The sequence below is a fragment of the Rhinolophus sinicus genome, chromosome 13 (assembly GCF_057876585.1).
Source record: "Rhinolophus sinicus isolate RSI-liver-muscle chromosome 13, RSI-T2T, whole genome shotgun sequence".
Taxonomy (NCBI): Eukaryota; Metazoa; Chordata; class Mammalia; order Chiroptera; family Rhinolophidae; genus Rhinolophus; species Rhinolophus sinicus.
This window is the reverse complement of record NC_142513.1, coordinates 22,593,396-22,701,462: the sequence shown is the minus strand read 5'-3', so window position 1 is coordinate 22,701,462 and position 108,067 is coordinate 22,593,396. Positions and strand designations below refer to the sequence as shown.

General features: G+C 48.5%; 3 protein-coding genes, 2 long non-coding RNA genes and 1 pseudogene across 9 annotated transcripts; 4 read left to right on the top strand and 2 right to left on the bottom strand.

Moving 5' to 3' along the window:
• The first annotated feature begins 13,565 nt into the window (after positions 1 to 13,565).
• LOC148756032 (uncharacterized) lies at positions 13,566 to 21,238 on the top strand. The gene is made up of 3 exons (XR_016018198.1): positions 13,566 to 13,651; positions 15,316 to 15,490; positions 16,140 to 21,238. It is a non-coding gene; the product is annotated as an uncharacterized LOC148756032 (long non-coding RNA).
• Positions 21,239 to 23,179: 1,941 nt separating this feature from the next.
• On the top strand, positions 23,180 to 25,974 carry ID1 (inhibitor of DNA binding 1). Its single transcript, XM_019748536.3, has 2 exons — positions 23,180 to 23,717; positions 23,952 to 25,974. The coding sequence occupies exons 1-2, from the start codon at positions 23,295 to 23,297 to the stop codon at positions 23,991 to 23,993; spliced, it is 465 nt and encodes a 154-aa protein (XP_019604095.1). The 5' UTR covers positions 23,180 to 23,294; the 3' UTR covers positions 23,994 to 25,974.
• A 13,227-nt stretch (positions 25,975 to 39,201) lies between these two features.
• Positions 39,202 to 45,468, top strand: COX4I2 (cytochrome c oxidase subunit 4I2). Of its 2 annotated transcripts, XM_074317640.2 has the most exons (6): positions 39,202 to 39,540; positions 40,584 to 40,665; positions 41,749 to 41,866; positions 41,966 to 42,130; positions 42,950 to 43,081; positions 45,218 to 45,468. In XM_074317640.2, exons 4-6 carry the CDS (start codon positions 41,983 to 41,985, stop codon positions 45,352 to 45,354), a joined length of 417 nt encoding a protein of 138 aa, XP_074173741.1. In that variant the 5' UTR covers positions 39,202 to 39,540; positions 40,584 to 40,665; positions 41,749 to 41,866; positions 41,966 to 41,982; the 3' UTR covers positions 45,355 to 45,468. The 2 variants fall into 2 exon arrangements, with proteins under 2 accessions (XP_074173741.1, XP_074173740.1); XM_074317639.2 differs by lacking the exon at positions 41,749 to 41,866.
• Positions 45,469 to 45,606: 138 nt separating this feature from the next.
• Positions 45,607 to 54,085, bottom strand: LOC148756031 (ATP synthase peripheral stalk subunit F6, mitochondrial pseudogene; annotated as a pseudogene).
• A 6,333-nt stretch (positions 54,086 to 60,418) lies between these two features.
• On the bottom strand, positions 60,419 to 104,362 carry BCL2L1 (BCL2 like 1). 4 transcript variants are annotated; one of them, XM_019748478.3, is made up of 3 exons: positions 104,242 to 104,362; positions 102,055 to 102,730; positions 60,419 to 62,088 (listed from the first exon to the last, which is right to left on the bottom strand). In XM_019748478.3, exons 2-3 carry the CDS (start codon positions 102,616 to 102,618, stop codon positions 61,951 to 61,953), a joined length of 702 nt encoding a protein of 233 aa, XP_019604037.1. In that variant the 5' UTR covers positions 102,619 to 102,730; positions 104,242 to 104,362; the 3' UTR covers positions 60,419 to 61,950. The 4 variants fall into 4 exon arrangements, with proteins under 4 accessions (XP_019604037.1, XP_019604036.1, XP_019604035.1 ...); XM_019748477.3 differs by having other exon boundaries at positions 104,129 to 104,336; XM_019748476.3 differs by lacking the exon at positions 104,242 to 104,362 and adding an exon at positions 103,027 to 103,952.
• Positions 74,715 to 79,120, top strand: LOC148756030 (uncharacterized). Its single transcript, XR_016018197.1, has 3 exons — positions 74,715 to 74,852; positions 75,644 to 75,814; positions 78,772 to 79,120. It is a non-coding gene; the product is annotated as an uncharacterized LOC148756030 (long non-coding RNA).
• Positions 104,363 to 108,067: the final 3,705 nt, after the last annotated feature.

Genomic DNA, 108,067 nt, shown 5'->3' with positions numbered 1-108,067 from the left:
GGCTGACCTCACTCAACAAGAGACCAGTATCTGTAAAGCCAGAGAAATGGGCAGGGCCTGTGGGCCCCACCCAGGAAAGAGTTTAGGTTTTATTCCCAGGCTGGCAGGAGCCAGCTTCCCTGGTCCCAGTGCCCACGTGTCTTCAGCTGGAGAGCACCTGGACTTTAGGGCACCCTGGAGATCAAGGTCCCATCACTCCCATTCCCAGGGTTCTTCCCAAAGTGACTACTGCAAGGCCAGAAGGATCCTGATTCTAGGAGCCACTTCCTTCCCCACAGCGAGGCTAGTCACAGCACAAGGGCCAGGGCCAATGGAGAGGGTAGGGTGGGGTGGGATTGGGCCCAGTGCTTCTGAGAGGCCATCCAGGCCTGAGAGCTGGAGATCCCAGCTCCAGGGTTTCTCCAAGATTTGCAGAAGACAGCAGCCTGGGACTGCAGGAGAACCCGCGGTGGACCAGGTGAGGAGTGGTCCTCGTCTGTCTACCTGCCTCGCTTGGGGTCACTGGGTGGAGAAACAGATGAGAGGGGCTGGCCACTGGCCTAAGACTCAGTTTGCTACGGCACTCCCTTGCCTAAGCTTCAGGTTCAAGGACTGAAAATAACGGTGGCTTCCAGGCAGTTTGGAGGTGCCCAAAGGACGAGTATGAGCAGCGAATCAGAAGTATTGTAATAACCTCACTAGGTATTGAGCGGCTACATGTACCAAGCACCTCAATACAGGATTTCACTTAATTCTTACAGTCTGGGCTCGGGTGATAGTATTAGCTCCATTGTGCAAATGAGAGAATTAAGGCAGCTTGCCCACAGACAAGGACTTCGCCTCAAGCAATCCAAATCGAATTCCGAAGTTCCTAAGCACTGTGCGACGCCTCTCGACTCCTGGGCCTGAGTCACTGTGGCTGGTGTGCTGGGTACCTTTGAGTGAGCCATCCAACTTCTCTGGGCCTGGGATTCTACAAAAAGGAAAGCGAGAGTAGGAAATCTCAAAGGCTTCTCCTGGCCAGGGAGGTCCCTTTCAGGGGCTTCTCGGATCTCTTCTGACTCCAGCCGCCTCTGGAGGGGAGGCCGTGTGGTCCTGGAACAAGGCCCCTCTGAGGGCGGCAGATGGGGCAGGCAGCCCAGGCACACAGTGCGGTAGGCTCTGCGGCCCAGGGCCCACAAAGGCCTCATTGAGTCACCGCCGGCCCCCGGCAGAGGCTGAGGTGGCAGTGGCGCCGGGCGCCTGCCACCTAATGACCGTCCTGGCCCGGCCAGATGTTCCACAGACCTCAGCAGCGGCCATCCAGGGCCCGCCCGGCCAGCCGGCACCGCAGAGGCCACTCTAATTCCAATTAACCAGCTTCAGCTGAGCAAACAGCGGGCAGCGGTGGCCCAGCCCGGGCGGTAGGCCCGGCCCGCAGAGCCTCCGAGTCTAGACTCCAGATGTGAACCGCCACCGCCAGAGTCCCATGGAAAAATGGCACCAGGCCGGGCTCGCATTGGGCCTGCACGCCTGAGAGGCGGGGGTGGGTGGCTGGGTGGGCCTAGTGCCAGCCTCACCCTGGGGTGGGGGTGGATTCTTGGGAAACTGCTCCAAAACCCCCAAGTTCTGCCCCTGATTTGGTAGGTGTCCCTCTCTGTGGCCTCAGTCTCCCTCGATTACAGTAGTTGGGAGAGGACCGCCGGGGGAAGACCAGCCCTGCTGACAGCCCAAGTACACATACTACTTCATTTGTATTTACTGTGTCTAGCATTATGCTGTGTATTTCAAAAATACTTGTTATACTAACCCTGTAAGAAAGGTACCATTTTTACAGATAAAGGAAAGTGAAGCTGAGAGACATTAAGTACCCAGAGGGGATATGAACCCAAGGTGCCTGGCTTCCAAGACCATGATGCTCACCAGAAGTGCTGTTTGACATAAGCCAGGATACTGGATTCTGGGTTCCTTTTCTTGGGGGCCGCATTGAAGAACATCTGACTGCGCAGGGCTGGCTGCGCAATGGGACTGGGACGAGCCTGCCCACTGTCCTGTTTCCTCAGCTGTGAAATGGATAAGAACCTCCCTTCCAGGGATGGCTCCAACTTTGGGGACAAAGCCTTGGAGATGCGCTTTCGGACCTCAGCACCTGAGTTGGGCACAGCAGGGAACACAGGTCAGGAGCCCACGCTGAAGCTGAGGTGTGATGGGAAGAGACTTGAAATGGCTGAACAAATGGATAACGTCAAGTTAATGATAACAGTTAATATTAACGTTAAGACCTAATGCAGGAGAGATACCTCAGTCTCCCACAGTTCTGGCTGGGGACCCTGAGGGACAAGGCCGGAGCCTGTGAGATCCAGAAGGTCAGAGTTCAGCTGTCCTCACACAAGCGGGTAAACAACCCCCCCAAAAGGGCAAAACTTGCCCGGGGTTTCACCAGCAGTGGGTACCAGAAGCGGGCGGGGCCTGAGGCTCCCTGCCCGCCCCGCTCTCCCAGCACTCGATTCCCTCCACGATTCCAGGCCGGGCCACGGGAGGCGGAGGCGGAGGCTGAGGAGGGCCAGGAGGCGGCTGCATCCTGCCCGGGTGCGTCAGGAAGGGCCGAGCGGGAAGGAAGGCACACCCCCTCCCCCGCCGCGGCCACACCTGGGCTCTGCAGGCGGGCAGGGGGGCAGGGCCCGCGCCTGGCTCCAGCGAGTCTGGGCCGCCTCCCCGCACCGCCCCGTGGGGGCCGCCAGATGGGCCGGCCGCCCGCCCAACGACGAAGGCAGGAAGCGGCCGCCGGGGCTGCCTGGAACGCAGCCGCGGGCGGGGGGCGGGGCCCGGACTGAGTCCGCCCACCGGAGGGGAGGGGCGACGCGGCAGCGTGCAGGGACCAGCAAAGCCATGTGAGGCTTCCAGTCTGGGCTCTGCCACCTACCAGCTGGGTTTCCTTGGGGAAGTCATTTCCCCTCTCTGTGCCCTACTTTTCCCACCAGTGAAACGGGGCTGCTTATCACTATGTGACCTCAGGATGGTTTCTTTCCCTTCTGTTCCTTGGGTTTCTTATCTGGAAAATGGGGCATCAGCGATGAGCCGTCTCCAACACCCTGCCGAGTGCGCAAAAGATGAGGGCACTCAGTATCTGTTCAATGATTTGTTGAATGTCCAGGTCTGGGACAGTCCTGGGGACCTGGCACATAGTAGACACTTCATAAATGGACAGGCTCCCATTATCTTGGGTCTACTGCTTATCAATGTGTGGCTTTGGGCAAGTGGCTTCTCCGCTGAGCCGCAACTTCCTCATCTACCCGATGGGTGGCTGTGAAAACTGAGTGAAATATCCATGGAAAGGCATATAGTAGGTCCTCAACAGATGACACTTATGGAAGAGTCTACAAGATGTGTAAAAAGAATAACTGAGGCTAAGGAAGATACAAAGGAACTGGGTGTCTTGGGAGAAAATTTTTGTTGTATTAAATTTTTGAGCCAGATGAACATATTTTTAAAAAAACAAATACAGTTGAAAATAAAAGTAAATGTAACCCCAGCAAAAGGAAATATTAACTTACCTCCATCTGGCAAAGGGGGCATCTAAAACTCTGCCCAGGGTCACAAAGAGCTAGGAAATGCAAAGATAAGATCTGAATGCAATTGCTGGACTCTAAATTAAATATAAAGAGTGAGGGGAGGAAGCTCACCTCTTTCATTTCCTCTTCTTCGTTGCTTCCAGGAGGGAATCCCTCTCTGAGGAGAGAGAAAAGGCCAGCAGAGTGAAGAGTGAGAGATGAGGAAAGGTGAGCAGATCCCACAAGGCCAGGCAAGGATCTTAAGCTTTATCCTGGAGGCAGTGGGGATCCAAGGAAGGATTCTGAGCAGGAAACTGACATAGTCCTTTTTAAGCGTTAGCAATGGAGAAGGTCCGGAAGCCAGTGATGGGCTCCAGGCCATTGATGGTGATGCTCTGAGTGATAAAAGGGCAAGGAGTATGGCGGTCAGTAGATGGACAAGAGAGATTGAGGACTCAAAGCTGGCCAGAGATGGGGCAGCCAGAGCCATCCAGATGTCCCTCGGTAACATGGCAGGACCACAAACCCAGGTGCCCTGGCTTTGCTTACCAATTTCCTCTTCCTTGTTTGATCCGTACCATTGCCAGCCTTAAACATGTCTTGAGACTCCTCAGGGTCCCTGGGTCTGGTTGGGTGCCAGGAAGAAACCTACATTTAGCAGCTTCGAGCTGAACGGAACCAGGCCGATGAGAGTGCTGGGGGTAGAGAACTAAGAACAGCATTCCTATCACCCCAGGGTGTTCTCAGAACCAAGGGCCTGTGATCCTGTTTTCACACACTTGTGCCTCATGCCCCCACGTGAGTGCAGTGTGCCTCGTGCAACATTTATACTTTGGGTGTGCACAAGGCACACGTATGTGCACACACAAACCTATATACATGTGAACCTGCACGTGGGCCAGCCTAGGGGACTTGCGCACACCCATCCCTGCAGGCACACAGGAGGTGTTCAATCTGTACTAGATAGTGTAAACAGAAACCTTCATAGTAGAGTAATAAACAGCAGCTACTATTGAGCATTTGCTATGTGCCAAGCACAGCCCAAGTGTTTACATGCACTAAATCCTTAACACTCACATCACTCCCCATGTGGATCTCCATTATCCAGATGAAGGGATAAAGACACAGAGAAGGGACATGTCCACAGAGCAATCAAGAGCCTTCCCAAGCGCTGGACTCACATGAGGTCACCACCCTGTCGTCATTTTTCATGTCATTAAATATTCTCTTACAAAAACTTTTTATTATCCAGGAGCTGCACATAGTGCCTTGTAGAAAATTAGAATATGTGTAAAAAAAAAAAAAGGGGGAAATAAAACAGCATGTTACTGCCACCCAGTAACAACCCTTAACAATATAGATTTCAGATTTTTTTTTCTCTGTCTATTATGTAAATCACATCTACGGTGCATACTATTTTGACGTCGTCGATTTTACTTCCACAGTCAATAACTTTCCACTTCCCATTTTGATCAGTTGTCGTCTAATCTAATACCCAGACAGCATCCGAACTCTTTGTCATTTTAAGTAGACCAGGTGAGGCAAACAGGCCATCTGCATGTGAAGGCAGACCCCTGCGTGGTGGCGGGTGAGGCCCGCCTGCGTCAGCGATGGGCCTTTCCTTCCTCCCCTCTTCTCCCAGCCTCCTCAAAGTTGTGAATGGCCCTGTTCTGTGCCTGCCAGGGAGCAGCTTCTGGGGGAAGAAGGGAGGGGCCCAGATAAGGCTGAGCCCCCTGGTATTATATTCAAGGACTCCACTTGCCTGACCCCAGCAGGCAGGAGCATCCCCCCACACCTCGCTTCTGCAAGCTGAGTGCCCACCTGCTCTTGGGCTACTCTAGGGTCCATCTGGGGCCCTGAAGTGGGGAGGGGCACAGAAGGCACGCAGACAACACATGTTGCAGATGGTGGAAGGGAGTAGAGAAAACCCAAGGGGCCAAGGTTGGAAAGCCAGCTGCCAAGGTGCGGAGCTGGGTGAAGCCCCTTTCTTCTTGACCTGGGCCCTTTCTGCTTGAGAAGGTCTTTGCAATTATGAGTTTGTGTGTGTGAGTGTGTCCTTGTAAGTCTCTGGGTTAGGTTTGTGCAAGTGTGTGGGTAAGTGTGAGGTGCTGAACCCTTGACGTGGGACAGTGTTGTAGATGTGTTTCCCCCGATTATGTTTGTGAACACGTGCCTGCGCTTCTAGGTCTATCTTGATATGTTACGAGTGTGTGTTTGTGAGAACATTTGTGTAAGCAAGTGCCTGCGCTGGTGTGCAAGAGCTCTTGTGTGGCTATGGAAGTGCTTGGGTTTGTAAAGGGGTTTTTGAAAAGGCTTTGCTTGTGTGAGTTGGTGAATGTATGCTGTTTGACCTTTCTGTCCGTGTGTGTGAGAGTCTGTGTACCCAAGTCTTGTTCTGTGGTCCATGCTCCCCTCTGCCTGGGTCACGCCCCTGTCTCAGTGTCTCCACAGGCCTCCCTGTGGCTTCCGTTCATCTGGCCTCATGGAGAACCCCCGGAAACAACAGACTCTGGAATTAGAGAAACAGGGTTTGAAGTTCTGACTCTGCCAATCTCTTGCTGTGTGGCCTTAGCCAACTAACTCGAAGCCTCAGTTTTCTGTTCTGTAAAATGGGGATACCTAGTTGCTGATTATTGCTGTTATTTGAATTACTCTCATTCTCTCTCTGCCGCCTGCCTCCTTTGCAAACACTGGCCAGTCCTTTCTGCTCCAGCCAAATTGACACCTTTGTGTTTTAAGCTTCAAACCTGCTTCTCCCAACTTGCTCAGCAACTATTTGCTAATCACCCTGGATTTACCTGGGACATATTTTACATGAATGAAAAAGCCATTCAGTAAATAGTGCTGGGAAATGCCCCACAGAGATGCTGATTTGTTTGCATCCTGGGGAAAGCTCCGACTTTAATTGTTCAGGCCCAAATGTTCAGAGCAATTGGTGGGAAAGTTGCAACTGAGAGGCGAAAAAAGGTTTTTTCTTTCTTTACAAAATCTTTGTTTTCAATCTATGTCTCTTTTAAACCCCACAGGATGGAGATGGACGAAAATAAGAAATTAAACAAGAGGGAAATCCCATTATCTGTTTTTTTAATGGGTCCCTCAGGATTCCGGGGAGGGGGGGCCCCCTTCCCAGCCGCTGTGTGGTCCAGGCCTGAGAACGCCAATCTCCCCCCCTCCAACCCCTGCAACCCACGCCCACCCACCACCCAGCCCCGGCGGCAGTTTCCCAGGATTCACATGGTAATGAAGGCATCCATCTTCTCCCAGACACACACTGGGCCCTCCGACCCTCCCAGGCCAATGCACAATGGCCCCCAGTGCCTCGGCCCCACCACCTGTTGGATTTTCCCAGGGAAGGGAGGGAGGGTGGAGAAGAGCCCCTTCCTCCCAGCCTCCAGCCTCTTTGCCCCTGGGTCCTGGGAGTCAAACAGTGAGAAATGAAACACATACATGTCCTCACCTCCTCAACCATCCTCAGCAGTCTGCACCCTCAGTTTCCTCATCTGCAAAATGGGGGTGATGGTAGCTGAGTCACAGGGTGCCTGAGAGAATTCCAATGGGAATGGTGGAAAGTGACAGGCTGGAGGAAACGTGAACTGCAGACACGTGGAGGGTGGGATTGATGATAAACTGCCCGTAATCACCGTTTTACGCAGGACCAGGCAGGGTGGGGCACGTTGCTTCAAAGTCATAGCGCATCCCCACCACACCCTGGGGGTGGCACTGCTCGGGTTTCGTTAGCAGAAGATGCTGAGGCCCAGGGGACGATGGACTGACTGTGTACCCAAAGGACTGCAGTCTCCAAGCCTCGGAGCCGTGATTTGAATCCAGCGTCACCTTACCCCAGAGCCTGAGATCTTAACCACTATATTAGATCACTGTTGTCAGTATTATCATCACAATCATCAATTTAGACAATGATCCTGGAAAAGACTCCTCCCCCCACCCCAAAGTCCCTGTGGAAGATAGGAAGGGAAGGAAACCTAAATGTCACTCAACTCTGTTTCCCCAGGACTTGGCCAGAGCCTGGCACACAGCAGGTGCTTAATAACTGAGGACTAAATGAGTGAGATAACTAAGAAATGAAACACACACCTTCATTTTCTGGTCATGGAGTCTGTTTCCTCATTGCTTACATTCTGTGGAGCACCTACTGTAGGCCAGGCCCTGTGCCCTGGCTGATTTCCAACTTTTCCCACATGCTTGCTCTTTGAATGATGCTGGAATCGTTATTCCTATCTGGTATATCCTCGAGGACCCAAAATGTTCATGAATAAATGATTCTCCAAATAAATACATAATTCCACCTTGTGATAAGTCACACACAGACTGGGGAGGGGGCAAGGGCTTGGCATTCACAACAGGCCTCTGGGAGGAGGGATATTTACCAAATTACAGCAAGTAACAGAAAATCAAATCACTGCCTCTTTAAATGGAATCGTGGGAATCACTGGATCCCCTGGGCAGAGGCTGCCTTTCCTGCACTGTGCCCAAATCCAGCCACTCCTTAAATATTCAAACAGGTTTTTCTCTGTGCATTAATGGATGTAGGGATAAGATGAAGGATTATTTTAATTTTGTTTTGAACTAACCTGTATTTCCAAAGGCTCTATGATGAATATGTGCTGTCATTTTATACAATTTTAACGTAAGGAATATGTTATTATGAAAAAGCAAATCATACAGAAGTACAACAAAAAGGGAAGGGTCCACCCCCAATCTGAGTGCCCTATCTGATCCCACACCCCAACCCCAGAGGTAACCTCTACTATTGCTTGTTGGGGTCTCTGGGCATTTAACAAGTATATTCTAGAGGAAACTTAAAAACATGCTACATGAAAGAAACCAGTCACAAAAGAGCACATATTGTATGATTCCATTTATACGGAATGTCCAGAATAGGGAAATTCACAGAGACAGAATGTAGGTAGATTAATGGCTGCCAGGGTGAGAGCTAAGGGGAAATGGGGAGTAACGGCTAATAGGTAGGGGATTTCTTTTTTGGGTGATGAAATGTTCTAAAATTAATTGTGGTGATGATTGCACAACTCAATGAATATACTAAAGACCATTGACTGGGTGAACGGTATGATATTTAAATGGGTAGAGTGTATGATATGTGAATTATATCTCAATATAATAAGACATAGATATCTCCGTATAACAATAATCTCAAAAATGTTAAAGAAAACAGTAAATTCTAGAAATGTTCTTATCTCTGGGCCCTCAGCCCACTGACAGGGCGCCCACTACCTCCAAGCCCCCATCCCATTTCCAGGTGAGCAATTCTCAGGCTCAGTCATGGCTCCAGAAGAGTTTCTCCCACTCCTTAAACCATGCGATCTCAGAGTGGCAGGAACCCCCAGGGGCATAGCCCTCTCCCTTAATCTTTCCTGGATCCAGACCTCTCCCCTTTTCATTTCAATTTAATTTCATTCTTGAGTAGGTAAAATACGCTCAAGGAACAAAATTTAAAATGTACAAACATCTCCCTTTCCCCCCTCAGAGGCAGCCACAGCAATCAGAGTCCTAGTGAGATACAAGGAAGTGCGTATATGATAGTTTTCCTTTGCTTTTCCTTCTGTTTTAAACACAAGTGATGATATAGTCTGTGCACCCCACTCTGCAACTTGTTTTGTTTTGTTTTCACTTAACAATGTACCTTGGAGACCTTAGCAGGTCAGGATAATAGGGAGCGTCTGCGTTCTCTCTTACAGCTGCAAAGGGAGCCTGGAGCTCTTCCTGCCTCGTCCCCAAGGCCAATTGGCCAACCTGCCTGCTGCCCAGTCTCACCTCGTCCTCCAACACTGGACACCGAGGTTCCCCTGCTCACCCCTCCATCTCTGGCCCCCAGACCTTTAACTGTACTGGCCCTTCTGCCTGGAAATGCCCTTTCCTCTCCTTGCTAGCCTAATGTTATATGGAGAAAACAGCCTTCATTCAACCAATGCCCAAGTGATGGACATATGGGCTTTTTCCAACTGGCTGTTCTTCCTGGATAGACATCATTTCACACATTTGAGTGTATCCTTAGTATAAATTCCTAGAAGTGCGAGTTCTTCTCATGGTTTCCCCGGCCACATGGTTTATTTAGTTTATTTAATCATGCTCCTTTTGATGGACATTTAAATTGTTTCTAATTGGTTGCTCTTATGAACAAGGCTGCTATGAACACTTTCTATATTCTTCCCAGATCCCCTTTGCCATGTATTAAAAGCTGTGGATCCTTTTCCTCCCCAAAAATGCATCAAATTCACCCACCTCTGAAACCCACCCAGGAGTCTCCAAGTTAAACTCTAAAGGAACTGCTGTCATTGTACAAATGGAGAAACACAAGGTGTGAGATGGGCAGGGCCATGTCTCACGTACATTGGAGATAATAACCTTGCAGGTTATTGAGATTCAGTGCAATAAGTTAGGTCACTTCTCCTCTGCTTAAAACCTTCCATGGCTCCTGTCTCACTCACGCCGATTAAAAGCCGAAGTCTCCACTGTGCCCTGTGTGATCCAGCTATGCCCTCCCTCCCACCCCATATCTCCCTCACCTCACTTCCTAGCACCCTGTTCCTTGCTTACTCAGCTAAAGTCGCACTCGCCTCTGGAACACAGTAGACACGCTTCTGCTTCAGGACCATTGCACTGGTTGTGACTTCTGCCTGGACTATTCCCCCCAATAGCTGAAGGTAATGAGAGAACAAGTACTTTACTGAAATATCACCTTCTCAGAGAGACCTTTGCTGACCTGCCTCCAACGCCATTTAAGATTGCAACCTACCCCCACCCCAGCCCGCCTTATCCTCTCCTTTCCTGACTAATTTTTCTCCCTAATATTTATCACCAGATGAAATAATGTGTTGTGTTTACCGTGTTCATTATGTGCCCCCTATCCCAAATATCAACACCACAGCACAGACTTCTATCTGTTCTGTCCACTATGATGTCCCAGGGATGGCCCATAGTAGGTGCTCCACAAATACCTGTTGCCTGAATAGAGTGAGGGTTGTAAAGCTCTTAGCAAACAGGAATCCCACAAGCTTTGAGAATCCTGGACTCCAACGCTAGCCCTGCCACATACTTGCTGTGACCTTCACCAAGTCACTTATCATTTGAGACCTCCATGTTCAATGTCCCTCAGTTGGAGGTGATGCTCAGAGCACCTTCTGCACAGGGTGGCTGTGAAAGTGAAGTAAGATTTAAAGCCCTGCTAAGTGCCTAATAAGTATCAGCCAGCATCGCCGCTGCTGTGGTGGTGATGGCGGCGGTGGTGGTGCAGACGGGTTTGTGCGCTAACACCTCCACGTGCAGGACAGGGCACTAATATAGGAGGACGGGGAGGAGGTCACATGGGGGAGGGGCGTTCAGACCAGATTCCTGAGATGTCTTTCTGGTACTTCACAGCAAGAGGGTAGCACGGTTGGGTTGGGGTAGCGGGGCACAGGAGGTAAAATTCTTCCGCCAGGGACGCCCTTAGAAGTCCCCGGCTCCCGCTTCCCCGTTGCCCCTGGCGGTGGGCACACCCGCCGCACCTTTTTCGTGGCCCGCCCCTAACAGCCGCTGGGATAGGGCGGTGGAGAAGCAAGCTGATTTTTCCCAGGCTCCCCCAATCCTGCGAACATCTGGCCGCGAACATCTGCCTGTAGCCTTTGTCGCTCGGCCACAGGCCGGCCTCGCACCCATCTGCCGCCGCCCGCGGCCCCCGCCCCATCTGCGCGCCGCTCCCCGAGGGCGGTTCCGGGCGCCCCCTCCCCCGCCCGCCCGGCTAGGTTCCCACGGGTCGAGCGCGGGAAGCTGGGGCCGCCCATCTGCCTGGTGCGGCCGGTCCAGCCGCTAGGCGTCTCCAAGGGGCGGGGCACCTTGCCCAGGAATGCCTTTCAGATGGGTGCGCGCCCAGAACAAAGCCCGGGGTGCGGGACTTCTCCCCACCGGGCTCGGTGCAAAGTCACGGCCCGGGCTGCCCTCTTCCCGAAGGATGATTGGCCAACCAGCCTGCTGCCCAGTCTCACCTCGTCTTCCAACACCGGACACCGGGGTTCCCCTGTTCACCCCTCCATCTCTGGCCGCCAGACCTTTAACTGTGCTGGCCCTCCTGCCTGGAAATGCCCCTTTCTCTCCTTGCTAGCCTAACTTTTTATCCTGTGATATGTAAAAATTATCGCGAAATATAGTGTTTTGTGTTCCTAATACCCTATTCCCACCACCCAGAGCTAACAACCTTGGGTGGTTTGCTGTAATTGCTCCCCTCCCATCTTCTCTACAGTATAAAACTTTACAGATAATGCTAGCCTTCTGGTCACCAGTGCCCCCTGCCCTTTGCTCCACGTCTACTTGCCACCTCCTGCACCCCCCAACTAGCATCATGACTTGGGCATGTTTTCTTCTAGGCCATGTTTTTTTTACACATTTACTATACACATAAATGTATTAACATCTTTTGTGTGTTTTTAAATGTACGCTTAAAAAGAAAAAAAGCAGTTCTGCATTTTTCCTAAGCAACCTCATATTTTTGCATGCATCCAGCAGAATACAGACAGGTCTAGTTCATGCCTATTACCTGCTGTATACTATTCCACTGTCATTTTATTTCCCTGTTCTGTTGTTGGACAAGTAGATGGTTTTCCGTTTGTTGCTGCTACAGACACAGCTGCTGTTTCTCACCAGTGTCTTCCACATCTTGTGTGCAGGACTTTCAGGGAATATCCATGAGAGTGAATTGCTGGGTCATAGGGTGTTTCGACGGTCACTTTTACTCAGTATTGCCACATTGCACTCCCAAGTGATCATACCAGTTTGCACACTCACCAGCAGTGGATGAGGGTTGTTTTCCCACATCCCAAACACATTTTATATTATCGGACTGAAGTTTATACAGTTTGATGTGGCAATTGTGTCCTGTATACATTCCAGATGTCAATGCTGGCTCAGAAGCATCGGCCCTGCCCTTCCTCACCATTTTTCATCTCAGCTGGGATATTGCCTCCTCCTACAAGAAGGCCTCCCTGACCTGCCTTAGCTGACTGGGGTCTCTCCCAGACCACTCCCCCCACAGCCCCGTGTGCTTCCCCATCACAGCACTGGGAATTTGGGTGGTAACTGCCTTCTCTACCAGACTGAGCTCCCCAAGGCAAGGACCATGATTGCAGGGCCACTGAGCAGGCTGTAGAGAGCATGAAGGTGCTACAGAGCATGCTCCTAGAAGGCACATTTCATCCACTCAAAATAAGGGGCTCCTCTTTCTAATTCCTACAAAGTGCCCTCTTATGATGGCAGCAGTCCACATAACATGGCATCTGGGTCCCCAGGAACCAACCACCTGGCCAATGGTGTTTATTTCCATTTGGTTACTCCCAACTGACCACGGCTCCCTGGAAGCCCGAACCTACCTCTTGTTCTGTCACTGCTGTGCCTTGTACAAAGTAGGTGTGCACTAATTATTCATGGAATGGTTGGCATTTAATGATTCTGAAGCTCTGTAATTCAGTGGTGCAGCATATACCAGATTGTTTAACAGGGGTTACCTCCCAGAGAGGTGGAATAACCCCAGTAAGAATAATAATGATTAGTGTCTACTGAATACTGACTTTGCTCATCACTCTTCTTTGCGCTTTATGTGACTTAACTCGTTTAATCCTCATAGAGAAAGGAACTCATACCATTCCCACTTTCACATGGGGAAACTGAGACACGAGGAAATGAAATGACTGACACTCACACAGCTCATAAGCAGTGGACTGGATGTGAACCCAGGGCTCCTTGGTTCTCTGAGAGACCTCACTCTCCTGTCTTCTAGGAAAGAGGTCCCTTTCTTCGTTTTTTTCTCAGATGTCAACTTCCTTTTAACCAGAACAGCTCTGTTTTTGCTTCAGCAAAAAATAAGACTTTTTAAAATACTTAAAAGATTGTTAATGAGTCATAGCAGGTAGTAGTTGGTGTAACAGCCACGCCTGTGACCTGAGGCAAGGGTGCAGCTGGAGGTGCCACCCCCTGGTGACAGAGTACTTGGGGTTGGTATGAGCAGAGAGGGTGGGGACTGCTCCAGGCTCTTCAGGGTGGGCAGGGAGCTGGGCAGACCTTGAGTGATGCACCCTCAGCTGGTTCTGGGTTCCGGGCCCCAGGGCAGGACAGGGAGCCAGGTGCAGGGGAGGCAGGTGAGTCAAGAGAGGGCCAGGCGGAGCACTGGTATGGGGGGTGGGAGGGCTCAGAGGCCTCCTATCCATCCCCCAATAGGCATATGGAGAAACCACTGAAACCCCCACCAGAGACCTCTTACCTAGTCTCCCGTGTTCCACATCAGTGGTCCTGCATGGGCCTTGCAGCATGGGTGGTGGTCTCTGCTGTACTCTGCAGAGGGCCCTGACTTGAGGTGTACCCGGCTGGTCATGTCAGTCTGTGGGGCTGCCAGAGTCAGACCAGCTCCTATCCCTCTGCCCTGGGCAGGGCCCAGGACTGCATTCCTCGGCTTGAGTTCCTGGGGTGTGGGTGAATATAGTTGAGTGGTTTGTGTCCTTGGGGTTTACGCAGGGTTCTAAATTGTGTGTGTGAGTTGATGGGGGAGGTGTGGTGTGGTGTCTACATTTAAAAAGACTTTGGTGGTGGTAGGAGGCGGTATGGGGTCCTTGAGCTGGTGAAGATGAGTGTCGGTTGCGATGTGCATGGTGGGGAGGAGTTGCATAGAGGAAGTTGTTTTGTCAATTTTGCGTTTGGTTGTTTTCTTTAAGGATGTGAGCCTGCGTGTCCACATTTTGGTGTGAGCAGTATTGATATGGCCTTCAGTGTATGTAGTGTTTGGCACATGCGTGTTGCACTGTAGGGTGTGTGTATCTGTGTTGTGTTTATTGAAGGTATTATTGTGGAGTGGTGCTTGAGCGTGGTTCTGTTAGATGAGACAATTAGGTGTTTTGACGTGTTGCCTCCTTAGTCTCCGTATTTTTGTTGTGCAGACTTGGGTTGTGGTAGCGTGCCTTGAGGTTCGTGTGTTGGTTGTATGTAATGGTGTATTGCTGTGTTGGGCGTTTGGGCGCACTGCTCTGTTAATTGTGCATATTAAGATGTTGCTATCAGTTGTGTCAGTTTACATACATGTGCTGTGTTGGTTGTGTAGGTGTATGCATGTGTGTCACTCTGTGGGTGAGTGTAGCCCTTGCAGGTTTGGCCGGTGTTGAGCGACCTAAGAAGGGAGCTCCCTGAGCCCTGACTCTGCCCTTCCCTTTGACCCCTGAGACCCCAGGGCAGCAGTTGTCCTTTGTCAGGCCACAGGAAGGCCCCACCCCCACCATCTGCAGGGAACCCAGGGAGGGGCCCAGACTGGCGGACTCCAGCCTCCCTGTCCATTGTTCTGGGGCTTCTTTGGAAAACAGGATGGGAAGCAAAAGGTGGACCCAAGCCTGGCCCCTTACACTCCCTGAAATGACCCAGGAGCCCAGGAGAAAACCCTTAAGAAGGGCTGGTGAGAGTCCCCATTTTGCAGATGGGGAAACTGTAGTCCCGAGTAGGAAAGGGACTTGGCAGAGGCTTCATAGCCTGTTAAAGACACAGATCTTGAGACCTCCATATACAGCCTTCTGCTGGGTTTAGGGCATGGAAAATGAGGCCCTTGGAAAGATACAAAACTGTCTATTCTGGCTCCCATTTCTGTATGCTTACTTTATGCTAAGCACTGAAATGTCATAACTCTATGGGTTAAGGTCAAATTTTGCACATGAGGAAACTGAGGACCATAAGTTAACAATTCATTAATTCAATAGATATTACTGTATACATTACAGTGGCACCTTGGTTTTCGAATGTCTCCGTTGACAAACATTTCTTTCAGTTTACGAACGCCGTAAACCCGGAAGTAAGTGCTTCGGTTTTTGAACACACCTCGGAAGTTGAACATGTCATGCAGCTTCCGCTGAGTGCAAGATCCTGAGGCCTACCTGTCGGCTGTTTTCCAGTGTTTCAGAACTTGATCGGTCTTCCAGAACGGATTATGTTTGAAAACCGAGGTACCACTATACTTGATTCTAAGTCCTATGCTGTGTGATCTTGAGCAAGTCACTTATCCTCTCTGGGCCAGGCCCTGTGCTCAGCTCTAGCGACACAGCAATGACCAAAGGAGTCATGATTCCTGCCCTCCTAGAGCTCACAGCCTGGGGAGGACGTGGGAGTGGAGGAGGATGGACAATCCCCAGGAAAACAAAGATCGTTTCAGATGGTAATAAATTCTATGAATAATTAAGACGAGGGGAATGTGAAAGTGAATAGCCAATTGGAGGTTCTAAAAAGGCCTCTGAGGAGATGGCATTTGACCTGAGACTTGAAAAATGCGAAATCTTGTAAAGACCTGAATAAGTGTTCTGGGCTGAGGGAACAGCCAAGGCAAAGGCCCTGAGGTACGACTGTGCTAGTATAGGGAAGGAGACAGCGTGGCTGGTGAGAGAAAGGCAGGGGCAGAAGATGCCACTGGTGGTGGTAGGCAGGAGCTGCAGGCTGAGGAGGGGTTTGGATTTTATTCTCAGTGTGTTGGGCAGAGAGGCAGTGTTGGCTGAGCGCACAGTTCTGGGGTTGAATGTGGAGGGGGGGGGTACTTGTGGTCTCCTGTTACAAGGGGGGGGTGCGGGGGGACAGCCAGAGCCAAAGGTCTCTCCCCCGCAGCTCCGGCAGTCCCAGCCCAGAGGCGCCGGCCTGGCGGCTGGAAGACCGCTCTGTGGGCACATCTGGGGAGCAGCTGCCGGGCCAGGGCCAGAGCAGGTCACGTGGCACAGGGCAGGCCCGCCCTGGAGCCTGCAAGGCCAAGACTCCCAGGAGGGGCAGTGGGAACATGCTGGACATGAACACGCGTCAACAAGGACATACTCCGTAGTGCAGACATGCGTGCACACGGTCCTTCAGCCGCAGGAGCCAGACCACATAGGTTCAATGCCACATCCCAGCTGTGTGATCTGAAGCAACCCACTGAACTTCTCTGCGCCTCAGTGGTCTCAGCTGTGAAGAGAACACAATATTACTACCTGTCTTAGGTTAATAGTTGGAACGATGACTTTCGCAGTGAGCACTTAGAAAATGGGAGCTTTTGCCTTGAGCTCTGGAGGCCAGAGGAGGGATCTTGCAGGTAGAAATGAGATGTGGTGACAAAGACATAATGAAAAGACATTTCCATTCATCACCAGAGGCTCCGGTCACCTCTTGGCATAGCTTATTTCACTCACAATCACTCTACAAAGAGGAATAAGCATTAGCTCTAGTTTACAGATGAGGAAACTGAGGTACAGCTTGTCAACTGTAGAGCCAAGATTTGAAGGTGTCAAGGGCTGGTCCCTTTTCCTCTCTGGGCCCCAGCATTCCTATCTGTGAAATGGTGCATTATAATAGTACAGCTGCCGTCAGCATCAAGGAGCAGCTGTGAAAATTAGATGGTGCCAGGTGCGTGTAAAGAGCCTCTCAAGAAGCATGAACCCTGGAGGTTCATTTAATGAGTCCTCCAAGCTTCCTGGCCACCAAAAGAGGGGCCTATTTCCCTGAGATGACTTGATAGGTAGGGCTAGGAGGATAAAAGGCTCACTCAATTCACACCACCAAAGAGAGGGCCAGCAAAATGCCCAATTGGCAATAAGATAAACAGGCCTTAATAATGTAAGAGATAAAAAACAATGTCTGGGAGTACTGGAAATTTTCTGGAATGAAATGAAGCTAATTTTTTCCCACAGGCCTAGGATGGGCATGTGTACAGGGGGAGAGGCTGTCATTGTTTCACTTGGGAAGTTTGAGGGGAGCACAGTGAAGGGCATGTTTCAGGGAGTCTGAAAGCTAGTCTCACATGGCTCACTAAAACCACCCAGAAGTAAAACTGCAACCAAATGGGTCCTGGCCTGAAACTGAACAGACACTATGCCTATCTACTGTTTACTGATCACTTACTATGTGCCAAGACCATGGCAGATGCTTTGAGACCCTAATCTCAATGAGTCCTCACGGTAACCTAAGGAGGTAGGAATTTCATTTTGTCAGTGAGGAAGAAGAGGCTTAGAGAAGTGAAGCGTCTTGTTCCAGGTCATTCAGTATAACAAAGATTTGAATCTGACCTGTTGGGCCCCAAGCCCCAGCCCTTTTAACTATTCCACAGCCAACTGTTTCTCCTCAAAGTGTCAAAGCTTTATGTTTGTTCATATGCATGCTCCTCACATGTCTTCATTCAGGCCATTTCTCCTTGTGCCTTTCCCACATGGAATGTCCAGAGAAGAACTCACCTCCTCTAGGAAGCCCCTCTGATTTCCTCCAAGGCAGAACTCATCCTTTCTTTGTGTTGCTAAGGCACTAAGCAGGAAATTTTCATAATATAGTCTTAATGTAGTTAGCATAGGTCCTGGCGGGAGGTGGATGTACACAAATGTTAATTGGGGGTCCTAATTGTCCTTTAACTTTCTCTCCTATTTGTCTGCTTGTCTGCAAAGTGTCTTTGACATTCCACCGCATGCCAACAAGCAGGCCAGAAGGAGGTATACTAAACATTTCAAGTTGGCTTTTTATTACACAAAGTAGTACACAAATACACTTCTGTTTACAAATATATTCAAGAAATATCTATGTGAAATGGATCAGAGACCTAAATGTAAAACCTAAAACTATACAACTTCTGGAAAATATAGGAGAAAATCTTTGTGATCTTGGGTTAGGCAGAGATTTCTTAGATATGACAAGAAAAGCATGAGCCATAAAATTAAAAACAGATAATTGGACTTCATCAAAATTTAATACTTCTGGGGGCGGCCGGTTAGCTCAGTTGGTTAGAGTGCAGTGCTCGTAACACGCAGGTCGCTGGTTCGATTCCGACATGGGCCAGTGAGCTGCACCCTCCACAACTAGATTGAAAACAACGACTTAACTTGGAGCTGATGGGTCCTGGCAAAACACACTGTTCCCCAATATTCTACAATAAAAAATAAAAAAAGTGATTGCGGTTTAAAAGAAAATAAGTGATTGCGTTTTTTAAAAAAAAGAGATTTAAAACTTCTGCTCTTTGAAAGACACCAGTAAGAGGATGAAAAGAAACACACTGGAGAAAATATTTGTAAATCATATAGCTGATAAAGGATTGGTTTTCAAAATATAAAAAGAACTCTGAAAACTCAATAACAAGAAAACAAGCAACCAAATTAAAAGAAATGGACAAAAGAGAAAAGGGTAGCAGAAGGGACCCTTGTGATGAAGCTGTTCTGTGCCTCCACTATGACAGTGGTCACAGGCATATATTTTATCACATGTGATAAAATTGCATAGAACTGAATACACACACAGATGGGTGCATGCCAAGCAGGTGAGATCTGAATTTCACATGAAATCTTGTTGTAATATTGTACTGTAGTTGTGCAAGATGCTACCATTAGGGAAACTGGGTAAAGGATATCTCTATCATTATTATTATGTTTTTAAACCTTTTAATTTATTTTAAGTGTGTTTTTCCAGGACCCATCAGCTCCAAGTCAAGTAGTTGTTTCAATCTAGTTGTAGAGGGTACAGCTCACAGTGGCCCATGTAGGGAATCGAACCGGCAACCTTGTTGTAAAGAGCACCGCTCTAACCAACTGAGCTAACCGGCCATCCCCTCTCTATTATTTCTTATGGCTGCATTTGAATGTACAATTATCTAAAATTAATTTTTTTAATGAGCAAAAGAAGTGAATGACACTTCATGAAAGGTGAGTGGCACATAAGCACATGAAAAAATGCTCAACATCTTTAGTCATTCAGAAAGTACAAATTAAAACCACAGCAAGACACCACAACAAATCTATTAGAATGACTGAGAAAGTCTGACCACATCAACTGTTAGAGAGGATGTGGAAGATCTGGACTCTCCACACTGCAGATAGGAATGCGAAAGGGTACAGCTTCTTGGGAAAACGTTGAGCAGTTTCTTACAAAGTTAAATAAATACCTACTATGTGACCCAATCATTTCACTACTAAGTATTTGTCTAAGAGAAATGAAAGCATAGATTCATATAAACACTCGCATACAAGTATTTGTAGCAGTTTCCTTTGTACTAACCAAAAACTATAAGTAACCTAAATGTCTATCAACAGGTGAATGGATAAACAAATTGTGTTATATCCATACGCTACTGCTACTCAGCAATAAAAAAGAATGAACATGGATGAATCTCAAAATAATTATGCTTCGTTAAAGAAACGAGGCTGAAAAAGCTACAATAAAGAGTATATACTTACAGATGATGTAATACACAATTGTACACCTGAAATCTATGTAATTTTACTAACAATTGTCACCCCAATAAAAAAAAAAGAGTATATACTGATCTCTGCACTGTACACCTGAAGCTGAAGCTGAACAATAATGAATGTCAACTACAAGTTTATATATATAAGTATATACATATATACATATGTATATACTTACAAGAAGCGGAGTACAGCATTAGGAATAGAGACAGTGTAAATGTAATGGCTGTGTGCGATGTCAGAGGGATAGTGGATGGGGGGAGGGGGGTTGACACAGTGTGAGGGATATAAATGATAAATGTCTAAGTATTACTTTGTTTTGTGCACCTGAAACTAATAAAAAAAAGTCAAAATAAAAAAGTATATACTATATATACATTACATATGGATATACTCTGCATGTATACACATATATATGCACAGTACTTCATTTCTACAAAAATTCTAGAAAATGCAAACTAATCTATAGAGATTAGTAGTTGCCTGGATGGAAAAGTGGAGAGGGAGAGATTACAAGGGGCAGAAGAAAAATTTTAGGGGTGATGAAGCATATGTTCATTTTCTTGATGTGGTGATGGTTCATGGGTATGTATGTGTATCAAAACTTAACAAGTTGTATACTTTAAATATACGCAGTCTGTGTATGTCAATTATACTTAAATAATACTGTTTAAGACCAAAACAAAAGTTAAATACCTATGAGAAGATAAAAGTGAAATTCCCTTTCCACATTGCTCTCCTTCCCTTCTCACGCCTCTTTACAGTGTTAACATTAGTAATTTCATGTTTATACTTTTTTCTTCTAATATTTTTATTGAGGTGCAATTTAAATACAGTGAAATGCATAAAAGTAGATAATTCAATGTGCCTTGACTAATTCATACACTGTGTAATCCACACCTCATTTTGATATGGATCATTTCTGTCACTCCAGAAAGTTCCTTCACACCCCTTCCCTGGCAACTTCCATTCTCCACTCCCAGAGGCAACCAGCATTCTGATTTCTTTCACCATACATTAGTTGTGCCTGTTCTAGAACTTCATGTAAGAGAAATCACACAGTATTGTGTTTGAAATTTTTTCCGCAGCATAATTTCCTTTCTCATTTTAAATTCATTTCCAGATACATGTATACTTGGGAGGAGTATGTTTGCTTTTTTACATACAAGAGGTCCTAACTTAACCTACAGTCTAACTCTTGCTTTCTCTACCAAAGGTAGAAAAAATCTAGGTATGTCTTAAAAGCTATCCTTTCTCTGCTGTAGGGCCACTCCACAGCACTGATGTTCTATTCATCATTTATATAATGCCACTGTTGATGGATATTGAGGCTATTTCAACTTCCCCTCTTGCAAACAGCACCTCAGTGGACATCCTTGAGCAGACACCTTTGTGCCGCTGTGTGTAGGTGTCTCTGAAGTTGATTCCAGCAAGTAGCATTGCAGGTTCAAGTAATAAACACTAGATAATGGATTAATATTCTAAGTTCATCTGTTTGGTCATTGTGCTTCCAATTCTTTGGCAATTCTTCTGCACAGAAACATGTTCTCTTCAATCATTAGAGGATTGCTAAACAAGCCCAGGGAGTTTGGAGATCTTGCATGATGGGGAGACCAGCTAATTAATTGATGATGTCTCTCTCCTTTGAAACTGGTCTCCCTGGTCAGTTTTCCTGGTTTCCTCATGTGGAGGTCGGCGGCCGTTTATTGTCCTTTCCTCCAAACTTCTGTAGGAAAAGGAAACCTGATGATACCCAGTGAATTAATTGCTAAGGGGAGGAAAGTCCATAATATCACCCTCCCGTCTGGGATTAGAATTTTAGCCCTGCTAACACTGTGTGGCCTTGGGTAGCTATTCTAAGCCTCAGTTTCCCTGCCTCTGGCCAGTCTAGGGTTCTGGAAGCAGACTGCCTGCCCTGGCAGGAAGGGATTGCTTTACACTGAAGTGCCCTTTTATAATAATGCAGCCATTACAACAGCTGTGGCTCCTGGGAGGCTTTTTGAGTCTCAGTTTCCTCCATTGTATAAAGAAACCAAACAGCTCCTCTCTTGAGTTGTGGCAAGGACTACAGAAGATGATAAAGGCAAACTCTTCACACAGTGCCTGCCTGCCACGAAGTAAGAACGCAATAAATTGTCACCTGTGTAATTATTATCGAAATACTTGGCAGATGTTAGGACTCAGGGGCCTGAGACTCAACTAAATTCACCTAGCAGTAAAGTTGGAATCGGAACTCGGGCGTTTTTCCCCAGGCTGGATGGAGGGGGAGTTGAAGGTGGGGAGAAACCTCCCAAGCGGCCCAAGCTGTGGGCCTGGTGGGGAGATTCCAGGTGTGGGGCGGGGAGGTAAGGTTACCCTTGTCCGGCGACCGCGCCCTCTAGGAGCGCATTCCCAGGCCTCTCACACGAGGTCCACAGGTGACTGGCTTGGGGCTGGGGGAGCGCAGAGTCCCGTTTGCCGTCTCCATGGCGACCGCCCGCGCGGCGCCAGCCTGACAGCCCGTCCCGGTTTTATGAATGGGTGACGTCACGGGCCTGGCGTCTAACGGTCTGAGCCGCTTGTTCAGACGCTGACACAGACCAGCCCGGGAAGCGAGGGGGGCGGGGGAAGAGCCTCGAGCTCCGCAGCTGCCGCGCCGTGGGAGGGAGACCCTGCTCCGAGGTCTTTGGGGCGTGGGGGTGTGGGGTGGGCGGGAGGAACAGCCAGAAAAGGGAGAAAATATTTTAAATCACTAGTTGATGCAGCTTTGGGGATTTTTTTGCAGGGGCTGCAAATTCAGGGTAGAATTAGGAGATGCATCCCCACTCTGGGAGCCTTCTATCTGGTTCAGGTCCCAGAAGCTCAGCCCCGAATCCTAGAGGAAGACTTTCCGAGGCTAATTGCTCCCACCCAAGGGGCCTGGGTAAGTCCCCCAGGAACATTAACCAGCAACATTCTCTGGGAATTGGGAAAAAGAGAACAGCCCCGGGGAACGGAGTGTAAAGGAGATCCCGTTTTAAATTTCGGCCCAAATATTCGCGAGATCGTGGTCCCAGAGGTCATCTTCCAATAGGGTCCAAAAGCCGGGGCTCTAGTAGTGAGCTCTCTGGGTGACTCAGAGCTAGCCCCTTCTCCATCAGGGCCTCAGTGTCTCTCATCCGGGCTGGAGAAGTGAGAAAATGACCCCAGGAAAACTGATTCTTGAAGTCTTTTCCTTATCGGCAATATGGTTTTGCCTCCTTCCGGAGGAGTCCAAGCCCTCGCCTCCACTAGCCACCCTGCCCTGTACCCTCCCACTCTTTTGGTTCCTGAGACTCTGGTCCCTTTTCCAGGCCCTCCAGGGTGCGCTATCAGAGCAGGAGGCGGGGCCCAGAAGCTCTCGAGGCCACGCCTCTAGCTCTCCCATTGGCTTCTTTTGAACGCCTGAGCCCGCCCCTCGGGGTGAAGCCGCAGAGTCTTTATAAATAGCGGGTTGTGGGGCTTCGCCTGCGCATTCTACAACCGACTGTACGGCGTTACGATCTCTTCCTGCGGGTCCTTCCCTCGCTTTCTCCGTTCTCTTCGCCTCGTCTCCTACACCAACGCCGTAATCATGAAGGTTGCCAGTGGCAGCGGCGCGGCAGCCGCGGGTCCCAGCTGCGCACTAAAAGCCGGCAAGACGCCCGGCGGCGCTGGCGAGGTGGTGCGCTGTCTGTCCGAGCAGAGCGTGGCCATCTCTCGCTGCGCCGGCGGCCCCGGGGCGCGCCTGCCCGCCCTGCTCGATGAGCAGCAGGTCAACGTGCTGCTCTACGACATGAACGGCTGCTACTCACGCCTCAAAGAGCTGGTACCCACCCTGCCCCAGAATCGCAAGGTGAGCAGGGTGGAGATCCTCCAGCACGTCATCGACTATATCTGGGACCTGGAGTTGGAGCTGAACTCGGAATCTCAAGTCGGGGCCCCAGGGGGCCGGGGGCTCCCCGCCCGAGCTCCTCTCAGCACCCTCAACGGCGAGATCAGCGCCCTGGCGGCCGAGGTGAGGTCCGAAATGGAGCACGATATCATTTTCCTTCTACAGATGGGGAAACTGAGGTCCAGAGAGGAGTGGGTCTTGGCCCTACGTCCACCCCAAACCTTCGGGCACGGGGCTATGTTAGGGTGCCCAAGGAGATCGATAAAAGCGCTCCCTCGTGTCTTCTGGGGAAGGGGGCGCTTGCAGCCTTGTCTCCTTCAAACCTCCCGTCTCACCTATTCTCTTTTCCTTTCACAGGCGGCATGTGTTCCAGCGGACGATCGCATCTTGTGTCGCTGAAGCGCGGTCCTCCGGGATCGGCGGACCCCAGCCCTTCGGGGCGGAGGAATTAGTGCTCTCTGGTCCTCCCAAGCGCTTCGTTGCAGCTGGGGAGAAACAAAACCGAGATCGGCGGCCATTGGGTGCTTGCTAGAGCCAGCCCAGGGCTGGGGGACTGACGAGGGCAGGCCGACCCTCCCTCCACACCTATCAGCCACCAGAGACTTGGGGAGAGTTCCCCCCGTGTGTTTCTATTTTTTGAAAAGCAGACATTTTAAAAAATGGTCACATTTGGTGCTTCTCAGATTTCTGAGGAAATTAATTGCTTTGTATTGTATATTACAATGATCACCGACTGAGAATATTGTTTTACAATAGTTCTGTGGGTTTTTTTTCTGTTGTTATTAAACAAATACTTTAGATGGTGGTAAAGTTGCAGTGTTCTTGGATTGAGGGGAGGGGCCTGGGCTGGGGGATGACCCCTGACCCTTTTTGCAGCTGGTGCTGGGGGGAGGAGGACTGGAAGGCCACATCTGGACTGTCACTTTTACCGGCCTGAAGTGTTTCCGGTGTCTTTAAAGTCTATTCTTATCCCCCATCCATGGCCATTTTCCTGCTCCCTAGTGTCATAAAATTAAATCCTTTGGGGTTTCTGAAAGTGGTCATTGGGCCATCTGGGTCACTTGGGGAGGTTGTTAAAATGCAGATCAACCTGCCAAGATCCTCTCTGGGTTGGAGTATTCAACAAGCCATTTAAGTTGGAGAACCAGGTCACTGGACCACCTGCATCTTTGCCAAGATGGGGGAAGTGAGATCCAGAGGAAAGGGACTTGCCCAGAGCCTCAGCTTGTCTAAGGCAGGACTTCATTGCCTCATTCCCCAGTAGGAGGTGCCTCCCCCAATGGGCAGCCTAACCCTGGGTTCCAGCAGTCTGCCCTGGAGCTCCAGGCTTGTCCAAGTGGGTGAGCAACTTGGCAGGACTAGCCTGGGCGCAGCTGCAGGGCCACCTGCTCTGGGTTCGGACTCAGCCTCCTCACCCTGGCCTGGCTATGCCAGAAGCTCATAGAAACCTCCTCTCTCCCCCAGGGCTCCTGTGTGGGTTCTGAGGAGTGGGCAGGTCAGTCCCCTGCTCCTGAGCAGGAAAAGGGTGTCATTGGTAGGGGCCTATCTGCCTGGACACATTCATGAGTGTACTCATGGTGGAGTGCATGTTGAGTGGGCCTGTGTGTGTGACATGAACTGGTGGTTCCCCCATGGGGTTGGGTCCTCTGGTGTATAGGCATGGGGGTGTAGGCAGAGGGCAAATGTGAGCACCTGTTCTGCAGATAAGTACAACCTCCAGTTGTTTGGGCTTGTGTATTGTGCCTAAATGCATTGTGGGCATCTCTACATGGATCTGGCGTGATGGATGAGTTTGCTTGTCTAGGGGCTGCAGAACCACACTGGGCTCCTAAGTGTGTAATTGTTCTGTCGATTGGCTGGCATTCCTGGGTCTTGGCTGGTCAGGGGTGGAGGTGGGGGCAGCTGTACCCAGGCAAACCCTTCCTTGAAAGTTCAAGTGCCTCCTTTCCTGGGAATTGTTAGCCCTCAGGACACCAACCCTCAAGTATCCCAGCTAGGTCGAATCCCATGTATTACACAGGGAAAAACCAAAGTTCCCGAAAGGGCAAAGCACTTGTTCCAGAGAGGATAACAACTTAATATATTTTGTCAATAAATAAAAGAGAATAAAATAAATAGCACCTACTACCATGAGCCTGATTGTATGCTCAACCCTTTACATAAAGGATTTCCTGGATCCCTGAGGGGGGTGCTAAAGTTAGGATTCTGACCCTAGGTTTACAACAAATAGAGGCTCAGAGGGGATGAACAAAAAAATGTTTTAAATTAAAGATTGTCGTCTATTGAGCATTAACATTAAGGTAGATACCACTCGTCTAATCACCATGTTGTACACCTGAAACTAATAAATATTGTATGTCAACTATAATTGAAAAATAAATTTTAAAAAACCAGGTACCACCCTCTCTCCAAGAACATTATGAACTTTATCAAAGAACATAATATTTGGAGGTAAATTAAGTCCTTTGCTACTCTCAATGGACTCCCCTCCCCACTGCTGTTTTATAGCATTAACCTCGTAGAATTGTAGAGAATAAATGAAGTAGAGCACTTAGCCCGTAGTGTTTGCTAGTTATAAATTATTAATTGTCGCCTGTGTGTCCTTGGAGTGTCCTCAGAGGCACACGTGTGCCACCCATTCCCTCCCGTGTGTGGGCCCCCGCCTGCAAGCCCACCCACGGGAGCGGGGGCGTGTCCCCGCGTACACTCCTACACGGTAGGGCCGTTTTCCAGGGGAGGACGAGGCTGTGGCGGGACCTGGCCCCCAGCCCCAACCGTTCAGGCACACTCTGGCTTCCACGTTTCCCTCTTTTCCCCTTTGGCCCGGGCCCAGCCCATCTGGAGGCCGGCTCCGCGGCGGCCTGGGAGCGTTTCCATCAGCTGGGCCCGAGGAATGCGGAGCTATTTAACCTGAGCATCCCCAGGTGTACGGAGGCGCCTGGCTGTCTGGGGCCCGCCGCCTTTGGCACGGCCGCTCTAGACAAACAGCGCGCCGCCCCCGCCCTGCCCCTCCGCCCGCAGCTGCAGCCGGGCCTGGGAACGGGCGGGCGCCGTCGGCTTGCATAAGAGGCTCCCGGCCTCGCAGGGGAAGGGAGGGAGGGAGGGAGGGGGACAGAGGCCGGGGAGTGAGTGAGTGAGTGAGTGTGTGTGTGTGTGTGTGTGTGTGTAGTGTGTGTGTGTAGTGTGTGCGCGTGTAGCACGCAAAACCCTGCTCCTTTCAGCCCCTGCTTGGGAAATCATTAACTCCTTAACCCCTCCTGGATGGGGCGAGGCAGGAGGCGGGCAGTAGCTTTCAAAGAAACACCAGGACAAAGTTTCTTTGAACATTGGACCCTGCCTCTCCAGAACTGTGGGCCCAAAACCTGAAGTATTTTTTACTTTTTATTTAACAAACACAGAGTGTTTATCATGTGCCAGGTACTAAATACTAAGTTATTTTAAATTTTTATTTAATCCTTCTCACAGCTGTATGGGAGCAATGCTATCATATGTTCATTTTAATAATCACAGTAACAACAGCAGCAACAACAATAGGCTAACATTTGAGTAGGGAGGCTGGTAGACCATAGCCTCTGAATCAGCCCTGATGCTCATCACTGCACCTGTCTGAGCCTCTGTTTCCTCGTCTGGAAAATGGGCTCCAAAACCTTGGCGTCCAGGATCAATTGAACCAATGCACCTCAAAAGCTTAGCACTGGACTGGCTTGTAGTGGACACTTGGTATATGTTGGTGTGAAATGTTTTGAGCCCTTCCTAAGGAGGTTGTCTCATAGCCTTGTGTGGGCCCATTGCGATTCCTACTTTTCAGATGAGAAAAGGGAGGCATCAGAGAGGTGAGGTAACCCACCCAAGGCCATACTGTGACATTGACTTAGAGGACGTAACAGAAATCAGGCTGGTCCAAACCAGGCTTATGAGGGGTTTCGTGTTCCCTCAGGACGTCCAATTTAGCCTTTTTCATCTTATTTGCAATTGAAATCATACCTAATCATAATATATTTTTGTTTCAAAAGCATAAACTTGGAAAATGCAAGACACATGCCTATCACAAGTATTGCAACCCACATTTTGTTTTGGCATTTCTTAATTTAAAAAACCTAACTAGAGCCTTGAAGGATGGAAATGGCCCAGGCTCTTGATCTCTAAAAAGGCCTGGGTCAGGTCCTGTGTGACCTGGTTCTGAGAGGACAGGTCACACAGCTGGGCACAGGTCTTGAACCAGGTAGGGACCAACCAAACTGTGGACATGTCTGCTTCTGTCCTGAAGGCGAGGGATCACCAGGCCTTGATCCAGAGATGTACATTGCTCCTCCCTCCCCATAGGGGACAAGGGTGCTTCACACATACCAACCTTACACCTAATCTTAGTCACCCGAGACCTCTAAGTTGGTTTAATGTGGGTGTACTCCAGGGGTCCCCCACATTTTGCCTCCTGAGACTAAGGCTCAGCAATAGAACCTTTCTGCACGCCAGCTACTCTTATTGAGTTACTCCAGAAACTGCCTGCTAGAGAGGGCTCCCTGCTGCCCAGCCTCACACAGCAAGGCTTTCCAGTGAGGGGCAGGCTTGGGATCCCAGTCTGGCTGCCAGAGGGAAAGGAGGTGAGTCACGGCCCGGCCAGGGTTCGGTGGCTGCTTTCCGGGAAAGGGAAGGGAAGGGAAGAGAGGAAATCAGAAGGCCTGGAGGCGCTTCAGGGGCAGGGGCGCCCTTATCTTCTCAGAACGCCCTAGCTGGAGCTTCCTGCCCCAGCTCTTGCAAAATCTTTTTCCCAGCGCTGCCCCTAAGAGGGGCGCCCCAGCCTGTACAGCGTTGCATCAGGGCCTTGTGCAAGGGGTGGCTGGGAGGGAGGGCGGTAGCTGGGGCCAAGAGAGAGCAAGGGAAGGCAGACTTGGGTTCTAGGCCCTGTGCCACGTCAGATTGGGTACTTGCTGCATCCTCAGCTTTTAAATGAGTGTTATGGTCACTGTTTTGAGGTTTCAGTGACATCATTCCTATCCCATCCACTCCTCAAATTCCAGGCCAGGGCATTGTCATGTCTACTTGGAAAATTGTGCCAGCCCACTGGTTCATTCAGCAAATAATTATACAGCTTCCTCTATGTGCTAGGAACCAATGAGGCTGCAGGAGCTAACAATTCAGATAAAAGTCTTGCCCTCTTGGAACTTACATTCTAACAGAAGATAGACAGTAAATACATATGCGTATGTATGATCAGAGGTGGATTTACTCTGAAATTACTGAAGCTTAAACTTCAAGTCTCCTCATCTGGAAAGAACCCCTAGCAATGTGTTCATGGTTTTTTGGTGTGTGTTCTTGTAAAATTTGCAAAATGCTGTGCCAAGATTGCAAAAACTTAGGCTCCAAAAACTTAAGACTCTCCCCTTTACATAGGAGGGGACAGGGAGGCTCGCAACAGGATCCAACTTGAAGGCAAGGCTGCAGGAGGCGTAGCAGCATCATGTTTACGGTGCTGTTCGTTTCTTCAGGTTGAGAGCCCGGATCCTGAGCGGTAGTGAAAGCTGGGAGCATCAGGGTGCCGCTGAGCTCACTAGCGCACCAGTAAACTGGGGCGCCATGCCCGCTCTGGCCTTCCTCGGTCCACTGGCGCCCCCTCCCGGGGACAACCGGAAGTGCGCCAGCACAGGCGAGAAATGAGGCCTGATTCCTGCGGGCAGCGAAAGCTTGTGCTTTGGCGGCCTCCAGCCGAACATCTGGGAACTGCATCCAGAGCTGTGAGTATTGGAAGAGTATTTCTGTGTCTGGTACGTGAATCTGTGTCTGTGTAAACGTACGTAGTAGCAGGCGACAAATTCAGAAATCTCCACCCTCCGCCTTGCTCTGATCAGCGCCTCAGCTACCCTTCCACCACTCTTTCATCTTCTTTCTTCTTCCTTGCTCTGTGACAGTCCCCTCTGAGAAATCATTACCTCCCCCAGAAAAGGAGCAGATCTTGGTCAAATTCTTGAAACTTTTTATAAATTGTGGAATGTATTATAAATACAAAAGAGTAGATATTACTAATATATACAGTTTAAAGATAATAATAAAGTGAAAACTTAAGCACCAGCCATCCTGCTTAAGAAATAAAATATTAGTTCTTTTAAAGCCCCTGTGTGCCCCTCTAGATAAAATGAAGGCTAAACTGGAATAAGCCTATATAGTCTATCTCTCCCACTGATTACAAATAAAAACTCTGCTTAAATACAAAACGCAACTACTTACGGAGGAGCTTTGTAAATAATAGAGAAGAGATTGGGATGAAAAGTCAAAACTTGAGGAACAGCTACTATGGCAGTGGGGAGTTTCCCGGTTAAATTGTCTTCTTGTATCTTCTTGCTTTGACCTATGGTGCCCAAATCAGGGAACTGTGCAGCTGACATGGCAGCAAAAAGTCCAATAGAAAAATCTAACATGGGGCGGATGGTTTGCTCAGTGGTTAGAGTACAGTGCTCTTAACACCCAGGTCGCCAGTTGGATTCCCACATGGGCCAGTGAGCTGCACCCTCCACAACTAGATTGAAAGAAACAAATAAATAAATAAAAACAATGACTTGACTTGGAGCTGATGGGTCCTGGAAAAATACACTGTTCCCCAGTATTCCCCAATAAAAATTAAAAAAGAAAAGTCTAACATTCTGATCAGAAAACCAGGAAAAAGGACCCCCATGAACTGGAGGGGTGAGGAGAATTCTTGTTATTATTTTTATTTAACTTTTGTTCTCACCTGGTCCTGCCCCAGGTCACCCTGTCTGCGCTGCAGTTCCCAATCCTGTTGAGATAAAAGGTCTGAGAAAAAAATCCACCCTCTAGAGAAAAGACTGTGGAAAAGGGGCCCCTGTAGTGAGGATAGTGTGGGAATCCTCTAAACCTCCTTTTTCTCTCTTTTCTCTTGCTGCTTTGCCCTGACGGCAGACCTCATGGTGAGGAATTGTGAGACAGTGCTGGCAGTTAAAATTCTAAGAGAATACCATACTTCCGACTGGAGAACCAGAAAAGGGGGTCCCTGGCAGCCAGGGAATGTAGAGAAAATCCTGGAGAGGAAAGCGTGCATAAAGGGAACCCTCTAATCCTGTGTATGAAACAACACAAATCCTGGGCTCAACCAGAAGCTGTGCTTGGGTGGAACACATCCCAAGAAGGATGATAAGGCTTTGAAAAGTACTGAACCACCATGTAAACCACTGCCTAGGTCTCAGACTAACCCCAGCCCCTAGCAGACCCAAACAGCATAGCAAAACTTTGAAAATAAAACAGATATTAGAACTACTGCCCATAGAAAGTGACATAGAACATACAGTCTGAACCTAATCAGGTTTGCCTGCTATGGAAAAAATTTAGAGGCTTTTAATAGTACCCGAAGTTTCACAAGATAATATTGAAAATATCCAGGATGCAATGCAAAGTTACTCAACAGGGAACATCCGACCAATTCTCAAAGAAAATCAATAGATGCCAGCTATGAAAAGACACAGATGTTGGAATTATCAGACAAAGACTTCAAAGAAGCTATTATATAAGATAAACGCTTCAGAAATGAATGGAAAAACACATTCTCAGCAGAGAAATAGAAATTATTTTAAAAAAGAACCCCAAAATGGGGAGGTTCTGGTCAAAAGGTACAAAGTAATACCAGACAAATAAGTTCTGGAGATCTACTGTACAACAGAAGGCCTAGAGTTAATATTGTACTGTATACTTAAAAACTTGCTTAGAAAATAGATCTTATGTTAAGTGCTCTTACCACAAAAGGAAAATCAATATTAAAAGAAGGGCAGGGCAGGAGGAAACTTTTGCAGGTTATGGATAAAGTTATGGCCTTGATTGTGGAGAGGGTTTTATGAGCGTACACTTATCTCCAAATTCAGCAAGTTGTATACATTAAATATCTACTGCTTTCTGTATGTCAACTACACATTAATAAAATGACTTTCAAAAGGATCACTGAGTTCTACTAAGGAGAAAACAAAAGAGCTAAGTGACTAAATGAACATTTTAGAAATATAGTATCTCAGATCTTTAAAAAAACCATCACTGGATGGTCTCAATCTCCAAACACTAAATAGATGTCAAAAGTTAAGTATGTATATTGTAATCCCTAGGGAAACCACAGACCCTAGAGAAAATTAATACCCTAGAGAAAATATATAGCCAAAAATACAATAAATAAATTAAAATGGAATACTAAGAATAATCAAATAATCTAAAAGAAGGCAGGAAAGGAGGAAGAGGAAATAATTAAAAAGAATAATAAAATAGTAGATCTAAATTTACTCTTATTAACAATTACATAAATGTACTAATTATTATGTAAATGCACCAATTAAAAGTTAGCAATTGTTGTATTAGAGTAAAAAGAAAATAAAACAAGACCAATGATATTCTGCCTACATGAAGCTCGCTTTAAATATAATTATATAGGTAGATTAAAAGAAGGATGGAAAAAGACAGACTATGGAACCACTAATCAAAGAGAAAAAGTTGGAATGAATATATAAATAACAGACAAAGCAGAATTAAAAATAAGAAAAATCACCAGGGATACAGAAGGACATTATATAATGATTAAAGGGTTAATTCACCAAGCAGACATGAGAATTCTGTGTGTATGCGCTTCTCAGCAAAGCTCCTAAATACATAAAACAAAAACTGATAAATCTGAAAGTCACAATTATACTTGTGGATAGCAACATTCCTTTTACAGTAATTGAAAACACAGAACTTCAGCAAGGATATTGAAGACCTCAACAACATTGTTAACCAACTTGACCTAATAGACATTTATAGAGAACTCTACCTAACAGTAGCACAGAACAAATTCGATTCAAGTGCACATGGAACATTCACCAAAATAGACCATATTCTGGGCCTTTTACATTGAACAAATGTTTAAAAATTTAAATGATATAAAGTACGTTCTCTGATTATAGTGAAATTAAATTAGAAGTCAAGAACTGAATATCTGGAAAAACCCCAAATATTTGGAAAGTAAACAACACATTTCTAAATAACCCATGGGTCAGAGAAGAAGTCTCAAGAGAAATTAGAAAACATTTTGAACTGAATTGAAATGAAAATACAACATCAAAATTTGTGATAAGCAGCTGAAACAGAGCTAAGAGTGAATTTTATAGAATTAAATGCTTATGGAAAAAGAAGAAATGTTTCAAATCAATAATACAAGCTTTCATCTTCAGAATCTAGGAAAAGAAAAAGCAAATTAAGCCCAAACCAAGTAGAAAGCAATAAAGAGTAGAAATTAATGATACGGACACAGAAAAACAATGAAAACAAAAGCTTGTTTTTTGAAAAGATCAATGACTGGTCTCCTTATAAAAAGGGGGAATTTGTATGTGTGCTGCCAAAGCGAGCACTAAAAAAGGGAAATTTGGACACAGAGACCTTCACAGAGGGAAGACAATGGTAAGAGACACAGGGAGAAGACAGCCATCTATAAGCCAAGGAGAGACGCCTGGAACAGATCCTTTCCTCCCAGCCCTCAGAAGGAACCAAACTGTCAAATACCTTGATTTTGGACTTCTAGCTTCCAGAACTGTGAGATAATAAATACATTTCTGTTGTTTAAGCCACCCAGTCTGTGGTACTTTGTTACAGTAGCCCTAGCAAACTAATATAACTAGTAAATTAATTTAGCAGGGTCATAGAATAGCAAGTCGATATATAAAAATCAATTGCGTTTTTATATAGTAGCAATGAACAACTGGAAATTGAAAAAAAAATTAAAATACCATTTACAATAGCACCAGTAACAATTAAATATGAGGGTATAAATCTAACAGCCTGTCTTAGTTAGTTTGGGCTATTGTAACAAAATACCATAGATTGAATGGCTTATAAACAACAGCAATTTATTTCTCACAGTTCTGGAGGCTGCAAATCCAAGATCAAGGTGCTGGTAGATTCTGTATCTGGTGAGAGCTGGCTATCCTGGTTCATAAGACAGCTATCTTTTCATTGTAACCCCACAAGGCAGGAGGGATGAGGGTGTCTCTTTTATAAGGGTCCTAATCCCATTTATGGGGGCTCCACCCTCATGTCCTAAGCACCTCCCAAAGCCCCACCTCCTAATACCATCACACTGGAGATAAGGTTCAACATAAGAATTTTGAGGGGACACAGACATACAGTCCATTGTATAGCCAGATCTCACTTCATCATAGTCTGAAAGTGGAGGGACCTGAGTGAACAGGCTTGGTATGTAGGTTTCCAAGAAGACTGTGGGTTTCCATGTATGTAATTTTGCAAAATGAAAAATGCTGGGAAGAAAATAAATTTAGACTTGACTGGGAAGGGCACTTTCCATAGGGCTCAATGAAAGTCTCTGAGAGGATGATATCTGAGCTGAAATTTGAAGGACAGTGGTGGGGTTTGGGGTGTCAATACTTAACACCCTCTTTCTTGACCAAGTTCTGAAAATAACTGAGTCAAATGAGGAGTCAGGTAAATTGAAATCAAAATATCATTTGATTGCTGTTCCAGTTACTATTGTTGCATAACAAACCAGCTGAAATCATAGTGTGTAAAACAGCTGTCTGATGCTAATGGATTCATGGGTCAAGAAATAAGAAAGGGTACAGCAAGGATGGCTTGTCTTTGCTCCGTGATGTCTGGGGCCCCAGCTGGGAAGATTTGACGACTGAGGGGGACTCAAAGGCTAGTGGCTGGGATCATCTGGAGATGTATGTGTCTAGAAGTTGAGGCTGGCTGTAGGCTGGCACTTCAGCTAGGGTGGCAGCCAGAAAACCACATGTGACCTCTCCATGTGTTCTCTCCACACGGGCTAGTTTGGTTTCCTCACAGCATGGTGGCTGGGTTCTAAGAGAGAGTGTCCCAAGAGAGTACATGGCATTTGTTTGATCTAGCTTTGGAGGTCACATAGCATCACTTTCACCATGTTCTGTGTTTAAGCCTGTCACAAAGGTATACACACCCAACTTCAAGGAATGGGAATATAGATCCCACCCCTTGATGGCAGGAGTGTCAAAGTCACATTGTAAAAAGAGCACGTGGAACTGGAGATATTATTAAGGCCGCAATTACTGATAAACTTCCTGAGCCACATCCAGGAGGCACAGCCCCAGGCTCATGAGCCAGTTGGGAGAGAAGAGAAGGGCCCCAGCTTGGGGGCTTGGCCAAGATCCCTCACACCTTGCTCTGTGCATCCCCAGTTTGGCCTGTGATGCAGAAGGTTCTGGAAGACCTGGAGCAGAAGCTGAAGACCATTCCAGGTTAGTGAGAAGCTCCAGAGGATGATCTGAAGGGACAAGTGCCTACCCCAGGGCTGATTTGACCCCGTGCACCCCCAGGATCCCACTGCCTCAGGCCTTTGTCAAGTTGGACTACTCCCTGGTGGTGATGCTGCGGTCAGAGCAGAACACTGGGCTGGACCTCAAAGTGATACCCACCCCACCCTTGACTTAGCTGATATATCACTGTTGTGGGCACCTCTCAGAGAAACCCTGCTCAGACCGTCACTTCACCTTCACAGCCCTTAAGCAGAGCTTGGGTGTGACAGACAATATAGAGACGAGAAACCCAGACGATGGGGTAAGCACGGTGGGTGGGAGGGTGGGGGTAGGGATTGAAACCAGCAGAGGATGGAGCTGGGACTAGAACCCTAGTGGTGGGCCTCCCAGCGGCCGAGCTTCAGCGTCCCTGATATTAGCTAGGGAGTCTTTTGTATACATTTGCCCAGAAGAGGGGGTGGTGACGAGGCCTCAGGCCCCAGGCCCCGGGATTTCATTGCAGCAAGTTCTGACGAAACCCTCACCCTCACGCCCCTTCGCCTCACTCGTGGCAAGCTGGGATACCCATCCGACGGCTCCGCGTCCTTCCCGCGATCAGAGTGTGCGGGCCGCCCGCACGGTTCTGCCGCTGCCTGGGGGACGCTTTCTCCTCCTCCACCGCGGCGGTCTCCTTCGACGTGGGGATTCCCACCTGCATCCTCACCGACCGCGTGGTAAGGGAGGTACCTGAGCTGGCCCGCGGGGGTGGGGCCCGGGTGGCAGACGGGGCGGGGCCTGCGTGACAGTCCGGGCCTGACTGGAGTCGGCAAGGGCCAGAGAGGAGTGACGCATAAGGCAGGACCTCGGGATGGATCTGTTGCGGCGGGTCTTGAATGACTGCCAGGGGCGCGGCTGGGACGTTAGCTGGCAAACTGGAGCCAGGCTTGGATGACTGTTACGGCAGGGCTAGGAGAGGAGGCGGTCGCCATGCGGGGCGGGGTCAGAGATGACCAAAAGAGCAAGGTTGGGGCCAGGACGAATGTTTAGAGTGGCTTGTGAAGGCAATGCCGGAGTGACTGACAGGGCAAGGGGTGGACCCGGGCTGAGCGATTGAGGAGGAGTCTTTCAGGGTAGGGGCGAGGCCAGTGGTCGGGCGGGGCCAGAGATAACTGACAAGACATAGGACTGGAGATGGCGGAGCGCCGGACTATGAGGTGGAGCCCAGCGCAAGGGGGAACAATGACTGTCCTAGGGGCGGCGGAGGGATGACTGCAGCTCGAAGCTGGGGAAGGAGGGAGGAGACGCGGGACGTAGGTGACGTACTATGAGTGACAAGGTAGGTGGTAGGACCTAGAATGAGGGCCCCCTGAGGGTGAGACGAGAGGATTGACGCCTCGAGGGCGAGGCAAAGGGGCCCAGAGTGACAGCCAAGAGGAGTCGTCCCCAAACATCGCCCCTGCAGCTCTGTGAGGATTTCCCTTTCTCGCTGAACACTCCGAGCTTCCCTCCTTTCATGCTCCAGGTGAGGGCAGGGTCGCCGTCGCTGCCCGGGCTGCCACCAGCCGGACCCCTCCCTCAGCCCTGCCGCCTCCTCCGAGGGCGTCTATCCTGGGGTGGGGACGGTGCACAAAGATCCGACCCGCAGGAAGGAGGTTTCCATCTTCCAGGCCACCAGTCCCGTCCTGTCCCAGCGAAATCCAGCCCAGGGCGTTCACCTACCCCTGATCGCGCTATGGAATCGTTCCCAGGGCTGGGAAACCTGCCATTAGCGTCCGTCTCCGTGGCAGCCCTGGTTCCACGCTGGTTCTGACCCGGCCCGCCTGTTCACAGCTGCATAAGCTCTTTCTGGACTGGCCCATGGAGCTACGGGTCTTCGCACGACTACCTCCGAGTCTGCGCTGCTGCCTGGGCACCTTCATGCTGGTGCTGTCGCTCTGCAGTCCTCAGTATTTCGGAGTCAGAGCCTCCGCGGAGTCCGCGTGTCAGCCAGAATTCCTGCTGGTGAGATCGAGAGGTTTCGCCTTCGATCCTGACCACGCCCCATTTGCTCACTGGCCCCGCCCTCCACCCAACTGGCCCCACCCACTTAGTGCCTCGTTTCCCAGCTGTACCCTGGCCCCGCCGTTACACTGCAGTCTCCACCCCAAGGATAAGCCCCGCCCACTCCTACCTTCCTCTGAACCCCTATCCCTGGCTCTGACTACCTTCCGTCTTTGGTCCCGCTCCTGCACTTACTGGCCCCCGCCCCTCCTGACCCAGACCTCCTCTCCAAGTTCAACCAGCTCCGAGGTCTCCGGAGGGGTTGGGAGCTAAAGGTCCGTGACACTTTGTTCAACACCTGTTCCTATTTTCTCTTTCAGGTCTTGCATGAGGTCTAGGTTTTCCTCGGTATCCCTCCTGGGCTGGCGGCCCCGAGGTGGGTTCTGCGTGAAGCCTGATAGGAGTTGGGAGGAGTCGTAGAGGCAGGATGCTGAGGCCGTGGCTTAGGTCTATGCCTGGGCAGAATCTGGAGGGTTCCTTGGATCTATCTGATCAAGTGAGTGAGAGCTAGGGGGTCGGAGACGCAGAGCCAACGGAAAAGGAACAGATCTCTCTCACCTCCTATTCCTGCTGTTTCTACAATTTCAGCCTGCATTCACATGTAGGGCCCATCACAATGAATGGCCTGTAATACCCTATCCAGAGGCCCCTCCCCTCTATGCCCACCAAGGTGCTTTGTGAAGACCCCTATTCCTTGTCCCAGGATCCCTGAGAGACCTGCCTTATGGGACAGTCTATTCCCAGGTTTAGGACCTCCAGACCCTGCTCCGCACTGCCCTACAGGCAGTCGTGCTGCCTCCACCCAATCGCCCGCATCCCCAGCAGATGCTCGGTATCATACCTTCTCCCCAGTCTGGGGCCTGGTGTTCCCACAGAGGCGGGGGTGGAAGAGGGCAAGGCAGAACAGCGAGTTATGATCCCTAAATGCCTTCCTCTGGGAAGCCCTCTGAGGGATAGGGAAACTGAGGCCCAGAAATGGCACCATTTGGCCACCAGCGAGGCAGCAGTAGAGCCTACACATTAGTTACTCAGTCCAGTGCAGCCAGCGCCTGCCTGCCCCTAGAAAGGTCTGAAAAGATTCAAGGCATGCTCTCTGCAGTTTGCCTGAAGGAGGCTCGTCTCTCGTCCTCCGTCCATTGGGCTACTCTTCAGGATACTCTGGTCAGCATCCAAGAGGTAAAGTGGTCCTCTTGGGAGGTCTCTCAAATCTGGAATTCCCTTGGTCATGTGGAAGGGGGAGGAGCAGCTCCCAGAAGTTACCATGGTGATCTCTTGGAGATCCAGGAGGCTCCTGCACTGCCTTCTCAAGACTTTGTGTCTGTTGCTGCTGAAGTCCAGAATTGAGGTGACATCCACCTGCCAACTCTAGGGTGTCTCTAGCACCTTTCCCTGAGTCTCTCCCCTTCTAGGTTCATCTGCCCCCACGGGACGAAGCCCTTCTCTCCAGACACTGGCTGGAGTGCGTCCCTATGGCTTCACTGAGCTACCGAAACACTGATGGATGGGTGGGCGCTGGGCATACCTCATGGGCCCAGAGCTGGGAGACCAAGAAAGCTTTGGCCACAGGCTACAGCAGGGACCCACAGCCTTTACCCATCAGTCCACCATCAGTATTCTAACAATCCGCAGGCCACGTTTACTGAACTCATGCTCTGTTCCATTTAATCACATCACCTATGAGGCCCTGCTTGGTGATCCGAACTCAGTCCAACTCTCCCCTTTGTCCATTACATGCTGGCCAAATGGCTTCTCTCTGTTCTTTGAACATACCTGTGTTTTTCTGCCCCTGGGCCTTTGCACATGCCTTTCTCTGGGCTTAGAACTTGATTATAAGCCCTATATAAGGGCAGAGATTATGTTTGGCTTTGTTTGGCTCTATATCCCCAAGCATTTAACCTGATAAACAATAGACACTCAGTAAATGCCAGCTGTAATAGGTCTTAATAAATAATTCTTGAATAAATGTGCCTGACGCTTTTCTAGTGACTTATTTAATCTTTACAACAGCCATGTGAGGAAAGAACTATCATTAGCTCCCTTTTATAGAAAAGAAAACAGGGACTGAGAGACGTTAGGCCGTTTTGTTGAAGGCCCCACAGCTATGATTTGAACGCCAGAGGGAAACTTTTTCCACCTGTCATTGGCTATGAGGCTGTGGGAGTGAGGTGGTACACCACACGCCAGCTTCCAGATTCTAGATGCTTGTGAGCTTCCTGGAGCAGGAGCCATTGGGTCTGGGCTGGAAACTTGGCAAGACTGGGTCTACAAAGCCCCGAAGAGAGCATTCCAGATGGAAGGAACAGCAGTGAGCAAAGGTGTGGAGGCAGGAAGATCCAGCTCTTGGAACTACCAAACTCAGACGGCTGGGCTAGCCCAGGACACACAGCCCGTTGTGTCCCAGGGTGCAGTTAGCTGGGGGTCTCCGCGTGGGCGGAGAGTCACTCTGCAGTCCCTTGCCCCAGGCTGTGGGCTTGGCGCCCCCAGGGACGTGAGCTGGGCGCTCCCACGCCCCTCTGAGGCAGGACGTTCCCACGCAGGGGCGGCCCTGGAAAGGCTGTGGGGCGGGCCCTGGGGCAGACGCCAGCTCTCCGGTCTCTCTGCAGCCCATTTTCTGTTACTCGGTTGGCCGACCCGGGTCTCTCTCACTGCAGCAGAGCCGCGAGGTAAGTGGGTGGGAGAGCCTTGCTTCCCTAGCAGGGGCGGGTGGGGGCATGAGGCTTAAATGTCGGCCGGTGTAGTCCCTGCCGTGGCGGGGGTGAGGGGGGCTTCTGGCAGCTCAGAGTTGAGGACTCCTGGGGAATTATTCTGTTCCTAAATGGGGCGCCATCTCTTTCCCCAAATGTAGATTACTCCTTCCCTCTCCCCATGTGCGGGTCTCTCACCCACTTATCACTGATAGGGAGCCCTTCCTTCCCAGATGTGGGAGCCTCCTCCCACTTATCATCTATGGTATATACCCTTCCTAATTATTGGGTTGCTCTCTCCCCAGATGTGGGGGGCCCTTTCTCTTCCCCGAAATGGAATGCCTCTTTACTCTCCCCAGATGTGTGCTCCTCTTCCTCCCTCTGACCCAGTTTGCTCCTCGTCCTCCTCTAAAGCCCTCCCACCCTCATGGGATGCCAGACCCTGAGACCCGTGGGGGTTGGGCTCATCCTGTCCCCCTCCCCCACCAGATCCAGCAGAGCAGGCTCTCTGTGCACTGTGCACGTAGGCAGCCAATTAGGGGGAAAGGAGTGGGGGCCAGACCGTCTGGCAGAAACCATGGCAGATGGCCCTATAGAGAAGAGAGGTGGCCCCAGGACCTGTTCCCTCCTTACCTGGGCTCCCACCCCATTTCCTGGGGCGGGGGGGGGGGGGGGGGGGGCCGGAGCGGGGGCGGAGGAAGGGAAACAACTGAGGGAAATTTCCCAAGCTGGCCAGGCTGAGCTGGGGCGAGAAGCAGAACCCAGGCCCTCAGTCCCAAACTGTTCAGATTAAGAATTAGGCCTCTTCCCACTTCTTAGATGGTGAAGGGAGGTTCTAAGAGGGGGTTCCAAATGTCTAGGACCCCCATCTACCCCCATAGGGAAATTAGAAGGGTCAGGGGCCTGAGGGTGACCTTGAAATTCTGGAATCCCACCACCACCACACCTGTGAAAATGGTTTCTCTGTCTGGGCCCTGAGTGGCAGGGACATAGCACAGGACTCATCCACACACACACCCCAGATGTTTTTCAGAACTGCCTGGAGCTTGGTGCTGAGGAAAGGAGGACTTGGAATACGAGGGATACACAGCCCAGGGGACACCGGTAAGACCTGGACAGCCTCCTCCTTCCCCAAACTCCAAGGCTAGGACCAGGAGTTATAGCTGCAAGCTACTCCTTGTTCCTTCCGTGCTGCCCTGGGCCTACCCCAAAACCTTCCCCACAATCTTTATTCCTTGGTCCTGGGCCACATTCTTCCAGGAAGTAGTGCTCAAAGGGCGAGCGGACAGCAGCCCCCTCCATCCAAGCTTCCTCAGGGCCTGACCCCCAAATCTCAGGCCCGTCAGGCCTTTGTGTTCTGAGGTAGAGAGTGCTGACAGAAACTTGGACCTCTTTTCTGGACCCTGGTGTCAGTGCTGGTCAGATGAAAGAGGCCTAAGCAGGAGAGACTATAGCCAGATAGCAGAAGGGCCTTCCTGACCCTCAGGAGAATAATAACAGATAACATTTATTGAGCCCTTACTATGTACCCCATAAATATTTCACACAGATTACACATTTAGACTTCACAACAACCATGTGAGGTGGATGCTGTGTTGTTATCTCCATTTCTCAGATGAACAAACTGAGGCCCAGAGACCTAGATATTAAAGGAGCCAGGACTCCATGTGCAAAGCAATTCCAATACTATCCTGGCAAGATGATACCAATGTCCTCTTTGTGGGCATCTCTGGTGACAATAAACAGAAGAAGATTTATTGGGACCCTCCTAGTACTTTGCTTTGTTCTAGACACCTACACAGAGGCTTTGAGGGCTTAGCCATCAGGGAAAGTGTCCAGGAATAAAAGCCAATAGTAAACCAAGCTCTCTATCAGTATAATTTACGGAGCTTTTACTGTGTGCCAGGACATTGAAGCACAGTGAGGTAAAGGGGCCAGTGGGAGCTGAGGTAGGGAGGAACTGGGGTTCAAACCCAGCTGACTCAAAAGTCATGCCCTTGACCCCTATAGTTTGCAGAGCAGTTTACATCTGTCCTCTCAGATTCATCTCACTGAGCCTTTGCCCACCCATTACCTCTGCCTGACATGCCCTCCTCACCTCAAATATTCCCAGAGAACATGAGATTTGAAGCCAGAGGGGCTGAATTGCAGCTCTGGCTCTGGTCCTTTTTGCCCTGTGAATTTCAGCAAGTCACTTAGCTGCTCAGTTTCTTCATCTCTGAAGAAACTCTGAGCTCTGGCTCAGAGTGATGTGGAGTAAGTGAGTCGACTCACCTGAAGGCCTTAGAGTGGCTCCTGGCACACAGTAAGTGCCCAATAAATGCAGTCCTCTCCATTAATACTATTGTTAGTGCTGGGATGTCCCAGGGGCAGCCTAAACTCAGCTCCTCCCTTGTGCTCGCAGCCCCCAGCAAGGGGAAAATGCCCCCCTACACCAACTACCATGCCCAGCGCTCCTACCCCATGCCGGACGAACCCTTCTGCACAGAGCTCAATGCCGAGCAGCAGGCCTTGAAGGAAAAGGAGAAGGGCAGCTGGACCCAGCTGAGCCACGCCGAGAAGGTGGCCTGTATGTCTGGGGGGGGGGGGGCTGGCTGGGGGGGGTAGTGGGCTGGGGGTGAATTTGCAAAGAAGGGCTTGTCAGGGAGCAGTGGGCAGGGAGAGCCCCCATTCAAGACATCCAGAAACTTCAAACGAATGCATACCTGAGGGGGGAAGTTCATTCATTCATTCATTCTTTTATTCACTCAACTGTTTGTGCACAGCCTAATGCTAGGTGATGCTGGGACACAGGAGTGAATCACCCAGATGGTTCCTGCCATCCGGGTACTTCCAGTCCAGTGAGGGAACTGGCACAAACCCAGATAATATAGGGTATATGGCTAGGGTATGTATTTTCAAGAGGTTGTGAGGATCCAAAGGAGAGAGATGAAATCCTGGAGGGCCTTCTAGAGGAGGGCACATTCCAGCGGGCCTTGAATGGTGAGGAGGAAGGTGCTGCTAGATAATGGGAACTGCATGGGGAAGGATATGGGAGCAGGAGAGCATGGAGGGTCCTGGCATCACTGAGTGGTGTGAGGGGACAGAGTAGAGAGAGGCAGGTAAGGTGGGCGGGCAAGCAGGGGCCTGACCGTGGGTAGTAGGAGGGATGTGTGAGTCCATGTCTTGCCCACCAGAAGTCCCTGGGCTGACTCTGATATTTGTAGCTTCAGCACCAGCTCTTGGCCATGCTTTGCATACAGTAGAAGCTCAATAAGAATTTGCCAAATGGACAGCATCTGCTGCAGGGAGAGGGAGGCTAGAGATCACTGAGACCGAGAGTTGGCCCATGGTCCTTGAAATGGCTGCACCTGAGGCCCCTGCATCCCCACTTCCTACCTGTCTGCAGTGTACCGGCTCCAGTTCCATGAGACCTTCGCAGAGATGAACCATCGCTCCAATGAGTGGAAGACAGTGATGGGCTGTGTCTTCTTCTTCTGTGGATTCACAGCTCTGCTGATTTGGTGGCAGCGGGTCTACGGTAAGTGGCAACACCTCACCTGGCTGCAGGCTTGGGCTATGTCCTTGTGGCCATAGCCGCCAACCAAAGGAACTATGCTGGTACTCATCTGAAGAGTTTTGAAAGTCCCCCAAAGAGGTGTAGGGTGAAGGGCAGAGCATGTCTACCGAGTGGGAATGTAGGGAATCTACCTCTCTGGGCCTCAATTCCCCCATTTGTAAAATGGGAATAATAGTGCCCACATCTCAGGGGTCTTGTAAGGTTTCAATGAGAGAGAGCTGTAGGCCAGTGCCTGGCACATAATCAAGAATGGCGGTGTTACTGATTGCTGTTATTAACCATTAATTTTTTTCAGTATGTTTTTTCAGCTGCTGTAACAAAGAGGCCCTAACATACAAGAGCTTAAACAAGATAGAGGTTTTGTTCCTCTCTCACAAAAAAAGCCAGGGGGAGTAGGGGGACTCCACAATGTCAGGGTCCTTCTGTCTTGTTGCTCTGCCATCTTTAGCATGCAGCTTCCTTCTTGATATACAAGATGGTTGTTCTAGCTCCAGCCGTAAAGTCTATATTCCAAGCAAGAAGAGGGAAAGGGAGGACACACATCTCTTTAAGATCCAGAAGTTGCACACACCACTGCTGCTCACATTCTATTGGCTAGAAATGATCATATAACTACGAGTATGCTTAGCCACAAGGGAACCTGGGAAATGTAGGCTTTAGCTGGGTGGTCACATACCCAGCTGATGGGTTAATACTACAGAAGAGTGATTCTCAAAGTGTGGTCTCTGGACCAATAGCTTCATTTGACTTCACTTCTTGTGACCTCACCTTGTTTTTCTTCTGTAAAAGTCTGATGGGAATTCCTACCTTGCATGAGGATGAAATGAGAGAGCGTTTAGGAAAAATTCTAGACTATCCCAATGTTTGGTATTAACAGATGTCCAGAAAGATCTTTTCTTTCTTGTCCACCCCCTGGGACAGAAAGTACTAGGGACCGAGGTCAGGCAGGCTGTCAGCCTCAGGGGCGGATGGACCAGGAAGTAAGATGTGAGCAGTGTTGGGGGACTCCAGCCCCCAGGCCTTCCCTGAGCCACACATGAAGGCACCTAAAATGCCTCTGTGAGTGCTTCAGCCTTTGAATTAAGTATTGCCCTCCCCAGATTTTTAAAGTGACTATCCCTATCCGATCTGCTACTCTCAGTCTTCTCAGGAAGCAAAAGAAACTACCTCATCCTGTACTCTTCCCTATAAGTGGGAGCAAACTCAGTAATTATAATTATAGTAGCTACCACGTATTAGGGGCTTAATAGCTGTCCCACATTTTGTCAATTGCATTATGAATACTAACTTCAATCTCAACCCTAGTGGATAGGACCTATTTTTGACAGGTTAGGAAACTGAGGCACAGAGAGATAAAGGGACTTGTTCAAGGTCACACAGCAAGGGAGTGGCGGAGCTGGGATTGGGATCCAGGTTAACTTCAAACCAGTGCTCCTGTTACCATTGGGCCACAGAATAGGTGAGGAAACTGAGACTCAGAAAGGGGAAGGACCTTGGCCCAGTTCCCACAGCAACACGAAGGCAGAGCTGGGATCAGAATGCAGAGGTCTCTGGAATGAAGTTTTAGGAGGGAGTCTGGTGAGGGGGATGGGCAGGTGTTGTGCATGGTGTCATGCGGGTCACTGGTCCCGCTCCCCACATAAGAACGCAGGATATGGTGAGGCCAAAAAGGAACACCCACGGAGCCATAAGTAGGGGAGTCATATCACTATATTCTCTCTGGCGGCATCCGCCTCTCTGCAATCCGCTCTTGCTAGCTCAGCCACCATCTTCTTGCTAGCCCCCATTTTCTGCTAGCGTAGCCACAGCAGTTACATTAGTGGCCAATGGCTCACTGGTTACAGCTGACGGCCAACTAGCCACAGCTGATGGCCATCCAATCACAGTTGATGGCCATTTACTACCTGAGCCAGCACCTTTCTATGTGAGGCCGAGAGCCTGGAAACTGCTCTTTGGGGCTCTGTCCCCACAGCAGGGCAGAGGGAGCCCCTCAGTGCAGGACACATAACCCTGTGACTGCAGACCCTGGCTCAGCGGGAGAGGGCAGGCCTGATAGGGTCCTGAGCTGCCCCTGCCCCACCCGTGCCTTCCCTGCAGTGTTCCCTAAGAAGCCCATCACGCTGACGGATGAGTGGAAGGCCCAGCAGCTCCAGCGCATCCTGGATATGAAGGGCAACCCTGTGCAAGGCCTGGCCTCTCAGTGGGATTATGAGAAGAAAGAGTGGAAGAAGTGACATTGCATCCTGCATCCCAGGCTGCTCTCCCGGCAGCTCCGCCCTGGCCCAGAGCCTATGGAGCACCCCCTTCCCCTGCCCTTAACCCCAATAAAGCTGGCCTGTTCTCGTCTGCCTTTAATCTCCACCTCAATCTTTACCTGCTATAAAGCCTACGTTATACGTAAAATTAGGCAGTATAGTAGGTGAGGGGCAAGAGTAAGCCACTTTCCAGGGGCTCAGAGCCCAGCTTGTTAGGAAGGGCTTCCTGGAGGAGTAGGGGCTAGGGCTGAATCTTAAAGGGCAGGTGAAATTAGGAAAGGCAAGGAGAAGGGAAGGCATTCCAGGTGCAGGAAATGGCTTCAGCAATGGCAAAGACACTCCTTTATTCAGTCAATTAATAAATACTGAGTATCGACTGTGTGCCAGGTATCAATCCAGGCCCTGGGGATATGTCAGTGAACAAGGCGACAGTCTCTGGCCTCATGGAAGACACATTTCTTTATGGGGGGGAAGGAGAGACAAAAAAGTGAATAAGTATAATATATAGTATAAGTGCTATGAAGAAACAAAACAAAGCAGGAAAAAGGACAGTTAAAAGGCAATTGGGGGGCCGGCCCAGTGGCTCAGTGGGTTGGAGCTCCGTGCTTCCAATGCCGAAGGCTGCCGGTTCGATTCCCACATGGGCCAGTGGGCTCTCAACCACAAGGTTGCCGGTTCAATTCCTTGAGTCCCGCAAGGGATGGTGGGCTCAGCCCCCTGCAACTAAGATTGAACACGGCACCTTGAGCTGAGCTGCCACTGAGCTCTCAGATGGCTCAGTTGGTTGGAGCACATCCTCTCAACTATAAGGTTGCTGGTTCGACTCCCTCAAGGGATGGTGGGCTGCGCCTCCTGCAACTAACAATGGCAACGACCTGGAGCTGAGCTGCGCCCTCCAAAACTAAGATTGAAAGGACAACAACTTGGAAAAAAGTCCTGGAATTACACGCTGTTCTCCAATAAAGTCCTGTTCCCCTTCCCCAATAAAATCTTAAAAAAAAAAAAAAAAAAAGGCAATTGGGGATGGTAGGTAAAGGCCTCTTAGAAGGAGGCACTTGAGAAGAGGTCTGAATGGAATGAGGGAACAAGCCTTGTATCAAAGACAGAGCAGCAAGTGCAAAGACCCTGGGTGGGATTCTGGTTTGTAAGTTTGTGGAACTTCAAGGAGGCGAGTAGAATTACTTGGAGAGTAGTAGGGAGGTGTGTGTTGGGGGAGACGGTTGGTTTTGGGGTGGAAAGCAGATTATATAGGGCCTCATGGGATTTTATGCTAAGTGTGATGGGAAGTTGCTTCAGTCTGGCTCCTCTGAGAAACAAATGTCAAGAATGAATTAAAGATGTGAGGAGATATGTTGGGGTTTTGCCTCTGAAAGATAAAGGAGAGAGGGAGCAGGAAAAGGTGAGAACCTTGTGGAAGGAGAGAGGGAAGGAAAGAAGATTGGGTAGGAAGAGCCTCTGACTTCAGTATGCTGTATCTGAGTCCAACCAGGAAACAAATCACATAGTAATTTAACAGGGCCTGTTTGATACAAAGAGTTACTAAGTTTACACAAGACAGTAACTATAAAGATGCAAAGATAACTTTAAAGGGTGTCCTAGGGAGCATGCTTAAGGAAGGATATATTTGGAAGAGGGGAGCCTTCCCCAAGCTGGGGTTCAGACCTTGTTGGAGGAGGTGTCAGTGAAGCCTACTGGATGGCAGAGAATTTTGCTAGGTTGCCTGGGCCACAGCTGGTCCATAGTCATTAGAAGTCCTCAAAGGCCCAAGGGAGCTGAGGCTGGTGAGTGGGGGAACTGGGGCACCTTTGCAGATGTGAGGCCTAGAGTGTGTGGTATTTGTGTTAGGAGGGTGGCAAGAAGATGGTCCAGACCTGGGGGCTGCAAGGCTACTGATAGACTGTGAACGCTGGGCTCATGGCTGCAGCAGATCACCGTCAGATGTCCTCACACGCTGCTGACCCACCCCACAGCAGCAGCAAGAAAACTCTCTCACACCAGAACCTGAAAGACAAGCTTCCTTTCCTCCTGAAATGTCCTCTTAGCACCCTCTGCTGGCAAAGTTTAGCATCTCACTGTAAAGGAGACAATGCTGAGTCTAGTTCATTATTGTAGAGCAGATACTAAGGGGTGAATTTGGAGATGAGAGGCAATAAATTGATAACTGAAATGGCACCTCTGAGAAAGTCTTAGCCAGGCTAATGGGGATCCCCAGAGCAAAATATGCCCATTAGAGGAGTCCTGTATTGGGCAATATTGACCCATCCCTAGAACCCACTGTGCTCAGTCCTTGGTTGGGAGCCGCCCGGGAGGACTGTGGCCTCAGCACGAATGCTGCAGCAGAACCACAGCAGGTTCTTATGGAGAAAAATTTGAGCAGCACACCTCCATTGATTGACACCCTAGATGCCAATGGAGCAGTTGGGACAACAATGTTCATTCAATCAACAAATACTTAGAGTGTACCAACTGTGCACTGGAGACAGAATGAATGAGACCTCATTTCAGTCTTCATGAATCTGAAGATATGGAATAGGGAAACAGACATCAATCAAATGATCATCCTAATAAATTATAGCACAAATGAGTGTTAAGAAGAGGAGGTACATGGTACTTGGATTGACCAATGGGGGGAACTGACCTAATCTAGAGAAGTCAGGGAGGGTCTCCCAGAGGAAATGTCCTCAGACTTGAGATATGAAGGATGACTGGGTATAAACTAGGTGAAAGGCAGAGAAAGCATGTGCAAAGGCCCTGTGGTAGTGAGGACCACATGTCGTGTTAGAGGAAACAAAGGGTGTCAAAGGGCTGTCAGAGGAGAAAGAAGAGATGGACAAGGGGAGATGGGAAAGTAAGATATTCACACATGGTCTTGGAGTCTCTACTGCCTCTGTTGAAGAGACAAGTTTGCACAAACAGAGAAAGACGGAGCTGAGGGAATATACTGGGGCTAGAGTATGCGGAGCCTTGACGTCCATTTAATTTTTATCTGAGACAGGCAACTGCTTTGGTCCCAGACTCTATTTGGCATGAGGGATCCATTTATTAACCACCTCTTTAGCATGAGAGATGCTGGAAAGCATATAGGAGTCCTACCCTCCAGGTCTCCCAGCCTGTTCAGAGGGACTGGTGGCAAGGCTATAGCCTGCCAGAAACTAGTGGAATAAGAACTACAGGAATGTTTAGTAGTATATTTTGACCCAGACCGTGATGCTTTGCTAGCAGCAGGAGCAGTTGCAACATAACTAAAAATGTTGAAATATGCAGGGAGTAGAATTTGTTTAGATTAATAAATTGCTAAGAAATCATGTTGTAACAAAGAAAATTATCAAAATTGGCCCAGGGAAAATTTAGATGTTGTACTAAGTCAGTTTTTCCCTTACAAGAATGCTGTGTAACAAACAACCCCAAAGCTTGGCAGCTTACAACTTTGAACTATTATTTTTATCTTTCATGGGTCTCTGCTGTGGGTTGGCTGAGGCTCTGCTGGGAACTGCAGGTTTAGTTCTGGGCTATGGGTTGGTATTTTGGTTTGCTAGGTCTGCCATAACAAATACCACAGACTTGGTGGCTTAGGAAACAGGAATGTATTTTCTCACAATTTTGGAGGTTAGAGGTCCAAGATCAGGTGTTGGCAGGATTGGTTTCTTCTGAGGTCTCTCTCCTTAGCTTGTAGGTAGCTGCCTTCTTGCTGTGTCCTCACCTGGTCTTTCCTCTGCGTGTACGTATCCTTAGCATCTCACTGTGTGTCCAGATTTCCTCTTCTTATAAGGACACCAGTCAGATTGGGTTAGGACCTTCCCAAATGATCTCATGTTAACTTCATCACCTCTTTAAAGGTTTTATCTTCAAATACTCTCACATTCTGAGGGATTAGGGATCAGGACTTCAACATGTGAATTTACAGGGGACACATTTCTCCTGTAACAGTTGGGTTGAGGAATATTCCATGTGTTTCCTAGTTCTGGGATCAGCAGACACCTAGGACATGTTCTCCTGAGGGGGCAGAGTGACAGTGGGTACACAAGTTCTTAAAGCCCAGGCTCAGAACTAGTGCACACACACAACCAGTTCCACATTCCACGGGCCAAAGCAAGTCCCACGGTGTCCCGGTTACTTTTGGTGCATTACAAACCACCCCAAAACTTAAGAGGCTTAAAACAACCGTTTTATTATGCCTACTGATTCTATAGGTCAGGAATTCAGGCAGGGAACAGTGGGAACTGCTTACCTCTCCTCTAGAATGTCTGGGGCCTCAGCTGGAAATATTCAAAGGCTGTGGCCAGAATCTTCTGGAGGTGTTTTCACTCACACATCTGGTGGTTGTTGCTGGCTGTCACCTGGGACCTCAGTTGGAACTGTCAACAGGAACACACCTCTTTGTGGCACCCCAGGTGGTCTCTCTGTGTGGGCTGGTTTAGGCTCCCTCAGACCATGGTGAGGGGGTTCCAAGAGAGCAAGAGGGAAGTATATTGCATCTTTATAATCTAGCCTCAGAAGACACAAAGCATCACTTCTGCCAAACCCTGTTGGCAAAGGCACTCACCAGGGTCAACCCTGTTTCAAGAAGGAGAGGACATAGACTTGATGGGGGGACAGCAAAATCACAACGTAAGATGTGAGATGAATATGAGATGGGAAGTATTGTTGTGGTCATCTTTGGAAAATACAGGCTGCCATTCACAGTCAAGCCCAACACTGATATGGGTAGAAAAATGTCCTCCAGCAGAGTGCACGTGGCAAGCATGGGGAGGGAAGGCAGAATTGTGAGCAAAGAATACAACCTATCATAGATATGTAGAAATAACGGAGACAAAATCAAGTTAACAGAAACGAAAACTGACCACGTTAAATTGGATATTGACCAAAATTCAAACAGAGAATAAAGTTTTGACATTTACGTCATCAAATTTGACCTGAAAAAATTGGACCGATTAGAGATAATGGACATAGTAAACAACGTATAATGGCAGGAAACTGGTGAACTCAGATAGAGACTGAAAATGACTGAGAGAAGAATTAAATTTTCATGTTGGCATTTACTCCATGAAACCAAGTGATTGTCATTAAAAAGAATAATTTTGTGAAATTAAATTTAAAATAGGAAACATTAGAAATAGTTTAATTTTGGTCATAAAATAACTGATCAAGGAATTAAATTGTTTTCACGCAGCTTGCTCAAGAAAACTGTCTTGATGTATTAGAATTGGTGTACTTCTGATAAAAATAATTGGGTTCAAAACTCAGTCAAAATAGTCTTGGAGTGAGGTCAAAACATTTGGGTTAAAATATCTTGTAATATTAAGTTTCTGTAAAAAAAAAAAGGAAGAAACTCAAAAGACAATTGAGGAACTAAAAAGTATTTGTATGTATGAGAGATCAAGGGCTGATTTCCTTAATATGTTTTTTAAAAAATCCGTCTGACCAATCAGTAAGAAAAAAACAGGAATGCAGTAGAAAGTGAGCAAAAGTCATTACCATGGAGATTAGAGAAAAACAAAACAAAACAAATGGCTTAAAATTTCTTATGGAAAAGTTCAAACATACAGAAAAGAATAGTTTAACAAAACGTTATGTGCCTCCCAGCATCCACAATTATCTTCTTAGGGCCCATTCATTTCCCTACCCCCGCCCCTGAATTATTTTAATAAATTCCAGGTGTCAATTATTTCATCCTTAAATATTTCAGTAGGTCTCTAAACTATGAGAACTGTTTTAATATACATGACCAAAATACTACTAATATACATAAAAAGTCTTACCAATATTTCCTTAATATCAAACATCCAGTCAGTATGCAAATTTCCCTAATTGCCTCATAAAAGCTTTATTTATTTGAATTTTCTTGGAATGAGGATCCACTTTAAATCTAAAGACTGCAGTTGGTCCTCTGAAGCGTTGTCTGGTTTTGGTATCAGGGTAATTCCCTTGCCTCCTCTTCTGTTTTCTGGAAGAGATTGTGTAGAAATAGTGTTAATTCTTCTTTAACCATTTGGTAGAATTCTCCAGTGACATCATCTGGGCCTGGAGATTTTTTGTGTGTATAGGGAGTTTTTAAATTACAAATTCAATTTCATTAACTGTTATAAGGCTATTCACATGATCTGTTTCATATTGGGTGAATTGTGGTAGCTTGTTCTTTTCAAATAATTGGTCCATTTTATCGATGTTGCATTTACTGCTATAAATTTCCCTCTAAACCCTGCTTTTACTTCATCCCATAAGTTTTCGTGTGTTGCATTTTCATTTGTCTCTAACTTTTTTTTTTTTTAAGTTGTGAAATGTGTATTTATTCTGCTACTTCTGATCAGTTGTACAACTTATCTAGGACAAATTACCAGATAAATTTTACATTATTTCCTCAGGACTGGGGTTTATCAATGACTTCAAATTTGGGGTCTTCCAATTTGAAGTCAGGGAACGCATTCATGTTTGCTTTACCATACATTTGCTTAAGCTTATAAAGCTCCCTCTCCAAATCCTGCTGATATTCTGGGCCAGTATCAACAGGTCCTCCAGACGACTGTCACTGAGTTCTGCATTCTCTAATCTTGTCCACAAAGAGTTTCTGTACAGGATCAAGTTCCTTATTAAATGCCACTGCTGTAACACCAATATTCTTCTTCAAATGGACTGAGACTACAGACTGAATGACAGAGGAAAACCTGAAGAGCCTCTGAAGAATCATGGTGATTCTGTGACTTGCACTCAGTCCGGAGCCGCCACCACCGTTCTAAGTATTTTTTAATTTCCCTTGTGATTTCTTCTTTGACTTATTACTTATTTAACAGTGTGTTATTTAATTTCCACATATTTGTGAATTTTCCAGTTTTCCTTCTGTTCTTGATGTCTACATTTATTTCAGTGGTCGGAGGAGATACACTATATGATTTCAATCTTTTAACTTTATTGACACTTGTTTTGTGGTCTACCATACAGACTATCTTGGGGAAAATTTCATGTGCACTAAAGAACGGGTATTCTGCTGTTTGTGGAGAGTTCTGTAGATGTCTGTTAGGTCCAATTGTTTATAGTGTTGCTTAAGTCCTCTATTTCTTATTACTTCCTTGTAGGTATATTTTTAGGATATTTCCTTAATGGTCACCATGGGGATTACAGTTAACATCTTAAATTTATAACAATATAGTTTGAATTGATACCAATTTAGCTTCAATAACATGCAAAAACTGCTCCTATACATCTCCATGCCTCCCCTTTGTATTCTTTGTCACAAATTATATCTTTAGGCATCGTGTGCCCATTAACATAGATTTCTAATTATTTATTTATTTATTAAGATTTTATTAGGGAAGGGGAACAGTGTGTATTTCCAGGATTTTATTGGGGAACAGCGTGTTTTTCCCAGGACCCATCAGCTCCAAGTCAAGTTGTCCTTCAATGTTAGTTGTGGAGGGCGCAGCTCAGCTCCAAGGCCAGTTGCCGTTTTCAATCTAGTTGGGGGGGGGGGGGCGCAGCCCACCATCCCTCGATCGATTGGCAACCTTGCTGTTAAGAGCGCGTGCTCGAACCAACTGAGCCATCCCGGCAGCCCCTCCAGAAGCTTAGCGGCAGCTCAATGTCTTCAATCTAGTTGTGGAGGGTGCAGCTCACTGGCCCATGTGGGAATCGAACCGGCAACCTTGTTTTTCAGAGCTCCCACTCTAACCAACTGAGCCATCCGCCACCCCTATGCACTTATATTTTAAATCATGTAGGGAATAAAGACAGTTACAAACCAAAAATACAATAATTCTTCTTTTATAATTACTTATGTAGTATTTCTATGTATGTCTTCAAGTTTCACTGATTTCTGCTCTTATCTTTATAATTTTCTTTCTTCTGCTTGCCTTGAGCTTACTTTGTTCTTCTTTTTCTAGGTCTTTGAGGTGGGAGCTTAGGTGATTGAATTGAGACTTTTTATTTTTTGTGATGTACGTAGTACTTATTGGATAAATTTTCCTTTTGGCTCTGCTTTAACTGTGTCCCACAATTTTTGATATGTTGTAGTTTCCTTTCATTCAGTTCAATGCATTTTTAAAAATTCCCTGAGACTTCCTCTTTGGCCCATAAATTATTTAGAAATGTGTTATTTAGTTTCCAAGTGTTTGGAGAGTTTTATGTTATCTTTCAGTTACTGATTTTTAGTTTAGTTCCATTGAGGTCAGAGAATACATTTAGTATGATTTCAATTCTTTTAAATTTGTTGAGATTTATTTTATGACCCAGAATATGATCTATCTTGGTATATAATTAGTGGGCACTTGGAAAGAATATGTTGAGTGTTTGATAAATGCCAACCTGCATATATATTTGAAGTTTCTTACAGACAGCATATACTTGTCTTAAAAAAAATCACTCTATCAATATCTGTCTTTTAATTTGTATGTTTAGACAATTATACTTAATGTAATTATTTGTATGTTAAGACATGTCTCCCAATTTTATTTTGTTTTCTGTGAATTCTCTCTGTTATTCATTTCTCTCTTTTTTTCTTTTTTCTGCCTTCCTGTGGGTTATTTGAATATTTTCTTAGAATTCCATTTTAACGTACTATAGTGTTTTTGAGTGTGTCTCTTTGTTTAGCTTTTTTAGTGGCGGTTGTAGGTGTTACATTGCATATACACAACTTATCAGTCTACTGGTGTCATCAGTTTCCCAGTTTGAGTGGAATGTAGACACTTTACCGTCCTTTATGTCCCTTTACCCACTTTCATACTGCTGGGAAGGGGGTGGGGTGGGTGGAATTCTGGGCTCCCAGTGCGGTCTCCATTGACATTGTGGACCTCAAGAGAGGGCTCATAATGGCCAGCAGAGATGAAAGTTCTGGTTCCCTAGCCTTATCTTACACTATCCCACATTTGTTGGGGGTCGGGTCACCTTGACTCATAAGGATGGAAGTCTAGGCTCCCCACTTGGCCTTTGCTGATGTGGATGGGGCCGTAGTTTTTTCAGTGGTGTTTGGCTGGACTAAAGCTGTGATTGTCTAAAATTTTTTTGTCTTGCTAGATTGTTCCTTTCCTAATCCTTTACCTAGAGAGAGCAAGCTTTTGTTGGGGCTGTTTTTTTGTTTGTTTGTTTTGTTTTGTTTTTTCTCCTTTTCTTTGGCTCTTTTGGGTAGCCACTTCCAGCTTCTTCAGCTCCAAGTCTGGGATCTCTGAGGCAGAAAGAAAACCCAGGGAACTCAGCATGTCATTCCTCAGGTCCTGAAGCCCATGGTTGATTGGCTTTCTCTCCACCTTTCTGAATTTTCTTAGCTTGTTTTACATACAATGTCCGGGGTTTTTCATTTGACTTAGCAGGAGAAATAGGGAAAATTACATCTGCTCCATCTTCCCGGAAGTGGAAGTAGAGAAGCAAGGTCATTCGTCCTGAGGATTTTCCCCAAGTCTGCATTCTACTGATTCAGATTTGACTTTTTGACAAGACTTTTTGAAACCATGGGTGTTCTGTGTTCTCTGGCCAGGAGACACTTGATGCCGAGCTATCTTTGGTGCCATTTGCAGCCTTTGTTGGTCATTAACTTATTAGGGGTACAGATGGCTTTCAAATTATTAAAAGATGCCAACCTCAATTAAAGTTTTGAAAAAGAAATGTTAAAGCATGAGATACTATTTTTTAATCAACCAGATTGACAAAGATCAAAGAGTGTTAACAGAGATGTTGGCCAAGGTGCAGGAGACAGGCAGTTTCACAGGATGCCAGCTGTGGCTATCTCCATCAATATGACAAATGCATACACCCTTTGGCCCAGCAATTCTACTGCTCTGAATTTCCTTTGGATACATACCCATGTGTGTAGAATGATGGACATGTGATGTTGTTCATTGCGGTATTGTTTGGATTAGCAACAGTTGAGAACTACCAAATTGTTCCTCCCTCAAGCAGAGTTTCTCAACTGGTATACTACAAAGTTTCACAAGTTCTGGGAGATGTGTTGGTGCCCCAGCTATTGCCCTCAGCCTACCTTCAGAGGTCATGTGCAGCTTTGGTGGACACGTCTCATTCAAGGGAACAGGCACCTGTGTCTCTTTGGTCATAGGTTTATAGTTGGCCCAAGCATGGGGCAGGCAGGAAGTGCCAAATGCTGAGGAAAAATAACCGAGGAACAGCCGTCAGCCAACGAGGGATGGAATTTGGTGGATAAATACCTTGTGTTCTTGCCCCTAGAATGTTCCACAGGTCTTTCAAAGGATGCCCTGGGAAGAAGGTTCATTGCCGGAAGTGGCAACTTAATCGACATTGCACCCTGTATTGGCTTGCTGTCGTTCCCTGCCTCACTGCACTACTGCCCTGGGATCAAAACTGCTCACACCTGAATCCTTATTTTAGGCTTTGCTTTTGGGGGATATGCATACTAAGGTTAGAGTTTGGGACAGTTGGAGCCCCTAGACTAGTCCCCTCAGGGGTCCTTGGAGCACTGGTCATGAGGCGCAGGGGCTCTGGCAGCACAGCCTGATAAAATTTATGTAGTGTTTATGGTGCCAGATACCATTCTTAAGTACTTTACAAGCCTGAAATCTGCATAAATTCTGCATCAGGTAGGTATAATTATCACCCTCATTTTACAGGTGAAGAAACTCAGGCACAGAGAGGTGAAGTCACTTGCCCAAGGGCACCCAGCTGCCCAAGGCCGTCTAGTTGCAGAGTCTTGCTCCTAACCACTGCACTAGCCTGTCTCTCCCCTGGCCCCTGCTGCCCCGCCAGGAGGAGCTGAGCACGGTTAAGGTTGGGCTCTTCCTTCTTGGACATGTATTGCAGTGGTCAGCCGCAGAGCACCTGGGATCCCAACTTGGAAGAGCACGCACCCTCTGCAAAGCCCATGGAGCCATTGGAGGAGTTTGTTTTCCAGGTGCCCAGGGGGCATGGCAGGAAGCCGAGGTGAGATTGATGTGCCTAAAAGGGACGTCCAACCAGCTGCAGAAGGACGTTCTGCCACATAAATGGTGTACAGATACGGGCCTTCCCATTAGTTTTGTTTATTGTTATTCTTTTTACAAAGCAATAAGACAGGGCAGTTTTGTTTTGCTTGGGGAGAGGTTGTTTTTGACGTCAGTGCAATTTGAGCCAAGCCTTCCTGATGTGGGAACTGTTCATTTCCCACTCAGCAACAAATTTACAAACCATCTTGTTGGCTAAGCTCCTACATTGTTTATATTCTTTTTTATTTTCAGAAGATACTTTTTTTAAACTTGTGTCCATTTTCTTGGTTTTAAGAATGACTTCCTCAGATTTTAAGATTGACATGTTAAAACTTTGTAGTAAGATCACTTACATTTCATAAGAATTCACAAGGCTCCTTATCATGGAATTAGTCAGGCTAATTATTCATGTGTGAACCTACTGAGATGGCATGGTTTAAATAATTTCAGAGGTAATTCGTACTTCACATGCCTAGAATTCTAACATCAGTGCATGGATATTTATTAAACGTCAAAGAAGACATAAATTTAGAGAGATCATATGCGTTTATTTCTATTTCAGATATATTAAGAAAAAGTTCTTGTTATTTTTGCCTCATGACAAAGGCTGTGATGGTGAAGAGAGAAAAATGGAGAACTGGACATTATGTAATCAATTTGATCATGATATAAGTCGTTGTTTTTGGCATGACTTGTTAATTTTTAAAAATTGCACAAGCGGGGTGACTGGTTAGCTCAGTTGGTTAGAGCGTAGCGCTGATAACACCAAGGTTGCCGGTTCAATCCCTGCATGGGCCACTGTGAGCTGCGCCCTCCTTAAGGAAAAACAAATTGCACAAACAATGCACACAATCATTATCTTAAACTTTTATAGAATTCAGAAGAGTGTAGAAAAGTCAAAGCTAACTTTCAACCCTTGGCTTGTTAAAAGATTTTTAAAAAATCATGAATAGGTGTTAAATTTCACCAAATACTATTTTGATATTTACTGAAATACCATAAGGATTTTCTTTGTTAATGTTTTAATACAATGAATTACATTGAAAGATTTCTTATACTGAGTCAATCGTGTTTACCTGGAATAAACTCTACTAGGTCATGATGTATTATTATTTTTATATGTTGTTAGATTTGCTTTGTTAATATTATACTTAGAACTTTGGCTTGCATGTTTATAAGTAAATTGGCCTAGATTCCTTTCCTTTCTTCCCTCCCTCTCTTCCTTTGTGTTATATACAGCCTTGCCCAGTTTTAATTAATTATCATTTTCTCAAAACAAACAAACAAACACACACAAAAACCAAACAAACTTCATCATCGACAGCTATGGATAGATCATCCAAACAGAAAAAAAAAAAAAAAAATCAAAAGCTTTACATCAGTTCCTGTGTTCTGGAACTCGACATTATTTTAAAATACCCAAAGTGAAAAAGTTCATTTGGATTTGAAATCCATTGATAACATTATATTTGTCAATTAAAGAAAGGGAGAATTATTTGAGCATTTAAATATACTTTTAATTGTAAGCTTTGGAATGGTTTAAAATCCTTGTTATCACCTACTTAAGATTACAAGGTTTCTTGTCGATGTTGACTATCAAAAATCTGAAGAGATCATTAATAAGCCTTGGTCAGGAATTGTGTAAAGTATTTCGAACATAAAACCTCATATAAAAAAGTTGCATTTACAGGAAAAAGATCAAGTTCCTTAAGAAATAAATTTTAAAATAATGTTTTCAGATGTTTTAATCAAAATTAATACTTCATATCCTCTCTAGGAAATATGTTGTCTTTCATTTCTCTCACAAAATATAATATATAGAAATGAGGTGAATTTTCTCCCAGACCTACACAGACAATCCGAAAGTCGGAAAACCCTTCTAGCTTTCCCTTTCAAATATTTATTTATTTATTTAAGATTTTATTGGGGAAGGGGAACAGGACTTTATTGGGGCACAGTGTGTACTTCCGGGACTTTTCCAAGTCAAGTTGTTGTCTTTTCAATCTTAGTTGTGCAGGGCGCAGCTCAGCTCCAGGTCGTTGCCCGGTTGTTAGTTGCAGGGGGCACAGCCCACCATCCCTTGTGGGAGTCGAACACTGTAACCTTATGGTTGAGAGAACGCACTCCAACCAACTGAGCCACTGGTCCGCACCCCCTTTCCAATATTTTGTGTGTGTGACAGGTTTAAGATTGGGAATCACTCAGAAGTCTGGTTAAAATTTTTGTGGATTACTATGTATAGCTAGAAAAAAGAATGAAGCTGCCATGAGTTAACTGTTGAAGCTACATGATGAGTACATGGGGATTCATATATGAACACGGCAACTTCTATAAGACATATTATTTAGGTGTAAAAAGTAAGGCACAGTGCGTCTGTTACCATTTGTGCAAAAAAAAAATAAAAGGGGGGGGTAAAATATATTGATATCTATGTATTTTCCTGTATGTGAAAAGATGTTTCTGGAAGAATATCAAGAATCTGGGGAAGGGACTTGAGTGGCTAGGTAAGGGCCAGAGGCCAGGGACGCTTCGTGGTCATAGGGGTGTGTGAGAGGCTGGAGGCTTTAGTCTTAAACTAAGGAGTATGGTGATCCTGAGCCCCAGGAGAGGCGTGGCGAGCTCTGAACCTGGTCGCCAAGGGTTGGAAGCGCAGCCAGCCTTCTGGTGAACAAGGATGGAGAGGCTTTCAGGTCGCATCCCCCGGCCACCAGGAGGTAGTCAAGCCCGCTCCTGAAAGCGGGCGGGGCGGAACTCCAGAGGCAGGTCCCGCCTCCAGGCCCGTCCCCCTGCTGGAGCGCCCGCCCCGGGAGTCCCCGCTCCCTTTCCAGACCCCTCCCCGTCCTCTGGCCGTAGCCACTTGGAACTTGGTGAGGAGCGCCTCCTCCCTTCTCCTGGGTAGCCCACGCCACGGCGGGGTCGTCGCTGCATCCCCTGTCCCCCCAACATCCAGTCCTCCCCCAAGCTGTTGGGTTATCTCATTCAATCTTGACTACCATCGCCTGAGATGGGTTCTGCCATCATACCCATGTCATAGAGGGAGAAGCTGGGACATGGAGGTTGCCCAAAGACTAGGAATAGTGACCCAGGATACAGTGGACCTGTCCACCCTCAGAAATTGAGCCTGAACCAAACCATGGCTTCTTTTCCACTCTGCTCCCCCTTCAGAACCTTCTTTACACAGCAGCCAGAGGGCGCTTATATCATTCCCCAACTTACAACCTTCCTCTGGCTCTCGCTGCCCTCAGGACCAAGTTCAGTCCCCTCACCCCATCTCTCCGGCATCATAGTGACCCAGGAGCCCCTTCAACTCGACACACCAACTTTCCTTCGGCCTGAATACATCTCTTGTTCATCGTGAGCATTTGCTTCTGCATCAGGACCACTCTTCTTGCCTCCCAGCTTCTTTAACTCTTAAACATTCTTCAGGCCCTGGGGTCACTTCTTCCAGGGAGTCCTCCCTGACTCCCAAACTCAGGTCCCATATTAAATGCTGTCGGAACACTCACAATGAGCCTCTTGGGAGCACTGGCCTCAGACATTTTTTAACTATAATAGCATCATCATTCCAAAACCTTGAATCAGCCTTGACTCCTCTTACTCTATAATCTTTAATCCATCAGCTGACCTTGTGAGATCTACCTTTAAAATGTTATCTCAACTCTGACCTTTTTTTATCTCCTTCCCCACTAAGTCCTTGAAGTCTTGCCATGCTTCTTCATGGTCATCCTGTTTCCATCTTTGTCCTGCAACAGCTATCCTTATATTTGTCCAGTCTGTCTGTCTCCAAGATTAGAATGGAAGCTCCATACAGACAAGCGCCTCATTCACTGCAGAATCCCGAGCCTAGGACTACGCCCATGACTATTTGAGTGTTTCTCCCACTAGAATGTCAGCCCTGAGGGCAGGGACTGTCTGTCCTGTTCACACACAGCCCTACTGTCCAGCATACAGCAGATGTTCAATAAAAAAACCAGTCAATGTACAGGCGAGGAAACTCAGAGGGAGGAAGGAACTCACCCAAGGGCCTCCCTCTGAGGGCAGAGCCAGCACCAGTACCCGCTTTCCTGCAGCCTGTCAGCCAAGCAGCCCCTTCTTTCCCGACTCGGAGCACACAAGAGCCCAGGCCCTTTGTTCACTGAGTCAACACAGTTTATTACTGAACTGCACTTTCACCTTCACACAGACTATTTCAAAGAGCTGGAAAAGTGTGGGGCGGGGGTTGGGGGAGGGACAGGTGCCCCCAGGAGCCAGGACCCCTGGCTGGCGTCCCCGGACCAGGGCAGGGGAGGGAGCCTCAGGCTGTTCAATCTCTGGGCACCAGCTCTCCACGTGCACACGCACAGCAAGCCAGCAGCTCCTCACACATAAATACAGACACGCTTAACAAAAATAGTATATCATCTTCACAAGGAATAAAAACTAGTCTCGAATATGTACAGCAGAGAGCCTGGGGTGGCCAGGCTAGGCCAGGATCCCCAGGGATGAGACAGGCCATGGGTGGAGCAGAGGAGAGAGGCCTGAAAGGCTCTGGGCCAGGCCACTCTGACCTGGCAGCCCCGCTCCCCAGGCTGAACGGGGGTGTGGCACAGATCTGTTTGGCCAGGCAGGACTGGCCCCTCCAGCCAGCCTCACCTCCCCCCTGCGCACCAGGCTCTCCTCTCTGCCCTTCCTGCCTGAGGTAGGGAAGACCCTAGGGCTCCCATAGCTGCTCCCTGTAGCTCCCCTTCGCCTCTGGGCCAAGGCCCCTGAACCCCTGGACCCCGTGGGCAGCAGCCCAAGGCATGCCACAGGCTGATCTCCTTGCAGGAAGTGAGGCAGCTGAGGCCATAAACAGCTCTGGGACACCTGTCTCGGGCCCAGTTGGTCCCTCAGTCACGGTCATGGGAGCCAGGGGAGGGAAGGGGACGGGAACCGGGGTAGTGCTAAACTGCAAGGGCCACCATAGCTTTGGCGTGGGGTGCTTCCTGCAGCTACAGCCCCTTCCCTCCCAGAGGGGGTGAGGGGTAGCTGGCCTATAGCCAGAGGCCTCCAGAGGACATGGGATTGGGAGTGGGGACTTGGCCAGGCTGGAGGTGAGGAGGGGTCCTGGTCCTGTTTCTTTATCCCAAGCAGCCTGAATCCCTAATTAGTCAGAGTGGCCCCTAAGTGGCTATTGTAGGGTGGGGATGAAAGGGAGGGGAGCCCAGGTCCTCGGGGTGGGGGAGAAGAATAAGAAATGATTAATTCTGAGGCCACAAACATCAAAAGGAAGGCAATCTAGTCTGTCTTTCTGGGAAAAAGGGTCAGCAAAATTTCCAGCTCCCTGGCAGGAAAGCATTCTCGGGGAGGCTAAGGGTTAAGGGGGTTCCACCAAATAGGCAGGGCCCTCCAGCCCCCAGCCGCAAACCCCCACACACCTGCCAGCTTCCATGGGGCAGATTTTGGGGAAAATTTGTGGGTTTTGAGGCCAGGAGAACTGAGGTGTGGGGGAAGGAGGCTCTCACAAAAGCATGATAGATTCTAGAAAACTAACTACGGGGGACCATGTGTAGGCCCAACCCTGTGCTGGATGGGTGGTCATGGGCTGCACGTAGTGGTTCTCCTGGTGGCAACGTGGCTGGAAGGAGGGATGTGGTGGGGGCAGGACGGGGGTGGGAGGGAGTGGGTGGTCAGTGTCTGGTCATTTCCGACTGAAGAGCGAGCCCAGCAGAACCACGCCAGCCAAAGTCACGCCCGTCAGGACCCAGCGGTTGAAGCGCTCCTGGCCCTTCCGGCTCTCGGCTGCTGCATTGTTCCCGTAGAGTTCCACAAAAGTGTCCTGCAGGGAGACAGAAGAGAAGGGAAGGTGTTGTTTGAGTCCTCAAACAGTAATGTGGGTGGGTGGGAGAAAGGGGGCCACCTGCACACGATGGCCTTGGTGATTTGAAAAACTAGCCACATGTGTCCATTCTGGGCCAAAGGGTACAGGGATGCCGTTCCTGACACCACAGCTGGGGATCACCAACCCATTTTATTGCTGAGAAAACAGGTGCAACGTAGGGCAAGAGCTTTGTCCAAGGTCAGACAGCTAGGAAGTGGTACTCTAGAACCTGAGGTGAGAAAGAGATGGGCAGGGTCAGGGAACGACAGGCCCAATGTCTGGAGCAGAGTGAAGAGGGAGGGAGGCATAGGAGAGACGAGGGGGCAGGGGTGAGGGAGAGCTGGACTATGTATGGTCTGGAAGCCACAGAGAAGCTTGAAGTAGAGTCTGAGAAAGCCAGCCTCAGCCTTTCCACTGCCGTGATGGAGGGAGGGAGGGAGAGAAAAGGGACAGAGCAGGTCCGAGCCTCGTGGCCAAGGGCTCCTCCTTCCTCTGGAGGGAGCCTTTGTCCAGAGCAGGCTGATGGTGGGCAGAGCAGGGCAGAGTGGAGGGTAACAACCATGCAGGATGGGGATGGGTCTAAGGTCCTGTCCCTGTCCCCAGCGCTGGGGGCATGACTCTAGGCCCAGGAGGAGTGAGCAGCAGCCCGCAGAAGATAGTCAGGAGGGAAGCACATGATATGGGGAGGGTGGAGCTTCGGGTTCAATTCCCCAGCCCAGGGCGGAGCCAGCCTGTGGGGCAGGGAGAGGGGAGCGTGGAGCACCCTTAATGAGGAGCTGGCCATCCCATTTGTCCTTTAATCCTCCCAGCAATGCTGCAAAGCAGGCTTTCTCTCCCCATTTGGGGACCAGGAAGCTGGGCCTCTGAGGGAGGAGGGACTTGCTAGGTCACCCAGCTTTGTCAGTGACGGAACCAGAATCCAAGCCTGGTGTCTGGCGCCTAGAAATCAGTGTGCTGTGTGTGTCTAGGGAGGGAATGAATCACTGGCTGATTCCACAGCCTATGCTCTTGCCTCTCCACCAAGAGTTCACACCCTTGGCCCACATTTCCATCTGGTCCCAACTGGCTGAGTGGTGGCTGCTTCCTCAGACAGGGCCTCCATCTCCAGTGCGTCCCAGGTCCCACCTGGCTAGTCTGCTCACTCCGATACCTGCCTGGCCCCACTTCTGGTCTCGATGGCCCTTCCCCTTGGTCCATGCTCCACACGGAGAAGATTCGTAACAAGAGACCAGATCCTGGCAAGCCTGTGCTAGGTCCTCCACAGCCTTCCCTGGCACTTAGAAAGCCGGTGTCATTGCTGTTCGTACGTATTCCTGTTACTTACTCTAGAGGAGCGCCATGGGCACGGAGCTGCCAACGCGACTCCGACAACCCTCAACATTCATTAAGCCATTGAGGAGCGGCAGAGGCATCAGCCAGAGTCCTCACCACAAAGCTTCCCACCTTCTGGGGAAAAGGGGGAAAGCGGGTGGATGGGGAACCGCCCTGAACCTTGCCGAGGCTTCCCATCACACCTGGATACCCACCTACCGGCCAGCAAGGCCTGGGGGGACCTGGCCCCGCCCACTGCACATTCCACATGGAGCACCAGCCTCCTCCTTGTGTTCCTCTAGTATCTGCTGAGCTCGGGAGTTTGCTGTTCTCCTTCCTGGAGCACTTGACCTCAGATGTCTCCTGCCTCACTCCCTCATTTCACTCCCGACTCTGCTCAAATGTCATCTCCTCAGAGGCCTTCCCTGGCTACCATGTCTGACATGGTACCCACCCCCGTCTCTCCTGCCTATCTATCCCCTCACCTTGCTTTAGTCTTCGTCTTAGCACTTTTCATAACCAGATTCTACACTCCATTTTTGTTTGATTTACCTCCTGCACTAGATGTGGCTTCAAGAGGCAGAGATCCTGTCTCATTTCTATACACCCTGTGCCCAGCAGTGTCTGGCACGTAGTTGGTGGTCAACAAATGCCTGAGTAGAACAAAGACATTGCATGCCTGCCACGTGCCAGTCACAGTTATCTCATTTCACCTTCATCAGAATCCCCAGACAAGAGATTTGAACCTCATTTCACGATGAGACAACTGAGGTTTACAGTGGGAAGACCCTGCCTGGGGTCACCCAGCTAACAGGTGACAAAGCCAGGATCAGAACCCAGGACCGCCTGGCTCCAAAGGGAGTGCTGCCACCGCAGAGCATTCCCTAAGTGAGGGCTAGGGGTCCTGTCACTAGTGCTGAATGGATTCCCTGGAAAAGGGGGATGGCGATGGGTGGAGGTGGAGCTTTGGGTCTGGGGAGAGAAGGGCAGCAGCAGCGGCCAGCCTCCTAACTCTCAAGTCTTGTCGCTGCCCAGGCATGGCTGGTGCGGATATGCTTCCCTGTCTCTCCCCCTTCATCCTGGCCAGCCTCCATGGGTGTTGGCAGACAAGAAAATTCGTATAGGAGTTTCAATTTTTCTGATCCCAAGCAAAGTAGGTCCAGGTGGAGTCACAAAAAAGCTGTATCTGTGAGGGGGTAGAGTCCCGCCCGGGCTGTGGGAGCATGGGAGAAGTAAGGCCATGGCCAAAAGGCCCTGGTTGTCTATCCCAAGGGGCCAAATGTCCCACAAGAAACCAGGGACACTGGGTTTGTAGCCAAAGTGGGAGAGGCCTGGCTCCCTCGATGGGAACTTTCCTGAAGTAGAGGGCTGGCAGCCACAGGAAATTTTCGGCTCTAGGGCTGGGCTGGAGTAAATAGGCCCTGTCACTGCAAGGGCACAAAGCACTCACTGTCCAGGAACAGTCATTCCAGGGTGGAGGGAACATTCTCATTTCGGTGCCATGGAGAACAAGGCTCCGACCTGACCAGTCCCCACGTGTGCATTCCTAGCCTGGACAACCCTTGTCTCCACTTCAAGGAGCTCCTTCTCCTGGGGAGGGGAGAGGAGGCTTTCCAAGGGCTGTAGATTCTGGGGATTGCTTTTGCAGAGAGAGCACGAGCAAAATGGGGCGTGCTGTTCCAGGGCGGGTGCTGGGAGGCAGTGGTGTGGGTATATTTAGCCCACGGTTCACACGACACACTTGGAAACAAACACAGCCATTTTCTCAGTGGGCGGCTGCTCTGGATAAATAAACAGGACTGCAAAGCAGCCCAGTCTGGAATAGCAGAGATAAGCTCCCCCTGCTCCTCAGCGGCTCCCATTAGTTTTAGCCAGCGCGGCCTGGTGGGCAGGGAGGTAAGATGGAAGGGTGGCTTGTAGGGAGGTCTCTGATGTCACACAGACTCTCAGGAGACCCAGGCCTGAGAGATGTCTGCATCCTCAGCTGTGTGAGAGCAAATGCGGGAAGTGTCTTTGTAACTGTGACCGCTACGATGGGGATTCACGTGGGGGTTTTCAAGGCCACTGGAGACGAGGCAGTGGCTAACGATCCCCATGGGAGAATCATGGACTCCGAGCCTGGCAGACCCCACGAGCCAGCAATGCCAACCCACCTGCCCATTCTACAGCGTCACACAGCCGGTGTGTGGTAGAGCTTGGATTAGGAACTGGGGTCTTCCGACTTGGCACTGGGGCCCTTCAGAATGGTGAGACAAGAACCAGGGGTCATAGAAGAAGCCAAGGCCTCCCACGGCCGGTCACACACGAGGAATGGCCCCACCCCACCGGCCCCACATGTGCCTCTGCTAACCCTGTGTCCACTAACTGGCCACCCTCCCACATCTCCCTTCCTCAGTTAGCCAAACCCTGCTCAGCTTGCAAGACTCCACTCTGGAGTCCTGTCTTCCCAGAGACCTGCCCTACTAGCCCATCCTTCAACTCTGGGATGAATGTTTCCTAAGTACTCCAGGGTTTATGGACTTTCATTTACACCACAAATATTTACTAAGCACCTACCACGCTCCAAGCCCAGCACTGGAGACAGCAGTGAGCAAGGCAGACAGGGTTCTGCTTTCATGGAGCTTGTATTCTAGTCTGTGCATGCTCAGTGGGGATGATGTCACTTCCAATGGGGGCAAAGTGAAAAATTCTTGGCTATTACAGTGGTTTGTGGCTCCCCGTGGGGCCACAGCACATGTAGGGATACACCGTACAGCTGTGGTAGTCAAATGTCACGGGAGGGCAACTAGGACATAAAATGTGTAAAAAGACTCCTTAGATGGTGGTGATAAGGAAAAAAGGTTGAGAAACAGTGTCTTAGTGGGAAGCAGAGAGGATAAGAAGAAAGAGAACAGTATCAGAGGTGATGGGGTTTCGAACTCAGTAAGTCATGAGGAGGGGACAGAGAATACCTGGGGGACTGATGCAGAGGGCGTGCTCAGAGGTGTCTCTGGGGAAGAGAGGTTTTTGGAGCCTGGATCTGAATGACAGGGCGGAGGGGCCGAGGACCCGTAACGGGCGAGAAAGCGCGTGCTCCAGCAGAAGCAGCCAGCGTGCAGGCCCCGACGCGGGAAGCAGAGGCAGGTGTCCTTAGGTTGAGGCCCTCTGTCTGTGTCGGTCTCCCCTATCAGTCTGGGGGGCTCAGTGCAGGCAGCGACCAAGGCTGACCCCTGTCTGAAGCCAGGGACCCAGCCAGACAGGCACAGACTGACTTCAGCAAGATCTCTGTCTGCCCAGAGGCAGCCAACTGAACAGTGCAGGTCGCCGAGCCAGTGGCCACCCTGGAGAAGTCAGGGGAAAGGCTGGCACAACGTCGTCCCTGGGGCAGTGGCCCAGGTACCGGCAGACCCCCCCCCCCCCGGCCCCCGTCGGGGCTGCAGTGCAGCCCCTGCTTGAACTTGATCACTCCTCCAATCCCACCTCCCACGTTGCCACACTTCTTACTTAGCAGTGTGACTGTGAGCAGGTCACTTCACCTCTCCGGCTCCTAGTGTCCGCACTTCTTAAATAACAATAAAATAATACCTGTTATAGCAGCAGACCTGTACTACGCATTGGAATGTTCTACCTGTGCCAGGCACTGAGCTAAAGCGTTTTACCCTGACTGGGCCATATTCCCTGATTACATGCACAATCATCGTAACTTGAGTGACTCTTTTTCTGTCTTGTCTCCCCTAGTGGACTGTGTGTTGTTTTGTGACTTGTATTTCCAGAAGGTGCCATTCTAAATGAATCTGATGACCTGGCTGGGCTGCCTGCACCAACAATCTGGACTCGCATCTTTGCTCCTAACCTCGATACAGCACTCGGCTCACTTTCAAAAGCACAGTACTTCCCCAGGCCCCACTGAGGTCCAGGTGCACGCACTTCCGTTATGGAAGGAGGTCCTCATTCTAAGGCCGGGTAAACTGAGGCTCAGAGATACCGAGACCTGCCCCAATGGGTAAGCGGGAAGCCAACTGCAAGTCCCAGCACGTGCAGCAGCAAACCCCCCATTCTGGACCGGGGCTATAGTCCTGAGTCTCTCCAGGAGGGGAAGGTGGCCTGAGGCCACCAGCTGAATGAAAGCTCTGGCCCCCAGCCAGCTGAGGGGAACTGGGTGCCCCAGGAAAAGGATGTGACGACCAGGAGGGAAAGTGAAACCCTTCCGTCCTGGCTTCAGTGGGGAACAAGGGCCTTTGCCAGACGAGCCCTTCCTTCCTCTAGGGTGACTCTGCAGGGCCCAGGCCCACCGCTTCCTTCCTGCTTGGTTATTTCGGGAAAGAGCTCGGTGGAGAAGAGGAAGGGGCTCTAGCAGCTTAGAGAAAGTGCCAGGGCCATTAGGACTGCACTTGGCTCTGGCTTCCTCCTGGCCCTGCATGCTCAGCCCCGAGTCACTTGCAGAGTCACCTTCTGCTTCTGGCCTCAGTTTCCCTAGGGGAGAGGCTGATAAATGCCTGCTGAGTAGACCAACGAGGCCTTGTCAGGACATCCCTGGGAGATGGCAGGAAGGAGGGGTGGGGTAAACAGGCTTTATCACTGTCTCAGCAGGGGCTTGCAGGGGGAGACTCGGAAGAAGTGAGGTTTGTGGTTGGAATCCACTTCCTTTGGCTTTCCTGGGGGAGCATGGGCCTGGATGTGGGCAACTCAGAGAGGCAGCTCATTGGGGCAGGGCGAAGAGATGGGCGCCAGCCTGCTGGGCTGACACTTCAGTCTAGCCAGCCCAGCTGTGGGCGCCATAAGAAGCCTCTCGACTTCTGTGCCTTAGTTTATCCTGCTTTGACGCACCCATAAGGCAGTGGTGGTGAGATCAGGGGATGAAAGCACTTGGCAAAGCAAGGTGACCTTGGTGTTACTGGCTGAAGAGGGTGTCGGGGGGGCGCCCATGCCATCTGATCTTTAGGGAATATTTGAAGGCAACCTCATAGCAAACTCTGTTTTCATCTTTCTCCCACTCTGCCTGTCAGCTGCCAGCCTCTCCTCCCCCACCACGAGTTCTAAGAAGCTAAGCCTCACAGATGCGCTCATTTCTCAGAAAAGGAAGTGGTGTGCTGGAGAAGATAACACCTCGCTGGGGAATCAAGAAAGCTATCGGACCCAGCAGTGTGAGCGTGGGCTTTTCACCTCCTCAGCTCAGAACCAGGGTGCTAGCCTTGAAGGCAGACAGAGAATTCAGAAGAGCAGCTATTGGGTGCACAGATGCTCATTTAGGGGCTCATAACCTCCTTCCCTAGGAGTGATGGCTGGTATTTACTGAGCACTTACCATGGTGCTAAGAGCTTCATCGTGTATACAAATTCACTTAATCATCACACTCACCCCATGAAGTTAAGTGCCATTATGAGTCTGAGGAATCAGGCGCAGAGTGCCACACAGCTCATAAATGGCAGAGTTGGGATTTGAATCCAGGCATCCTGGCTCCGGAGCCCAAGCACTAACAGCTCCTGGGTAGAGCTCCATGCTCATCTGCATCCATTCCCTGGAATTCCGAGGCCTCCCTCATCTCAGCCCTCCTTCATCCCATCCCTGGTGACTCCCTATTCTGCCACAGCCGTCTATTCTTCCCAGTGTCCAGGAAGAAGGACCAGGTTCACCTTTGAAACAGGCAGACTCAGAGTAACTTGACAAGCTCCTATCCGACCTTCCCCGTCATGCCCAAGCTCACCACCACCATCGCTGCTGCCCAGGTGAACTTCAGAAAGGCGGAGCACCCAGGTCACATAGTGGGTCTGTTTCATTCCAGATGGTCCATAACCGTGGGAGTTCACAACCCTCTCTAGGGTTTTCTCTGCGTACACACTTGTCCTAAGGGGCCCCGTCCCTCCAGGGTGGAGCATTTCATCTTTGGACAGCTCGACGGGAAAACTTTCCCCTTTGGACAGCGCTATGGGAAAGCCTTGCCTCTTTCCCTCTCTCTCCCCCCACTGGCTGGGCTTTGGTTTTGTTCCTCTCCCCTCTGCTGCTCTTCTCCAACTCTGTCCCGAGGGCTGCCCCAGAAGGCAACACGGGCTGGCAGCGGAAGCTCTGCGGGCCTTGCTCTGGGCCCTGGACCAGGTCCTGCTCCTCTGAGTATCAGTTTCCTCATGTGTAAAATGGCGGCGCTATCTGGATAAGGCCAAGGCTGGTGACAAACTGACCTCCATTTCTCCACCAAGCTGGGCTGCCAGACCAAACAAAAAGCAGGCAAGTACCCAGTAAGTCTTGCAACGAGACTAAGATGTTTAGCTGTGGATCTCATATATGAAACGAGGACTAAAAATGTACTTATTTCACAAGAACACTGAGGATCCGATGCCTGTAAAGCCCTTAGAACTCTGCACAGTACCTAGTGCTTTTAGCAACTGGCAGCTATTATTACTCTTCTGCTTCTTAGACCAAAACCCAGTTTGAGCCTCAGAGCCTGCTCCATGGTCTGCAAGACCCTGCGGGTTTCCTCAGCTTTGCCTGGGCCAGGCTCCGCCAGTCCTCCCGCCATGTCCTGTTCGGTCAGGGCCTTTGCCCAGGCTGGGCCCTCTGCGGCGCGCTCGCCACTTATCTCTTAGGTCGTAACAGCTTCAAGGAGGCCTCCTGCTCTGTCTCTTCAGCCCTCTCACCAGTTTGTGGCGCTGCTCATTTCTGACCGGGAGCTCTGTCCCCCAGGCCCAGCCCAGCCAGTGCCCGGCCCAGAGAAGGTGCTGAGGAGTGGAGCTGACTGGTAGACAGGAAGGAGGGAAGGGAAGAAAAACCCGTTTCTCTCTCTTCATGCCCATCCTCCCTGCCTGGCAAAACCGGGAGAAGGACACGAGACACCAGGCGATTGGGCAGGTGCCGAGGACTCCCAAGACACCAAGTTCTCCCAGGCTCAGGAAAGGGGATAGGAAACTACAGGAAGGTGCTGGAAAAGGCATCTTCTGCATTGTGTTGAGGCAAAGGCAGGAGGGATTGTGGTAACAACCTACACAGAATAGGAGCTTGTTTTCTGGGGCCAAATCTTTCCCTAAAACTCGTGCTTCCTTCGGGGTCTATGCCTCCAAATACTCCCTAGTGCACAGCTGTCCCCACTGTCTCGGCTGGTGCTGATAAATGCTGCGTGCTGTGAAGAAAAGGGCCCTAAGCTGCGAGTCAGCAGATGTGGGTTTCATGGCCCAGGTCTGTCACTGATTTGCTTAGGGTGAGTCCAGTTCCTTGTCTGGGATGCTGGGAAAGCTTGGGACTTTCGCCATCTGTAAAATGAAGGGAATCGTCTTAAAGGGCTCCTACTGATGCTGCAGCATGAGGAGGATGAAAGGAACTCACACATAGACGTGTGAGTGACTACCTGGGTTCTCTTTCTCAAAGGTATCCAAAAGATCCAGTAATTAGTGTGGAAAGTGACAGGTGACATTCTGAGCAGAAGGACTTGTTGTCACAGGAGTCGGATTGTCCTCCAGCCCAAAGCCTGCTGAGCCTTGCCCTCAAACCTGCAGGATTCCAGGGGGAAAGGGCAGTGGCACCTGTGACTCAGGGCAAGCTCCTCGGACAGGCCAGACCTTGCTGGTCTCTGCCCCTGTGGCCTCAACCTCCTCACCCCAGCACCGCCTGCAACTAGTCCAGACAAGTCCCTGGTATTTTCAGCCACCTTTATCTGATTGGAAATGTTTGGAATTCCACAGCAGAAGGCAACAGCCCTGGAGGATTTGGGGCGGGAGCGAATCCCTGTACCACCCTTCCCTCCCCCTGTGCATGCACATGTGAGTGCTCTCACACCCCCCCCCCCCCACGCCCAAACCTCCAAGCTGAAGGCTCCCATGGGGCTGCATTTCCTCAGGGCTGGGAAAGGGAGAGGCGTGCTGATGGCTGCTCTGTGCCTTCCCTACCCCTAAGTCAGTCCCTGCAAGGCCTGTCCTTGCAGAGTCCCTCCCACTACCTGGTCATTATCTTGGAAACACTTTTCCAAGATAGACCGTGACCCTTTTGTGGATTGACCTGTGGGGTTGCAGGAAGGACCAGACAAACTGCTCTGCTTAGTCTGGACACTCATTCATTCCATAAATCTTTATTAAGTGTCCACTAAATGCCAAGTACTATGCTAAGTGCTGGGGATAAAGCAGTGACTAAATCAGATGAAAATTCCCACCTGCATGAGTTTACAATTTAATGGGAAGAGACAGGCAATAAATAAATGTGTCAGATGGCAATGAGTGGTAAAAAGAAAAATAAATGAGAGAAAAGAGGTTAGAGAAACACGGAAGAGGGCAGGATTAGAACCCATGGTCAGGGGAAGCTTGGAGAGGTGATATTTGAAGAGCCTCTTCATTCAGGCTTGAAGAGGGTCCTGAATGAAGTAACGAAACAGGTTCTACAAGGATCTGAGGAAAGGCAGAGGGGACAGCAAGTGCAAAGGCCCTGAGGCAGGTGCATACTTGGGATGTTCCCGGATCAGGAAAGACACCAGAGTGGCTGAAGTCAAGTGAATGAAGAATGTGGTAGCAATGGGTCTGGCAGTAGCCAAAGATCAGACTGTGCAGGGCGGTGAAGGCCATTTAAGGCCTTGGGTTTGTTCTCTAAGTGACATACGAACACTGCAGTGCTGTGAGTGAGGAGGGACATGATCTCACTTGGGTTTTAACAAGAGTCCCTCTGGCTGCTGGGTGGAGACCTCCAGGGGCAAGGATGGAAGCAAGAGGTCTGGTGAGGAGCTGCTGTAGTCATCCCGGAGAAATACGATGGTGGCTTAGCCAGGACAGTGCCAGAGAAGTTGGTGAGCAGCAGTCAGATTCAGAATTTATTTTTAAAAGTAGAGCTGAAAGGATGTGTTGATGGGCAGGATGTGGACTGTGGGAGTTGTTTGCCTCTCTGGCCTTGTGTTTCTTAAAAGGCAGGGGAAGAGCCTTTGAGGATTTTTTTCCCAGCTTGATAACTATGGAATGAAGTAACACAAAACCAATTCTGCTCTCATGGAGGCAAAGCCATTTGCTCCCAGGCCCCAAAGTGTGGATGGCAATAGAAAGAGGGCAAAGTGGGGTGGACAGACAAAGGGAGGGCAGGGTCTGCCTGGGCTGTGATTGTCCACTTTCAGCAAACACATCACCCGAACTCCGTGGAGGGAGTTCCAATGCAGGGTCGTGGAGAGGCCAGGCCTGGAGAAACCGTAGAGGTAGAGATAGCTTGCCATATATTAGGACGGAGAGGACGTCAGACCTGTGTTGTCTCCAAGGCCTACTAGGCAGAAGGTGCTTATGAGTCAGTGAGTGAGTGAAGGAGGCAATGCCAGGAGGCCAGGATGTGTGCAAGAACTTCCCAAGTCCTTCCAAATTAACACGAGGCAAGCCTGGCTTAAGGGATTCCCTTCCTGTCATTCCTTGTGCATCAGCTACATTCTAGGCTGAGTCTCAAGTTCCCATTCTTCATCAGTGGGAGACCTGGAGGGCTGAAATCACCACAGCAGAATTTTAGAGCTGGAAGGAAGCACAGACACATGTGGTCCACCCCATCCACAATTTCAGCCATCGCTGTGTTGGTCTTCTCCATGTATCATTAACATTTTTCTATCAATTGACTCACTTTTAAAAATTTAAGTAAATGTACTGAAAATTCTTAACTCTCCCCAAACCTGTTCTTTCTGCATCTTTCCCTATTTTTAGTAAATGGTAGTAGCTTCATCCTTCCGGGTGCTGAAGTCTGGAACTCTTTGCAGTCACCCTTAAATCTTTTCTAGCTTTCATCGGTCAGCAAATTCCTTTGGATCTGTATTCCAAATTGATCCAGAATCCACCACTTCTCACGACCTCTGCCGCCATCATTTGGTCCAAGCCAACACCATTTTCTGCCTGTATAGTTGTAACAACCTCCCTCCTGGTGTCCCAGCCTCTCTTCTCCCGCTATGGTCCCTCACCACACAGAACGCTCCTTCTAAAAGGAGTTGGATCCTGTCTGGTCAGAACATCCCACTGCCTCCCCCCATCTACCCAGAGTAAGAGCCAGGGTGTCTCACCATGGCTCACACAAACCTTGACCTTCTACCACTTTGTCCTCGCTCACTCTGTTCCAGTCACACTCATCTCCCCTGCTCTTCCTGAGACATGCCAAGCACACCCTCCTCACCTGGGGGTCTCTGTACTTGTTCCCTCTGTCTGGAATGTTCTTACCATAGACTGTTTCATGGTCACGCAGATCTCTGCTCACCTGCCTCCTCAGAGAAGCCGTTTCCAATCACTTTATTCAAAACACAAATGCCATCAGCGGCCTAGCCGCCCTCCACCCCCAGCAGCACTCTGTCTTTTCAGAATGTAAACTCCATGAGAACAGCCATCGCCAGTAACTAGAATAGTACTTGGCATAGAGTAGACACTGAGCATTTGCTAAATAAATAAATGAAAAGGCAACTGATATTATATCTACTATAAATAGAAAACCAGTATCATTTGCCACAGATGGAAATCAATGTAAAATAAAAACATTGACTATTAAAATAAAAATACATCCATTTGCATATTACCTATAAGTTATTTTGAAGACCAATGGTACATGTACCAATCTTGGTCCCCACATCTTTACCAAGGGGCTACATGAGGTCCAGGGCAGGAGAAAACTCAGGACAGAATAGCCAGCAAACTGGAGGCCAGTCCAGAGCAGCCACACAGGTGTCCCCTCTGTATCTCGGAACCTTAGCCCTGCCCCCCACTCCCCCCAGGGTGCAGCCTGAATCTTAGAAAGGGTGCAGCGAGGTTGGAGGGGCTAAGAAAGCTCTCCCCAGGGGCAGGCACAGAACTGGCAACTGTGCTGCAGAGAACAAAGGCCAAAGAGGAGGGCACCAGGCTGGAGGAGCCCCGTGGGGCTGCATCATGGGGGAAGGGCACGCAGAAACCTGGAGGTGAGGTCCGTGGAGACGAGACACAGCTGAGAGCAGAAATAAAAACAGGCTAGGTCCCAAAGGGTGGCAGCTTCAATCCCGTAAACACCAGACAGGCGTGGGGGTTCAGGTGCAGGCCTGGGGGCCCAAGGGGAGGGTGGGCCCTTTCCAGTCTTCTTCATCAGTGATGATGACGCTGAGCTGAGCTGAGCGGAGGCACTGTCAACCCTGCTACTAGTCACAGCAGGCATCAGACATTCAGGGGAGCGAAACAGCCACCCTCCTAGGTAGTCCCCCACATTCCAGATGGTCTCTTCCAGCACCCCACTAAGTCCCAGCCAGCTCCGCCCACATGGACTCTTGAGGATTCATCTGTTTGGAGGGGAACAGCCTTTTCCCATCCCCATGGGGCTCAGCAAACATGGCTGCAGGTGCAGGAGGTAAAGCTCGAGCTGCTGTAACTGCCAGGCCAGCAATGCCTGACCTACATCTCCATGGTTGGTTGCATGCAAAGAAAAATACCAGGGATTTCCGTTGGCGTTCACCAGATGCAGCTGCCAAGGGAAGTTTGGGCCTTTGGAAGGTAGGTTGTGAGTGGGGCTGAACAAGTGGCAAGCGAGCTGGGACAGGCAAGGAGACTGTGCTCTACATTATTTCCTGGCTTTGAGGACCCCCCTAGATTTTGGAGACTACCAAATTTTCACTTTTTCTATCAAGGTCTCCCACTGAAGCTCCCTCCACTTCTAGTGTATTATCCTTACTAAGAATTGAAAGAGAAAGAGAGAAAGAAAACAAGATTGCATTTGGACAAAAACTCCCCAAACCAGTTGTTCTAATTGTAAACTGCTGCTGGCATTTGGAATGAGGCTTTCGATTTGCATGGGGAAAAAGGCAATTTAGAAGTTTTGCATGGTAGTTCGTGTACAAAGGACCTGGGACCTTGAGTCAGGACAGGCGGGTTTACTCCTGCTCTGTGGTCACTATCTGGGTACGGACATGTCCATTAAGCGCCCTGGGCCTCACTTTTCTCATCACTCAAGGGTGGAGGATGGATAGATGATCTCTGAGGCCCTCTCTTGCCCCGATGTGCTCTGAGGCGACCCCGAGGCCTCTGTCCCGTGTCCCCTCAGGGAGCAGTGCTGCATAAGGGAAAAGTAGTAAGCTCTCTTAGGAGACCGAGACCCAAGTTCTAATCCCAGCGTTGCCCTTTATAAACTCGCTGTGTGATCTTAAACAAGTCACTTCACCCCCGGGGACACCTCACTTTCTTCATATGTAAACCAAAGTGCATTGAAAAACAGCACTATAGGAAGTTTGGTGTTCTTATGTCTCCCGTATAATGCTCACCCCTTACCATACGCCTGCCTCCCACAGCATGTACCTGTTCTTTACCTGGAATTGCCCTAACTTGCAAAGTTGAAGATTCCAGACACAACATGGAGGAGGTGGGGTTCAAACCCAGGTGTGTCGCCTGTGTTCTCCCACGATAGAAAAGTGGAGGCAGCATGGACCGGTTTCAAGGCAGAGACCTACGTTCCCTCCATGGTAAGAAAGCCTCCTCTACCTCCTCGCACAGTCAGAGGCTCACTGAGATAACGTGCGGACACAAAGACGCCTGGACAAACCTTAGTGATGGATCCTGTGCTATGACTGACGCCCTAGCCAGGCTGTCCCACCTTCGAAAGGAGACAGAGGCGTACACTGTAACATCTTAGGGGCATGAGAGCGCCACTTCTCACTCAGCCTTCCGTCCTACGACATCTCAGCCTCTCCCTTCTGGTCCACATCTGGCCCATCCTTCCAGACTCCCTTTACCTGGATCCTCCAGGCCACCCAACACAGAAGCCACAGTGCTGTCCCCTGAGGAGTTCAGAGTCCTAACTGATACTTACTGTGTTTCCCCGAAAATAAAAACCTAGCCAGACCATCAGCTCTAATGCATCTTCTGGAGCAAAAATTAATATAAGTCCCAATCTTATTATTAGACCTGGTCTTTCATTATAGTAAAATAAGACAGGGTCTTATATTCATTTTTGCTCCAAAAGACACATTAGAGCTGATCGTCCGGCTAGGTCTTATTTTTGGGGAAACATGGTTGTTTGCTGTACAACCCGGCTGATCACATTTATAAGATGGGCCTAAGACCTACCCTACAGCGCTCCATGAATATGCTACTGTTATCATCACGCTACGCTTCCTCTCTCCTCTGAACTCCGCTAACCCTTGTAGTCTTTTCTGGTACTTGCAGTCTCACAATCTAAGTTGTTGAGAGCTAGGCCTGTACTTTATACTTCTCTCCTACTGGAGCAGTGAGCACATGACAGATGTTCAAAGGACACCTGTTACATGTCCAGGAGATGGGTCCTTTCTGAGGCAGTTATCAGAGAGCGTCATCACCAGCGATCACCCACCAATCCTCAGGTGTCACGTGGCGTCCCACTCTTTGGCTGCCCTGTGCTAAGCACTGGGGGTGGGGGTAGGGTACATGGGGCTATCGGCCGTCTCCTCTAAAGCAGTCAGTGTGAGGTGGAGAAGTCAGACTCACCCTATGGAGAGGGCACCAAACAATACAGAAAAGTAGGAGAGGCAGAGGGAGCCAAAGGAAACCCACAGACACCAACAGTGAGCGAGTGAGGGCTTCTGAGTCTAACAGATTGGCTTTGGATTCTGTCCTTCTTAGAATCTGACCTTGGGACTATTATTTAACTATTATTTTACTCTCAGTTTTCTAATCTAGACAATGAGGACAATATGTTTCTCCAGCAGGATTACTGCGAGGGTTACAAATATAACACAGTGTACCTTACAGCGCACTCATAATCGGCAGCAACTATGCTGTCCTCAGTGTATTAAACACACATGGGTTATGTCTGTGGGCCTCTCTGCCGGCCAACAGATACACATCAAGAACAGGGACTTGTGGTTCCGTGTAGTAGCAGCTGGGGCGCTGGATGGAATCCTAATTAGATTTGGAAACTCTTTCCATGGAAGGAAGGGCGGCAGCTCAGTACAGACCACAGGCCTCAGATCAGACATATGTGGGTCCTCCCAGAGGACTCCATAGCTTCCTGGCTGTTTGTTCTTTTGGCCAGTTACTCTCTCTGAGCCTGATTTCTCACCTGTGTTAGACTCTAAGCCCACACGTTATTCTTCCTGAGAGGTAGTGCAGGGCGCTCTTTGAGTGCAGAGGTGGTACCGGCGTTTATTGGGTTTAAATCCCAGATATGCCACTTATTAGCTTGGGTCAGTGACCACATCACACTATTTATTATGCTTTCTGAGCTTTAGTTTTCTTGCTTAAAAACCTTCCTCCTTGGGTGGCTGTATTACCCGGTATTGTGCCTGTACTTGGCACACAGTAACAATTTCACTTGATACATGAAAGTGTTATCTTTGTATCCAGGGTCTGGCACTCAATGAATGTGATGGAAGGTTGTGCAGAGAAAAGACCCCGTAAACAGGCGCTGCTGCTACAGGCTCAGGGCGGCAACACCATTTATAAAATCACAAGTGCACACACCCTTGATCCTGCCAAGTCCACTTCTAGGATCTACCCCACAGATACCCTGTGTTTACACATAGGTCAAATGACAAGTACACAGGGTTGTTCATTGAGTACCACTATTATAATTGCAAAAGACTGCAAAGACTGTCTACCAAGGGGAACTGGATAAAGTAGAGGATAGCACCGTGGATGAAATACTATGCAGCTATTAAAAAGAATGAGGAAGCTCTTGAGCGGATATAGAATGATCTCTAAGAGACGCTGTTAAGAGAGAAAAAATCAAGGTACCAAACAGGGTGTATAGCACACGACCATTGGTGTAAAAATTGGGGAATTATATATGTGTTTGCTTGTGTCTACAATCTATTCTCCCAGGAAGGGAACTGGGAGGCTAGGAAACAGTGGTGGGAGGGAGACAATTGTTCCTTTCACTTTTTGGACTACATGAATATATTACCTATTTCAAGAAAATGAATAAAAAGTTAAAGGGGGCGGGGGAGGGAGGGATAAGTGTGTAGATAGAGAGATACTGACGGACTGACTGATTCTACCATGAGAAGCAGTTGGGACTCCACAGAAGCAGTCTCTTTGGCCAGTTATTATACTGTCAGAGAAAAATGACAACTCTGGTATTGCATCTTGTGACGCCAAAATAACATCACTACTATGTGTGACCAACTGCACCAGGGTTGCCAACATCTCTGACCCTTTGTCTCTGGGCGCTGTTAAACTGGGAGAACCAGGAGCCAGGGTGAGGTTCCTCTATCCTGTGAGTTAAGTCTGTCCACGTAGAATAATATGGAAAGAAGGTTCTGGTTAAATTTCTCCCTGATAGCCTGGAAGAAAAAAAGGGATGGGAAGCAACCTAGTTCTGGAGAGAGTGGGGGCCGTTAGGCTCTAGGGGAAGGCTGGCAACTAGACCTGAGAAATCCCCTCCCCCCTTATTTTTCCCCCACTCCTGTTTTACTTAACAATTAATCTCCTGCTTGCATGCTAGGAACACTCTATCAGAGACTCCTGGAAGTATATGGAGACCCAACTGGCTCTGGAAGAAATACAAATGAATAATAAAATATCAGAAAAGATGCTTTACCTCATAAGGAACCCTGGAAATAGTCCTTGGATATTTTTAACTTTTTATTATGAAAATATTTAAACAGTACAGAAGTAGAAAGAATGATAAAATGAACCATTATATATCCATGACTCTGCTTCAACAATAAGCAACTCAGTACCAATGTTACTTCCTCTGTTTCCCAACCACTCTCCTTCACCTCTATTATTTTGAAGCAAATTCCAGCCATAGTTCAGTATGTATTTCTAAAAAATAAGGAATCTTAGAGAGAGAGGAAAAAAAAAGACCACAATACCATTATCATATCTACAATTTGAAAAATCCAACAAAAATCTTGGAAAGGTTTTAAATGTGATCCAAACTCTTTCCCAATATGAAATATTAATGTTCAATATGAAATATTAATGCAGTGTATATAATAAGCTCTAGGTACAACTCAAGTTATAAATAATTCAGATTCACAGACATTTAAAACCTACTGAAATAAAGGTATTCCACCAACAAAAATACTACTAAGGTGACAGGAGAGTCAATTCCAGATCTGTTAAAGACTTAAATGTGAAAGGCAAAACTTTAAAGACAAATGTTTTTAGGACCACAGGTTAAGGAAGAATTTATTCAACAAAACATAAAAGGTGTGAATCACAGAAGACTCAACTTCATAAAAATTAAGAAATTCTAGTCACAAGACTAGATGTGACAAAGTGAAAAATGAAAAGACAAACTACAAACTGAGAGCCTATATATCGTAACGTACATAGAGAAAAGATCAGTATTCAAAATATATAAAGAATTCCTACAAATCCATAAGAAAAAATCAAATAAAAAGAAAACAGAGCAAAGACTTGAACAAGTATTTTATAAAAGAGGCAACATGAATGGTCAATAGGTGTTAAAAAAAAGATTCTCAATCTCACTTGTAATCAGAGAAATGCAAATTAAAACCACAAGATGGCCATCTCATACCCACCAGCTCTATAAAAAATTTAGTCTGACCATATCAAGTATTAACAAAGACGTAAAGCACTGGAAACTTATATGCTGCTGGCGGCACCCTAAATTCTTACAAATACAGAGAAAAACAATCAGGCATTACCTTTCATCAAGCAATTCCACTCCTGGGTATATTACACCCTACAGCAGTGATTCTCAAAGTGTGGTCCCAGGACCTGCAGCAGAGGTATTACCTGAAAACTTGCTAGAAATGCAAATTCTCAGGGCCCCATCCCAGACATACAGAATCAAACACTGCAGGGGTGGAGCCCAGCAAACTGGTTTAACAAACCCTCTGGGTATTTCTGATGGGCAGCTAAAGTCTTCGGAGAAACTAACTCGTGAACATGTGCAGTTGCAGGAGACACTCACACAGAAGGTTCAAAACCACATTGTTTGAAATCGTGAAAACAAGGGAACAACCCAAATAACCACTGACAGTAGAATGGATACACAATTTGAGACATAATCATACAAACGGATATGAAAATGAATGAACTACAGGTGTACACATAACATCAATGGATCTCACAATACTGAATGAAAAAAGCAAACTGCAGATGAATACATGCAGTATATTTAAATGAAATTTAAAAGCATGCAGAAGAATATACATATGTAGTAAAAAGGCAAGGGAATGATAAACCCAAATCGCATCTCAGAGAATGGGTAGGGGGTGGCTGTGCTTGGAGAGGGGCACACAGGGGCTCTAATGTCTTCATAAATGTTTGATTTCGTAAACTGGGTAATGAGTTTATTTACAGGTGATCATTTTCCTAGTTTTGAAACTTTACATATGCATTAAATAGTCTCTGTTTATGATAAATTTCTTTAAAAAAGCAAAGTGTGCTGGAACAGTGCACTACTCCGAGCCAGAACTACAGCCACTAACTCTGGCTGCATGTGTGGCGTTCAAAGGGTTAAGCCTGTCCTCCGCCTGTGGGTGGGAGGGCAGGCGGCAGCTGGGGCGCAGTGGGAGTCCCTGGCTCCAGCTGGCTCCAGCCAGGATCTGCTGGATCAAGCTCCACGCCCAGTAACTGGCACCTGTGTGTGTGTGTGAGTGGGGGGGGGGGGGGTGGTGGCTCTGGACAGGTGGCACCTGAAGCCCTGGGTGACCTGATCCATGGGAAGGACTGGGCCCCGTCAGATGGAAGGTGGCCTCCTTCTGCAGGAGCCCCTCCATCTGGTAAGGAAGTGTCCTGGTGGCTGCTTGGAGCTGGTGAGAAGGGGAAGAGGGTCTGGAACTCAGGGTGGGGGTGGGAAAGGAACTGGGTGGGCTGGGCTCAGATACCAAGGGAGGCTGCTGGGATTAGCACCTGCTGAGAAGAAGATTAGGTTTCCTGGGAAGGGCTCATCTAGCTAACGCCCCCCAAAAGCTGTCTCCCTGTGGCTTTTCTCTGCTGGACAGATGGTGTCTGAGCTGCCTCTTGGAGGGTGGGCTCCTAGAGGGGGTGGTGGAGGTGGGGGTGGGACCTGCCTGCTTGGTCATGGAATTCCCTGCCTTCCACAATGAGCAGAGCTCACGTTTTTCTTAACTGAGGCCTTACTATATGCCAGGCACTGTCCTAAGCCCTTCACACAAATTCCCCTCATTAAGTGTTCATAGCACCCAACTGCCTGTGGTCTAGACAGATTTACATTTGAGGAAACTGAGGCGTGGTAAAGTTAAACCCTTACCCACAGTCAAAGGGCAAGCAAACCTGGACTTGAATTCAGGCAGGCGGACTCCACAGACCTCACAGGAAACTACATACAAGTGGCCGTGACGTCTTCCCCTTCCCATTGAACAGCAACAAGCTCCTTCCAGTTGCTCCAGCCAAACAACCCGGATGCCTTTCTCTCTCACAGCCCTTCTCCCATCATCAGCTAGTCCAGTTGGCCTGAGCTTCAAATCCTATGGAAGCTCTGACCTGCTCACCACTTCTACCACCTCCACCCTCGTACACACGATCGCCACCTGCCCAGCTGCTTGCTGGTCCCTTCCTCCTGCCCTTGCTCACAGTGAAAACAGGGACTTTGGTTTGGTTCACATTGTATCCCAACCTATAGCTCAGTGCTAACACATGGCAGGCACTCAATAACTATGTGTAAATGAATGAATGAGCAACCTCTCTCAGGAAATGACTCAGATTCCGAGGGGCAGAGGCCTGACTGAATGTTCTTGGCTTTGTCCGTCCTGATGACCTCTGGTAGTCCCGAGGCAGCAGTCAATGTCCTCTGCTATTATGAAATGTTCTGGGTGTATATGTATCCCATCACCACTGTGTCATCCGCTTGTGACTGACTGCATACATGCTGCGGGACACAGCAGCTGGAGCAGCGCTGCTTCTGAGAAGAAATGAGCCCAGGGCACTTATTTCTAGGGGACTGTCCTCCATCTGTCGTGCACCGTATACACTTTGGCTTTTATTCTCATGAATAAAGAGTCACTGGAGAGTTTTGAACTGCAGAATGGCAGCTCTGACTTCTAGCTTAGAAGGCTCAGTGGTTGCTCTGTGGGCCAGGGCAGAAGCAGGAAGACGGCTGGTAGAGCTGTCCAGGCGAGTCAGGGAATGAGCGATAGCTGTGCCCTCTCACGTCCCACTTCCAGCCTTTTTACCAGGCTAGTCCCCCTGCCAAATGAGAAACATCAACAGCACATACTGGGGCCTCTACACAGCGGTTTCCATTATAAATATAGCACCTTGTTAATCTCCTCAACCGTTCAGCGAGGGTTCAACAGTATCCACATTTTACAGAGAAGAAAACTGAGGCTCTGAGAAGTCAAGTCACCTGTCGAGTCTTACACAGCAGACTGTCAGCATCCAAAGCCCGTCCTCTTCCCACTTGAATAGGCTGCTTCCAGCCAGCATCCATCCGCAGCCTACCAGGCTCCGAAGTCCAGTTCTGAGTCCATCTTTTCCAGAAGCTTTCCCAGACCCTTGCCAATGGCCTGTCTCTCTTTTGAGAACCTACCTACAGGGCTACCATTCATTGAGCACTCCCTGGGGGCCGGGTACACTGCTGAATGCTTTCTATGCTGTGTGATACTCCAATGGCCCAAGGAGCCGCATACCCCGGTGACATCCATTTTACACGTGAAAACAGTGACGCTGAAAAAGCTTGTCCTACTCATCTCACGGAGCCATCTTTTTATTACTCTTTTTCTTTTGATTTTTTCTTTCAATGTATTTTATTTATTTTTTTCCTTTTTGGTCACTGGATCAAGGGGGATATCCAATAGATCATAGTGTGGTGGCAGCTCTGCTCTGAAATCTAAGCTGTCTTTTTGTCCTCTTGACCAGACTCTAAATGCCTTACTGTCTATGTCCACAAATAGCATTTTGTTTGCTGGGCCTGAGCTTTGAACTTAGGCAAATGAGATCAGAAGGTCAGGAGTTCTCGTCAGAGTCACAGGGCTAAAGGAAGGTGGAAGAGAGGGATGGGGTGGCCCTCCTGTGAATCCTCCTTTCCCTCAAGGGCACTCTGTTCCCTTAGCTTGAGAAGCCTGGAGGACAGGTTTCTCCAAGAAAATGCACCTTCTAGCTCTTGAAAAGTGGGAGAACAGTTCCAGCCAAGACCCTGTGGACAGGTGGGACACCCGCACCCCAGCCTTCTTCTGACGGGATGGCGCGGAGTGGGAAGGAAAAGGCAATGACTTTCAGTTCCCGTTAGTGTGTCTAGAAGCAGCAGCTGATTCAGCTGGATGATGTCACCTTCCCAAACCTCCTGACCAGCAGCTGAGATGGTAAAAGCAGGAAACTGGAGGATACTCAGCTGGCTAAGTCCGAACATGCCTTTGGCAAAGGCCAACAGTAACCCCAGTCTTCGTCCTTCAGATGAGCAAAGAGTCCTCTCGGTAGGGAAGCCAGGAGATGACCTTCAAGACTCATTCCAAGATGCTTCCCCAACTCTCCTTTGGCTCAGCAGCTTCCTGCATGTCCTGAACTAACAATGCTTCATTTATTCCAAGGGTGGAGCTGTGGAAAGAAACCTGGCTTTGGAGCCAGACCAGTCTGGGTCTGAATCCAGGTTCCACCATGTACAAGCTGCAGGACCCTGGGCATGGAACTTCATCTGTCCGAACCTCAGTTTCCTCAATGGGAAAGAAACTGGGGTTAACAGACCATTTACCACATAGGCCAGGAGTGAGAATTAAATGAGAAAATGCATGGTGAGTGCCTGGCATGGGGTAGGTGTTCGATAGATGGTAGTTACCATTATACTCCCTTCGGATCTCTGTGAGGGGGGTATGAACGATCCTCCTCATCTATAACACAAAGGGAAACAAAGGCCCAGACTGGGCCCACCAGTGTCACAGCTGAGTTATCTGTGTGGGCCCAAAGCTCAGAACAACCAAGTTCAATCCCGCCTCATTATCTGTTTGTAAAATCTTTGCTTCAAATCTTCCCAGGCTGGCTTTCTCCTTAATCTACTCTCAGGTCAAATGTCACCTCCCCAGAGAGGCTTTCCTTGACCTCCCTGTATAAAGTTGCTTCCTTACACATTTCATCACTCAGTTGCATTTTCTTTACATCATTTAACCCTCGATCTGAAATCATCTTATTTGTTTGTTTCCCAGGCTACCTTTCTCCCCCAGTAACATAAGAGTTCTAGGAAAGCAGCATCCTTGACTGTCTTGTTCATCACAGCCCCCAGGCACGTAGCACAGGATCTGGCAGGTAGTATTTTCAACCAGCAGGGAATCCATGTATGCGGAGGGCTGACTTAAGTTATGCAGATTTTCGACTGTTTGGGGGTAATGGGGAGGGTTTGGCGCCCCGAACTGCCTCCCCACCCCCAAGCTGTTCAAGGATCAACTGTAGTTGGTGCTCAATAAACATCTGTGGAATCACCAAATGAATGAATGCACCTGGGATGACCAAAGGCTAAACCGACAATGGCCCCACACTTACTGCTCTGCTTACTAGCAGTTCAAGGTCCTGGCTCCCATTTCAGGTGCTGTCACTGCGACCTGGGAATCATTGGGCTGACAGGCAGCCAGGATGGGCATCCGTGCCTCGCAATGACTCATCTACTGGGCTACCAGGGCTGCTGAGCACAGCCTTGGAACCCTTCCCTGGCACTCGAGGCTCCCACATATCTGGCTCCAGCTGACCTTTCTGGCTTTATAATCTAGTAAGAGAGACCCTGCCACAAATAGTCCACACTGGCCTGCCACTGCTTATGGGGCTCGTGAGGCCCTCCCAACCCGCATATCTCAGCTCACATGGACTCCCTGCTAGGAGCACCAGACAGTTTCCCTGTCTCTGTGGTAAGTCCCAGCACAAAATCTCACTTCTTCTGTGAAGTGCTTCTCTTATTTGGCATTGAGCGTTGCCTTTCACAAAATCTTTTTATGTGCATTATGTCTTTTTTTTCTAATTCAATTGGAAGTATCTTGAGAGCAGAACTGGGTCTTCAATGGTGATACTCAGTTAATAAATCTTCTGGGAAAAAGGTTCTCCTTGAAACGAAGTTGGCTGGGTCCACAGAGGGTCGGGGAGTGGGTCCAGCTCCTCCCTGCCAGACTGGCCCCTATGGCCAACGAGGAGGAAGAGGAGACCATGCTCCAGGAGCCCCGCTGATGAGGCAGTGAGGGAACCAACAAACCCCGCACCATCACGTGCAGTCTAGGACAATCCCAAGGTCACGTGTGTCACTGGATTTTTGAAAAAACATCACTTTCAAGAATCTGGGCATAATTTACTTGTCAATCATAAAGAATGATACAAAAACTGCTCAGTTCAAAGGCAATTGCATGGTGTCCATTTCTGTGAACTAATCTTAGCTCTGGTTCTTATCTTCTTGCCTATACTCTCCTTTCACCTGACTCCCCTCGGTATTTTAATCCTTTCAGTTCTATGAATTTTCCTAAATTGCCTCCAACTCTTTGTAAAACAGAGTGAGGTTCCAATGAAGATAACAGCTGGTCCAGTTTTCTTTAAAATGCTACAATGGTGCACAAAAAATGATTTACCAAATAACAACTAAAGATAAGTGACAAAAATAATGCATGTAAATCATTGAGTACAGTGTGGGGCACTTAGTGAGCATGCAAAAGGTCAGGTGAAAGAACACTCCCAATTCTTACTAGCTTCTCTTCTCTGGGCCTCAGCTTTTTCATGTATGCAATAAAAACTAAAAACAATGCCTTAGGTTTGTTCATTTGGTCAATCATTCATTCTGAAATCATTCACTGAATGTTTACTACCTGTAAGGCACAGTTTTAGGCACTAGAGATAAAATGATGAACAAACCAAAGAACTTAAAATCATGGGGCATATATTCTAGTGGAAGAGACAGCCAAAAAAAAAACACCAAGTACACAAACAAAAAGAAACTTTCAAATAGAGGTCAGTGCTATGACAAAAATACAAGAAGGTAAAAGACTAGAGAGTGATGTATACAAGTAGCTCAGCTACTTTAGACCAAAGGTCAAAAAGAACCTTTCAGAACAGGTGACCTGTGAGCTGAGTCAACTGAAAGAATCAGCAAGGCAAACAGCAGGGGCAGAGCATTCCAGGCAGAGGGAAGAGCAACTACAAAGGCCCTCAGGCAGGGACAAGTGTGCCAGGGACCAGGAACAGAACAGCAGGAGCCCCTGTGGCTTGAGTGCAGAGAGGGAGGGATGGAGGGGAAGAGGATGCAGAGGCTGCCAGTACCAGATCATGTAAGCCTGAGAGGCCTTGGTAAGGATTCTGGGTTTTCTTCAAAGTGGGTGGAGGGTTACAAACAAGAATGTTATAAGTTCTGAGTTCGGTTTTTAAAAGATTACTCTGGCTGCAGTGTTGGGGCAGATGTGATTTTTAAGGGTCCTTTCCCAGCTCCAAGCTTCTGACTTTTTCCATCATTCTAGACTCCCATGAACTGGATGCCTGAGCAAGAAAGATGACACATCCTCCTCACTAGAGAGGGAGCAAAGAGAAGGCTTGGTTTCTGCCCTGGACAGGATTAGGGAATCTATGTCACTTTGTTCTGCAGGAGATGGAGGGAGTGGCCCAATCAGGGAGGGGTGGGAATCCCAGCTTGGAAAACATTCCTCAGCCACCTGTATTGTCTCTGCCTCCAATGTGGAAGTTTCTGCCCATGACACAGCGCTCTGGAATGCTCCCCCCTACCACCACACACACCCAATCTTCCGTTTACAGAGGCATAGTTGTACTTTGCATTCCTCCCAGGATTTAGCTCAAATCTAGTCTACAGGAAATGGTCGATAAAGAGCTACTGATTGATTAATGAAGAGAGGGACTATTCTCTGCCATTAAGCAAATATTAATGAGTACTATGAGTACCATGTTGGTCTCTGGGGGTGCAAGGTGACTAAGATGGGTTTCTTGCCTTCGCTGAGCTCAGAATTCGGCACAGACCAAACACCACAGACAAGTACAATGCTGGATACAAGAGTAACAGCAGCAGCATTTATAAGGCCCTTTCATCTGGAGGTAGGACACGCGGCCTACGGAACCTGCCCAGGTGCAATTCCTGACTTCACCACTCACTACCTGTGCATCTCTGGGCAAATTCCTTAACTTCCTAATGCCTCACTTTTCTCCCTGTAAAATCAGAAGAATACGAGTACCTAGCTCAGTGGTACTGTTTTTAGAATCCACTGAATTAACACATAGGAAACACTTAAGTGTAAGTGTTCAATAAACGTTAGCTAGTATTAAAGTTACTGTAACATCTGTGCTAAGCTTGACATATATGATTTCATTTCATCCTTACAAAAACCCTATGGGCAGGTATTATTTTCTCCATTTTTCAGACAGGGGAACTGAGGCTGAGAAAGGGAGAAGAACGCGCCATAATCAAACAACTAGTACATGACGGAGCTCAGATTCAAACCCAGCTGTCTGACTCCGGAGCCCAGACTTCCAATAATGAAATGATCCCATTCTTTTTAAAAATGTGCAGCATGGTGCCCAGCGGGGTCCCCATAAAGGGAGCTGTGGCTGTTATTCCATTGTTCGCGGAGACCTTCCAGCAGCAGGTGCTGTGGGGCCCAAAGGAAAGGCCTCTGTCACCCTGCTGGAGTCTGAGAAGGTTCAAAGGTACTGACCTGGGTGCCCACTGCAGGCTTTGCTCTGGAGGTGCAGGGGTTCCCCTCTGAGGCTTGGGGTACTCATTTGTAACCACAACCAAGTAAATCAGACCCAGAAACTGCCCCCAGGTGCCCAGACACCTGCATGGACAGGCAGGCCGTTTCCTCGGGGTTGACTTCTTGTCTGGCCCTCTTCACCTCTCAGTTTCATCACTCAGCCACCAGCCGGGGGCCGCAGGCCTGCACCTGCTGCTAGACCCGGTCCCAGGAGACCCCTCCCAGGACCCTGCCCCTAAGGGCCATTCCTGAGTGACTCCCTTGGGACTTCCTTGATACGGTAACCCCTAGGGTTCCACATGAATGTAGGTGCTGCGCGCAAAGGAAAACTTTTCTCGCTGAGTAGTAGACAGGGAGCGGGCAGAACAAGGGGTGGGTGTTCTTGTTCTGAATCAGCGGTAAGCGTGGGGTGAGGCCCACAGTGCCTGTCTTATGTTAAAGCAGCACTGATCCCAGCTGGGTCAGAGCTCCCACTCGGAAGTCCAGCGTGGGCGGGCGAGGACATCCCGGGGTTAGGAGTTAATACTCATTTCTCCTTCAAATCTGAGTCACACTCAGAAGCCTAGCCTTAGCCTTGCCTGGTAATTTGACTGCAGAAGACAACCGATGGCTGAATTAATGAAGGACCAAACTTCAGTTAGAGGAAAAGGAAAGACGCAGCATTTGGTGAGCGATCACGCTACCTACCTTATCTACCGCAGGCCTGTGCAGGACATTTTACACCCACCATTCATCACTATTAATGTTTGTTACGAACAGCCTAACAGTAGCTGATAATAGTGAGTGAGACAGTTTCCACCCTCAATAAGCTCAGAGCACCTTGCTTAGTCTTTCTTCTAACAATCCTGTGAAATGAGTATCATTTACACTTTATAGATGCCCAAGCTTAGAGAAGTGAAGTAACATCCAAATTCATGAAGTCAGATAAGTGAGAGAGCTAGGATACTGCTTGTTGGTTGAATGAATGAATGAATGAATGAATGACACAGCTATGGCTGTGACCTCAGTCAAGGAGCAGCAACAAGATCAAACACTTATAGTTCTTAAAGTGCTTTTTCATCTATCATCTCCTTGGGCCTCGCAGCTAGCCCACAAGGGAGGCAAAGCGGGTGTTATCTTTCTTCAACAGATGAGGCAACAGGCAGAGCTTGGGCAAGAGGCTTATGGCCACGCAGTAAACAAGGAGTGGGGACATCCTGGAAAAACTCGAGTCCCCACAGCACTTTGTTTAATCATTCAAAGACGTGCCGGGGCAGCCGGATGGCTCAGTTGGTTGGAGTGTGAGCTCTGAACAACAGGGTTGCAGGTTCGATTCCCACATGGGCCAGTGAGCTGCGCCCTCCACAACTAGATCGAAGACAACGAGCTGCCGCTGAGCTGCTGGAGGGGCGGCCGGATTGTTAGAGCCCGAGCTCTCAACAACAAGGTTGCCGGTTCAATTCCCGAGTGGGATGGTGGGCTGCACCCCCTGCAACTAAAGATTGAAAATAGCGACTGGACTTGGAGCTGAGCTGCACCCTCCATGATCAGACTGAGGGACAACGACTTGGAGCTGATGGGCCCTGGAGAAACACACTGTTCCCCAATATTCCCCAATAAAAATTTAAAGAAAAAAAAAAAAGATATGCCAGGCACCTATTATGTGCTAGACATGCTCCTACACACTTCAAATATTCAACTCATTAAGTCTTCCACTCAGTCAACAAATAATGGTTAAGGGCCTTCTATGCTCCAGGTTCTGTGGGAGGGGTACAGCAGTGAACAAAGCAGAGGAGGTCCCCGTTTCCCGTTTCTTGGAGGCACTTGCAAAAATTGAAGAAAATATGCCCCATTGCCAAACGCCTAGTCTGCAACATTGGTCAACCACCACTGTGTACAAAGCACGACTTGGGACCCTCATAGAGGAGGTGGGAGACAAGGTGATAAGCCACAGTCCCCAGCTTCAGGAATCTTAAAATCTCCAAGCTCTTGGTTGAGAAGATATCCACATACCCTGTCAGCCTAAAAGTTTGCTCTTGAAGAGGAGCTCCCTAGTGATCATAGCACCGTGGTCACCTGTGAGGGCAATCGGCCAACAGCAGCAACAGTAGCTGTCAGACCGGGTAGTAATTACCATATGCCGGACTCCATGCTAAATGCTTCATAGATCTCACCACTTGTTTTCATGCTTACAAGGGTCTTTGAAGAAAAGCTTATATATTATTATCCCTTTTTTATAGATGAGGAAACTAAGGCTGGGGGAGATTAAGTAATTTGCCCAAGGATAACTAGAGAGCAAGTAGGATTCAGCACTGGTTTGTCAAATTTTGTACCTGACGCTTAACAGGGATGGAATGTCTCCCAGGGAGGCACTGGAGGCAGACATCAGGAATAACAGGAACCGCTGCTGCCGGGAGGACGGGAGCCTCCAGAGCCCCCAACAGATTCTTCCTCACTCCTTTCCAACAAGTCTGAACACCACACTGAGATGGGAAGGTGAGGTGGGAATAGTTACGTGTATGCTCAAGCTATTCTCTGGGCAATAGGCGTTGCTCCCTCTCTGAACCTCCAAGGAAGAAGTCTGTGACCTCCATTTGCCACCTACTAACCCCCCAGAGAGAGACAGAAGAGGGTGGGGACAGGAGAGTCTTTCCTCCCTGGGACGGAGGGACATAACAGGGAAGAGCCTCATTGGTTCTTCACTCTCTTGGGCAAGAAGCCTGGACACGTGATATGATGTGTGTCTTTCACATGGAACCCCCTTGGGGGAATGTCAGGGCACCTTTTGGACCCAAGAAGCCCCAGAGAGGAAAGAGTGGCACAGCCCTGAATTGCAAACTAAGCTAACAATTTCTAAGCATTGTAACTAGGTCATCAGGTTCCTGGAGAAACCAGCTGTGGCTGGGGGATGGGGGGACGGGAGGGAAATTTTACAGCCTACCAAGATCCCTACTTCCCTTCAGGCCCCACCCTCCCCGAAATCTGCACCTGCTCCCAAAGTGACCCCTCCCCCCAGCTGGGCCCAGCTGTCAACGGCTCCCAATGCCCCGCCCCTGACATCCATGGGCCGGAACCATGGGGGCCTCTTGGGCAAGAGGCCCCTTCGTGCCACCTGAACCCTTCAGAAGAGAGCTGTGGGGCAGGGAAGCAGTGGCCTCTCCTGGGGGGGATTTCTTGCTCCAGGAGGGCAGCAAGAACGCTGGGCCCCTTTGGGCCTGCCCAGGGTACCTTCCTGGCATTGTTGCCACAGGTGGCAGGAGACAGGTGATGTTTACCCAGCAGAGACCAGAGTTGCCAAAAAGCTTCAATCAAGCCTTTGAATCTGCACCTGGCCCAGAGCCCCAAAATAACAACCAGGGCAGCCTACCTGATCTGCAGGTCACAGGTGCCTCTGGCTTTTATCTCCCTGCTGCTCTGTCTGCTGAGCCCCAGCTGGCAAGAGACTCTCTTTCCCAGGGGTTACTGAGTCCTAGCTGCATCCCTCTGGTTTGGGGCCTCTCCCTACGGGGCCCACCTCTACTGTCAACCATCCCCATCCAGCTGCCCAGAGGCCTCCACCATCAGTCACGCTCCCTTCTCCATAACCAGCTTTACTGACAACCCAGACCCTCTTCAGCCAGACCACCCCTCACTGTCTCCCAAATGTTTCACATACATTCCATCCTCCACATCTGCCTGGGTGGTTCTTACCTCCCGAGCCCGGCCCTGCCACATTCTCTTCACCTACTGGAAAGCCTATGGCCCACATCTCCCTACGAGGTAATAATGACGCCAGCATTGACCGAGCAGACTGTGTCAGGAACTGTGCGAGGTGGGCTACACTCCTTCCTCCTCACTCAACAAATGTTTGCTGAGTGTCTCCTATGGGTCAGACACTCTGCTAGATGCTGGGGACGAAGGAAGAAACAAGACAAAGCCCCTACTCTGGCGTGGAGGTTTTCCTGGAGGAGATGGACAGTAAACACGCAAACATGAGTGGTGTCTGGTGCAGTGACATTTGAGTTGAGACCTGAATGATAAGAGGACAGCCCTGCTGACCTAGGGGAAGAGTGATCCAGGCAGAAGAAACAGAGCAAGCCAATGGGAAAGAAACTACTGCTCTTAGCTTCACTGAGGGATGACTATTATCTCATTTTACAGATGAGGAAACTGAGGACTCGGTGTGACTGACACAAAACCGTGCTGTTGAGAAAACTATTATTCAAGCTTCTAGTGGCCTTTCTCCTTCCCGACACCTTCTCCTTGGCACAGAAGAGGGTCTGGGCTGTGCTGCAGCTGGCGAGGCAGAGGGTGTGCACTGATACCGGCCAAGGGTGGAGGCCTCTGGGCCGAGTCCTCACTGAGGAGCCGACGGTGGAAGTGGGCCGCTTGGCCGAGGTCCAGGGCACCTGTGGGACGCAGCCAGTGGTTCAGTCCTCTTCCACTTCTGGAGTCTACACCACAGATTTGGCATAGTTTGCCTGGAGCCATTCACCAAGTGTTTTTGGTCTGTTCCTACTGCTTCAAATGAGTTTACTTCCTTACAGATAGAGACGTTTTGAGCTTAAACTGCATCTAATAATAACAACCCTTTCATGTTCATTGAGGAGACCCTGGCTGAGCCCCTGCCCAACTCCAGGCCCTGTGCCAGGTACTCAAGATGAAATAAGCCAGTCCAGGCCTGCAAAGAAGCTATGACGCAGCAGCTTGAGGATGGGCTTTGGCACCAGACATACCTGAGGGCAAGATGTACGAGGTGTGTTCCTGTGGACATGTGATAGAGCCTCCTGAAGCTCTGCTTTCTCCATTTTCACACCAGAGCAGTTTTGAGGACCAAACAAGATGATTATGTCAAGGGCACAAACACAACACCTGGCCCAGAGCCAGCACTCAACACAGAGTATCTGTTATTATTATTACTAAAAAACACTTTTGTGTTTCACTTTCTCATTTAAGCCTTGCTTACTCTGGTAGGTTAGTATTATTCTCTCCAATTTATGAATGAAAATTTGAAGCTGATTTGCCTAGTGTTACACCACCAGTAAAAAAATCAAGCTAAGTTTCAAATCGGAGCCCAGAGTTTTATCTATGGGTGTGTTGAAGGTGATCAATACATACTAACTAGAATGAACCTTGCCTGGCGTGTCTGGGAGCTAAGGAAACGGATGGATGATACACACACAGCCTGTTCAGATGGCAGAGGACACTAGCCAGGCCCAAGGTGTGGTACATAGAAACAGACCATGAGGTCACTGCAGTATTGTTTCCCCAGTACCGTGTTTCCCCGAAAATAAGACCTCGCCGGACAATCAGCTCTAATGCGTCTTTTGGAGGAAAAATTATATTGTAGCAAAATAAGACCGGGTCTTATATTAATTTTTGCACCAAAGGACGATTAGAGCTGACTGTCCAGCTAGGTCTTATTTTTGGGGAAACGGTATTTAGCACATACAGAGCATTCATCAGTACCGGCTGATTTAACAAATGAAACAAAACTCTGATGACAGCTCTGAGCAATCCATCGATGACACTGACAAGCCAGAACATGGATTCTTCCAAGTTTGACTGTCACTATACTGTGGGACAAGCCTCGGGCCTTAGTTTCCTCCCTGAAATGGGGCTGAACATACCCACGTCACTGTGAAATGATGTGTACAAAGGAGTCTGGTAAATTATCAAGTGTTACCACGCACATAACAGCAATTATCATCACGCTACAGACTACGAAGGTGGTGAAGTGTGACGTCACACACCTCGAGTGTGAATCCCAGTCCTCCCGGTACTAGCCTGTGAGGCCCAGAGCATGTCGCTGTTCTCTGAGCCTCAGTTTCCTCAACCATAAAATGAAGACAACACCTACCTTGTAGGGTTTTAAAGAAGGATTAGAGACAACATAAGCTTTGGAGTAAGGCAGACTTGGTTTCGAATCCTAACTCTGCCTCCTATTAAATGAGTCCTCCCAAATCTGTGCTCTAATGAACGATGAGGTTGTTGCGATAGTGACACACACCTGATGTTGGTAAAAGGCCTTTCCCAGTGAGCACGAGACAAATGTCAGGGATCATCTAGACACTGGTACAGTGGGGGAAGAGGACACAGTGTAGTGTTTAAAGTGGGAGGCTGGAAGCTACCCTCCCAGGCTTTGCCACCTACTACCTTGCAAAAGCTGCTTAACCATCCTGTACCTCAGTTTCCTGATTTGTAAATGGGGATAATAATAGTACCAACTTCAGGGTGTTGCTATGCAAATGGAATAAATACACATAAAGCACTTTGAACAATGCTTGGCATAGAGTAAGCACTTGATAAATGTTAGGTCTATTAATAGTAATGTTAACAATAATATTAATCACCATGTGGAATAAGAGGGACTGTTTAATCCTGGGACATGGGCATCCCATGGAATAATTCCCGGGAAGTGCCTGGGCAGCTGTGTGGAGGCAAGTGCCCAGCCTCTGAGAGGAAAACTCTGCTACGGGAAGGACAAGAGGCTGGGGGCTCCTGAGCACAAACCCCAGTCCAGTTGATGAGGACGCCAGCCTCTGCGGAGGCAAGTCAGGCTCCTTGGAAGGGACACTGTGTTCCCAGCCGCCTGACTCAGGGGAACAAAGGCACGTGTGTGTGGGGGGGGGCAGGGAGGAGGGAGGGGAATGTTTCTCTTTCAAGAGCGGAACAAAGGATCTGAGGCATAGTTGAGTGCGTTCCAATCCCCTCCCAAGCTAGCTCCCATTCCTCAGATGATTGTCCAACATTTCCAACCTTCTAGCTTCCTCCTGAAAGGTGACTGGGGGGAGGGAGCAACAGGCTCCGCTTCACTCTACCCTCTGTCAATCTCCAAGAGGCAAGATTTATAGGTGCCAAACCTCCAGGATGTCTCTTAGGAGTCTCCATCCGGTACAGGGGTGGGGTGGGGACCCCTGGGGAACCGAGGGTTAATGGATGACACAAAGCACTGCAAGTGACAGCCTTAATGTTCCTCTAGGGGGAGTCCAAGACTGAAACTGCTACTGAGTGATGGAGCCATAGAGAAAACCCAAGAGTTCTGACCAAACCCTAGCATGGAGTAGGGGGACAGAACTAGGTAGAAATGTACTTTCTAACTCTTAAGGGGAGGATCAGGGGCAGGACAGAGAAGCTGGGTGAAGGGTGAAAGGGGAGGGAGTAAAGAAAGTAACTGACAAGAGGAAAGGGAGGGACACATTCAAAAAAAGCAGCCTGTGGAGTGGCAAGCCTGTAGGAACATTACTTTCCAGTTTCCATAATCTCGCCAGCAGGAATCAGGCTGCTGGGCTGGGACAGGAAGCAGTCCATGGAAGTCATGGCAATGGCATTTCCTGAATGAGAGAAAAACCTCTAGTTCCGAGGGGAGCTCTGGAGTCTGCCCAAGAAGCTCTGTAGCTTGGAGCGAGCGGTAAGGCTCCAGCTTGGCCTGAGAGTCTCAAGGATGAAACCAAGTAGCGGAAGGTTCCAAAGGCAGTTTCTTTCTGCAAAAACACTATTTGCAAAAAAATCAATACGTAATAAATGGGAAGTCAGATGACGTGACCTGAAGGAGCCCTAGGATGCGGCTGCTGTTTGTCGCTGATCCTAATAGTCACTATTCTGAGAGCCTCAAGACATGAACTCACTGAATCTTTTGAACAAGGCACTATCATTAGAGCCATTTACAAGTTAAAGGACTTGCCCAAGGTCACACAGCAAACAAGTGGTCAAGTCCAGATTCACAAGTCCAAACCCTGCCTCTTAGACCTCCTGACGCTCCTTTGGCCAAGTCACTTCATCTTTCTCAGCCTGATTTCCCCCCGCACCTCCCTGGGTGGCTCTGAGCATCAAAAAAGGCAAAGTGGAAAGAAAGCGCTTTCTAAGCTATAAAGTGCTTCATAAAGGTGGAGCGTTATTATTGAGGGGCCAATGATAAACTATCCTAAACTGATACTGGGATTCGTTAATTTTTGCAGTTAAAGTGCTGCAGCTGCTGATAGGAAAGAGCCACCCTACAACATAACTAATGTGACAGATGCCGTAACAGTGAAATCTGCCACAGGCCTAAGGCCAGTGAGAACCAAGAGTCCTAGACTGTCTACCTCAACCCTCCATCTTACAGACGGGGGCCTGCGGCTGGGCCTGAAGCGACCTGGCCAAGGTGGGAGCGAGTTGGAGCAGATGAGAGCAGCGCTGGGATCCTGACTCGGAGACCAGTGCTTGTACCAACATGGCACAGGAACACGGCAGGGCCGGCCTGCTGAGAGTGTGCCGGAGGGTCACTGTCGAGTCCACAGAAAGGAGAATGGGTGCTGAAGATTCTGCAAATGGGTCTCCGACATGAGTTCTGTGGCAAAGATGGTAACAACGAGACTAACATGTGCCCGGCTCTATGCATCTCAGGCATACCTCATTAGGCCTTTGCCATGACCTTGTGAGGCAGCTATTATTTGCCCAAAGTTTGGAGAGTTTAAGGAGCTTGCCCAAGGTCACACAGCTAGACATGGGTAAGCTGGGACCTGAACCCAGACATGTGGCAGTTATTAAGACAGTGAAGGACAACCATTCAGGATACCACATTTAGAGAACTATCCCTGAAGAACATCTAGCTTATTTGGTTCTCATTCTATGATCTCCAAGTAGTTAAGAAAATGTGGCTTCCAAGATGCCTGATCCAATAGGCTATGAGCAAGCCTGCTCTTATTTTCTAGCGCCGTTTCATCACTCTACCTCCTGATCCAACCACTATTTTTCTCACGTCTTCACTGGGCTCCCAGCTGCTACCCATACAGAATTCAGACCATTTCATCTCTGCTCCAAACCTCCTGGCCTCTCATTCAACCGAAGCTAAGTACTCACCAAGGCCTGCAACACCCTACGTCATCTGGCCCCTGGCTACCTCTCCCCCTCCATCCCAACCGCTCTTCACTTTCACCTCCTACCATGTGCCCTCTGTCTTCTCCAGATACACTGGCCTTCTTGCTTGTCCTTGACCATGCGAAGCATACTCCCTGCTGAGTCCATCTCCTCTGCTCACAACATTCTTTGTACAAGTACCCACATCGTCCACCACCTCACCTTCTTCACATCTTGGCTCAAATATTACCTTTTTGGTGAGGCCTGCCTTCACCACTCTTTCAAAATTGCAGCCCCATCTCCCTTGCTAGGCATGCCCTATGCCTCAACCTGCTTTATTTTCTCCATAGCACTTACTATTACCTAAAATATGTTATATATATACACATATATGTATAAAGTGCATGTGTGTATATATGCACATGTATATGTGTAATTACATGTTTATTGTCTGTCTCTCTCCACTAGAAAGTGAGCTCCATGAGAACAGAAAATTAGTTTTATTTAATGCTGTGCCCTTAGTACCTAGGCACATAGTAGGAGCTCAATAAATACTGTTTGAACCAATGACTAAATGATTAGGTAAAGGGCAATTCCTATTATATTATTTTGGTTTGATGAGTGTCCACTTCAGAAATGTAGTGGGCATCCTTTCATGAGGTCCTTGCTCTGCCCAAGACCTCTACTCAGTGCTGAGGAAATAAGTATGGACACACAAGTACGGATGGGGCCTCAGGAAGCTGCTACACCTGATAGAGATACGGTTGTTTCAGAAATGTCTTCTTGACACTGATTTAAACTCTATCACTGTTATTTTCCTCTCATTTATCCAAGTTCTGCTGGGTATTATCCTGATAGAAAAAGGCTTAGCCCTCTTCTTCACATATTTGAAACCGGTGATCACATTCTCCTGGGTCTTCTCTTCCCCAAGCTAAAAAAAAAAGGCCCTGTGGAACTGTGGTGACTCAGGCCTGCCCACGGGGAATGGGGCAGATGACTGCTGGCTGACGGAACAGAAGAGAAGTAGATCCAGGAGCAGTGACTCCTTCAAAGAAAAGAGGGAGTCCTTAGAGAGGACTCCGAGGAATTAGGCTGGAGGCTGGGGTGGGAACAGGGCCCTGCTAATTAAGGTAGTAGGAGATTACGTTTCTGTAGAAGAGCAGCTCTCTGGGAATTACCCCTAAATCTATCCACGCTAAACCCAGACAACACCAGGCTGCTGAAAGAAAGCCCCATGATGAAAGGCTGAGGGTGCTGGGAAAACCAGGGTGGCTGGGCACAGAAGAAGACACTCAAGCCCACTGGTCTTTGGACAGATACCTGCTGGGGAAGAGACAGCTAACAACTGCTGCTTCCTGCAGCCCAAACAAATCTGGTAACTTCCCACACAAAAGTCAAGAAAACCCTCTGGGTTCCGTTAGGGCCCCTGAAAAATACCTGGGTAATTTTCTACCAAAAGCTGAAGGGCTCCATGGGGCTACTGGGGAAATTAGTCCTACGAAGTCTGGAAAACCCTGTGATGGTGATAGAGTTTTAAGAGCAACCTCAAATCTACATCCAGAAGAACTGGGTGCTTTGAGGGGGAGCCCCTCATACACCTCTGTCTCACTTTGGGACCTGAATGAGATTACTAAAAATTTCCACGTTTGGGGTTTCTAATGGGGTTTCCCCAAGAAAACCGCAGAATTGGTAACAGCTGCTGAGATCTGCAAAGGTCGTTGAGGTGTTTCAGCTAAACGTATGTCCAGAACAGACAAGAAGAAACCTACAGAAACTAGAAGAACACAGAGCCATGAACCCTGGGAAAGGCCAAATTATGTTTTCTCCCCCACATTCTATTCACTGCTCTTAACAATGGTGTTTCCATTTAGCTACCAGATTACCCAGGGGCAGCGATCCCAAAATGGCGTGGCCCACCAGGGTCCTCACTCCGTAACTGTCCACATTGCCATTGGAAAGCCCCAGAAACACTCTGACCCTTCAGGGGAGGTCACACTATATCCCATAGCTCAGGGGCTGGCTTTGTTTCTTCAGAAACTCTGGGGGCAAAGTTCAGTCTTCTGAGGCAGGTAGTCTATTCATGAAAAGGGGTGCTTCTACCCTACAATTAAGGCCCAGGAAGGGCCTTTGTTCTAGATCCTTTACTAGAGTCAAGCTATGGCTGGTGGCTATCATTATTCCATTTTACAGGTGGGAGAGCTGGATGTACAAGAGCCACACAGGTTCAGCGTCTTGCCAGCTGACTGCAGGCAGGCGGCGGAGCAGCTGGAAGTCTGGGATTCCAGTCTGTATAGACAAACCCGGAGCAGGCCACCTTCCCCCTACACGCATGTGATTCTTAGCTATTGGTCAGGTCTGAGGAGGTTTGAACAATGAAAAAATTAACAAACAGCCCACTCTGACTGGGCAAACCCAATACCCACTTGAGTTTTACCAGTGCCAGAGTCTGAGACTACACACATGCCTTTGGGAACCTGCTACTGCCAACAAAGGCACGGTTCTTCCTGCAGCTACCTGAAAAATACCAGGAGCACAGAGCAGTTTGAGCACCTCCACAGGCATGTTTTGCTTGGCCCAACAGCATTTCTATACTAGTATGCTGGGGTCACTTTATTACTCCTAGGACAACCTGATATGGATGGAAAGAATTTGACTTTGGAGTCAGGCTGACCTACGTGTCAATTCTCATTCAGTCACTTAACTGGCTGAGGGACCCCTGGGGCCAGTCACTAAGCTACCAGGAGCTTCACAGGTAAACTGACAATAAGGCTACCTGCCTTGGAAGATTACTATTGTGCGGAATATATAAAATAGTACGCCACATCCATGAGGGAAGGCACCATATGTCAGGCTTATGGCCAGCACCTAACACAGTGTATGGTTCATAGTAGATGCTCAATAAATTTTGGTTGCATAAGTAAAAGACTTAACACAATGCTTCAAACATAAGATGCAGTCCATAAAGGCTTATTTCCTTCTGCTTTCCTGTAGGGATGCTAAATTTAGAGTATATCCAAGGGTGGAACAACCCGTAACTCCTACATTCATGGATTCCCCCAGCCACAGCCTGCAGGGACGTTATGAGATGTCACAGCAGTAGCCAGTCTGTCAGCTCAAACAGGATGGTACCTAAGAGAGAAGTGGGCAGGTACCTTCTTTCTACCCAAAGGATCCTGAGTCAAATGTTCTTTACCTCCTGGCCTCAGGAAGAATGTATGCCCAGAAATGGTTGACATAACTAGCTCTTCAGCATACATCCCCTCCATTCACCAAGAGGAAGTAACACATGGTATGTTGTCCAACAGGCTCTGGTAACTCTTGAGCAAAGAGGAGAAATTGGAATTTCAATCCAGTGGTTGTATAAAGAACTTGCCCAGTGCTGCTGTGTCGAAAACTTCTTTCCACGTGCAATACTGGGTGACTGGCAATTCTCTGGTGCCAGGCAGCCCAGATTGCCTTTTGTTTATAGCTGGCAACAACCCACCTGGTATTAGGACCACTGGCCAAAGACAATAGTCAGGCAAAGTGGGCAAATGGCCCAAGTCTCTCCTTGGAGATGCCTCAGTGGGTGTGTCTGAAGCACTGGAATCCTGTCCCTCCTGTAATCAGCTGAACAAATATTTGCCCCCAAAGAGAATCAAAGCAGGAGTGAATGAGAGGTCATCTCACAAACCAACAGGAACTATTTAATCATTTATCCCCCAAGGGAGTTCATTTACAGAATGGCTTTTAAGTCTGATCAGCCTAAGCGCAAGAGGGCCCTCTATCTTTCCCTTCCCCAACCCCCTCCCAGTCAACTGACCTCTAATGATGTGACCCCTAACGGGCAGTGGGAAGAGTTGATGAAGTTGCAAAAAAATGGGAAATAGAACAGGGGGTGGGGTTCCAGGGCCAACTCAGAGTTCTCTGCTCAGTGGTAACTAAAGCGCCTGCCACGCCCTCCGCCCAGCCTATGGATAATTGCATTCTTGACATTCCTGAGTCCATGGTGCATGGCTCCTTCCACTTCAGCTTCTTCAATAGATGACTTATTTTCCACAGCCTGCTCAATTTTGGGGGTATTGTGAGGGGACAGAGTGTCTCTCATAAGCCCTGTGCCTCCCTTAGGCAGGGCGATAACGAGGAAATAGGACTGAGTGTGCTGTAGGAGAGCAACAATGACCACTGGTACAGAATCTCTCACCACCATCTCATCCTGACTTGATGATGGGTAAGAGAATTCTCCCTCTCTGGGAAGCAATGAAGCATGACTCCTGGTTCCAGAAAGTGTGTCTGGGACTAATAACAACTACTACTACAGCCAACTTGTTGGTAGCAGTCACTGTGCTCACTTGAGCTCCAATACCCTGCAGGACAAAGAGGGCTTGCCTCGGTTTTTTAGTGGAAGAAACTGAGGCTCAAGGTAAACCAGTGTGTCCAGGGTCACACAGCTAGTTAAGTGACAGTGCTAGGACTCATCCCCATATCAGTTTGATTCCAAAGTGAGTCACTCCATCTCAATGGCCCATTGAGTGCTGCAGACTGGGTTCTTACTTGGCCAACAAACAGTGCTCCATGAAGAAACCCCAGAGCCATGGCCGGAAGGCAACAGGCAGAACAGCTGGAGTTCACCAACGGACCCCAGGCAGTGAAGTACAAAGTCCGGGGCTTAATGCGTGACACAGCAAGAGCTCTGCAAACAGGCCAACCATGCAGAACGTTACACACTTCAGAGCAAATGAACATAGAGATGAAGCACAAACACAACTGGTCACTGCCCTAAAATGAGACAATCCTCAGCCATCCAAGCCAGTGAGAACTCCTGCCTGACCATGCCCTTTGCTGAGAGTATCAGATATGCAAACTCTGAAATAAAGAGAACTTGATGTCAGGGAGGAAAGCCCAGGACAGGACTGGCACCTCTAGGGGAATAAGAATGGAGGGGCTGTGGGTCCCTGACACTCACTATCTTCTTCAGGCATTCTACTCATCACCCCTTTGTGTGGCGAGCCATTGTGTCAGGGTGAGGGGAGCACTGGGCTAACTTCCCACTCTCAAAGGTTCTGGGACAAACGAACACACAGGTTATGTTTTCCTCTGCTGAGAAACTGGAACACAAGTATGAAAGAGTGGGGTCATGAGGGTGAGCAGAATGAAAGATGCCTGGTCCTTCAAGAACAAGATCATCTATTTCAGAACAATCAACCTCTTGTGGTGTAATGAGGCCAATCATGTCTTCTTAAATAACACGTCCAATAATCACCCAGCACAACAGAAAGAGATAGGAGGAAAGGCTGTTGGGGATCTCTCTGACGAGAGGCCAGGAAAAGGGGACACACAAGGGGCATGGTCCTTACCCAGCCGCCGTTCTCCTGGATCCAAGGCTCTAGGTGGTCGTTCAGGTAAGTGGCCATCCAAGTTGCAATCCGACTCACCAATACCTGCATCTCCTTGTCTACGCTTTCCACGCACAGTGCCCCACCGAAGGAGAAAAAGGCCACAATGCGACCCCAGTTCACCCCATCCCGGAAGAGTTCATTCACTACCTGCTCAAAGCTCTGATATGCTGTCCCTGGGGTGATGTGGAGCTGGGATGTCAGGTCGCTGAATGCCCGTCGGTACCTCAGTTCAAACTCATCGCCTGCCTCCCTCAGTGCTTGCTTCACCGCTGCCATGGGGATCACCTCCCGGGCATCCAAGCTGCTGCTGTGGCCAGTGGCTCCATTCACCGCAGGACTGTCCGCCAGGTGCCAGGATGGGTTGCCATTGATGGCACTGGGGGTCTCCATCTCTGATGCAGTCCCTTCTGGGGCCTCAGTTCTGTTCTCTTCCACATCACTAAACTGACTCCAGCTGTATCCTTTTTGGGAAAGCTTGTAGGAGAGAAAGTCAACTACCAGCTCCCGGTTGCTCTGAGACATTTTTATAATAGGGATGGGCTCCACCAGTCCATTGTCCAAAACACCTGCTCACTCACTGAGTCTGGTCTCTGCTTAGTGGTTGTCTTCTGAGATCCAAAACCAAGATACTGTTCTAAAGGAAAAAAAAAAAAAGAGCTTCAGGGAAAAAGAAAATTAACATGCATACCATTTAACCTACAACATCCCAATGCATCTCCAGGTAGGAGAATTGGTTTCTTTGTGGCTCTTAGGAAGGTCTGGGTCTAGCTTCCCGGAGTTCAATGAAGTCGAATTAAAAGCACCAGTGGGCTCTGAATCATTACACCGGCCTTTTTTTACCCCAGCCACCCCCTTTTCTCCGAAATGTCTTCCTCGGAAAGTCACCCCCATGGGCAGTCTGCATCCCACCCCCACCCCCGCACCACCTACTTTCAAATCCGTCTCAGGCGACGGCAGGCAGGTGCAGTCCCCGAATATCTTTTGTATCATATAGGTCGGAAGAGGAGGTGGCAGCCGGGATGCCGGTAAGTCAGCCGGCCTCGCGGCGGCTGGCAAAAAAAACAGCTCCGGCTGGAGGGATCATGCGACCCGGCAGGCTGGGAGCCCAGAAGGCGACACAGGAATTAGGAAGCTCACGAACCCACCGCCTCGCTGGCTTCTTCCTCCATCGCCCAGAACGAGGGCGGCCTCCTGCCACCGGGAGCCCAGCCCCCTCGCTCTAGACGCTCCTTGGCTCTTCCTCCGCCTCCTACTGGGAGCCAGGAGAACTCTCCCAGAGGTGGCTGGTGGGGAGCTTAGGTTTTTTTTTTTCGTTTTTTTTTTTCTATTTAAGTACCGGCCCAGGCTTCCGAAACCCTGAAGGGACTTCTCAATGGGGCTCAAGGTTTCGATGAGGGACGCAGGGAGGGGGAAACTGCTTCGGATCTGCGGTCTGACTTCGGAAAAGCCATCCCCGGGTCTTTCCGGGAGGCTGAAGGCCGGGGACCCCTCAGAAACGCCGCTGGTATTCTTTGAATTCCCCAAAGGCCCTGGACGCGGCGGTGGCGGTGGGGGATTGCCGGGTCCTCCATTCCCCACACGGACACAATGGCCGCCGGCGCCCTGCACAAAGACCGGGTGAGGGTGAGGCGCCGGGCCTCTCCTCCGGTCAGGGAGAAGGGTCGAGGCCTGCTCGAGAGCTCCCACAGCCGAGACCACGTTTTCCTGGGGCCAGGCCCGAGGCAGCTTCCTCGCGCCCCCGGGAGGACTTGGGGGCCGGGGGCTGCCGCTCTCCGGAGCCCGGGGTGGGTGGGCTGCGGCCTCGCGGCTTCTCCCGCGCTCAGGGCCGGGTACCCGCCGGGCCACCGCCCCGTTGCTAGGCAACCGCTCTCCCTCAGGGGCGCCCCCTAGACCTTTCTGGGAGGAGGGGTCTCGCCCCCGGCGGCCCGCCCCAGCATAGCCAATCAGAGAGCCCAGGCGGCGCAGCAGCGGGACGGCGAGGGCTCCCATTGGGCGCAGCGCCTGCCACGCTCAGAGGAGGCGGCACCCTCACCTGCAAGCCCCGCGAGCCGTGGGGGGCCACATCCCCCCTTGTCGGTCAGGTCGCTTCCAGACGCGAGGGCTCTTCGCGGCCGGGTTCCGTGCCGCGGACCCGGGCCGGCCTACCTGGCGGACTGCTCGCGCTGTCTCTTCCGAACGAGCCGGCCTCAGTTTCCCCTGAAGACACCGGGGGAACTTGCAAGCTCAGTCACTTCCGGTGCCGCGGCAGCGCGCGCGAGCCCGAGACGCAAAAGGAGTGCGCGCCTTGAGGACTGGCGTCAAGACCTGGAAGAGAGCGCCTCCTTGCGGTAGAGCTAGGGAATACGGAGACGCAAAAAATACATATGTATATATATTTGTATCAACGTTTACATTTCACATTTCCATTCATTTAGTCAATTTCACCCATCTGTCTGCTTATATATCGAAAAAGCATCGTGTTGTGACTAAGAAGCCAGTTGGTCAAGTTACTCAATTGCTCCGTGCCTCACTTTCCTTAACTGTAAAATGGGTAAATACCAATCTCCCTCATTGAGTTACTGTAAAGATTAAAAGTTATGTGTGAAGTCCGTAGAACAGTGTGTGGTCTGTAGTATATGCTGCATAAATGCATTCATCAAATGCTTATTGTTTGGTTTCTGAAGAGAGTTGGGATTAAGACAAGACAGGGTCCCTGCTTCTATGGAGAGTTAAACCCTTGAGATGGAGAGAGACAGTAAATAACTAAGAAAATATACAAACAAGGTAATTTCAAATAGCGACTAGAGCTATCAAGAAAGTAAATCAGGGTATTATCATAAAGATGGTGAAGGGAGAGGTGATACTTTAGACTTGGTGGCCAGGGATGTCCTCTTTGAAGAGATGATATAGAACCCAAGACTTGAAGTATAAGAAAATTCACACCCATCAAAAGAGCCTAGAAAATATCAACCTAGGTAGAGGGAACAGCTTGTGTAAAAATGTCCTGAGGCAGGAAGATCTTGGTAAGTTCCAGAAGCTGAAGGAGAAGCAATATGACTGCCAGGTAGTGTGAGGAAGGGCAAATGTGGTGTGAGAAGAGGTTGGAAAGCTGACCATGGAAGTAAGTTGGACTTGATTCTAAACATTAAAACGTGTTTCATTTTGTGTTAATTTGATTGATTAAAAAAATAGGGATACAGGAACACTGAATGTTAAAAACATACCAAAGACTGCTTTCCAGTCCCCCAGTCCCCCTCACAGAGACCATCACCCTTAACTTCTCTCCTCTGTGGTCTTTCAGAGATGGTCGCTATATTCACAAACACGTGTAAATGTTTTACATAAACAGTAGCTTGCTATAAAAGCTTCTACATCTTCCTTTTTTGCTGATTTCTACATTTTGGATCTACCTCAATTTTTAAAATTAACACACAACTTGATAAAGACATGCCATAATTTACTTGCCCAATCCCCTATTTTGGAACTCTTAGGTAGTTTCCAATCCTCTCCTATTACAAATAATACTATAACTTGGCCATTTGTTATTTTACATATGTGGGAGTTTATCTGCTAGGTAAATTCCTGGAAGTGGAATTATCAGTAAATGAGAGTATGGATTTGTTTTTGATTTGTTTGAATGGATATTGGCAAAGTGCTCTCCACAGCAGTTGTACCAGTTTGTCCTCCCATTAGTAAAGTATGAGAGTGTCTGTTTCCTCACATCCTGAACTGCACAATGTGTTATCAAATATTTTTATCCTTGCCAATCAGAAATAAAAACTGAGAGTCACTTTTATTTTTCATTTCAGTAAGAGTGAAGTTGAGCAATTTTTCATATTTATGAGTCTTCTGGGGGGTGTCTTGTTCTGGTGAATTCTCTGTTCATTTCATTTGCCCTTTTTACAGTTGGTCTTTTCAACTTTTTTTTCTCATGGATTTATAGGAATTTTTATCCTTTTTTTTTTTACATATAACTTGTAAATATTTTTCCAGTTTATTATTTATTACCATGGAAAGTTTATTTTGCTTTCATGTATTTTATCAGTCTTTTCCTTTGTGGCTTCCGGGTTCTATGTTATTCTTAGGAAGATCTTCTCCAGTTTGATATTATAAAAATAATTCTGTTTTCTTCGAGTTTTTATATGGTTTCATATTTTAGATTTCAATCCTTGTTCCATCATAAATTCACTTTGGTGTAAGGTGTGAGGCAGGAATTCAATTTTTTTTTTCCCGAATAACTACCCAGTTATCCCAATATTACCATCTTTTTTCAACTCATTTGAAATGTCTCCATTAACACAATCTACATTCCCAAGTGTGTTTGGGTCAATTTCTGAACTTTCTATGATGTTCCATGGCAGGGTTTTAAACTGGGCAGGACATGATCAGCTTTCATTTTTAAAAACCTGTGATGAGATGATTATTTCAAGGTGAAAATTAACGTGATGGAAGTTTACGATGTGCTTTGGGAGCCTAGCAGAGGGCAGATCAACTCTGTCCAGAGACACGGGAATCATTGAACTGGCTCTTAAAAGAACAGGATTTTGCCTACGGTAGGAGAGAAAGGAGGTAAGGGACATTTTAGGCAGAACATACTGCTTCAGAAAAGGCTTGGAGGTCTAACGTGGGAGCCTATGCTGTGTTCTAGAAATAAATTGGGATGGCTAAGAGGGGTGTGGTCATAGAGGAGAATGAATGTAAATGTGTAAGATCCTAAGTGTGCAGGACACTAAATAGGCACCAAAGGAGCCAGCCAGTCTTTTTAAACAGAAAGGACATGACGAGATTTATATTTTGGAAAGATGGATAGCGTCTTTTGAGAAAGGAACTTTACAATATTTATGAAGAGCCTTGAAAACAACTCTTGAGAGATCATTGAGGAATGATGTTTGATTGGAATCTAATTTAAAGTAGTGAAAAGCGGCTAGAGATTTATCTTTAACAGAGATGTTTATGCAAGGTTATCTATAACACAAGAAAGAAAAATTAAAACTGAAAAGTTCAATAAATAGGATGATGTTTTATAGGGGTTAAATTCACACATTACAATTGTAATTGAGGAATATGTAATAATGTGGGAAAATGCTCAAAACATAACACTGTAAAAATAGATTATAAAACTATACTGAGAAGTATTCGAACTTATAAAAATGTATATTACATGCAAAATATAGTTGAAGGAATTAAACCAGAATCCAAAAAGGTGGTTATTGTTGAGTAGCAAGATTATGGATGCTTTTATTTTATTTTTTAATACTTTTCTGTATTATCTAAAAATGACTGGATTTTTTAAATTGGAAAACAGTATTTTAAAAACTTGTTTGCTGAGATTTGGATGATGAGAAAATACTTATTGTCTAATGTTAAAGTGAAAATAAAAGTATACAAAATTAGATGTGTGACATGATCTCAAATCTAAATAATACCGTGCATGGGAAAAAGGCTGGGAAATCAATATGATAAAGACAAAAGAAAAATGGAGAAACCCCTTGCACAGATGCTAAAGAGGAACAGAACCAGAGTGGTCAATGAACCTGAAAAGATGCTCCCCCTCACTAGTTACCAGGGAAAACGCAAATTAAAACTTCAGTGAGATAACATTTCATACCCATTAGATTGGCAAAAATGAAAAAATCAAATCAAGTATGGTTCAAACATGTGGAATAACTTTGGGAAAAAAATTTGTTACCTGGTCAAGTTGAAGATGCCCATGACCTATGACCCAGCAATTCTGTTCTTTGATATATGCCCTAAAATAAGGTATAAGGTTTATAGAGCCAGACTGGTGGCTCAGGTGGTTGGAGCACCGTGCTCCTAATGCCAAGGTGGACTGCCCGTTGGATTCCCACATGGGCCAGTGAGCTGCGCCCTCTACAGCTAAGACTGTGAACAACAGCTCTCCCTGGAGCTGGGCTGCAGTGAGCTGCTATGGGCTGCTGTGTGCTGCCATGGGCTACCATGTGCTGCCAGGAGTGGCCGGCTGCCAGTGTGA

Coding starts and splice junctions, on each gene's coding strand:
- COX4I2 (XM_074317639.2), top strand. CDS start 40,584: ATGTTTTTCAGAACTGCCTGGAGCTTGGTGCTGAGGAAAGGAGGACTT. Junction 40,666..41,965: donor ACACAGCCCAGGGGACACCG/GTAAGACCTGGA, acceptor TTGTGCTCGCAG/CCCCCAGCAAGGGGAAAATG. Junction 43,082..45,217: donor TTGGTGGCAGCGGGTCTACG/GTAAGTGGCAAC, acceptor CCTTCCCTGCAG/TGTTCCCTAAGAAGCCCATC.
- ID1 (XM_019748536.3), top strand. CDS start 23,295: ATGAAGGTTGCCAGTGGCAGCGGCGCGGCAGCCGCGGGTCCCAGCTGC. Junction 23,718..23,951: donor TCAGCGCCCTGGCGGCCGAG/GTGAGGTCCGAA, acceptor TTCCTTTCACAG/GCGGCATGTGTTCCAGCGGA.
- BCL2L1 (XM_019748478.3), bottom strand. CDS start 102,618: ATGTCTCAGAGCAACCGGGAGCTGGTAGTTGACTTTCTCTCCTACAAG. Junction 62,089..102,054: donor TCCAGGAGAACGGCGGCTGG/GTAAGGACCATG, acceptor GTCTCCCTGCAG/GACACTTTTGTGGAACTCTA.